This window comes from Bombus terrestris, chromosome 17, assembly GCF_910591885.1.
Source record: "Bombus terrestris chromosome 17, iyBomTerr1.2, whole genome shotgun sequence".
Lineage (NCBI taxonomy): Eukaryota > Metazoa > Arthropoda > Insecta > Hymenoptera > Apidae > Bombus > Bombus terrestris.
In genome coordinates this window covers 41,574-185,752 of record NC_063285.1, presented here as the reverse complement: position 1 = coordinate 185,752, position 144,179 = coordinate 41,574, and the positions used below count along the sequence as shown (strand labels likewise).

At 41.3% G+C, this 144,179-nt stretch overlaps 1 protein-coding gene and 4 long non-coding RNA genes across 13 annotated transcripts; 2 read left to right on the top strand and 3 right to left on the bottom strand.

The window, feature by feature from the left end:
- Positions 1–36,591: 36,591 nt before the first annotated feature.
- On the top strand, positions 36,592–85,049 carry LOC100648349. Of its 3 annotated transcripts, XR_007226948.1 has the most exons (5): positions 36,606–36,921; positions 37,024–37,179; positions 37,449–37,526; positions 41,526–41,639; positions 42,688–44,797. It is a non-coding gene; the product is annotated as an uncharacterized LOC100648349 (long non-coding RNA). The 3 variants fall into 3 exon arrangements; XR_007226947.1 differs by lacking the exons at positions 37,024–37,179; positions 42,688–44,797 and adding an exon at positions 84,849–85,049 and having other exon boundaries at positions 36,592–36,921; XR_007226946.1 differs by lacking the exon at positions 37,024–37,179 and having other exon boundaries at positions 36,592–36,921; positions 41,526–44,797.
- Positions 51,834–59,145, bottom strand: LOC105666972. Its single transcript, XM_048413587.1, has 2 exons — positions 59,057–59,145; positions 51,834–58,924 (listed from the first exon to the last, which is right to left on the bottom strand). The coding sequence occupies exon 2, from the start codon at positions 56,999–57,001 to the stop codon at positions 56,000–56,002; it is 1,002 nt and encodes a 333-aa protein (XP_048269544.1). The 5' UTR covers positions 57,002–58,924; positions 59,057–59,145; the 3' UTR covers positions 51,834–55,999.
- Positions 85,050–86,216: 1,167 nt separating the features above from the next.
- Positions 86,217–94,511, bottom strand: LOC110120225. 4 transcript variants are annotated; one of them, XR_007227002.1, is made up of 3 exons: positions 87,980–91,346; positions 86,745–87,616; positions 86,217–86,260 (listed from the first exon to the last, which is right to left on the bottom strand). It is a non-coding gene; the product is annotated as an uncharacterized LOC110120225 (long non-coding RNA). The 4 variants fall into 4 exon arrangements; XR_007227001.1 differs by lacking the exon at positions 86,217–86,260 and adding an exon at positions 86,407–86,541; XR_002308872.2 differs by lacking the exon at positions 86,217–86,260 and having other exon boundaries at positions 86,407–86,855; positions 86,965–87,616; positions 87,980–91,342.
- Positions 94,512–114,624: 20,113 nt separating this feature from the next.
- On the bottom strand, positions 114,625–117,034 carry LOC105666968. Its single transcript, XR_001099696.3, has 3 exons — positions 116,874–117,034; positions 116,661–116,703; positions 114,625–116,346 (listed from the first exon to the last, which is right to left on the bottom strand). It is a non-coding gene; the product is annotated as an uncharacterized LOC105666968 (long non-coding RNA).
- Positions 117,035–121,577: 4,543 nt separating this feature from the next.
- LOC105666969 lies at positions 121,578–134,891 on the top strand. 4 transcript variants are annotated; one of them, XR_007226972.1, is made up of 6 exons: positions 121,578–122,505; positions 122,566–123,874; positions 123,968–124,017; positions 126,516–126,630; positions 126,934–127,075; positions 132,527–134,891. It is a non-coding gene; the product is annotated as an uncharacterized LOC105666969 (long non-coding RNA). The 4 variants fall into 4 exon arrangements; XR_007226974.1 differs by adding an exon at positions 126,820–126,897 and having other exon boundaries at positions 121,578–123,874; positions 127,001–127,075; XR_007226973.1 differs by adding an exon at positions 124,343–124,396 and having other exon boundaries at positions 121,578–123,874.
- The last annotated feature ends 9,288 nt before the right edge of the window (positions 134,892–144,179 follow it).

Sequence of the window (144,179 nt, the reverse complement as noted above, 5' to 3'; positions counted from 1 at the left end):
AAGGGTCAGGTGGATATCATCTTCACATCCTTTGCTCTTCGGAGCTGTTCGGACTCGCCTGGATCGGGTTAACGGGGTAGGGAGATCAGTCGTTTGACGCCGCGATTCAAGATACTCGCTGCCATCTGCACGGTAGATAATTACTTCGTCCACTCTCCAGCGATGTCTCGACTCTATGGAAAAGTGGTTTCATAAATGGGGCTTCAAAATTAACGAAAACAAATCCGCACGTGTAACCTTCAGTGTAAACTGCGAAAACAAACCTGTCCTCAGGTGACCATTAACAATATAACAATTCCTAACAAGGATTCAGTCAGATACCTGGGCATGACTCTGGACGGGAGATTAACATGGAAACAAGACATCTCAGATAAATCTCAGACAAGACATCTCAGATAAGACAAGAGAGATAAATCGAATTAACTCAAGGATAAACTTAAAAAATTCTACTGGCTCACTGGCCGACGCTCCAACCTAAGCACGCAGAACAAAATTACACTCTATAATACCATAGTAAAACCTGTCTGGACCTACGGAATACAACTATGGGAAATAGCAAGTAATTCCAACATTGAAATACTTCAACGCTTCCAATCGAAGACGCTAAGATCTCTAATAAATGTACCCTGGTATGTTACCAACGAAGCAATTCATCGCGACCTCAAGATACCCATAGTCAAAGAAGAAATAACAAAATATAGCAATAGATATAGCAAAAGAGTCAAGAAACATCGAACCCCCGTAATTACTAAATTGCTTAATACGTCGGACCAGATCCACAGGCTAAAAAGCACTATCCGTTAGACCTAAGCACAAGATTCAAATTGATATTTATAATAAGTAATATTTACTTACTTATAATAATTATTTATAAATTATACTTATCTATAATAAGTATTAACTTATTATAAATAATTAGCTATGTCACTGCGCCACGCCAGAGAAAATTACTCAAAATTCTCAATGCGAGAATTGATTGTAAAATACTGGTAAATATAAAAAAATCTGCACAGTAGCTGTCCGTATTATTCCATCTGCTCCGGGGTGGATCTTGATTACGCGGCGCAAGGGCCACTTCATTGATGGAACGTTGTCCTCCCTGAGAATGACGCGAATGTTATGACTGCCCTTGTTTCCGAGAGTGAGGACAGGAAGATCATTAGAATCTGGTGATGTTGGAGTAAGTAGGCGGGAGTTTTTTCCGGATCGGGAGAGGATCTGCAGTTCTTTCAATTCCTTGTTAGCCCCGACGAAGTTGGTGCCGTTGTCTGATAGAATTGTCGTGCAATATTCTCACCGAGAGATGAATCGGCGGAGGGCGGCAAGGAATATGAGGTGTATGTAGGCGATAGAAGGTTTAGGAACACTAGAGTATATTTAACAATATAATTTATTAAGGTATATCCTAAGTGTACACTAGTCGTATAACACAACTTGCTGGCTTGATTCGTGATTACGAATATATTGGCGCAGGGGAAGTATCAACTTAGCTGTTACTGCTCGTGTCACTCGATAACAAAAGGTTGCCTCGCTTCCCTGTTCGCTATATTTATAACCGTCGGAGTTGACAAAAGGCGTCGGGATTTTAATTTCGAAGGTGTTCTCGAAAGATCCCAACGAACGCTGAACTCTCGACCTTGTTTACGAATTTTAACTTTTCGGGTAGTCGAATCGAAGGCATATGATCACGACAAAAACGACGGATTTTGATTGACTTTCGGTAACTGGCTAAGGTTGTTTGATCTATGATAAACTAATCTATCGGTAACCACGGCTTTTGTATAGCGGGTTCACTGGACGGAAACCGTTATGAATTTTACCGTCGAGTGCCGCTACAGTACCCTCCTGCCAGTGGTAACGTTACTACTTCCTTTTATATTTTTATTTTGTTTACGTTAGCGCGGATACTCTTGCTAACCACTTAATTCAAACCCGCTTGAAAGCGGTCAGGAAAGCGAACTCTCCTGCTCGAACGCGTGGTGTAATGGCTTCTTGCGTTTCCCTCGCTTTGTTGCGCTTGCTCGCTGCTTTCCGGCCGTAAGATTTTCCCAGGTAAAAACGTGCCGTGGGTTTCTGCGCTCTTTTCAAGTTGTTTGATATCTTCCGAAACGATGAAGGCGGGTTTTAGGCGATCTACGGAGACTTTCACGCTTTTGTCCTTCATTCGTATGGTAAAAGTTTTCTCCCCACGCTGTATAACCTGATAGGAACCGTCGTACAGTGGTTGTAGTGGACCCTCCGATTGCATCGTGGCGTACGAAAACGTACGGTGAAGTTCCTAAATTGCGGAACATAAAAATTTTCTTTTCGCCGTGTCGCCAAGTTGGCAGAGGTCTAATATCGTTCATTCGTTCTCGCAGACGATTTGCGAATTCCGTGTTGGCCGGTTGTTTTGCAGGTACAAAAAACTCTGCCGGTAATCGTATATCAGAACCGTAAATCATTTCGGCTGCCGTTGCATTCAGGTCTTCCTTGATAGCGGTTCTAATGCCTAAAAGAACTATGGGTAGGCCAACCCAGTTGCTCGAATTGTGGCATTTGATTGCTGCCTTAAGCTGCCTGTGAATGCACTCTACCATCCCGTTGGACGCGTTGTGCTACGCTGTAGTACGCAAATGCTTAACGCCGAGCATCCGGCATAGTTCGTTGAAAAGGTTGGATTCGAATTGGCGTCCTTGATCGGTTGTTATTTTTGCTGGGACGCTAAAACGCGCTATCCATGTGGAGAGAAGGGCCGAGGCAAAGGTCGTTGCTTCCATATCTACAATGGGAATAGCTTCGGGCTAACGTGAAAAACGGTCGATACATGTTAGACAATATCGGTAACCTTGTAAATATTGCATAACGATAATGTCTAAATGTATATGCTCGAATCGTCCTGCGAGCTCTCCGAATGTTCCGGTCGGCGCTGATACGTGTCTAGTCACTTTACATTGCTGACACGGGATACATTGCCGTGTCCATGTTTGGCAATCTTTATTTACCGCCGGCCAAACGAAACGCGATTTTATTAGTTTTAGGGTCGCGCGTATCCCTGGATGGGAAAGTCCGTGGAGCGAATTGAATACGTCGCGCCACAAGGATTCCGGCACGTACGGTCGAACTATGTCGTCTGATACGTCGCAGTATATTTCCGCATCGTAATCCGGAAAACGTATTTTCTTTACCTGCAACGCGGATGTATCGGATTTGATGATATCGCGTAGCTCCTTGTTGTTTTCTTGCGCGGCGGCGAGAGTTTGGTGATCGACGGACTTTCCTATCGCTTCGATGCGAGATAGGGCGTCGGCTACGTTGTTATTCAGCCCTTTTATTTACCTTATATCGGTCGTGAACTGACCGATATAATCTAGCTGCCGGAATTGTCGCGGCGAATACTTGTCGGGATTTTGATTGAACGCATAAGTGAGGGGTTTGTGGTCTGTGAAAATAATAAAATTCCACCCCTCTACGGCGTGTCTAAATCGCTTGACCGCGGTATACATAGCGAGCAATTCGCGATCATACGCGCTATATTTTCGCTGCGCGGAATTTAAGGGTTTAGTTAAGAAACCCAACGGTTGCCAAGTGTCATTCGCGTGTTGCTGCAACACCGCTCCTATTGCAAAGTCGGACGCGTCTACAGCGAGGCTGATGGGCGCGCCAGGTATAGGATGCGCTAACATCGTAGCGTTAGCTAGGGCGCGTTTTGATTCGCTAAAGCTTGTTTTGGCTTCCTTCGACCAGGTAATGGGCATGTTGCCCTTTTTCGCCCCTTGTAGCAAATCGTTGAGGGGTTGTAAAATTTTAGCTGTGCCCGGTATGAAACGTCGGTAAAAGTTAATCATACCGAGGTATCTGCGTAGTGCCTTGATGTTCGCGGGGAGCGATGCTTCATTTATGGCTTTAACTCGATCGGCGAGCGGTTTTATTCCCTGTGCGTTTACCGTATGGCCTAGGAAGGCTAGTCGGTCGGGTGCAAGATGGCGTGGTTTGCAATAGACGGGTGGGCCGTGTGTGGTTTCGATGTGATGCTCCACACTGTGCCGGATTTTCTCTCGCCCAAAGGTCGGTGGGCGCGTTAGATCCGGAAATTTCGCAACAATCGGTAATAGGCCGAATCTCCAATTATGATCTTGATCATAGGCTGTTTGCTGTTGGCGGCGTATCCCCTGGCAGACAACTGGATCGTTGTGTCGAGAAGTCGCTTCTTCCTTGGATCCACAAGCAACCTGTAATGACTTAAGAAGTCTAGGCCGATGATGGGAGTTTACACATCGGCGATTGTGAAGTGCCATATGAAGGCACGTCTAAGGGACAGGTTCAGCTCCATCGTTAAGGTGCCATAAATTGCGATGCGCGTCCCGTGAATAGTTCATACGCTGTTTTTTTACGTCCCTTGATAGCTTGCTACGGGGATATACGCTAATGTCAGCGCCGGTGTCTACTAAGAACGAAGTCTTCGTCCTCTGGTCCGTGACAAAGATGCGGCGAGATCCCAAGCCGTCGTCGTCCGCCGCTTTTACGGACGGCTGGGGTCGTTTCCCGACTTCCACTTGCATGGAATGGTACATTTCGTAGCGCGATCACCGAACCTCGCGTGATAGAAACATATCCGGTCCTGGCGCGGCTTGTCTCGCGAACGCGAACGGCGGCGGGATCGAGTGAATGAATTCGAGCGTCGTCGTGGTCGATGATACCCGCCGATTTCCATAGCTTTAATTTGTTCCCGCAGTCTGCTAACCTCGGCGGCCAGTGCGTTGTTTTTACATGCATGTGGTGCCGGTTGCTCGGCTACGTTGGTTACCCTGTGAGCGCGCTGTCCGTTACGATTGTACGCCTTTTCAATTTTATCCGCTGTCCGTGTCAGTTTCTCGATGACCGTATCGTCCACGGCAGCCAGGACTTCCCTGATACGGTTGTCGGATCTATGATAACCTAATCTATCGGTAAACACGGTTTTTGTGTGGCGGGTTCACTAGACGGAAACCGTTATGAATTTTACCGTCGAGTGCCGCTACAAATATGTCGGTTGTGAGATCACTCACCAATTCAATATGAACAGCTTCGGTTGCCAGACATATGAATATGGCTCTCATCAGATATTCTACTGGTGGTAGGTTGGCTCGACAACATCGTACGCACCTTTTGATGGTGCGCCATACTTGACTACAATCGTCTCGGGATGATCTGTGATTTTAGCGGCGCCACCTTTCATTGCGCCGTGTGTAGTCTTGTCTGGATGTGTCCATGAGAGTTGATACTGCGAAGGTACTCACATGCTCCGCACGCTCTCTCACTGAAGTCATAAAAGTCGTATAATTCAATGTTCATTCTTGACCTCTCTACTGTCTTGCGAGGGAACCGAATATCATTTAGCAATGGTAATTGGATGTAATATCGGTTCCATTCTGAATGCAAATCTGCTGGAAGGAACTCATCCCAGTCGATCTTCAATGCCCCGACCCGTTGCAATATAATTTTTGCTCTAACAATCACTGGCGCGAGCAATCCTAGTGGATCATAGATTCTGGCAATCACAGAACTAATTGATCGTTTTGTAACACGGGAGGTGGTAGCTGTGGCCTCGACCGAGTAAAGGATTGCATCATCATGGAAATCCCAAAAAATGCCAAGTGTTTTTAGAGTTTGGGACTCACCCAATTGTAATATTCAGTTTTTGTCCTTTTTGGATAGCCCTCGAAGTATGTCCTTGTCATTGGAGCCCCATTCCCGATTAGAGAAGTTCAGTAAATTCTTGTCTGGTTGATAATACCAATTCTTTCGCATCAGCTCCGGTGAGAGCGTCATCGACATAGAAGTCGTGCTGTAAAGCTGATGCCGCTCGCGGGAATCGATGTCCCTCGCAATTTGCCAACTGTTTTAGGCACCTCATGGCTAAGTATGAGGTTGCTGAGAGTCCGAACTTCGCAGTGTTGAGTTGATATGTTAACCCCCCCCCCCCCGCTGGAATTACGCCATAGAATTAGTTGTTATTTCCGGTCTTTTGGACGTACTAGGATTTGCCAATACATCTTCTCAATATCGCCCGTTAGGACATATTAATGTGAGCGGAATCTCCATAGAATGTCGAACAGGTCCTCTTGTAACTTCGGTTCTGTATGAAGAGTATCGTTGAGAGAAATTCCGGTGGTGCTGGATGCCGATCCGTCGAATACAACCCGAAGTTTGGTAGCGTTGCTCGATTCCTTGATCACGCCATGATGGGTGATCAGTCGTGATCTTCGTTATGTGACCCAAGTCTAAATATTCTTGAATTACCGTGTTTCAAATTGTTTGTCGCGTTGGAATCGGTGATGAAGGTAGGCGAGCCTGCTCATTGCAACGGACTTTGACGTCCCAAGTGAAGAAAGTCTCTCGTTGAATGGTAGGGCGACGATGTATCGGCCTTCTCTGCTGCGTTGGATATGGTATCGGAAGTGCTCCTCACATTGTCGTTCAGCTTCCGAAATGTGCATGGTGGGCGGTCTCTCGTCAATTTTCCAGAAGCGGACGAGATCCGCTTGTAAATCCGTTGTAATTGCGTGAAATGCGCGCGATGTCGATTGAGCGGCTGGGCTCCCTCCGACGACCCAACCGAATCGAGTCGAGAGTTTGCAGACGCAAGTCGGTATCGTTTAATCGATTGGTTTTGATTTGTCTGATCCATTGTGCTGCTAGTGTTGGTCCCGCGCTCAATAAGATTTCGATCTGTCCAGGCCCATGGAATCTTGGGTCGGCTAGTTGGAGATTCCTAAGCATTTGAATCATTGAGCGATCTATGGTTTGATCTGGGATCAATATCGTTATTGTCGGTATGACCAAAAAAGTCAATGTACGTTTGTTTGTGTCTTGCATGGTGGCTATCGTGGCCGTAATAAAGTGTTTTGAAGTCGTCGTTAGGGTATCAAGGAATCCGAATTAGTTCGAACATCTCCCCTGCTTTTTTTTCTTTTTTTTTTGCGTGGGGATGGGAAAATGCTATTACGCATGCCCAGTGACCCGCATCACTGGGTTATGTGGGAGTCGGTCGGATGTCGTTGCCATACCCACTAAAAACCCCTCCTCCTTCTTCCTCCGCTTAGAGGGCAGACAACCCCGGTAAAACCTGTCGGCAGTCATCAGGGTTGTCCTTTCGTGCCCCGTTGTATCTACTTCTTCGGGCAGTTACTGCTCATGTCGTCCTCTCAGCCAGTTCAGAATACTGGGCTGGTCTCCTTCTGCGGTTTTTCGTTGTTTCGTGTTCTTGCTCTCATTGCTCCGCGTAGTTGTTGTTTCGCTCGTTCTCCTCCTTGCCTCTTCCCAGGCCCTCGCTGTCACCCTCCTGTGACACATGACGGTCTTCCAGAATTGCCTGAATTTATTCCAGCTCTCATTCTTGGCGGTCACCGTGGCGATCAGATTGCCCACGTCTATCTTCCCGCCCAGAGCGTTCTCCAGCTCGATCCTTCTGTCCGTCCACTTCGGGCACGCGAAGAGGGCGTGCTCTGCATCGTCGTTCGGGTCTCCATAGTCGAGACAGTTGCTGTCGCTGTCCTTGCCAATCCTTTTCCTATAGACACCGAAGCTCCCATGCCCGGTTAGCAGCTGCATGGTGCGGTGATTGATGTCCATCTTCTTTTTGGTAAATAGCAGCGCACTCGGTATTAATTTCTTTGTGATATTTTCCTTTTTGTAGTTGTTCCACTCCTTCTGCCAGTCCTCTTGGGCCTTCTTGCGAATCGCCTCCAGTTCCTCCTTCAGCTTGCAGCCGTCATCCGTGCCAAACCTGGACCCATGGATCTTGTTCCTCTCGTAGGTCTCTCCGAGCATCTTTATCTTTATGTAAATCGGGAGATTCCCGGTCAACACGCAAAGTGCCGCGTGGGAGACGGTACGGTATGCCGTCGTTGTTATGCACAGGGCCGCTCGTTGTGCTCGTTTCAGCTTTTTCCTGTTCTTATCGGTATTCGCTGCTCTAGCCCACACCGGTGCTCCGTAAGTTACGATGGACTCCCACACATTGTAGTAGAGCCTACGAGCCAAGCTGGGCGGCCCGTTGATGTTGGGTAGAATTCCCCTAAGGGCTCCTATTAACTTGTCGGCTCTATTACACACCATCTCGATATGCGCACCGAACCTCCGACTGGAGTCGATGACGACTCCGAGATACCTGATGCGATCGACCGTTTCGATGTCCGAGGAGCCCAACCTGAGTTTCACCACTCTCGGCACTCGCAAGCTTGTGATGAGCATGACTTCCGTCTTTTCTCTCGCCAGAGTGAGCCCGACACTCGTGCACCAATCGTTGGCGATCCTTAGCATCGTGTTGACTTTGGCGGAGGCCTCTTCGTTCCTCCCGACGGAACATGTGATGGCCAGATCATCCGCGAAGGCGGCTGCTCTGACCATTGGCATGTAGTCGAGTCTCTCGAGCAACCGGTCGTATACCAACCGGCCACGACGACCTTGTCGTGTCTTCTAGCAACGCTCTTCGTCATAGTTGACAGCGTGTCTATGTACTTGGAGTATGCTAGTTTACTTATGTTGGGCGAACAGTATCCGCTGAAGCAGAAGACGTCGCCGACGCGGACGCCCACTATCCCGTCGCTCTTGACCTCTGTTGTTTCATCAGGCAGTTTGCCATTGATGAGTGTGACCCATATCGAGGCGTCTCCTTTGGTGCCATTAAACCAGTGCGGTAGCTGCCTGTTCGGCTCGGATATTATTATTATATCCGGCCTAAGTTCGATCGCGCATTGGTGCATCATGTCCTGTGCCAGCTTGCATCTGTTGAGGTTTATCTGCAGTATCCTCATTTATTCGCTTTCAACCGCTTTCTATATTCTGGACAAGCCAGGGATCCGGTTACGTGGTCAAATTTCACTCCTTTCTCCTTGCTGCAGATGGAGCAGCAGGGTGCGTTGACGCAGGCAGCTATCGTGTGGTCTTTGGCTCCGCACTTCTTGCAAATCTCCTTTCCAGGGCTTATCGCCGTGCACTTGTTCGCGATATGCCCGAACATGTGACATCTGAAGCACTTTACCACATTGGGTAGTGCCTTTATCGAGGCTATGGTCAAGCCGGTTCTGATCTTCCGGCTCGCGCCCCCTCTTTGGCCAGATAGGCTTTCGGCATCGTCACTATTGCCGATTGGGTGCCCCACGGCGCCATTTTTAGGGTCTTTACTTCGACCTCGGTGATGTTGCTTATGCATAGTTGCATTACTATCTCCCTGGCTAGTTCTTTCTTGCCTACGAGCGGGTCTATATCCCTGATCTCCACGGAGGTCTTGTCGCGCATTGCTAGCGCTCTCACCTTGCCTCTTAGCGCCGTGTTCATATCCGCCGTGGTCTTTTTGGCGTTGCTACCTGCTTTCAGCTCGATCAGAATGTCACCTGTTCTGGTCCTTCTAATTCCACCGCTCTCTTTTAGGGTCTCCCTTGCCCCCATCAAGTCTTTGTAGACCTGGATCCACTCCTTGTCTTGTCCTACTCCGGCCGCTTTGGCTTGTCCAATGCCGCCCTTCCTGCGTTCGCCTTCCTGACCACCGTCGGGGTGTCCGTTTTTTTTCCTCTCCTTCCGCGGACAGGGATCCAGTCTTCCTTTACATCGCTGTCCGTGCAGTCCGTAGTCGCTTTTGCCGAGCTGTTGCCGGCACAGGCTCCTGCGTAGGAGGCCTCCACGGTCGTTGGTCTCTTTGTCTTGGTGTCGCCCTTCCCCTCGACGGGCGATATCTCCTTCCCTTTTCCTTCCTTCTCCTCACTCCTCCCCGGAGGGGTGGTCATCCTGGTGGCCGTGACTGTCCTAGCGTTCCTCTTGAGCCTCATCTCGTCCAACATCGAGTGGAGCTTGATCGCTTTTTTTCTGATAGCGTTCCTCCTTTTCTTGATGTCGGTATCCTTTTTGCTCATGAGGTAGAGTCTGCTACCTATGCATTGGATTTCGCGGAAGACTTCTGTGATGATTTCCGTCATCGCCTTCCATTTGCTCATTTTGATGACGATACTGTCCTCGTCATTGCATTTGGTCTCGGCCGTTGCTCTGTTCGCCATGGCCTTCCTCCTGAGACATTCCCTTGGTGCCGCCGCTTCGCTGCCGCTGTCCGACATTTCCGCCGGTGTGTCTAGCTCCGAGGTGCTGGCTGCTTCGTCCCTCGTTGCCATCGGCTGGCTCCTGGCCAGGCTTCTCGTTGTCTTGCACGCGCTCCCCTCCACTGGGGACTTTCTCATATATCTGGTGATCTTGTCACCTTTCGAGATTTTTTCCTTGGCGATTCGGGTCGCCTTTTCGGTGGGTGGTGTCTTTTCCTTGAATGCCTGCATTGGCATCTCGACATCCTCGATGATTCCTGCGATGTCTTCATCAAACTCGAGGTATCTTCTTTTGGTTTTCTTGCACATCCTTTCCTCTGTGGCAACTGCGGGTGTTTCTTGGTCCCCAGTCGTGTTTACCGAACGAGGGGAGGCCCTGGGATCGACCTTCCCCTCGCCGTTCGTCCAGTCGTTGGGTGACCGTCGGGTCGAGCCTGGGACGCTACTCGCATCCCCGACGGGGCCTGGAAGCTCCGAAACCCCCTGAGCCGTAAGTTTACTTACCTTATAGTACTTGTCCACATTGTATTTTGTATCTTAAATATACATATATATTTATATGTATGTACGAAATGGATGTCCTTCGACGTAGCCGGTCGTCGTATAATCCCACTGTATCCTTCCGCGTGTATGCGATTCGTATCCTAATAAACTTGCCGATGTCGTCGTAAAGTCGCCATTCGTATGACTGATGACCGGATATTTCTAAAACTCGCAATGTCACTATCACTGTTCGACGCGGGGAGTTTTGACTGGTCCTCCACGGGGGCGCTCTCCACCACTCCTTGGTTACCCAGGTAGCCCGCACGGTGGCGCTTCGGTCGCGCGACCCAAGATGGCCTCCGCTCTGCCCCTAACCTCACTTTTCACACACAGCACTTTCAATCGTTTCTCTCGCTTTTATACCAGCGAGCTCCCCTATTCCTTGTATTCTCACTCATTCCGGAGCACTAGAAACTTCACTTTCGTGCACTTTTCCGCCCGAATTCTTTAATTAACCCAGATATTTCGGTTATGCCTACGGAGCGACGTGCACGTGTCCGTTCTGCTTGCCGCCATCTTTTGACCCCCTTATGATCTCCCCTGCTTTATGCAGAGTGATTTTACCAATTTTTCGGTTATAAAGTTCATACTGAAGCCGGTGTCTAGCAGATCTGTACATCGGATTGGTTGTGCCTCGTGATTAAAAATGTTCAGTTGAGTTGCGATTAACAGGTCGTCATGCAGTAGGGCAGATGGAGGCGTAACCGGTGATTCGATCCCTTTTGGAGTCACCGTCTTATATAATCATTTTTTCGGTAGTCGTTAGATGTGGGACTCGGTGTAAATTTCCGACCTCTCCGCGGAGACGAGGGTGGTATCTGATTAGGCGAGGACGGGGAGATCGTATACGTAGTTGCATTTTCTCCTCATCTCTAATAAAAAAAAAGAAGGGTTGCACGCTTGAATGTAGAGTCACGTGCAATGGCAGAGAATTCTTATAAACTGCAATGAATTATTTGAGGATATTGCAGAACAAACGAACTGTTACGTCGCGTGAGATGGTCCGTGCGACGTCCCTCGTTGTCTGGCCGCCAAGGGTCCGCGTACCGTTATTCATACCTCCAATAAACCTAAGGACTCACTACAAGCTAAAGTTTTAACTTCATATCTTTAACTACATCTTTATAACTCAATCTTATGAACTTGAAGGATTTTCTAATCCTGTAAATGTTTTCGATTTATGGATCACGTGTCAAGTGAAAAGTGCACGCCAGTGATACCCACTACCCCACCCACTACGGTATCTACATTTGATACAGAATTCAAGGAGAAATGAGAGCATACTTAATATTTATATAAATTTTACTAGTTTATATTTTCCAAATTTTATATTCTATAAGTTATGCATGTCACGGAAAGCATACGGAAAATCGCTGTAATAAATTATGAAAATTATAGAAGAAAATCTAAAGTTAGAGAAGGAATCTTATTACATCATAGAGTACAAGTCTACCCAACATTTCATTCTTTTATTTCTCACTAAATTTTCGAAGTAAGTAAGTGTCTCTTCGAGGGAAAATTTTAAATAGTAATGAAATTGACAGAATTCTGCTATTACAGTTACAAAATTTGTTAATAGAAATGAAAAGATAGAAATATAATTGCTTAGAAGTGCTAGAAAATATAAAACAAGAAAGAGCAGAGAACAGTCACGTTGGCAAAAAAAGATTTGCTAAAATATTAGGTCTTGCGATACACCGTACGATGTATTTTGCAACGATATAAGCATTTGCAACATGCAACACTGCAACGTTAGATGTCATTCACATCTTAACGTAAAGAAAAACGTATAGAATTCATAAAGATACGTGTACAGTATACAATGTAGAAGACGTTAAAGACAAGTTGTATTTAACGATGAAAAAGAATCCGACTCCAATGTAATCCGTCCAGACGAACGGAATTGTAGAATATGCAGGAAGTTCCTAGCCAACAATGTATTATTTACTCTACTGTAATTTGTCGTATATCAACATGTGTCGGAGATATCTATAACAAATCTAAAGATGTAGATATTGGCCATCAAAACGTTGAAAACTCTATGCAGATTAGACAATGACACAGCAACGTTTTGAACTTGTGATATCTATTTATGTGATGAAATTTGAATAATTTGGCAAAATGTGCAAAATTATATACAGATACATATATAAAAAGAAGAAAACTATAACGATTCCAATCTTTCGTTTGTGCACTCAAATCACATGATCGCGTGAATAGTACGCAGTTTTGTAGCAACGTTACTCAAGGAAGTGGACCCTATTATTTTCGTCAGATATGCAATCACATCAATTTTCTAATCGTGAAGACGAGATTTTCATTATTTCATTATTTCACAAAGAATACATGTGTATACTTGGAATGTATAATCATGCTTTATCTGTAAGGAAACTATATCCAGAATTTTAACATGTTTTTCTTCATACGAGGATTGTGCAATGAAATATAGCAACAATAATATAAAATAATATCAAGTTTCAATTTCGACAAACGAGCAAGTGAAACATTTGCTTATGTAATACTTACAAACAAAACTATATGCAGTGAGATCGCAATCGATGGAAAAGGTTGTAAGATGCAAAAGCTTCTTAAAGAAAATTAATGAACACCTCAAAAATATTTGAAAATCGAAAATCTTATGAACAACCTACTTTTCGATAAATATGTGGCATTTACTACGCACGTGTTTCCATTTTCTTGTAGAGAAAAATGCAATTCGCGTAATTTGACCTCCAGTTACTAAACAGGAGCACAAAGTTTCACTGCTTTGACTGCAGGTAACGCACTCCGTAATTTCCTCTTTTATGTCGTTGCAGTCATCCTTTTACGAGTTAAAATACTCCTAGTACCATTGAAAACTGGCTATAGTCACGGTGTAGGTGACAATACAATCAATACAATGTATCAGTGCGGTAGTACATTGCAACCGAACAGATGTATTGTCAACAATTACGTTTCTCATCAAAACACAGATGTCGAGTCTACCCAAAATTTTCAAACCAACGTCCCTGCGCTCAAAACTGTCGATAGATACTATGCAAAGGAAAACCTAAAGACACCTGAAGTCAAAAAGGTTTCAAGTGAAAACATATTTAGTCCTTGCACACGAGACTAAAATCAATCATCGCTATATGTAAATTGCAACTGGTTATGAATGTATTTTCGACTTGGATTTGAAAATCCTTTAAGATGTTCTTATTGGCATTTGGGTCTATTGGGGCAACGATCTTATATGGACTACCTTAAAATGTATGGAGTTTATTGTTTTGGACAGCCTATTCCTGAAATGGGACTCCTGCCAAATTTTTAACTGTGGTTGTTTTGGGAAGCTACTCAATCATATGTCGCACTGCACCACTGCAGTAAATTTGGATATCAAAAATTTAATCTACATGAACGTCTGCTGAACTCGATGCATGTTTTTATTACCATCGTATGATATTATTCCATATCATGAAATATATACATGCTGTAATAGGAATACTATCGAGATGACGATGTTCAAAGGAAAATAAATCAGAATCGTTGCCTCTCAAATCTCTTCAAATGAGCGAGTGGCAAATGACGATGCAAGGTATTGGCAAGGTTGTTCGATGAAGATCAATTACGTACTGTGTCCGCGGATTCCAGGAAATGAGCCCCTAAGTAGGTGGAAAAAGAAGAGGAAACAGATAGAACATAAAGAGCTGATTAATGTAAGGGAGGAAAGCTAAAACTTCAAATAAGGAACAAAAAGGAACAAGCTGCTTATGACGCTATCGTTCCCGGTCTTCTATGTTCGATCACAGTTGCCGATATCGTTCATGTAGTATATTATAGTACATTTGAGCATATTGTATTATATTTTGATGCATACTACCTCTTCGATTGCTTGTTTCCACCATTAATGCAAGAGAATAAACTGAAGATGCTTACAGTGATCTCAACTTAAGAAAAGAGACACTTCTTTTGACGTATATGCGGAACGGGAACATGTGTCATAAATTTATACTTCAAAATGTGGTAAGAAGAGAATAAAACAAAGTGCAATTTTCAGAAGAACATGTTAATTTTATCAGCGAATAGAATTGTTAGTAATACTGAAAATTACTTTTATTTTTACTGAAATTACTGAAATTGATACTAAGATCAGTGAAATTATTATTTTTCGAAAAATATTCAAGCCTTGAACTTTTTTTCCTGGGAAAATCCTCATGGATAGTGTCGGGATAGTGTCGGACTTACCGACTAAAACCCCACGATTAGGGCCTACTTGACGCCTAACAGGAGTGCACCGCGACCTCTTTCGAAATTCAGGCCTTGAAGTGCTTCGCATATTCATCGGATCCGAGTGTTGGATACATAAAATATGTCAAAAATGGTTCCGCAGAAGGAAGTCAATTTCAAACAGTAAGTTAACTTGAGAGAATTAAATTATAAAGTTCTGGGAGAATAACATAATTTTGCATAAAAATAATACAAAAATGAGTACGTCGAAACATTTTACAACAGAAATAAAGCATGAAATGTTATAAAAAGTGAATCGTTTATTCGTTTTACAACATATTTTACATAACATGCTCTATCAGTTTGTTACCTTGAATTTGTCTTTTATTTAAAATTCCTTACATAATTTTCATGATATATTCATGAAGTAATGTTAAATATATAGTAGGATACTATAGGCCTACTGCAAGAAGCACATCTAAAAACAGCAACACTAGTAGAGAAAGAGTGTTCAAGCCTAGATCCAAATATGATACAGTAGCTGAACAACTAAAATTAACATATCTTAAGAAGTAAAATGTATCTTCATAATCTATGTTCTACTAGCGATTTTCCACATGTTCAACTAGATATGCAATACAGAGGACGTATAAATTTGTTGTTTTATTTATGTTGAGTCACAAATCAGAATATTGAGTATGTTATTTTCCCGCGGATTCTAAAATCATAAATTGTAAAAGTGCCATGGCTCATTTTATAATCGTAACATCTGTTTGTCAATGTATATTGCGACCTGGGGATTTCGGTAGTGAATATGCAACGATCGAATGCCTCCGCGAGAAGAGCTCGGACATTATATTTATTCTTATCGTGGGTTCGATAATAAAATATCCTTTTTGCTTTTGCAATTTCATCTACATTGTAATTTTTTGTAACAGTTATGACAACTGATACGGTCAAAGATGTTTCGATAAGCGGGTTGAAGTAATTGGACGTAACAGTAAGTGAATAATTCTCCATATATCTCCGGGTGATAGGTATGAAGTTCTGCATCCCATTCTGTATATAATAGGAAAAATTTTCATTATTAACGTGTTCCTTCGTTTGTTGCCTTTGGGTCGCCCGTTTGTCGGCTCGTCACTATATATTGCGACTGGGCGTTAATTTTAATTTATTTATATGTACTCATCGTGACATTCCCTTCACTTCGATTTTAATGTTACGGTACTTGAAAATATTGGGAACTTTATGAGATCCTGTATATTTGTTTGACATTTCCTTCTACTGAATTCTTTCGTTAAATGTAACAAATCTACCATTATGAAATTTCTTTATTGATCCGTCTGTCGTAATATTCCTTAGATTTTATTTTAGACTTTATCAGTGAGGTGGTAGGACGTGTAGGGTGCCAAAGAAATACTCCGCGGATTGATTTAACAATGAGTTTATTAATTATGCGAAGAAGACCTGACAGTTTTACTAGCGCGCGTTGCCTTTTTTTTTTAAGTTATAACTTAAGTTATAACTACGAATCTCTCTGCCTTCCCACACGTCTGCTCCAAGTGCGAGGAGTATTTCCTGGAATTATCCAGTGTTACCCCCCAGATACTTGATTTCTTCTTTAGTGGTGATATCCCCACCACCAATGTCTAAGTTAAAAATTTTCGGGACTCTCTTCCCCATCAACAATATCACTTCGGTCTTCTCCATCGCCAGCCGAAGACTTGCGTCTGAGGTGATAAGGTAGTGATTAGTTTTTACAAACATCAGAGTATACCTAACTACGTAGTTTATTAGAATATACCCAATGCGTACACTAGTCGTACAATACACTTGCTGTCTCGGTTCGCGGTCACTAATAGATCGGCGCAAAGAAGTATCGCTTAATTGCTGCTGCTCGTGTCTCTCGATAACTAAGAATGCGTCGCTACCCTGTTCGCTATATTTATATGCGTCGGAGTTGACGAAAGGCGTTGGGATTTGAATTTCGAAGATGTTCTCGAAACATCCCAACGGGCGCTGAGCTCTCGACCTTGTTTACAATTGTTGGCTTTTTGGGTAGCTGACTCGAGGGCCTATGATCACGGCAAAAACGACGGATTTGGATTAACGATCGGAACCGCCTAGGGTTGTCGGATCTATAATTAGCTCGTCTTTGGGTAAACACGATTTCTTGTGTAGCGGATTTACTGGGCTAAAACCATTATGATTTTTATCGACCAGTACCGCTACACGTCGTTGCTCCAGTTAGCCACCGCCTCGACCAGCCCGTGGATCCTGTCCCCGATCTCGTGCATCTTCCATATCGTGATGATCAGGGCCAAGTCATCCGCGAACGCGACCGCGTCCACGTCCTTAAAAGCATCCAGTGCCTTTAGGAGTCCGTTATAAACCAAGTTCCATAGCAGCGGTCCCATTACCGACGCCTGTGGCACCCCTATGTAAATCCTTCTCATTACTTCCTCCTCCTGGCAGTGGACTATTGCCCTTCTCAACCTTTTCCTCGCCTCCTTGAATTCGCTTACCAGGCCAGCGTTGTCCACGCCAGCCGCCACTACCCTCTGAGATTTCCTCCTAAGTTTCAGAGTTGTCCATCTCAGATCGGACAACTCATCGTTCCATCAGTAATTCATTTTCCTCTTCCCGCGAGAGGGTACAATCCTCTTCAACTCTTCAACACACGTGCGTTCCAATTCCTCCTGGAATCGATCGCCGTGTGTCGCGTCGTCATTCTCGCTAAAAACCATCCTTTCGTCAAACTTCTTCAGGAATCTTTCTCGTCAATATTTTTGGTTGAATATCTAAAATGGCGGATACACCCCGCTCTTTTCCTCCCAATCTCCATAAAATTGTGCAATACATAACTATGATCAGAGGCAGGATACCCATAACCGAGTTGCTCCTCCATCTCTGCCTCATCCGTCTATTCACATTAACGATGTCCGGGAAGCTCGTTCTTCGATTCCTACAGAACGAATAAGCACCCGTCGTCCTTATCGGCATCAGGCTGTTCCTCGCCATCACATCGAGCAGATACATTCCCCCCGGCTCCGACCTCCTTCCTCCTCAGACCGTAAACTTCGAATTGTAGTTTCCGGCCACCATCGTCCCCGGAGCTCTTCTCTTGCCCTCCCTTATTGCCGCCTCCAGCTCTTCCACGTAACTTTCGAACTCACATCTACTCGCATTAGAGGAACAATATCCACTCATGCACATAGTGTTCTTTACCCTGACGCCGACCACTCCTCTCTTGGCAATCTTGGTCCCGCCGATCGCTTGCCTCCCATTAAACAGAGTGACCCACAGCGACGCATCCCCGCCCGTATCGTTATACCAATACTCTAACTGTTTGTACGGCTCGGAGATGACCACCATGTCCACCCTGTTCTCACATGCATACTGCTCCATAAGATCCTGGGCAAGCTTACACCTATTAAGGTTGATCTGCAGGACCTTTATCTTCTAGGGGCGCTTCTTCTCGTACTCCATCTGCCCTCAATTCTGACCATAGGGCAGGCTAATGATCCCGTAATGTGCCTCGCACTCGCTCCCTCGTGTCTGGAGCACATGGCATACCTCGGCTCCTTAGTACATTCCTTCATAGTGCGATCCTTCCCACCACATTTCCTGCATAGCTCTCTACCAGGGCATACCACCGTGCATCTAGTCGCCCGCCGTATGCCCCAGCATGTGGCACTTGTAGCACCTCTGCACATTCGGGAGGAGCCTGGCCGACGATATCGTCAGGCCCGTTCTCAACCTAAGAGCCTCCCCTTCCTTAGGGAACACGTTCAGGGGGATCACCACCACCGCCGTCTGCGTCCCTCACGGCACCATCCTAAGCGCCTTCACCTCTACCTGATCGGAATGGGGTATTCCCCATTTCCTTTTAATGTCCTCTACTAACTCCTCCTTACTCGTTAGTGGATCCATATTTTTAATTCGCGATCCTCATCGACCTTGATTAGGATGGCCTCCTTCTTCCTCCTTCCTGGAGGTAACCTTCTTCCGGTTCCTCCGCCGTCTCTGCCCATCCCCCTCTCTATGATGGTTTGAGGTTCCGGTGGCCGTCGCCTCTTCTCTCTCCTTCTCTTTTCCACGACGTACCACCCGTCGGAATCACTCCTCTCTCTCTCTCGGAGTAATCGGCAGCCTCAGTGCCTCCACATACCTCCACGTATGAAGGTTCCCCCTTTCTAGGTCTCTTCGTCACCGCCAAAGAACTTGTTTCCTTCCACCGGGGAAACCATCTTTCTCTTCGGCTGCTCCACCATCGGCCTCCGAGAGAGATCCGCCTTCACTTTCTCCTGCCTACTCGCGGCATTCGTTCCACTAATCATCCGCCCAGGCCTCTCTATCCTGTCGGGCTTCATTGTTACCTTCCTGCTCGGTGCTCCCATACATTGCTCCAAGGTACACACCGAGCCCTCCACCATCGAACTCATTCTTTTGAGTTCCTCATTCTCCTTCCTGTCTCTTCCTAGACCCCTGGCGATCACTCTCAACGCCTTGACCACCCCCATTAGGGTTCTTATGAGACTGCTTAGTTCAAAGCATTTGAGATAGTACTTAGCATGTTTCTCCGTATCACTATACGGGTCCTTGATCTCCTCCGTGCGTTCCTCGACCTCGCTGCCACCCGGAACTTGGCTTCCATATCCGGCCGAAGAACTCGGCTCCATGGCTCTCCTCGCCAAATATCTCCTGCCTCTATTCGTTATCACCTTCACCTCCTTAGGCGTACTAAGGCTCGCCTCGGAGTCCCCGCCATCACATGTTTCCTTCTTTGTTCCGATAGTTGGACTCCTCAACAGTCTCTTACTAGGTTTGAAGGGATTTAACTCCTCATCCACCTTCTTGCTTCCACTTCCAGGCAGCACCGTGATCGTCACGTCCCTCAACTTCACATCGAGGAATGCCCTAGGCCTCTCATTCTCCGACTCCCTCCTACTCATTTGACTCAATTGTTCCCCGGTTGTCTTTCTCGCACGAGGGGAGACCCTGGGATCGATCTTCCCTTCTGCCGTTTTCCCAGTTGCTTGATGACCGTCTGGTCGAGCTTGGAGAGCGACTCGATCCACCGACGGGGCCTGGGGCTCCCTTAAAAATCTACATAGGTCGGTTCCACATTTTCCTCGATTATTACCGGACGGTTCTCTGGCTTGGTGAGACATTCGAAAATTAATTATTCTAATTCCTCATTCTAATTCCTCACTCATTCTAATTCCTTGCTTTCTCTGCATATAATTTGAGGTATTCGACTGAGGTGGACGGATCGGTGATGATAGGTACTGCTGACATATGAGATTTTTGTCTTCACCTGGGTGCCCTCTTCTTAGTTAGGAATTGTGGAAAAAACCGAACCTCGAGTGCCGGGAATCGATCCTAATCTAGAACGTTCGTGACCAACTGCGCTAACCACAACTCTGCCGTCGTCCGGTCGAAATCGTTGGAAAGTTTGCCGTTGAGTGCCGCTACAGTAGGAATTGTAAGGGAGCATTTGCAACTTGGAATTGGACAATCCTCAAAATAACGATTTCCACCAACTTCGATTGCACAACAAATCGTGTCATCTTCGGGAAGGATCACCTACCTTGCGAAGCGCATGCCAACAACTTTCCGCTACACAATGACAAGCATCGGGAATCACCAATTGCACGACATAAATATTACCTTCGTTAACAAAGTATCCTCATCACGAAACATGCCCACACAACGTGCCAGTGTAACAATGGCAACAACAGATAAACTCACCTCCTTGTGTCGAAGCCGCGGCCATTATAACGGCCGATTCACGCTCGTATCGAAACGACTGGACGAGTACGAACAATCCGGTCGTCAGACAGTCAGGTTTATTATTCCTCGAGAAACGTCTGAACGAAGCTTGGCCTGAATTCGAAGCCATCCAACGCGAGCTTGAAGATTTAGACGAGGAGGAACACGCGCGGTTAACCGAGATCAAGAACCAGTATTCCGATACATAATATGAATAAAACATGTCATGGAGGGCAAGCTATCAGCATCCCCGTCATCTCCAAGTAGTCAGAAATATTCTCCTAAACACGAATCTCGGTCATCACGAACCAGATCCACCGGATCAAATTCATTGTTCAACCGTCAGCGACTAGGGAACAAATGACCATATAAGACGATCTGCTCTACTGCACCACGACCTGTTAGTCGCAGCCCAATTGAACATTTTTAATCACAAGACACAAACAATCTGATGTAGAGCTCTGCTAGACACTGGTTCTAGCATGAACTTTATAACCAAAAAGTTGGCAAAATCACTCGGCATAAAGCAGGAGAGATATTCCGTCCCAACCGGAGCCCATGATACCCCAACGACGACTTCGAAACACTCTATCGCTGCTACGATTGCCTCCATGGAAGCCACGTACAAACGTATATTGAATTGTTTTGGTCATACCGACAATAACGACATCGGTCCCATGTCAACCAGTAGATCGTCCAATGATCCAAATACCCAGGTATCTCCAACCAGCCGATCTAAGATTCCATAGACCTGGCTCGATCGAAATCTTATTAGCGCGGGACCAACACTAGCATCACTGTGCATCGGTCAAATCAATATCAATCAATCAAACGATATCGACTCGCGTTTGCAAAAGACTCGATTCAGTTGGATCATCGGGGGAGTCTAGCAGCTCAATTAACATCACGCGCATATCATGCCACCATAACGGATCTCAACACTTGTCCACTGATCTCACAGACCGCTAGATCGCGCAAGTCTCTAACCACCACCTTCTCCCTGGAATCAGCCTTAGCTCCAACAACGCCAGGATATTCTCCAATGCCAAAACAAGTCCCAATCGCGGAATCCACGACGCCGAACTTCCCTTCACCAACCATGACATTCTTTACGCTTCCACAGGCGAGACGAAGACGAGACGCTATCGCACACAAATCGGCGATAATATCAATGAAACAATCACGAAAAAAATCTAACCAGACGGAGGCTACGATGCCTCTGATTCCATCTCCTGTGCAGAATCGTATCCATAAGCTCAACACTTGCTTACTGAATCCACAGAGGACCACTTCAAGCAAATCTGTAATCACAAACTACTCCCTGGAATTACCCTTATCTACAACGATGCCGGTACTTTGTCAAACGTCAAATCAAGTCATGATCCCAGTCACGACGCCCAACGCTCCTTCTCCACCAAGGATCATCAACAAGAGAACGCGATTCGGGCAGATCACCGGAATTCCTTTCAACACCTCCTGGATCGACGTGTTCTACGATACTTTGTGGACAGTGGCGTTACACGACTCTTCCTCGACCGACGTGTTCCATAACACCTCCTGGGCCGACATGTTCCATGACACTTCATGAGCAGAGGTGTTCCATGACACTTCCTGGGCCGAGACGTTCCACGACACCTCCTGAGACGAGACGATCAGCCGCACTACGAGGTAGACGACGAGCCTACCTTTTAACGAGGTCCTCTGATTTCCTCTTTCATCGACAAACCAGGAAGTCGGAACCAGGAACCATAATAATACAACTATTCTACGTAACAAACATCGCTAATCGAACATTATTCGTCGTGGTTTAAATTTGCGATTAAATACAGATTTAAATGTGTTCATTCGTTCGTTATACAAACTAATAAAGTTAAGTAACAAAATGGATTTGTCATAAATTTCTCTCGTATTCCTAGGGTAGGCTCAATACTACCCTGCTCGCTTTTCAAAACGATGAATATGTAAAATGGTGTAATGATTATCGATTGTTGGAATTATTCGATTGTATCTCGTATTTGATGATGAATTTCAGTACCTTGTAAAATGAAATACAGTACCTTGTAACAAGGTATTAAATCTGGTCGGAAAATAAATCGCCGAGTCAAAAATATCGGCAAGCCGAACGACGAATTACTTCGTTTGCTCTTATGAGTAGATTGGAGGTTCCTCAGGGCGAATACTGGTATTGTCGTGTTGTCGTCCCTTGATACGACCGTCATGCTTTCCTTGGAATTTGTTGCGCCATGCTGATGCCATTTTTTGGAGTATGCGCGTGTGCAGCGTCTCGTTGAACGGTGAAAAAGATAGTGAGACAAAAAGAGTGTTGAGACACGTGCAATGTGTATCTACGAATATCTTGTAAATCACATGTTAAATAAATATGAAACTATTTTAATATCATTTCTACGTGTTATGTGAGTGTTGCTATACGTTTATTTCGGCGACTAAGATCCACAATTGTCAACAATAACGATACTATCAAACTGTTATAAAAATAATATAAAAACATAGTTTATTAAAAAAATTATTTACAATGTAATGCTTTGTCCATGTTGAAGTACTTCTGGAAAAACTCTACTTTTTTTCTTTTAGTTTGCTGTTGAGTGCCGAAGCGTGCAGACATGTGTCTAATGTTCAGTGAAGTTTACAATATAATACGTGATGCTCATCCGTCGAAATTGAAGCGAAACAAAGATAACCAAGTGTTTTCTAAACTTACTAGTGGAAACGAGTTCTGCCCGAGCAGCCGAGCTAAACGAACGTGTGAAACAGTGCCTCAGTGAAAGTGCGGCAAGTGGAGAAAATAAAGTGACTAACGAGAACGCCCATCGCCAAATGGTGGGAAAGCCAAAATGCAACAGCAAATACCACCAATAAAAATAATAAGCAAAGGCGAAACGTATTTCATAAACAGAGCTACAAATACGACAAATCAAACAGAATCACTGAACGAAGATCAGGAGTGCTCAGCTATAAATGAAATAGAAATGGAAACATCAAAAAATAATGAGGAGAATAAAATCAACAACGAACTAACCCACTAGGATGAAAGCTGAAAGGTGGTAACTTCCAACAAAAAACATAAAATAACTCCAGGCTCAAGTGCCGTAGGAAACCTAGATACAGAAAAGCAGCCATGGCTGCAAGAATTACCATTAAGAAACTCCTACAGCTCACTAACGGAAGAAATAGACGCTGACCCGACAAGTGAAACCACAACTCATTCAACTCACATTACAAAACCACCACCAATATTTTTTGAGGCCCAAATAATAGACCTGATTATTAATCTACTAAACAATATAGCCGGGAAGGATAATTACACAATAAAACAAACAAAATTAGAACAAGTAAAAATTCAAACAAACGCCCCAGAAATTTATAGAAAAGTGGTAAAAGCATTAAAGGAAAAAAATGCTATATACTACACGTATCAGCTCAAAACGGAAAGGAGCTACAAAATAGTTATAAGAGGTTTACATCCAAAAATTAACACAAAAAAATTAAGTGATGAATTAGCAAAAATTGACCATCAAACAAGAGCAATAAACAATATAACAAGATATGATACAAAAAGCAACCATTACCATTATTCTTAATCCTTAGAGTACTATGGGCGCATATATGCGTCTGAAGCTATCGGAAGCTATCGGTGTGGACTAAGCACACATATATGCGTTTTCTGTAAGTGCCCGGCATGGGCTAAGGACGGATATATGCGTTTGTCAATTTTTCCGAACACCTACGCAGAAGTAATACTATTACGTTTGTATGAGATAAATATAAATGCATTCCTTAGTAACGGCAGTAAACAAATGCCAATAATGCCTCGTTATAACAGTTGTCTACCTGTTTCGCGGACAGTCGCATCTAATTATCAAGAAGAAAATGTGTTGTTTGTGTAAAAAATAAGAGAATGCAGAAAATGCCATGTCGGATTATGTATTGATAATTGTTTTGAAATTTTGTACATACAACTAAATTATTAACTTGTGTTATATTTACCAAATTTAGTTTTTTAGTTTATTGTTTTCTAGTTTATTACCAAAATTCTAGTTTCTTGTAAATTTCAATGTTTATAATAAATAATTAATACTAAAAAATAACGCTCTTGAATTATTTAATCTCGTGCAAAAGAATTACTATAACTTATTATAATGTCCGCTTTGAATAGCCAATCAACAGAATTTAGTCTAACGAAAAAGCATTCCGTCCACAGCGCTAGCCACGCGCCGTCCGCACGGACCGCATAGGCCGCGAGTATTCAGCACTCTAAGGGTTTAATAGAACTTGTTACGTCGCGTGAAAAGCTCCGCCCGATGTCCTTCATTATCTGACCGTCAAGCCCCAAGCACCCATAGAAAGCCCTCAATAAACTTAAGGTCCCACCATAAACCGAGTCTTATAAACTTGCAGGAACCGTTATTTCTGCAAGTATTTTCGGTTTACAACTGGTACTTAAAAAAGTACTTAGGTCTATTGTACGTTCTTACAAATTATGGAGAAAGCTGGTAGTTATCACAGGAAAAACTGGTAATTATATAATGGGGAAAATCAGACATTTATATAATAGAATTGTCTGGAATTTCCCATGAGTCATGTTGTCAGGGTGCTTATACCTCCCATCTTCAATCATCAACGTCTTAGCTAATGGGTATCGCGGATCCTTGTCCTCACTTTCATAACGAAAAGTATGAAAGTCATTCGGGCATTCGGTTGATTCTGTTGAGTCGGTTCACTCAAAGTCGGGTCTGATCAATCGCTACGTCTACTACAACACGAGGGCCTTCATCTACCAGATTGTCAGTCAGAATCCAATCAAGATCAAGGCGGTACCAATCAAGGCAGTTCTTCTACTCAGCGACGTTACTAAAGTGTGTGATTCTACGAAGTTGTTGGAAAATACATAATTTACAACACTGTTAATCACGAAGTTATATCATTTCAACCACCCCTATTATATTTTCGAGCTATAACGGGGAGACGCGGTCGCGAGAAAACGCGTCAACGAGAGTCGTAAATTCCCGTTACGATTGTAATAATATACCACGAATAGTTCGATCCCCTTATTTCGGTTAGGATAATAGGGGTGGTTGTTGTAGTATGACACTGCGATTAACAGGGTTATAAAAAGGTATATTTCCAACACTTATTATACCAATGAGTTACACCGTTACGTATGATACAAAGGGCGTAGACGAGATTTTGAGATACGACGCTCTGATAGATGAAGGCCCTCGTGTTGTAATAGAAGTAGCGATTGGACAGACTGAGTCTCTGCTCTCATGCAATTATGGAGGAAAGCTCGGTGTGGGTGTGGTTTTTGAGTGAAGAAAACGGATTCGTTGCTCACACTTTTCGTTAATACGGTGAGGGAAACGATTTGCGATGTCCATTGGTTAGTCGATATTGATGAGTGATGAGAGGGGCGGAACCTCCTACCACTGTTGCTAGTTGATGTCTTTGTTTTAGGGAAAACCCGGATTTTCCGTTAGGCATCTCCGCTTTTTGCGTGACCCGCTTTCTCCGTAATTCTTCAGAGCGCGTAATAAATCCAAGGACCTTTCTAAAAAGCAGTCGAAAACACTACAAGGATTCCAAAGTCTTTTCGGGCAAACAGATTGACTTAAACCATATGTGCGAACAATGCATTTAGGAGTTCAAATTTATGGTGGGTCTTGGGGCCTATTGAGGGTTCGAAGGACGGCACGTAGACTATTGGCTGTCAAGCCGCGCGGGATGGAGTGCAGATGTCTTGCGCGACGTAACATCTTCCCCCCGTTGAGAGGGCATCGATCAAAACTCTGTGTGATGGGCCAGGTGCATATCTCCTCCACATCATTCACTCGACGGGATTGTTCGACTTGGTCTGGATCTGGTTGACAGGGCAGGGGGACCAGTCATTTGACGCCGCGATCCAGGATGCTCGCTGGCATCTGTACGGTAGCTGTCCGTACTATTCCATCGATCTCCGGGGTGAACCTTGATTACGCGGCCTAAGGGCTACTGCACTGATGGAACGTTGTCCTCCCTGATAATGACAATGGTGCCTTCGCGGATTTTGTGATTATCCTTGTTCCACTTCTTACGGCTGGTCAACTCGGTAAGATATTCGTGGTACCAACGGCTTCAGGAGTGCTGTTTGAGTTGGTTGATACGCTGCCAGCTGGTTATCTGACTTGATGGAGTAGCCCTGAAATCTCGATCGCGTATATTAGTAAATGTATCGCCGATTAGGAAGTGGCCGGGAGTGAGGACAGGGAGATCTTTTGAATTAGACGATATCGGGGTAAGTGGACGAGAGTTGAGGATGGCTTCTATCTCAGTCACAAGGGTATTGAGGTGTTCCAAGGTTAAGAGCTCCGTGCCCATGACGCGAACGAGATGGCGTTTGAATGATTTCGCCGCGGCTTCCCATAAGCCGCCAAAGTGTGGTGAATTAGGTGAATTGAAGCGCCATTGTATTTGCCGATCAGCTAGAAAGTTCTGCACCCCTTTTTTATGGTCGTCGGACTGCAAGAGGCTCCGGAGTTCCTTCAATTCTCTGTTAGCTCCTACGATGTGGGTGCCGTTGTCTGACAGAATTGTCGCGCAATATTCTCGCTGAGATATGAATCGGCGGAGGGCGTCAAGGAATGCGTCGGTTGTGAGATCACTCACCAATTCAATGTGAAGAGCTTTGGTCGCCAGACATATTCATAAATATGGCGACGTAAAGCTTAATCTTTCGTCGATTGCGATCCCTTCCTTCGTTGATATAGAATGGGCCGCAATAATCGATGTTAGTGAAGGGACGCGCCTCGGTGATACGTGCCTCTGGAAGATCTCCCATCAGGTAGTCTATCGGTGGTAGGTTGGCGCGACAACATCGCACGCACCTTTTGGTGGTGCGCCATACCTGACTCCGACCGTCGACAGGACAGTAGCGTTGTTTGACCGCGTATAAGGTGGCCTGTGTCCCTGAATGATGATTTTTTCGGTGTTCCTGTTCTATGATTGTTTCCGTCACAGGCGACTTCGGGAGAATAATGGGGTGTTTTTGCTGGAAGGGCATCGGTAAGTTACTGAGTCGTCCTCCGATTCGTAGTATCCCTTCCTCGTTGATGAAGGGAGGGATTTAAGGGTTGGAGTTTCCCTCCGACGTCCTTGACCAGATCTTTCTGGAGCGTACGAATTTCATTCGAGAAATGAATGTTTTGTACTATCCGTATTAACCTGTTATGTGCTAAAGTTAATTCGTCTACGATAAGAGATGCAGCTCGGTTTTGTTTGTGCTTCCATCGAAAACACCGAAAACACCATCAACAACATCTTATTAGTTTTGTCCAGGACGAACAACTTTCTAATAGAGTATGATCGACGGTGTTCGTGACTAGGCAGATCGTCCTTGTTTGTTCTGGGATTTCGCCCAGCGGTGTTGGGATGCAGATCGGCCAATTTTCTTCTCTCTGCGAAAGCCACTCAAGTCCATTTTTCCAAATGTTCGGGTGCAGGAATTCCTTGGGCGTCTGACCTCGAGAGATTGGATCTGCTGGGTTGTCGGCGGTGGGCACGTGATGCCAGTCGGATATGTTGGTCTTGGTTTGTATTTCGGCCACTCGGTTCGCCACAAATGTTTTTAACATATGCGGCGAGGACCTGATCCACTGGAGCACGATGGTGCTCCGTCCAATATACGATCCGAGAAATCTTGATCGTTAAGGCCTTCTGGACTGATGAGATCAAGGAAGCCAGACGAAGTGCTCCGCTCAGTTCGAGTCGTGGTATGGTTAGTGTTTTGAGTGGAGCGACCTTTGATTTCGCGGTGAGTAAATGGGTTTAGATGGTACCGTCGGAACTAGCGGTACGGAGATAGACGCAGGCTCCGTAAGCCTTCTCGCTGGCATCGTAAAAACCGTGGAGTTCTGTCTTAATGGCTGCTGGTCCTACTGTTTTGCGCGAAAACCGAATGTTGTTAATCAACGCTATTTGGCTATAGTACCGGTTCCATTCAGAGTGCAGGTCTGCAAGAAGTGATTCATCCCAGTCGATATTTAGCGACCAGACTTGCTGCAAAATAATTTTTGCTCAAATGATGCCTGGCGTGATTGTACCTCTGCTGCCCAAGACCACCGGAAGAATCTCTCCTCCACTAGCGTTAAACAACTCTTTTAATGCTTTGAGGCATGGCCGATATTTTTCGATCTTTTCTTTTTCAGCTTTAGCCAGGTAGTCTTTGTTCTCGTAGCGGACAGTTACGTCGACCACGAGAACCCTTTCCCCGTTTTTGATTACGAGGTCCGGTTTATATAGACTACCTCCGGCTTTAATTGATAGATTCATCTCGAGGCTTTGTAAGTAATCGATAAGTACGTTCACTTGGTGCTGTACTTCCCTCGCTTCCGCTTCGCGCAGAACGACATCGTCGGCGAAGGCCAGAACAGGCACTTTTCGATTCTCGTTAATTTTTAATCCACTGCATTGTTCCTCGATCGCTTCCAGCAGAGGCTCTAAACACAGATTAAATAGCAATGGCGATAGAGGGTCGCCTTGCTTGACTCCTCGACGGATCGTAATCTCGACCCCGCCATCTTTGGTTCTTACGTTCGTTTTACATTCTTTGTACATATCACCGATTAGATCGACGATAGGGGCGGGCACACCATTTTTAGCCAGACATGGTTTTAATGCGGCGTGGGGCACTGTATCAAACGCCTTCGAGATATCCACTATGGTGAATATCCCGCCGTTGTTTCTTTTGCTATAATTTAGGGCAGAGTTCAAGAGTTCAATGTTGATTTTGCACCCACTTTCGGATGTAAAACCCTTCTGCCTCATGTTTAATACAATACCCTTTCTGATCCTCCCGTCGATAATGGAGGAGAAGATTAGGCCCAGAATTGGGCTTATCGCCAGTTCTCGACCAGGCTGCTTGGCTTGCTAACTTTAGGAATTAAGGTGGTTCTGTTTTCTTTCCATACGGAAGGAAAGTGTGAACAATATGTAAGCATATTGTAAATTTTAGCCAACATAGCGGGCAGGCCGGGAATGGTTAAGTGAAAACCCCGAAGCCAACGTCGCCTGTCTATTGTTTATGGTCTGATTTCGTGCCAATCTTTTGTCTATATGCTGTCGCTGGCTTCAGCGCTATCGTCAAGCCAGGTCTGATCTTCCGGCTCGCCCCCTCTTTTACCAGATAGGCCTTCGGCATCGTTACTGTTGCCGATTGGGTACCCCACGGCGCCATTCTTAGGGTTTTCACTTCAACCTCGATGATATCACTTATGCTTAGTTGGATTACTAACTCCCTGGCTAGTTCTTCCTTGCTTACGAGCGGGTCTATATCCCTGAGCTCCACGGAGGTCTTGGCGCGCATTGGTAGGGCTCTCACCTTGCCTCCTAGGGCCGTGTTCATATCCGCCGCGGTCTTTTTGGCGTTGCTACCTGCTTTCAGCTCGATCAGAATGTCTCCTGTTCTAGTCCTTCTAATTCCGCTGCTCTCTTTTAGGGTCTCCCTTGCCCTCATCAACTCTTTATAGACCTGGATGCACTCCTTATCTTGCTCTACTTTGACAAGGATGGCTTCGGGCCTGTTTCGTACCCTCTTCGGTCCCTCCGGCCTCTTTGGCTTGTCCACTGCCGCCCTTTCTGCGTTCGCCTTCCTGTCCATTGTCGGGATGTCCGTTCTTTTTCCTCTTCTTCCGCGGACAGAGATTCAGTCTTCCTTTCCATCTGTCCGTGCAATCCGAAGTCGCTTTTGCCGAGCTGTTGCCGGCACAGGTTTCGGCGTAGGAGGCCTCCGCGATCATTAGTCTCTTTCTTTTATTGTCTCCTTTCCCTTCGATGGGCGATATCTCCTTCCTTTTTCCTTTCTTCTCTTTGCTCCTCCCCGGAGGGAAGGTCAGCCTGGTGGCTCTGACCATCCTAGCATTCTTCTTGAGCCTTATCTCGTCCAGCATCGAGTGGAGCTTGTTCGCTTTGTTACTAATAGCGTCACTCCTTTTCTTGATGTCGGCATCCTTTTTGCTCATGAGGTATAGTCTGTTACCTATTCCTTGAATTTCGCGGAAGACTTCTCTGATAATTTCCGTCATTGCCTTCCATTCGCTCATTTTAATGACGATACTGTCTTCGTCGTTGCTTTTGTTCTCGGTCGTTGCTCTGTTCATCATGACCTTCCTCCTGAGACATTCCCTTGTTACTGCCGCTTCGCTGCCGCTGTCCGACATTTCTGCCGGTGTGTCTAGCTCCGAAGTGCTGGCTGCCTCGTCCCTCGTTGCATTCGACTGGCTCCTGGCCAGGCTTCTCGTTCTCCTGCACGCGCTCTCCTCCTCTGGTGACTTTCTCATATATCTGATGATCTTGTCACCTTTCAAGAATTTTTCCTTGACGATTCGGGTCGCCTTTTCGCTGGGTGGTGTTTTTTCTTTGCTTGCCTGCGTCGGCATCTCGACTTCTTCGATGATCTCCACGATATCTTCGTCAAATTCCAGGTATCTTCTTGTGATTTTCTTGCACCCATTCTCCTTCTTGACAACTGTGGATGTTTTTTGGTCCCCGGTCGTGATTACCGAACGAGGGGAGGCTCTGGGATCGACCTTCCCCTCGCCGTTCGTCCAGTCGTTAGGTGACCATCGGGTCGAGCCTGAGACGCTACTCGAATCGCCGACGGGGCCTGGAGGCTCCGAAACCCCCTGAGCTGTAAGTTTATTTACCTTATAAAACTTATCCATATCCTTTTTTATATAAAAGGGAAATGTCCGTTGACGTAGCCGGTCGTCGTATAATCACACTGTATCCTTCCGAATGTATACAATTCAAATAAACTTGCCAATGTCGTCGTAAAATCGCCAATCGAATAAGTGATATCCGGATATTTGTAAAAATTCACCGTTGCCTGTGCTCTTCTTCTTCGCCTCGGTTAGTGAAAATCCACCGATTCCTGCTCGCTGACGATGCGCTGTCCGCGGAGGGTAAATATTTACCTCGCAAAGTCACTATCTCTATTCGTCGAGGAGAGTCTTAACTTGCATTAGCACGGCGGCGCTCTCTACCACTCCTTGGTTACCCAAGTAGCCCGCACGGCGGCGTTTCGGTCGCGCGACCCAAGATGGCTTCCACTCTGTCCCTAATCTCACTTTTCACACACAGCATTTTTTTTCGTTTCTCTCGCTTTTATTTCAGCGAGCTCCACTATTCCTTATATTCTCACTCGTTCCCCAGCACTAGAACTTCACTTTTATGCACTTTTTTCGCCCGAATTCTTTAATTAACCCGGATATTTCGGTTATGGACTACGGAGTGACGTGCACGTGTCCGTTCTGCTTGCCGCCATCTTGAATGTATGTGCCCTCATAATTTGGTGCTGGATCATCTGAAATAAAAAACTCGAAGTTCATTCGTTAGGTAACAGTTTTCCTCAGGTAACGCTAGGAGGGTTTTTCGAAATTTTAATTTTTTACTTTTTTGGAACACTTTGAAGGGAAAAACACGATCTTTTACGAAAAAAATCGGCTAATTCGGTATTTGTAAAATAAAAATAATCAACAAATTTGAAAAAACTCTCTAGCGTTACCTCGTAAATTATGTTCAGAAATAGTGTTCAAAATTGCAAAAGTATCGGTGCAGTAGTTTTGAAGTTATGAGGGGCATCGGCTTTGAAAACGTGAGTTGTGGGGAAAAGGCTTTAAAGTTTTGAACACTAAAAAATCTGGTATAAAACGTTCATAAGCGAATTTTATCGGCTTACCTCACACTGAATCATCAATGCCAGGTCCATAAAGGATGTTGCTATCATCCATGATGTCTAAAGCATTTTTTCGCTCCTGTCTACGACGAATCCTACCTTCTTTAGTTTGTTCTTCAGCTTACTGCTCTGCTCGGCTTATACGTATGGAGTCAGTTGATAGCACCCAGTCACAAGCACTTGATCCACTACTAATTGCCATGTCTTGCATGAAGGTTAGTAAAGCAAAAGAACCTTCATTGAAGACATTGGCTGCCACATATGCTGCAATTTCAATGATGACAGAGGTTCCACTCAAGTGCTTTGGCGAGATTTTCCAATTAAGTTAGTTCAAACTCTCATTATTGTTCTGCGTGAAGCCTCCGACACATCGCTCCAGGAGAGCATCTTTGCTCAGATCTTCATAGATAGGCTTGATGGCATTCAAAACATCCTCAGGAAGAGCACTGTACGTGTGTTTGAACGAATGTAATGCATTAGCATCTGTAGCTTTTTGTCATTCGCACCAGGAGTCCGCGTCGCTGGGGCATTTCTTACGCTGTGGATTCTCGTCCGTCGAACTGTAGTGAAAGAACGTTGCCCAGATAGCATTCTTCAGATTTTCCATGGAATCAGAGTAACGTCTAATAGCCAAACCATAGTATACCGCCACTTTATCAATCATTTTGGCCGTAAGCTCCCCTTTACCAGACAGACTCTTTCTTTTGATCTTCCTTCCAGCCTTAGTTTCAGTATCGACAACGATATTTTTGACTATTTCACGTAGACGAGTGCCCATTCTTTTTTGAACATGTCCTACACATTCTTTTTTCACTATTGAAAAATCATCAGCATAAGGTTTATAATTCACTAACCCGGAGTAAGCTTTAGAGTCATCGTCGCCGATATAGTTGCGATATCGTACACCATTCTTTACCGAGCCTTGAAACATGGTTTTCCATGCCACTCTTCGTATTCGGCAGAATTTAATTTATGTTCCCAAGTTTTACATTCATGGCAATATGAACTTTTGACGAAAATGTCAAGAACTTTACCTGTAAAGTAACCGATTAACGAGGTGACGCCGAATAAAGATGAGAAGCCTCTTTTTTTCTATGTTCCGTCGCTTGATTCAAGTAGGATTGTCTTTGGTAACGGGTGCTTTCCTCGGATAGAATTCCTATACAGTACCCGGGCCTCCTATTACCAGAGGGGTTGAGATTACGCCCAACCATCGTACAAGGCACTCAGTACCTTGCTCCCTGGATTATCTAAGCCTGGCAGGGGCTGTCGCTCGTCTCAGGTCGAACGGGGCACATTCTAAACCCTCCCGTCTCACCAGGACGGTTCCGAAGCAGGTGGGACGCTGCTCACCAGCCGAAGGCCATTCGGTGGAGCCATCACCTTAAATCGGCCAGCATCTTGGCCATCAACCACTACCACCATGAGTCCATACCCATTAATTGGCCGAACAGAGGGGTCGCTACTCCCTCCGGGCTGGAACTCGACCGCCCGTGGTACCAACCTTAGTCATTGGTGGGACTATCGTATGGATGTACGGCCATGTCACTACCGGCCAGCGACCTGCTAACCGAGCTCGGCAGTTAGGATAGCAGATAAAAAAAAATCGATTCGCTACTTCTCTTACAGTCGAGCAAATTTTTTTCATGTAATCATTGGTGTTGATAAAAACCTACTAGACAAATCCATCAAGCCCCTGAATTTTTCACAGCCAACTAATCCAAGGCCTAATACCCTCATCACGAAAACAAACCTATAATTAACTTCGAAAATACCAAAGTTTATTCTTACTCTAGACGGAACATTTGCAATCTGTTTACAGCATTCGCATGACACTTTGATGTTAAATCCAAGACCTTCTTTCTTAGTCGAATGAATATTTACTTTTCCATCACATTTCACATACTTCACTAGCGTAGAAATTGTTGAACAGACTAATAAAAAATCAATTATCCTATAATATTTTTCAAGATCCTCCGTAACTTGATCTTCAACGGTCACTTTTATTTTTTTAGCTGACGCGCTACTTATTGATATGCCTTCGTTTTTACGTTTTTGCGGAGGTACAATTTTTCTAGGACGATATAATCTCGAATCAGCTGATTGTCTATCAGATCTTGTAATCTTTTTACGCATTTTAGTAATAATTCAACACAAATCTTAATGAAAGCGGAGCCAAAATGATGCGAAAATAGGAACGCACGCATACGTCTGCTCGATAGAATATTTACTGCTACACTAAATTTTACACTCTGCACTGACAAAATATACAGTACAGGTATAAGGAGGTTTGTACTTAAGCCGAAATTTCTATAAATAGATCTGGGGGGTAAGGTTAGCGAAACATCTGCCAGGTAACAATAGCTCTCTCGGGTCGGGTAGGTATTAAAATTCTACATGTATAAAAATACTCGTAACTTCGTCAATTTTGCTCCAATCGACTTGAAATTTTGACACAATATTCTTAACCGGGAATCGAACCCGGGTCCCGAACGTTTGAAACCTAGAGCGCTAACCATTTCGCTATCGTGTCCGTTGCTTAGTGTCGTGTAGCGGTATTTGTTGTCGAGTGCCGCTACAGGTGTGTCTAAGGATACAGAATCATCGGATTCGTTAAGGAAAGTATTGGTTCGGAAAGTGAGGGAAATGGATGTCACTGTTAATTGGCTAAATTCTGAGTTGGTGGTTGGAAAGGGATGTTAACCACCCTTGAGAGAAAGTTACTAGCGCGGAGCGTCGTACCTGAGGAAAAGCAGATTTCCTGTGTTTTCCCGTAGCGGGTGGTATGTGTAGGAACTGTTGAAACAAAGACTATTTGTCCCTTTAGAGAACCTCAGCTACATAAATCCATGATTTATAGCGGGTCTTTAGGCTAGCTGAAAATATTCGGTGAAAATCTATCGACATCTGGCAATCATCTTGTTCGAAGGGTAGAGTCTTTGTGTAGCGAGCCACGGGACAGAAACCGTTGGGAAGTTGCTGTCGAGTGCCGCTACAATCTGAATGCCTTAAAAAACTTTTTAGAATAAAAAATGAAGTACACTGTAAAAGTTTTGAATTGTGGGGACAAATAAGTTTATATTTTTTCGGAAGTTTGTTTGTATTATTTATTGTATTCATTTTAATATATATGTCGGTGATGAAAGGACATCGAAACCTTCTCTTTGGATCTTGGAAAAATTCCTTCACACTATAATCTAGATTCTAATCATAGCCGTAATTAAGCAATTGTCGTCATTCAATCCTTCAATCGAAGACTGAACTTCGATTTCGATGATTTTTGCGTATGTCGTGCAAACCGATATTTTAAACAATTTTTTCCTATACGTATAAGAACTTGCTTAATTTCGGAGATATTCGCGAAAAACTACCGGTATCGCTTGAGTGAATTCCGCCCATAGTTGTGCGTCCGTGCAACATATGCGTCGGTTGATAGAGGATACAATATTTTGTTCATAATATATGTAGGTATGATAAACCGGGTGAGTATTTCGTGAGATTGAAATATTATTTAACTGCTAGGTAAAAAGAGACGTCCGCTGACTAAGCTCTCTTGTCTTCACTTAGCATTCGCTAGAAACATACACACATACACACATATGTACACATTCCTTTTGGTCTAAACCTACATGTCTCGCAAAAACTGTGCGTGGCCACCAGTCCAGCTCTTGTATGAGTAAGTCTGTGCTCTAAAGCCTAGACCAAAGTAATGCAAAAACTGCCTAGGCCGAGTTCACCGCCAAGCCACAAAAACGCGTGTGCTCGGCAAAAACTGAATAAGCTGATGAATCACCGATCAACGAAATAAACTCGATCATTACAAGCGACAATATACAGGAAATTTGTGTCGATTTTTCCCTAACAATAAATAATGTCAATGTTTGTGTACATTTATTATACATTATATTATTTATATAAATGTCGCTTATGGTGTACAATCACATATATTTGAATAATGTAGGAAATATTGCTCTTTTCTTCCCATATTTCAACTGTACGAACACTTTCGTGTTTAATTATACATACATGTATGTTAAATGTTATACATACTTTGCATGTATCATATTTAATGTATGATGTGTGTATAAAGATCTTGTTAAGACGGCTTGCTAAAATTGTACTTATATATCTATTTAATCAATCTTAAAGTACAAATATTATACGTTTAAATTCTTATATATTCGCGCCAGGTTGTGCGTAGGCACCATGTTGTACTGCTGAATTGTAGCCAATCAACGAGCAGTACTGTAAGCAATTCTAAATAACAGCGGTTCACCGACACGAGGCACCGCGCAGTCGTTCTGTGGATTCGTATGTCACGACCGGCACACTTCGAAACCAATGGGCTGCTGACGGAGATAAAGATGTGGCGGCAGTCGGTAACAATTTATATCGCCGAAGCGAAGTGCTTAATAAGCCATCAATATCCCAATGGTCCTTCCGCCGAATGTTCGAGAAGAAGGCGTGCGTAGCAACGGTCGTGAACGCCTAACAAACGCGTGGATAGTGGGGATATTGAGGGGTGATAAAGGAAAAAGAGTCGGATCCGATCGAAAGTCAAGTTGTAAGAGCTTCAGTCTTGGAAAGTCATGGCTGGAGTTCGGAAGTAAACTGTCGTTAGTGAGTAAACAAGGCGTTACCAAATAAATTCTCTCTTTTCTATTTTCATCTTCGATTTCACTTTTTTTTTTTTTTTATTTTGCGTGACACACACATGATCAGATGTGCGTCGTATTGAAAGATGCTACAATGTGGATATATATCAGTTAGTAATGAATGCTAAACAAATAATTATAAAGTTTACCTGTTAAATTTTGATAGAAGATAATGTACAAATATAAAAGATGTAACACTTGATCGACCATTGATTTATTTAAGGTAAATATTTTATATATGCTTATATAACTAAAGATTTTGTGCTTAAGTTATTCTAATATGAAACAGATATGTTTTATATAATTTAACCTATATTATTGTGGTATACCAAATATATCAAACCATATGTATAAAAAATAAATAGATGAAAATATTGTAACATTTTAACTTAGTTGTATGTATTAAATATATAATTCAATACGATACTTTTATAAAATAATCATGTTTCAATTTTAATTTTTGCATTTATCTAACTTGCTTTAATTTCTTAGGGTGCTCAAAGTCTCCAGAAACTTGTGCATGGATTTCGTGTTATTCAACTAAATCTTCTCTTCTCTTATGTTGGTATGGTGAGTCTTCTTTAATTATCTTTACTACGAGAAGCATCTAATCATGCGTTCTCCTTTTTATTATGGCGGATTTAAATGATGTACTGCGTGTCTTTACTAATGAATGTTTACAAATGGCCATGATACTGCTCGATGCGATAAGCGCTATATTAAAAATATAATTAAAAACATCGTATCAGCGGAGTGACCAGTGAGATTTCTATTTATAACGTGCCGCCTGCGTATAGAAAAGAGTAAAAATCACCGTGGCCTATTCGCGGTTAGCAATTGAACTCCAATTTGAAATTGTTTGTGTCGTGCAACCGAACTGTTAACGCCAATCGTCGCAACTTTGCTTTCGGAGGTTGATCGCGCCATTTCATTTAGCGAATGTTTTCCTTTTTTTCTGGTAACTATTTAGTTACCCCATTTTATTTATTTATTTTTTTTTTAATTCTTTGGTATATAGTTTATATAAACATAACGTATTCCTAAAAAACGTTCTCTTTGTCCAACGAACTTTCGATTTCTATACAACCCCTCCTGGTTATCTTGCGCACGTGTAACATTCACGTACCGTTATATGCGTTGCTATTCCACACTTTTCTTATTCTCCCTTTTATATTATTACTTGAAGATAGAATTATAGAAAACGTTTAAAAATACAAAAGTACAAAAATATAGAAAATATAAAAATGTAAAAATAAAAAAATTTCAAAATTACAGAAACTCAGAGTAAACATTAATACTTATATTCTACACTCATTTTGTATTATATTTACATTTTTTATATTATATATATGAATCAAAATAGAATATATAAAGTATATTTTATATAATATGTTTCATACCCCACTCTTTTCTTAATAATCACATTTTATCTCAGACATTTTCCTTTCACAATTTCCTCAGACTTTTCTTCTGAACCTCTACCAAGCTGTATATCATTTTTTACTTCCCCTCCCCCCCCCACTCATACGAGGCGTACTTAAAAAGACCGTTGAATTTTCTTCTTATTCGAGAAAATATTTATTTGTTCGTCTATATTTAAGTTATTCCCTTTGAATATGTTGAAGTAACTACTTCAAGAAAAACTCTACATCTTTATTTATGTATATCCGTGACCTAGAGACCTGTGTTACACAGAAAATAGAATTTAGCAAAACAAAATTATTCTAAGTGAGGATAGGTCCATATTATTGTACCTTGAATTACATTATGTTTTGGGTTACAAGGTCTAGGAACAAAGGAACTAATAAATAGATTTCTATTTATGTTCCTTGTAGCCTTTAGATAAAGCTATAAGGTTAACTTTCTTGGTAATGTCCTTCTGCTACAAACATATAAACGTGCTTTGTTTATTTTAATGTATTTTTCTATTACAAATTCATCCACTCGTTCCTTTATCAGTCAACCTGAACAAAATACAATATATTTTTGCCAGCGTGTCTTTCAATCATTAACACATTTCTGAAAGCACTTTCTTCTACAGTGCATAGTTCGCATAACGATTTTTGTTTTATTTTTTCATTCTGAAGAATAACAAATAATTAACAAATAAGCAAGGGAGCAATCAGGTGAATATGGTGACTGTAAATGCTATTTTTTGTGAAAAAGTCAGTAGTGACGCATGAGCTGATGTGTTATAGTAGTACAATTTCTAAAAATTATCGTTTCAGTAGTCGACTTGAAACGTTCAAATAGTATTCCCTATGGATCGTAACATATTCTGATAAAAATTTATGAAACACAATACCACGGTAATCGAAAAAAAAGCTGTGAGAAGGATTGAACGTTTGATCTCACTGCCATGCTTTCCTCAGTCGTGGTTAACTTGTAAATTTCCATTGTGTTACTTATGATTTTCATACAATAATGATAAGAGGATACAATAGAAATAAAAAAATTCGAAATATTAACAAAAATATATTTACTTATTTCTTATACTTGAGGTGATATTAAACGTGTTCGTTGTTAAAGAGACGAGTGGAAAGTTGCAATAGTCAATTATATTGAAATTACTTCAAGTACAAGTACAAGTCTGTCCTTCTAGAGAGGATGCTCGTCTGTCTATATTGCCCGGCGGACTTACAGAAGGTCGTATTTGGTTCAGGTTGACGATTACTCATAACGGCGATACTGTTTTTGTTTGGAGTTCGTTTATTCTAGAACTTCGCAAATCCAAAACAGCGTTAATACTTCGAGGTACAACAATATGAGTCCTATTGTCCTATAACTCATGTGCCGCTACGTACTAATATTATAGTAAACTATTGCATCCTATGTTGGATTAATAGGAAAATTAACAATTAAATGTATGAATATTCATATTATTTAATAAAATAATAAAAAATTAACGGTAACATTTTTTTAATTAACATCTTTCGGGAATTCACTTTATATTTATAAATTGCAATTTTTATAATCTGTTCATAGAAAGTGTACTTGGTGGAAGAAGTATAATAAATGTCATAGAGATAGTAATAGGAACCACAATGTGGCGGAATAATTTCTGATATTTATATACAATTTCCATCGTCATTTGTAAGATTTTACTATTAAAGTAAGCAGCATCTGTTTGTCCACTCCATGGATCTAGAATTAATAAGAACTTGTTGTTTCCACAATATGGACTAATTATATTTAATATCTTCCCAAATAATGGATATTGATTAAAACATCAAAATATGGATCAGTTTATTTTAGTCCTAGATTTATAAGAAAAATTTTTGTCAGAACCGATGATCCAACGACTGTGGCCTCTCCTTGTTAGGCTGCAGAAGTTTATGTATTACAATATACAGTAAATATGCAGGGTGTTATGCAAGATATATATATATGTCGGGTCTACATCAGGATTAGGGGTCGGGGTGTTCGATGAATCTTCGTTGGAATTAGCCATCGGTGCGATGTAACAATAGTTGAGTTTATTGACACAAGTTAGAGAGATTACAGCGTCGGTAGGTAATCGCAATGTTTAGATACTCGCGGCACTATGACAATAATCTCGGATCCGGCAACGTATCCGCGGTCAACGGATGCTGAACTTTACCCTTCGTTAGCGTCTAAGTTACACTAAATGTTAAAGCGAGGAGTAATCACTACGTATATGAATGACAGGTCGATCGCTGATAAGAGCGTACTAGTGAGTGTCTCTCCATCACGGCGACGCTGTCGAGGAAAACCGTGATGGGTGTGTCTAAGGGCACGAGATCATCGGATTCGTGGAGAAAAGTCTTCGTTCGGAAAGTGAGGGAAATTGACGTTACTGTTAATTGGTCAATTTCTATGTTGGTGGTTCGAGAAGGATGCTATCCTGCCTTGAGGGAAAGTTGCTAGCGGGAAGCGTCGTTCGTGAGAAAAATCGATTTCCCCTATCTTCTCGTAGCTGGGACGAGGACTGTTTGTCTATTTCAAGGACTTTAGTTAACTAAATCTTAAGATTTGTAACGATTCCTCGGGCTAGCTGAACATGTACTGTGGAGATGCTTCGACACCTAATCATCTTACCCGAAGAATAGGGTCTGCGTGTGGCGAGCCACGGGATAGAAACCGTTGGGATGTTTATTGTCGAATGCCGCTACAACTATAATATTTCTTTTTAAGGAGACCTATACTATTACCCCATACCTTTGTTAGAGAAAGCGTTCATCCCTTGACCGCGGTTACGTTCGGCGACTGGTTGTTGCCTCGAGCCTAAGCTCATTATCACAAATCTCGAACAAATACAATCGGATTGAATGACGGCAATTGCTTAATTACGGCTATGGTAGAATCTAGATTATTATAGTGTTAAGGGATTTTCCCAAAATTCCAAAGGGAAGGCTCCGGTGTCCTTTCATCTCCGACATATAAGTTTGAAAGCTAGTGATAAGATGTATTGTACAATTGGTAGTGTGCATCGTCTCGAGCTGTGTAATGTAGAAATTGTAAAGAATTCCGTGATTAGTAACACTTTATAACGACAACAAATTATTGAATCATCGATTTAACGATTTCCTTTGTTTTTTTGTTGTACAGCATGATGATACGGCGCTCCATAAAGATGTATAAAGATGGCGATTATGCCGCTTAGTTGGACCTTGAAGCCCCCATCAGCGAGCAACAGGAAGAATTCGAAGATTTCCAGACCAAGTAAGTCTTCTCGTCATTTAACATCCTTAATAAAAAGCATCATGCTTTAATTACTTTAATTACCTACCTCACCCCCTTAAAATTGTTCTATAACATCAGTTAGATTGTGATTTTAATGTAAATTACGATTAAAATTGATACTGTGGTGAATAGTGTGAGGTTCAATAATATAGAATAACGAGAGATTGCTGCTGCAACCCGTTAAATATGTTTGGAATAAATTAAATAGATATAAATAAATATAAATACTGTCGAGAGACGCTCGCACAAACGTATTTGCAAAGATAGAGTATGAACGTTGGCGGATAATTCGATAACTCGTCTACTCCGCTAATCGCTGATAATAACTCGGATAGTAACTCGGATAATAACTCACTCGTTCGCGATCGCGTCCGTTTATTTATACTAGTCGGAGGGGGGGGGGGAGATTCAGAAAATTTGAATTCGTCTTAGGTGGACGGTTGCCCATAACGGCGACATTGATTTTTTCCGGAGTTTATCTATCGTTATGTTTCATGCATCAAGGCGGCTTTCGTGTTCCAAGGCACAACAACAACATGAATCGCTCTCTATTCGCATCGTCCTATGACTCATATGCCGCTACATCACCCCCCCCCCTACCAGTGATAACGTTATTATTAGGTCGTATTCAAAAAAGTTATTTATACTATTTCTCTTGGTCGTCGCTGTTTTAAAAGTTAGATACATACAATACATCCGGTGTTCGATAATTTACGACTTTTACCCGAAACCAATCGGAAAAACGGACTTTTCGTCTAGACCGCGTAACGTATTTATTCCTGGCGTTTTCTTCCGTGGTTCGGTCGTTATTGTTTGCACCGCTTCCGTCGCAGGTATTTGTTTGTCCCATCGGAATCAGTACGTTACGAGTTTCGGCGGTTTTCTCCTCCAAGTCGTTCGGTACTATATACGCGGGTTTCAATCGATCCACGGAAACCGTTACGTCGTGATTATTTATTTTTTTCGTTCGATTATTAATTTTTAATTTTCGATTTTTAATTTTTCGTTCCCTTTTACTACATTTTAGCGGCCCATCGTACTGCAGCTGTAAAGGGCCTTCTATCGCGCCATGGCGCAAGAAAACATACTGCGATGATTCTAACTGTTCAAAAATGAAGATTTTCTTTTCTCCATGACGCGTAACTGGGTATGGCCTGACTTTCTCCATCCGTTCTTTTAGCCGGTTCAACGAGGGCCGAGGCAACGGTTGGCGCTTCCATATCAGCAATGGGAACGGCTTCGGGCCAATGCGAAAAATGATCGATACACGTTAGATAATATCGATAGCCTTGCGAATATTCCATTACGATAATCTCTAAGTGTATGTGTTCGAACCGGCCTGCTAACGTTTTGAACGTTCCAACAGCTCTTTCTGGTTTGTTCGGACCATTCAGTGGACGCGTTACACTTCTTTGTGCCTTTCAATAAGTCATTAAGAGGTTGGAGAATTTTCGCAGCCGCCGGTATGAAACGTCGGTAGAAGTTGATCATACCGAGGTACCTTCGTAGGTCTCCAATCGTCGCGGGTAACGGTACTTTAACTATAGCGTCAACGCGTTCGGCTAATGGTTTTATCCCCTCGGCAGTTACGGTATAACCTACGAATTTTATTTCGCGCACGCCGAATTTAATTTTTTTAGAAACCCGTATTCGTCTGAGCGTTTAAACAAAATCCACAAGTGTTCACGGTGTCGTTCTTCGTTTTCGAATGTGATCAAAAAGTCGTCTATGTATGCGTAGACGAAATCTAAACCTGTCGTGATTTCGTCTACGAATCTGTGACACGTTTGAGCGGCGTTTCGAAGCCCAAACATCATGTTGGTCGCTTCGAAAAGACCAAAAGGTGTTGTAATCGCGGTCTTTACTACGTCTTCCGGCGCAATTAATATTTGATGGCAAGCGTGAACGAGATCGATTTTAGAGAGAACACGCTTACCATACGAGTTCTGCGCAAAGTCCTCAATGTGCGGCGTTGTGTACCTGTCCGAAGTGGTGCGGCCATTCAATGCCCGATAGTCGCCACAAGGTCGAATCCCTCCATCCTTCTCAGGTACGACGTGTAAGGGTGATGCTACGGGCCTTGCGATGGCTGCATCACGCCTTGCTCTATCATGACTTCGAATTCCGCCCTCGCCAGTGTGAGTCGGTCAGAGGCGAGGCGGCGTGGTTTGGCGTGGATGCGGGGTCCAGACATCGTGCTGATATGGTGTTGCACACAATACCGTAGAGAGCTTCTCCGGAAAATAGGCGGTCTCTGCAAATCAGGGAATTTCGCCAGCAGTCTATGGTACGGTGATTCTCCATCGATGGTTTTACTTGACACTGCGTCGGCTGTGGCGACGAATCCCTTTGTCGACAGTTGTGTAGTCGTGTCTAGAAGCCGCTTATTTCGTGGGTAGATAAGCAACCTGTAATGGCTCAGGAAATCGATGATAGGCGTTTGCAGATCGGCCACTACAAAACGCTACCTGAAAGATCGGCGTAATGATAGGTTGAGGGACACGGTAATGGTACCGTACGTCACAATCCGCGTTCCATTTGCCGCGAACAGTTCGTAGTCACTCTTGTTCGCGGGTCACGTACCTTGTTGCGCGTATAAACACACGTGTCAGCACCGGTGTCTATCAGAAATGAAATGATCGTTCGATTACCTGTGACGAAGATGCGGAGGGTTCCCAAGTCATCGTCGTATGCCGCATTTACAGACAGCTAATCCCGTTTCCCTGGTTCCATTTGCACGGGTAACAACATCTTTGTGCGCAGTCCCGGAAGATCTGATAATAGCACAGGCCGGAGTCGTACGATCTTTCTCGCGACCTCGATCTATTTCGATTTCTTGATCTCGATCGCCGACGCGCACGATGATTGATACTCAGTGCACTCACCTGGGCTCTCAGTTGGTTCATTTGGTCGCTTAGCGTGTTGAGGAGGGCGAGCCATGTTCCCTTCGTTCTGCGAGTCGATTATTGTTGTTATCCGTGGAGTATACTGGTGATCCTCTCCGAATTCTTCTGCAATCACGTCCACTGACCGCATTAATTTTTCTGGGTTTGTGCCGCCGAGTGATAGCGGGCGGGTAGTTGATTCCTCCACATCGTGAGGATGATATCATGCGACGTGGAGGGGTTAGCGAGTTTTGTCAGGTGCTGATAGAATTGAGATGGCTTCCCATCGCCCATCTCCTCGCTTTTCACCAACTTCTTTACCCTAGCGCTAACGGTTAAAATGCGAATGAGTTCCGCCTTTAACTTCGCGTATCGTCCGGTGGCTCGGGGATCCGTCATGATGCCCTCAATCTGCTGAAGCAGTTGACCGTCGAGACATTTTGCGAGGGTCGCGAATTTTATCTTGTCGGACGTGATGTACGCCGTTTGTTCGCTGTTGAGTATGATAAAAGCATAGCTGTAGTCACACATATTGGTAGGCTTATGAATATGACGTATAGTTTCGAAGGTTTAGACGAAGTAGATATAGCGGCACTCGACACCAACTAGAGTTGGATGACAGGAGCGCAGTGGTTAGAGCGCCTTAGGTTACGAACGTTTGTGACCTGGGTTCAGATCCCCGTGACCGGAGTCCGATTTTTCCTGCACGATTCTTAAATGAGAAGAAAACGGACAACACTTACACCTCGCGCATACCCAAAAATTGAGTATGTGGGACTCGGAAGATGGAGTCGCCTTACCCACTAAAAAGCCCTTCTCTATCCGCTCCTCTTATGGTACCAGAACCAACCGCGGAACCGCCTTTCGGTATTACTTAAAGGTTGGCCTTAGTGTGTATCCCTCACATGTTGACACTCTTCTCAATTAAGTCTGACTCGCTGAAGTACGGGAAGGGGTTAAGTCTACTAGTTTGTCTTTCCCTCCTCTCAACAATCATCTCTTGCACTCGTCTTTCTTGCATCATCTTCCTGGGAAACGCTTGGAACCTAGTCCAATTGTCCTCTTTCCTAGTTACTGCCTCTATCAAATTTTCCACCGTAAGTGGCATGTCAACATAGCTTTCAAATTCAGTCCCCTCGTAAATCAGTCTAGGACAGTGGAACAACGCATGCTCCGCATCGTCCCCATTGGCGCCACACTCCTAACATCTCGAGTGATCCTCCTTGTTAATCGTCTTTCGATACACATTAAAAATCCCGTGTCCGGTCAAAATTTGCATGGTCCAATGATCGATGTATCTTTTGTGCTTTTTAAAAGCACAAGCGTCAGAAATTAATTTCCTCGTCCTCGTCCTGTAAACACTCCATTCCTCCAGTCCCTGTTGATAACTCCTTTTAACACGTTGACTGCCACTCGTATTTTCAAAGAAATCTCCGTCAGGCTACGCGTGCAGCAATACCAAACGTTCTCTGGTAGGTGCTCCCATCGATATTTTAGTAATGCGAGTCGATGAAGTCTCATAATGATCAAGATTTGGAAAGAATGACTTTCTGTCACGATGGTGCTGCAGATGGATTCGTAAAGAAAAGCCTTCGTTCGGAAAGTGAGGGCAATTGACGTTGCTGTTAATTGGTCAAATTCTATGTTGGTGGTTCGAGAAGGATGCTAGCCGCCCTTGAGGGAAAGTTGCTAGCGGGAAGTGTCGTTCATGAGAAAAATAGATTTCCTCTATCTTCCCGTAGTTGGGACAAAGACTGTTTGTTTGAAGGACTTTAGTTAACCTACTTGCATCATAGCGTGGATTAGTCTGCACGCTGCGACTGTCTTCTATCACCAAACGCGGATTATTCCGCGCGCTGCAACTGCTTTTTATTTCAGTCGCTAAGAGTTTTTAAGATGTGTGAGATCACGTTTGTCCCTATATCAGTTTATTATTTTTTAAAGAAGTCTTACTTTTGTTGTGAAAATCTTTTTAACTGCCACTATGAGCAAGTACTGTCGATTTTAATTAAATTTAACAAATTCAAATTTGAAAAATATTCTAATTTTACAATGTAAACTAAAATTTAGCTGCCCCAATGGATCTTGACGATCTTGATGATTCGAATCAAAGTATACAAGTAAGACATACTCGAAAACGTATCCGTAGGATCTCATCAAGTGAAGACAGCGAAATTGATCAGTGCGGTAGTTTTAGAAATGAAGATTATGTGTGGAAAACCGAAAATCATACGCCAATTATACATGATTTTTCTAGTGTGGGTGGTGCAATTGTTAATATCCAAAATCTGTCGAGGAGGGCAGTTTTTGAATTATTTTTCAACGAAGGATTAGTTACAAAAGTAGTTACAGAAACAAATAAACATGGAGAAATCGACGAAAATTTTATGCCTCTTTCAAAAAATGAACTAAAAGTATTTATTGCTCTAAATATTTTAATGAGTTTGGTTTCTAAGCCAAATATTCAGAGTTATTGGATCACAGATAAAAGCATAGAAACACCATATTTTAAGAATATTATGGGCCGTGACCGATTTCTGTCTATCGCTAAAAATTTACATTTTTCCGGCAATAATAATTCTAATGACCCACTCAAAAAAATCCGAGAAGTTATTCAAATAGTAAAAAAGACTTTCATTAGTATGTATGTACCACATAAAAACATTTCGACTGATGAGTCATTAATGCAATGTAGAAGCCGTTTACATTATATTCAATTCATTCGAACAAAACGAGCACGATTTGATATTAAGTTTTATAAACTGTGTGATTCGAAATCGAAATACATACACAATTTTAATATATATACGGGAAGATAAAACTGATACCGGATCTGCTAGCAGAAATGTGATGAATTTGTTGGAAGAGAGTGAGTTACATTGCACAAAGGATACTGTTTATTTATTGATAATTGGTACAGTTCACCGACATTATATCGTGAATTATATAACACGAAAACAAATGTGTGTGGAATTGTGAGAATTAATAGGAAATAAATGCCTCAAGAACTAAAAGCACATCAATTACAAAAGGGAGAAGCTGTAGTATATTCTACAAGAGATATGGCGGCGATAAAATGGAAGGATAAAAAAAATGTCGTTTTACTAACAACTATGCATAGCTTAGAATTTGCTGAAACGGGGAAAACAAACCGATATACTAAACAAAAATGTGTGAAACCAACAGTAGCGATTGATTATAATCAGAATATGGGTTGAGTTGATGTTGGCGATTAAATGTTAAGTAAATTTCATACTATGCGAAGATGTAAAAAAGCCCATAAGAAAATATCTTTTTACCTCATAGATATGATGTTACTAAATAGTTATATAATTTTTAAAAATCATAAAAAGGATCAAGCTTTCCATATTTTTAAACAACAATTAGCCGAAGAAATTATTGGCGAATATTTTCCAAATATAAAAGTAAGTGAGGCATCTAATGATTCGATAACACGATATATTGCCAGGCATTTTCCTATTCGGATACCTCCAACTCCAGCAAAGGGCAGCAAAACGTCAAAGCGATGCGTTGCATGCTTATCTAAACGTATTCGAAGAGATACTGTTTTCAAATGCCATATTTGCGATGTACCACTATGTATTGACCATTTTAAAGAATTCCACGAGAAATAATATGATTTAATTTACATTTTAATCTAAATAAAATAAAAAAAAAAAAATTTTTTACTTTTTTCCTCTGTTATAAAGAATGTAAGACACGATGTTTGCGAAATAACATTGTCTACTAAATTTTGAACAATAAATTTTCGATAAATTCCATGAAGAATTTGGATGTCATTTACGGCACCAACGACCGACCGCGCGCGGTGATAGAGACCAATCGCCACTTGAACTCCGCTGATGCTTTCAACTGTTCTCTTAAGTAGAGCCATGATGCAAATGGGTTATCTTAAGATTCTTAATATATTAATCTTAATTAATAATAATTAATAATTCATAATTAATATTAAGATCTAAATCTTAAAATTTGAAACGGGTCCTCAGGTTAGCTGAACATGTACTGTGGAGACATCTGGTAATCATTTTACCCGAAGAATAGAGTCTTCGTGTGGCGAGCCACAGGACAGAAACCATTGGAATGTTTACTGTCGAGTGCCGTTACAACTATTTCTTTTTAAGGAGAGCTACACTATTACCACATACCTTTCTTAGACAAAGCGTTCATCCCTTGACCGCGGCTACGTTCGGCGCTCATTATCACAAATCTCGAACAAATACAATTGGATTGAATGATGACAATTACTTAATTACGGCTATGATTAGAATCTAGATTACAATGTTAGGGAATTTTCCCAAAGTTCCAAAGGGAAGGTTTCGGTGTCCTTTCATCTCCGACATATATAAATATATAAATAATTATTAATAAATGAACCAATGAATATATTATTGCTCAACCGTCTAAAAAGAAGTTGCACAACTGTATAGAACTACGCAACACATTCATAATAATTGTTTTTGTTTCGCTTTTTGTAACGCCGAGTTCCTTAAAATTTTCGTTAGTCTTAGGCGTTATGGCCCCTAGTATCACTGGCTTCCTAGTATCACCAGTAAAATGGCTCCCTGATCGACACCATACTTATTCTTTAACATATTCAGACATGGGAAGTATTTGTCGATCTTTTCTTTCGCAACTTTTTGGAGATAATCTCTGTTCTCCTTGCGGACAGTTGCGTAGACTACGAGAATCCGTTCCTCGTTTTTCACCACGAGGTCCGGTTTGATCTTCAACTTTGATTGTCGGTTCGACATACACTTCATTGGATCCACCCCATGGATCTCTATCCAGCGTGGCACAGAATTCTTTCCAACTCTTCTCTTTTTACGATCTAATCAACTTCTTCATCTCTCTTTTTTTTGACGAAACTTCTGTGATCACTGCAACGCGTCCGTCGCCCCTCTCGCCATTGCCCTCTGAGTTTTCCTTCTAATTCACATTACCACCCTCCTTAGAGCTGCTAACTCCTCACTCCACCAGTAGTTCTTAGTCCTTTTGCCCGTCGGAGGGTGCACCTTCCTTGGTTCGGAGTCACATGAGGTTTCCACCGCAGCTTGCAGGCGCTGCCCATGTACCTCCTCGTCCAAATCCGAATTAGTCATAAATAAATTATCATAATCTGAGTCAAATGTTAAAATAAATTTCTCCATATCCGCTTCCTTCGTCAAGTATCTAAAATTATGGATATCCCGTTTCTCCTTCTTCGTCCTAAAATCGTGCAGAACATGGCTATGTTCCGAGGCAGTCCACACCTCCGGAATTCTACCCGCGGCGTATTTACTAGCGAGTCCTTTGTCCGTACTTATTACGTTAATAAAGCTCCTCCTACCGTTCCTACAAAACGTGTGTCCACCTTTTATACTGACTGGTGCGATACCCTTCTTAATTAGCATGTCCACAAGGCTCGTACCCCTTCGATCAGTTTTATACTCCCCCCCCCCCCCCGACACACGATAGCCTTAGCATTAAAATCGCCGGCGATCTTCATTGTGGGATGGCTCTTCTTAATTATCCGGATCATGGTCTCCATTTCGCTTAAAGTACTTATAAAACTCTTCTAGTCTAATATTGGGGGAACAGTATCCCACAATGCAGTACATGTCTAATGTCATTCTAATTCCAACAAGTTCATTCCTAGTCATTAAAGTACTTTCGTTCGGGTGCTTGCCTTTGAACAATGTCACCCACAATGATGCATCTCTTTAGCTTTAGCATCTCCTTAGCACTTTAGCTTCGAAGGCATATTGATACATTAAATCAACCTGCACCTATTAAAGTTTGTTATTAATATTTTTATTTTGTGGGTCTTGTGGGTCTAGTTACACCTCTCATCCTCTCCTTCACCGCCGGGCATGCCAATGATCCCGTTATTGTCTAAAGTTGGCTTATTCTCTCTCGCACCTATTATACACCTCGATTCATTTCTACATTCATTTATGATGTGATCCCTCTCCCCTCACCTCCGACATAGCTCCCCCCCTGGACTTATCGTTGTACACCTCGCTGCGTTGTGCCCCAACATGTGGCATTTATAACGTCTTAAAATGTTTGGAATGACTCTAGCTATCGCCATCGTTTACATCGCTAATCGTTTACATTTTCAAGATTTGTAAAATATTGCTTTATAAAACAAAAAATCTGGTTTTATTCCAACGACTGTGCTTTACAGAATGACCAGTCAATTTGACTGGTACTGGTATAAGTAGCCATGATACAAAATTACTTTTATTCTAAATGAATAAAACAAAATTAAAGTTTATTATATTATTGCTTTAGCTATCCCTATCACTATCCTCGAGTTTGTTAGACTCCGCGACTGTTGCCACGCACGCCTTCTTTTCGAACATTCGGCGGAAGCACCGTTGGGATATTGATGGTTCATTAGGCACTTCGCTTCGGCGATATATATATTGTTGCCTAGTGCCGCCACATCTTTATTTCCGGTTTTGAACTGAACCGGTCGTGACAAGTGCCGTCACATACATATATTATTACAAATTATACAAATAAATATTGTATTCATTAATACAAATATATATAACTCCTTATTGTATTTAACTAATTCTTGCTATTACTATCATTTACATATTTTTTATTTAACATAACTGAATTATTTAATTGATTAATAAAAAAATAAAATATACATATTTACATATGTTCAATTCGCATTTTAATATTTCTTCAGTTAAAATTACGTGATTTAGAAATGTTTTACATAAATTACAGACTATTTGTTAGATTCCCAATCTTCCTTCGATATGCTTTTTATACTTTCTTTTTGTAACTTCTTTGACCCCAGGAAGGCGAGAAACGGCAATATATCTTTCATTAAAAGATGCATAATTTCTATTGCAATTAGGAACGCAACACTTGTCTGATATTTATAAAAACATATCGGGAATATATCTGACGGTTTCATACATGAAAGTGCTAAAAAGTTGTCCAATACGAAATAAAGGTTGTGATCATTTTATAGTTATATTGCTCTATTTCTGCAATTCTAACACCTAACACTATAATACACTATACATTATACTTATATAGTCACAATAGTCACAATAACTTCACATATCAGAATAAAAATACATAAAACGAACAACTTGTCATTAGTTATATTTTCGAGCTATCGCGGGGAGACGCGGTTGCGAGAAAACGCGTCAACGGAAGTCGTAAATTCCCGTTACGATTGTAATAATCGACACCACGAATAGATCGATCCCCTTATTTCGGTTAGGATAATAGGGGTGGTTGTTGTAGTATAACACTGCGATTAACAGGGTTATAAAATTTATATTTCCAACACTTAATACACTGATGAGTTACATCGTTATGTATGAGATAAAGGGCGTAGACGAGATTTTGAGGTACGACTGCTCTGATAGATGAAGGCCCTCGTGTTGTAATAGAAGTAGCGATTGAACAGACTGACTCTGCTCTCATGCAATTACGGAGGAAAGCTCGGTGTGGGTGTGGTTTTTGAGTGAAGAAAACGGATTCGTTGCTCACACTTTTCGTTAGTACGGTGAAGGCAACGATCTGTGATGTCCATTGGTTAGTCGATATTAATGATTGATAAGAGGGGACGGAACCTCCTACCAATGTTGCTAGTTGATGTCTTTGTTTAAGGGAAAACCCAGATTTTCCGTTAGGTAAACCTCCGCTTTTTGCGTTAGGCCACTACCCGCTTTCTCCGTAATTCTTAAGAGCGCATAATAAACCTGAGGACCTTTCTCAAAATCAGCCGAAAACACTTCTAGGATTAGAAAGTCTTTCCGGGTTAACAGATTGACTTAAATCATATATGAAAACAATAAATTTAAAAGTTCAAGTTTATGGTGGGTCCTTCGGCCTATTGAGGGGTCGGACTGTAGATGACTTGCGACACGTAACATCCTCCCCCCGTTGAGAGGGCACTGATCAAAACTCTGCGTGATGGGTCAGGTGCATATCTCCACCGCATCATTCACTCCACGGGATTATTCGATTGTATGTGGAGGAGATCCGCACGGACACCAGGTCGCTTTTGGGGGGAAAGCGGCGTGGTAGTGCCGGACTCCAACCGACTAAAACCTCCACGATAACTGTCCCGGCTGCGATCGAAAGAGGTCCGGGAACCGGTGCGAGCGACACACCGGGCCTCTCCCGCGCACAGAATGCATCGTCTCCGGAGCCGCCGTGCAAGGCAGTCTGGTTCCCCGACCGGACTGCTTGGCGGTCTGGAGACGCTGATCTATCAGCGCCTAAGTTTGACCTCCACCGGGGGGAGCGGCGGCCCTGGAGCGCCTTGTCCAAGCGTGCCCGCGGCGTCTGCCGCGGCCCTGCCGGTCAATCCTCTCGAGCTGGGAGCTCCGCACCCTCGCTCTCTCCGCTGCCTCCTTCCGAAGCATAACCTGCTCACAGAAGGAGATCACGACCCTCCTCCCTCTTTCGCTCGCCAACAGTGCCGCGAGGATCGCCGGCGGCGAGAGGTCCCATCCGATTTCCACGATGAGATCGCGACGCGGCCGCGTCCACGCCGGACAAAACTGAATGCACCTGAAACACTGGAGCTGACGCGCCGGGAGAGGGGTAGCCCTCGCCGTTGACCAACCTATATTGATTTTACCTCCCAATCGGGCGTCCCCCCCTCTGTTGATTTTCCTGGCCGCTGTCAGCGGGCAGCGTAGGCACACCGACACGAGGCCCCGAGGAGCGTAGCGTATGGGTCCCACAGTGACCTCGTCGGCGCGGCTGCCCCCGGCCTCGGCAACGGCGGCTGCCACCTCCTCCGGGGTGACCGATTTCTCCAGTTCGGTCATTCTTACTGTCCTACGCGGCACGGTTACCTTGGCGGGTAATTTCTTCAGCGTGGCCGCCACCCGCTCGGCCAGTCGGGATGTTTTACTCCCAGCGTCCTGGCCTGAGATCTCGAACAGCATCGCCCCCGTGACTGCCTTCCTGAGTCTCAGCTCATTGATGTCAAGTTCGGAGAACTTAATTTCCCTCCTCACTATTGACATCGCCTCTCTGTAGGTGAAACCCGAACCGTCTCTCACGGTGAGCGATACCGCGACACATCGTGGGGATCGGGGAAGGCCGAGTATTTTCTCCTCGCGCGTGTCCCGTCCACCGGCGGTACGTCCCTTCACTTTCGTGACAGTCCGCGCTCCGTCATCACCTCCCGTTCCCCGCATGGATTCTCGCCTCGTGCGGGGACGCACCGGGGTCCGAGCGGCCACCTCCGCGAACGTCCTTATCCATATCCCCGACCCGCCATAGCCGGCTGTCGCCCCGTGTGCCGAGACCTCGCCGGGTCTCGGTTTGTTCTCTTTCCTATTATTGGTGCTACCCCCAGTCCGCCGGGACAGCGGTAGCGGCGCGGCGCTGACCAGGGGTGTGGGAGAGGCGGGGGTGGCGGACCCATAATCTTTCCCGTTGGGTCCCCGGGGCCTTTTCCTTTCGTCCCCCTGGCAGAGGTGATGCCTCCCTTTTGCCCCTCGCTCTCGCTGCTAGGGCCCTCGGCTGCCCTCTTCGTGCGCTCCTTCGTGCCCTCGTTCGACTTGGTCTGGATCTGGTTGACAGAGCAGGGGGACCAATCATTTGACGCCGTCATCCAGAATGCTCGCTGACGTCTGTACGGTAGCTGTCCGTACTATTCCATCGACCTCCGGGGTGAACCTTGATTACGCGGCCTAAGGGCCACTGCACTGATGGAACGTTGTTCTCCCTGATAATGACAATGGTGCCTTCGCGTATTTTGTGGTTACTCTCGTTCCACTTCTTACGGCTGGTCAACTCGGTAAGATATTCGCGGTACCAACGGCTCCAGAAGTTCTGTTTGAGTTGGTTGATACGCTGCCAGCTGGTTATCCGACTTGATGCTGTAGCCCTGAAATCTCGATCGCGTATATTAGTAAATGTATCGCCGATTAGAAAGTGGCTGGGAGTGAGGACAGGCAGATCTTTTAAATCAGACGATATCGGGGTAAGTGGACCAGAGTTGAGGATGGCTTCTATCTCAGTCACAAGGCTGTTGAGGTGTTCGTAGGTTAAGATCTCCGTGCCCACGACGCGGATGAGATGGCGTTTGAATGATTTCACCGCGGCTTCCCATAAGCCGCCAAAGTGTGGTGAATTAGGAGGACTGAAGCGCCATTGTATTTGCCGATCAGCTGAAAAGGTCTGCACCCTTTCTTTGTGGTCATCGGACTGCAAGAGGCTCCGGAGTTCCTCCAATTCCCAATAGAGTATGGTCCAGTTCGGCCAATTTTCTTCTTTCTACTTAAGCCACTCGGATCCGTTTCTCCAAATGTTCGGGCGCGGGAACTCCTTGGGCGTCTGACCTCGGGAAATTAGATCTGCTGGATTGTCGGCGGTGGTGACATGATGCCAGCCGGCGACGTTGGTTTTGATCTGTATCTAAGGTACGCGATTCGCCACAAAGGTTTCTAATGTTTGTGGTAAAGACTTGATCCACTGGAGCACGATGGTGGAATCGGTCCAATACACGATCCGAGAAACATCTATCGTTAAGGACTCCCTTATGCCGAAGACTAGGAAGTTGATAAGCAATGCTCCGCTTAGTTTGAGTCTCGGGATGATCTGTGATTTTAGCGGCGCCACCTTTGATTGCGCCGTGTGTAGTCTTGTCTGGATGTGTCCGCGAGAGTTGATACTGCGAAGGTACACATATGCTCCGCACGCTCTCTCACTGACGTCATAAAAGTCGTATAATTCAATGTTCTTTCTTGACCTTTCTACTGTCTTGCGAGGGAACCGAATATCATTTAGTAATGGTAATTGGATGTAATATCGGTTCCATTCTGAATGCAAATCTGCTGGAAGGAACTCATCCCAGTCGATCTTCAATGCCCCGACCCGTTGCAATATAATTTTTGCTCTAACAATCACTGGCGCGAGCAATCCTTGTGGATCATAGATTCTGGCAATCACAGAACTAATTGATCGTTTTGTAACACAGGAGGTGGTAGCTGTGGCCTCGACCGAGTAAAAGATTGCATCATCATGGGAATCCCAAAAAATGCCAGGTGTTTTTAGAGTTTGAGACTCACCCAATTGTAATATTCGGTTTTTGTCCTTTTTAGATAGCCCTCGAAGTATGTCCTTGTCATTGGAGGCCCATTCTCGGATGTTTAAGCCGGCCGATTAGAGAAGTTCAGTAAGTTCTTGTCTGGTTGATAATACCAATTCTTTCGCATCAGCTCCGGTGAGAGCGTCATCGACATAGAAGTCGTGCTGTAAAGCTGATGCCGCTCGCGGGAATCGATGTCCCTCGCCATTTGCCAACTGTTTTAGGCACCTCAGGACTAAGTATGAGGCTGCTGAGAGTCCGAACTTCGCAGTGTTGAGTTGATATGTTTCGACCTCCCCGTTGGAATTACGCCATAGAATTAGCTAGTATTTGCGGTCTTCTGGGCGTACTAGGATTTTCCGATACTACTTCTGAATATCGCTGGTTAGGACATATTGATGTGAGCAGAATCTCAATAGAATGTCGAACAAGTTCTCTTGTAACTTCGGTCCTGTATGAAGAGTATTGTTGAGAGAAACTCCGGTGGTGCTGGATGCCGATCCGTCGAATAAAACCCGAAGTTTGGTAGTGTTGCTCGATTCCTTGAGCACGCCGTGATGCGGTAAATAATACCAGTTACTTGAGGAGCGATCAGTCGTGATCTTCGTCATGTGACCCAAGTCTAAATATTCTTGAATCTCTGCACTATACGTGGTTTCATATTGTTTATCGCGTTGAAATCGGCGATGCAGAGGAGCAAGCCTGCTCATCGCAGCGGTCTTCGATGACCCTAGTGAAGGAATCTTTTCGTTGAATGGTAGTGCTACGATGTATCGGCCTTCTTTGGTTCGTTGGACATGGGTTCGGAAATGCTCCTCACATTGTCGCTCAGATTCTGAAAGATGTGTGGTGGACGGTCCCTCGTCAATTTCCCAAAACCGCGCAGGATTCGTTTGCAAAGCCGTAGTAGTTGCGTGGAACGTGTTTGTCGTGGTTTGGGACGTTGGACTCCCGCCGATTACCCAACGGAATCGTGTTTTTTGCAAACGCAGTTCAGGCTCGTCCGACTGTGTCAAATTGATTTGTGCGATGCACATCGACGCAAGTGTTGAACCTGAGCTAAGTAAGACATCGATCGGGGCTGGTGAATGGAATCGTGGATCTGCTAATTTGAGATTCCTGTGTATGGCCAGTCTCGAGCGATCGATGAGTTCACTTGGGATTAAGGTCGATCTGGTCGGGACAATGAGGAACTTTAACGCTTGCTTATATATCTTGTCCGTAAAAGTTATATTGGCCGTGGCGTATCGCTTTGCGGTAGTGGTTAGGTTGTCACTGATTGGGATCGCACATCTCCTTTGCTTCATACCGAGGGAGTTTGCGAGCTTTTCGGTCATGAAGCTCATACTAGATCCAGTGTCTAGCATAGCTCGGGTTCGGATTGGTCGTGCCCGATTATTTAAAATATTGATCTGTGCCGTGGCCAACAGATCATGATGCAGGGGATCGTGTGGAGATGTGTTTGTTAATCCGATCCCTTTTGCTGTGATTGTTTCTTCTAATCATTTTTCTTCTGATCATGTAGGATTGGACGTTGAGTTTGATCCGGTGCATTTGGTCCGCGATGACCGAGATTCGTGTTAAGGAAGGGATTTACTATTGTTTGGAGTTGATGGAGGAAATTTGCGCAAAGATTCTGTGGTACGTTTCGAACGATGCGACGAACTCGGTGTCGGCGATCCAGGTGATGATCGTCTGCTACAGGATCGTTCGTTCGACGAGCGACAGCTCGATGGTCAACCGCTTGACGACTAATCGCTCCGATGATCGGACGCTTGATACTCGCGAACTGACATGGGTTGATTCTCAGTGTAGACATGTGTGGTGTCGTTGTCCACATGTGTGACACGAACCCGCGGAACATTGGGTAAGAGAATGGCCTCTGCCTAGGCAATTCGTGCAGAGTGATGCCCTTTTTACAAGTTCAAATCATTTTGTTGCCGATTTTGCTTTGATGATTTTGCAATGTTTTATTTCGTGGGGTCCTTGGCATGTTGGACACACCATCGTCCTGTGTGTGGTAGAGAACGTATGTCCTCGTGGCACGTTCCGACGATGATGGGAGTGTTGGTAGGAATCCTTTTTTGTCATTGGTGTTGGAACGCTCTTCTGATCGCCGTTTGCCCTTGTTTGGAGGAAGTCGAATAAATGTGTATAACTGAGCACTATTTTGTTTGGCAACGTGCGATGCCATTGGCGGACGCAGTTTTGAGGTAATCGGGTCCCATATCGCGATATTCGACGTCAGCGGATCGCCTAATTTCTCTAACGCCTTCAAATTTATTTTGAACGTTTCGACGAGGTCTTCTACGGATTCGAGCGTTTCTGTCGCCATCTTGGGATAATAGAGGAGTGCATGCCAGTGACGCGCGCATATTTGACGATGGCAGTCAAATTTGTCTCGCAAAAGGTTTATGGCGATGGAGTAATTAGACTCCGTGACGTCCTACGACTGGAAGGTTTGGAGATGATAGAATTTTTGGAATGGTGTCAGTTGTTCATTCCGATCTATCGTTGACGAGAAGGAGTCGTAAAATGATTGCCAATTGTCGAGGGTACCATCAAAGGTAGGTATCCGAATCTCCGTTAATTTAAGAGGTGCGAACTCGCTACCGGCGGTTGATTCGCCGTTTGTAGATTTCAACGGCGTGGCTAGTCGTATGTTGTCTAGTTGATTGAGTAGTCGGAGTTCCATTTTGTCATACTCGTCAGCTATTTCAAAGCCGCGAGCGATTTCTCTCTCATCTATAGTTATAGTCTCGTTTTAAATAGCACGGAATTCCGTCTCATATCTTTCCAGACGATTTTTAATTTGAAGTAATTCGTTCTGTCGCGGAGAACCGGATTGTTCGATTTCGTCAAGTCTTTTTGATAATCGTGTAAAATAACCGGTGCAATTACCTCAGCGTCGGCGCAAGGCGGCGAGTTCGTTTCCGGTTGCCATTATTTGTTATATAATTGGTATTAAATTGTTGGAACTTACTTCTGTTGATAGTACAACTGCGGCAGATATCTTGCGCGACATAACATTAGTTTTGTAGAACTGATGACAATGTTGTCAAATTTATCATCTTTCGATCTCTAGTAGAGAGGACTATGTTTGTGGTTGTTTCGATTTCCATTGCCCCGACCCTTACAAGCTTCGGATATTTTGTAAAAATTTAACGCAACTCACCTCGCGCTTCTTCGGCTGCGGTGTCAAAAGTCTCGTTCATTACATCAATGATCATGTGTACTTCATCACGGTATATATCGACCGACGTGCGATGCGTGTCTCATTCCGCTCGAGGCTACGTCCATTATTGTATTAGATGACGATTTAATATATGAAATTAATTAGAGATCTATTAAATAATTAACAATGTGCCTACGAATGATGCGACATTCGTAACCACAAAGTATGACCACAAAGCAGTCTTTACCTTCGGCCGTTAACGTTATGTGGAATCACGCCTGCCGGATTTTGGCGGCAATGTCTTGAAACTTCGTGTCACGCAGAGGGGGATATTAGCTGCGTAAAGCCAGAAAAAGATCAATTTAAAATAACATAAAACGTAAAATTACTATTATCTGAAGTAGTTGAATATATGAAGAATAATTGAATAAATCTTTCCCATTTTCTGAGACATCATTCGCTTATAAAAATTTCTAAATATTTTTTAAGAATTGATGTAAATTTATGCATTGTAGAAGTTTTTCAGTCAGGTATGTAGATATGCATTTGCAAACTGATCTTATTTTTTCATCATATATGTTTGCATATTAATATTTGAACATAAACGATAATAATTTTCTTTAGCATTGTAAAATTTCATTGATGATTTTATTGTAGTCCTGGGTCAGTCTCGATGCTTGTTTTGATGTCATCTTGTTCGATAAAAGTTTGTGTTCGGAAGGCAAACAAAATTGATTCTGGATTCGACCGGATTTAAATTTTATAACTAATTTCTATGATTAATTCGATAAAAATAACGCTTGAGAATTGTAACATTTCATATACGCCTGCAAAGTGCACAGTCGCGTTTACTGTGCATCCGCAAGGTCTTCGGAAACTCTTCTCAGACCATTTAGTGGAGCTATTTAAATTATTAACACTCGAAATATACCATTTTGTATATACCATTCTGTAGACGAATCTTCGACGAAATCTTCTATGTTTTGTTTATTATTGCGGATTCTCGAATAAAGAGCAACCGGTCAGGTCAAACCGATCGATCGATATCGCGTACCACGAATGAATTAACGCTCAAGGTGGAGGAGGTTTAATAGATCGAGTGTTAGAGTAATCTAGTACTGTATTTGCACTGGTTGTATAAAAGCAAAGTGTGATATTATGAACACGACTGTGGAGGATGTGTGGAGTATTAGTTATTAACGAAAGCAGATATTACTTGTAACCGTTCCTCACGTATATTTGAAATAAATAAATACGCTCGTACAAAGTCCTTGGCACAATACAAATCCGGTTAACGGAGATACTCGTCAATATCGATAATCCGCAACTAGTCGCCTTGATTACTTATAATCGTCAATGTCGCTCGCGATCGCGTCCGTGTATTTATACTAGTTGGAGGAGAGCCGGAACATTTGAATTCGTCGTTGTTCGACGCTTGCGCGTAGCGGCGACATTGTTTTGCCCGGAGTTTATTTGTTTTTACGTAACTCACAATTTAACGGTCTTGACAAACCGAGGCGAAACCACAATCTGATTCAAAATGTCCGTTGACTCATGTGCCGCTACACGACGGTAGTAAGATCTTCTTGTCTGATGAACCGTCTTCATACGTTGCTGGTTCTACCTACCAGCCGTTGGGTTTCGTCTGTCGATCGTGCCTTTCTGGCTGGGGTTTTTTACCTAATCTCGGAGTCGTTAAGTTTACAGCTTGGGGAGGACACGTAATTTGGAATTTCCTAAAGAAGGGAATGGGTCTGTCCGTGCCATAAACGGACGGCCACTTAAAATTCCGAACAGTATATATTCAGTTGAAATTGCGTCATCAGAGAACTCGCATCGAAATATTCATAGTATCGTTTAGATTATTATATATTATATTTCAGTCTGTTTTTTCATTTTACGGTTTATGTTTAGCGTGTTATGTATAGTTAGCACATATACATGTAAATTCTATAGAATTTAGAACACCAATCGACTGTTTGACTTTCCCTGTGTTTACCGAGAGTTGGTCGAACGATATAAACAGAGAAGAACGGGGACTCAGGACAGAGAATAAAACAGGATTTCAAGAAGCGAAGATTGAATAAAGAAGAAGAAAAGCAAGTTAAAAGTTAGAAGGAGAAAGAGAAAATGGAAATACTATCCTATTTCACTTTTAGGGGTGGTTGAGTTATTATAACACTGAGATTAACAGGTTATAATATATATTTCCAATAACTATATGCAGAAGATATTTACGCTGTTGCGTAAGGTATAAGAGAAGTAGATGAATGATTGAGACGTTGAATGTTTTGAGGTTGTAGATCCAGTCCAAAGATGTCGACTGATCTGTCGTTGTAGATCAACTGAAGTCCGGTGACGATGCCATTGCAAAGGAAAACTCTTGTTCGGTAGTGATCGCCCTACCACTGGTCGCGTGCGGGTGGAATCACAGGAAACATGGGAAAACTCACGTTTCTATTTTTAATTTTTAAGCAACTTACTGGCCGTAACGGTAAATCAGAAGGTCTCGTTTTATGACCGTTCCTTAGGATTATTGCGACCCGCTTAATTCTACGTACACAGTTGATGGACGCCTCGAACGAAGAGTCACCGGACGTAAGAGTGATATTATGCCATTTTTGCCAAATTGAACGGGGCAACAGCGTCCTCCCCCCTAGCTTTTTTGCAGCATAATTGTTACTTTCAGTAATTATTTGATTTACCAGGTCGTTGGTAAAAGACAGATAGAAGGCTCTTCGGATAGTGAAGAGGAAAGCTTCTTGAAAGTGTGTCGTAACAAGAAAAGGATGCGTATTCTTTCTAGTTCTGACTCCGAGAATGAGAGGATGAGCATTCTAAGCGCATCCCAAAGTGTAATGGGCAAGATTGAAATTGCAGTTGACGGGGCACAGTGGATAAAACTGAAAGCAGGCGGATCTAGAGGTAGCACGCTCGTTCGTATGATATTCAAGGATATCGAAGAACCTACCTTAGTTACGCTAAGAGAAATATTATATCGGGTTGTGTAACTAGTGCTTTTGAACAGACACATAATGGAACATATAAAAAATTACAACAAACAAACATCACCGTATGGTTCGCCTTACTAGAGACGCAACTCGATGCGGCGGACGTCACGTCCGATAAGATAAAATTCTCGACCCTCGCAAAATGTCTCGACGGTCAACTGCTTATTCGCATTTTAACGGATAGCATTAGGGTAAAGAAGTTGATGGAAAGTGAGGAGATGGGCGATAGAAAGCCATCTCAATTCTATCAGCACCTGACAAAACTCACTAGCCCTTCTACGCTGGATCATTTCATCTTTACGATGTGGAGGAATCGACTACCCGCCCGCATCAGGCGCATCCTGGCCGCAGTCGACGACTCGAACCCAGAAAAATTAATAGACCTACTTGCAGAAGAATTCAGAGAGGATCACCAGTATACTCCGCGGATAACAACAATCGACTCACCAGCGTAGAACGAAGCATCGAAGGAAACATGGCTCGCCCTCCTCAACAAGTTAAGCAACCAATTGAACCAGTTGAGAGCCCAGGTGAGTGCGCCGAGTATCAATCATCGTCCGCGTCGGCGATCGAGATCGAGAAGTCGAAATAGATCGAGGTCACGAGAAAGATCGTACAACTCCGGCCTGTGCTACTATCATCAAACATTCTGGGACGAAAATATCGGACCCCGTGCAAATGGAAACTGGGAAACGGGATCAGCCGTCTGTAAATGCGGTATACGACGACGGATTGGGAACCCACCGTATCTTCGTCAGGGACAAACGGACGAACATTTCCTTTCTGATGGACACCGGTGCCGACACGTGTGTTTATACGCGCAATAAGGTACGTGGACCCGCGAACAAGAGTGACTACGAACTGTTCGCGGCAAACGAAATACGGATTGCGACGTATGGTACCATCACCGTGTCCCTCAACCTATCATTACGTCGAGCTTTCAAGTGGCGTTTTTTAGTGGCCGATCTGTAAACGCCTATCATCGATTTCCTGAGCCATTACGGTTTGCTTGTAGACCCACGAAATAAACGGCTCCTGGACACGACTATACAACTGTCGACAAAGGGATTCACTGCCACAGCCGACGTAGCGTCAAATAAAACCATCGACGGAGGATCACCGTACCATAGACTGCTGGCGGAATTCTCTGATTTGACGAGACCGTCCGTTTTCCGGAGAAGCTCTCTACGACATGATATGCAACACCATATCAGCACGACGCCTGGACCCCGCGCCGCCTCGCCCCCGACCAACTCAAACTGGCGAGGGTGGAATTCGAAGTCATGATGGAGCAAGGCGTGATGCAGCCATCGCAAGGCCAGTAGCATCACCCTTACACGTCGTACCCAAGAAGGACGGAGGAATTCGACCTTGTGGCGACTATCGGGCATTGAATGCCCGCACCACCCCGGATAGATACACACCGCCGCACATTGAGGAGGACCAGAGGCCTACGATAGCACGCGGAACGCCCCGCACCGTACCGACAGGTATCCAGGTCAACATCGAAGACTTCGTACAACATCTGCACGGGTTTGATAAGAAACGGCTGACGCTTTACCACGTATAGAAGAAACGTTGTTACTGGTAAGCGGGTACTGTAGCGGCACTCGACACCAACTAGAGTCAATAGTTAGCGCCTTAGGTTACGAACGTTCGGGACCCGGGTTCAGATCCCGGCGACCGTAGTCCGATTTTTCGTTCACGATACAAAAATAAGAAGAAAGCAGCAGTACCCATTAGCAATATCTACAGCCAGCGCTAACACTACACCTCATAGATGATGGCACGCTGATTTTGAAAATATTAAACTCTTTGCCGCCAGAATTTAAACAGCTTAAACGTATATGGGAATCTACAGCTAAAGGAGATTTACAGCTAAATACTGAAAAATTTAACAGACAGAGTAACAGTGAAGGAGGAAAGACTTACTGATAAAGGAAATCCGGTAAGTATAGGCAATAAATGACTACAATATCAAAGAGAGGAGATGCTATAAAGTCACTATGCGGTCTTATATCTCGATAAAGAGTGAAAAGTAAAAATTGTTCTACGAAAGGCTAATCACACAGAGAAGCAATGCTACTTAAAAATGAACAAGAACCTTATAAAATTAATAAAAGGAATAAAGTTGCATTTCTAATAAGAAAATTGTCTAATACTTGGATAATGAATTCAGGTACCACCACATACATGACAAACGATGCAAAAGACATGTCGAATATAAGTGAAATAAATTCCATTGTAGACGCAGCAAAGGAAAATGGAACGATGAAAGAGAAAGCTGTCGGTAATCTGGAGTTCACAAAATGGTTCATTGAAAAAAGTGATGGTTCCAGAACCAAGCACTAATCTTCCATCAGTTGCAGAAATTGATGACAGTGGATAGGACAATGGTGATTTCTGGAAATGGACAAGTGATAATAGAATGTGATGAAAAAAGAAATTTTTCAAGAGAAAGAACCGAGGAACGACTGGGCACATTGAAACTAGGAACTGAAAAGGAAAATAAAGCAAATGTAATTTTAAATGAACATGATATCTCTAGTCTATAGAACAATGGAATAGGAAGCTGAGGCATTTGAATAAGAGGGTATACTAAAACTTACATAGTTGTGTATTGAAATGAATATTGATAAAAATAAATTAAACCTGTGAGATATGTATGAAGGTGAAATAAAGAAGCTTGAGTTTTTCAAAGACAAAGACAGCAGCACCAAAACGGATACAACTCATCCACCCAAACGTGTGTGATCTATCTGTGCGTGTGTATGATCTGTATTTTACAGCGTTTCTTTATGATTCTACACATTACGATGAAACGCGTCTGCTAAGAAATCAGAAGTGCATGAATCACTAGTAGGATACATAAACAAAGCAGAGGTTCGCTGGCGTAGAAAATTATCAAAAATAAGGTATCACAATGGATGCGAATGTATAAATGGAATAATAATATATTGGGCAAAAGTTAAGAGGACAAAGTTGCATCGTATTGTGCTGTATACTTCGCGCGGGTAAACAGGAGGTGAACGAAAAAGACAAAAGCGTTATTATCTGATTCAAAATTGAACAAAGATATATGGAGACAGGCATCGTATACAGCAACGTACTTACAGAATAGATTCTGTTGCAGTACAGTAACTCGTTCGCGCGATCTATCACTCGACTACGACACACGGATGGGTTATCTAATTAATCTGAAAATTGCAATAGTAGTGATGTGGTCTACATTACGTAGAATAGGATATTCCCTTTCCGAAAAATATAAGAAACAATAAGCTAACACCCAAACTAACGGCACTCTTAAGTACGATATGTACCGAGAACTCGCAAATGACGGCCACCGAAATTTGCGTGTAACTACCAATAAACCCTTGTGAAGCACTAAACGAAACAAACAAAACGAAAATTCTAAAACCATAGCTACTGCCGCCGAATGTTAGTGAGTACTATAGGATTGTGTTTGGGCAAAATCTATCCATCGTCAACATTATACTTTTCCCTTAGGTGACTTAGACATGAGAAGTATTTGTTGACCTTCTCTCGCTTCGCTTTAACCTTTTAACCTACAACTACGGGCGTAGCCAGTAATACGGTGATCGGGCCAAATGTAAATATTACAGGCATAATCCGTAGTAGATGATCGGACCAAACATAAATATTACAGGCATAACATGCGTAGTATGATGATCGGGCCAAATATAAATATTAGTGGCGGCGCCCTCCTAAAGTTATAAATATTTGTGCGATATTTGATAAGTAATTACAACCTGATGCAATAATTGTTGTAGATGCAAGTACTACAAAAAGTTTATTTATACAAAAATCAGTAATACAAAATTAATAATCTGCAATGGTGTGATACAATTCGAAACATTCATGTAAGGAAACTTTGCTCTTCTTACACTTCCACGTTGTTTCTCTACATTTTTTATTTTATTTTTTTTTTTTTTTTTGCAAATTCTACAAGGTTTTGACGGTCTTCTAATTTTGATGCTATTGGGTCAATGTATTTTGGAAAATGAGCCCAATGCTTCGCGTGCAGTCTCTCTGACATATCACCGGAATACAATTGTCCTCGTTCTCAGTCAACGTAACATTGTTTCTTGCCGTTATTCATTTTGTTGCATAAAATGTATGAATTAAAAAGACCAATATGGAACAGATAAAAAAATTTTGTTTATATTCTTTCATGTATTTCCTCATTACTGGAAAGCATGCTAATATTTGATTTTGGAGATCAATTCGGACGGTGACGTCGATCACAAAAATCCGTTCCTCGTTTTTAACTACGTGGTACGGCTTGTATAGATTACCCCCTATCTTTAATGTGGATTCGACAAATACTTCGTTATTTTTGCTTAACTTGTTGGCGAGGAGGGACTTCACCTCATCGTGCCTCTTTATTTTTAGACCTTTGGTATATTGGCACAACCCTAAGATATGTCCGAGGGTTTCTGGTTGGACACGACATCTTCTACAGGTAACGTCTATTTTCTTGTGGGCCCGTGTTAATACGGTTTTTGTACCAAAGGTGTTCGTTCTTAGTCTTAAGGCATCGACGATTACAGGTAGGGGGTAATTTATACAAGCCGGACCTCGTAATTAAAAACGAGAAATCTCGATGGCTTGAGCAGATTGTACTGTTTTTGAGGTGTATGTAGGCGATAGAAGGTTTAAAAACACTAGAGTATATCTAACAATATAATTTATTAAAGTATACCCTACGTGTACACTAGTCGTATAACATAACTGCTGGCTTGATTCGTGATTACGAATATATCGGCGCAGGGGAAGTATCAACTTAGCTGTTACTGCTCGTGTCACTCGATAACAAAGGTTGCCTCGCTTCCCTGTTCGCTATATTTATAACTGTCGGAGTTAACAAAAGGCGTCGGGATTTTAATTTCGAAGGTGTTCTCGAAAGATCCCAACGAACGCTGAACTCTCGACCTTGTTTACGAATTTTGACTTTTCGGGTAGTCTACTCGAAGGCCTATGATCACGACAAAAACGACGGATTTTGATTAACCTTCGGTAACCGCCTAAGGTTGTCGGATCTATAATAAACTAATCTATCGGTAAACACGGTGTTTGTGTAGCGGATTCACTGGACGAAAATCGTTATGAATTTTACCGTCGAGTGCCGCTATATTTTAACCACACGTTGCCAAGCTTTTCTCTCGAGAAGTCCTTTATTCTATGGCCCTGACTTCTCAATTCCGACAACTGTTTAATGTGTTCTCTTTTGAGTCTTTTTCTAGCCTTTTCTATGTCCTCACAAGTGCCCGGACAATTGATCCTTAGGGAGTTAGCGATTTTCTTTAGCTGCAATTCCTCTCCATCACTTATTAAGCTTGCCTCAGCTGGATCCACTGAGTTTTTAAGGTTAATTGCAGTTTTTAGGGTACCGAATTTGATAATATATTCAAACCTCGGTAACCCTAATCCTCCGTTAGCTTTCGTAGCATAGAAGAAACCAGTGGCTATCGAAGGCACCAGACTAAATATGGTCTGACTTCGCTGTCCAACAATTTCAAGGCACTGTCGCTTGGTGGATTTATTAACAGATAGTAGATGTAACGAGGGAAGATGTAATTCGTTATTAATTCGATCTTCTGGCATGGTTTCAGAGAGATCTTTCTGACATTTCTCACCACGCTCAGAATTTCCGGTAATATAATGCCACGGTGGATAACTTTCCAAGGCCACATTTTGGTGCCTAAATACCTGAAGGCCTCATTAGGGTCAATTTCTGGTATTAGGGTTTCGTTGAGCCTTACTTTTGGATCTTGGACGAACCAGGTATCCTTTTTATCAACCAGCTGGAACGTTTGGCTCTTCTCCCCGGAGATGGTCATACCTAAGCCCTTCAGGTATTTACGGAGCGTATGCACTTGATGTTGTGCCTCCCTCTCGTCTTCACCAAGTAGGACGATGTCGTCAGCGAAAGTCAGGATTAGAACTTTTCTATTATGACTAACATTTATGCCATCGGTTTGCTCCTCCATTACATAAATTAAATAGCAGCGGTGACAAAGCGTCACCCTGCTTAACTTCCCTAAGGATCTCAATCTCGACCCCTATATTATTTTTAGTTATAATTCTTGTTTTGCACTCTTTATACATTTCGTTTATTAGATCGATTATAGAGGTTAGCACACCCTCCTTGTGTTGGTGTTATCGCAAGGTGTTGTCGCCGAATGGGGTAATGTTTCGAACGCTTGAAGATATCCATAATCGTGAATATCCCCCGCCCCATTATATCTCATGCTGTGAATTAAGCCAACGCTAAACATCGTAATATTTGTTTTACATTCGTTCTCGGCTGTAAAACCGTTCTGCCTTGGGTTTCGCACAATACCCCTTGTAAATTCGACCAATCGCGGGGAGACGCAATCGCGAGGAAACACGTCAACGGGAGTCGTAAATTCCCGTTACGATTATAATAATCGACGCCGCGAGTAGATCGATCCCCTGATTTCCGTTAAGACAATAGGCGTGGTTGAAATGATATAACTCCGTGATTAACAGTGTTATAACTTATATATTTTCCAACAACTTCGTATAATTACACACACTAGTAACGTCGCTGAGTATGAGGATTGCCTTGATCTTGCTCAGATTTTGACTGCCAATCTGATAGATGAAGGCTCTCGTGTCGTAGTAGACGGCGCGATTGATCAGATCCGACTTTGACTGAATCGAATCAACAGAATCAACCGAATGACCGAATGAATAGACGTCGACTGCTTGACCTCGACCGTCTGACTCGACTGAGTGACTTGAACTGACTGACTGACTGGAAAAGACTGACTGAACTCCCTTGCGTGTCTGACCTTTGGAACTCACGGAGGAAAGCTTCGGATGTGGGTGGTTTTTGAACGAAGGAAGCTGATTCGTTGTTCGTACTTTCCGTTATGGACACGAGGACACGGATACCCGTTACCACTGGCTAAGACGTTAACGATTGAAGATGGGAGATAGAAGCACCCTACCGGCATGACTCGTGAGAAAATCCTGACATTTCCATTATACAAATGCCTGGTTTTCCCTAGCATATAATTAATAGTTTTTCCCGTCATAACTACAAGCTTATTCCGTAATTTTTAAGGACGTTCAATAAACCTAAGGACTTTTTTAAGTACCAGCTACAAACCTAAAATACTTGCAGGATTCAAGGTTCCTGCAAGCTAATGAGACTCGGTTTATGGTGGGCCTTAGCTTTATTGAGGGTTCTCTAACGACGCTTGGACCTTGACGGTCAGACATTAAAGGACGTCGCGCGGACCTTTTCACGCGACGTAACACCCCTTCTTATCCTACCGTCGAGGATGCAAGAGAAGATTAGGCCGAGAATGGAGCCTATGGTTATAGGACTCCAATTCTCGAACCGGCTGCTATCTCTGTTCGCTTTCGGTATTAAAGTGTTCCCATTTTCCTTCCATGCGGTTGGAAAATAGGGACTAAAGCATAATATATTATAGATTTTGGCTAATATTGCGGGCAGGCCAGATATCGAAATTTTGAGGAAGTGAGAAAGTGAAATAGGAAACGTACCTTACTGGCATCACTACCCTCCGTATGGCGCATGTGGCAACACTACGCTAGATGTTATGCTCATAGTGCTAATTACACAGAAATCCATCACATTGCCATACTGGGCGAATGTGACAACATTACGCTAGATGTTATGGTCATAGTGCTAATTACACAGAAATCCATCACATTGCCACACTGGGCGAATGTGACAACATTACGCTAGATGTTATGGTCATAGTGCTAATGATTCTCAGGGATCGGTGTACTCATATCGTCATTGTCATATCGTCATCGAGGAAGTAAGTGCATACAAGGGTGTCATTACTTGTGAAAATTTAGGAATGAATTTTAGCAAGTAAGAATCTAAACCTATGAACTGTCTAAGCTGCATAACGGTCGTTGGTGTAGGTAAAGAACTCAAGCCTTGTATTTTACCCAGGTTGGAGCGAACTTCTCCGTTGTGAATTACATATCCAAAATAAAGTACCAATGTCTTTAGAAAAGAGCATTTGGAGAAATTGAAAGAAAATCTAGCGTTTACGAGGGTATTTAATACAATGTACAATCTTTCTAGAGCTTGGTCTGTCGAGTCAGCAATAATTAGAAGTCCAAGAAAACAACAACGGTCCCCTAAGCCATTGAGAATGACACTCTGAAAGACGGATAGTGCATTTTTCAACTCAAACGGCATCATTGTGTACTCGTATTGTCCGTCGGGGGTAACCAATGCTGTATACTCCGTACAATTAGGGTGAATGGGGATTTGGTGAAACCCGCTGGCCATGTCCAGGCTAATAAAGTATCTCACCTTTTGCAATCTCACGATTTGATCCGCAATAACAGATAGAGGATACCGATCCGCGACTGTATTTTGATTTAGCTCTCGAAAATCTACACACAATCTATCTGAGCCGTCCTTCTTCTTCACGTGTAACATAGGGCTGGTAGACGATGAATTACTAGGCCTTATGACTTTTGCTTCAATTAATTCGCCTATTTTCTTCCGCACGGTTCCCCGCTCTTAATCGCTAAGTCTATAAGTACTTTTTTGTACGGTGACATTAGGATTAGTACGTGAGAAACCCGCAATGAATGAACCTTTGAATTGTTCGAGAACAGAAATCAATCGGCTTTTACCATTACCAAGTACATCGGTGTCAACTTCATTAATATCGACTTCGTTTTCAGCGGTTTCATTACAGACATTAATTATTTTTGTTTTACAAATAGCAAGGCTATTTTGTGTAATAATTACGTCAAGACCTTGGTCCCAATCATGATATCATATTTCAAATAATTATCAGTAAGGACACGAAAAATTATCTCCAATGTAAAACCATTAATATATACTATGGGAAAAATTTGAGATGTACATTTAATAAAAGTGTTTCCTATTCCTCGCATTGCTACTATATCAGTCGTTCTTTTGTCAGAAAATTTCGACACTTTAATTAGTGAACACTCAGCTTCAGGCTGGACGTTCGTTATTGGAATCGTAGTTTCTTTTCCGCAATAACGGACAATTAAGTGCGATATGATCCTCCTCGTGATACTTGAAATAAGACACCTTTAACGATGCAGTTGGTCTATTTCTCTCTGGGTTTCGTATATTTTCTGTTTCTCGAATTTTATTCTTTTACAGTACTCCGCTATTTTATGTCCGAGGATACCACAATAGAAGCATTTAATCCGGGAGTCAGATGGCTTGTGTCGTTTAGTTTTAGGGCCCGCTGATGAATTATTTGACGATGGCGCCGACCTCTTCTTCGCGTAAGAGAAGACTCTCATTTCACTTAGGAATTCGTCCTCGGCCTTGATATCACTCGTAAGTCTTACTCGTTTAATGCGCTTATCTCCTGAAGCCAGTCGAGAAAGAACGGAGACCTTGATTATTTCAGCAGTAGTCAAATTTTGCCACCCCATCTTTAGGAGGGAACGGAGACGAATATCGAAAGCTCCCGTGACTTCATCCTTCAGTCGTCGTTCAGTGATCATCTTCATTAGCGCCGAGGTTGCTGTCTCTTCCCCACCAAAACGCGTAGTAAAAAGTTCCTTAAATATTGGCCAGGGAATATCTTCACCGACCAGTATTTGCGTAAGCCAATGCGCTGCAGAGTCCTCTAGAACATGACTTAAAGCAGAAAATAACGCGCTGCCTTATAAAGGATTTTCCTCCATAATCAGATTGACAGCTATGCACCATGTAGCTGGGTGGGAACCCGCGGTTTCAGGGTTAGAACGCGGTAGCGATAAATTTTTGTCATATGCTCATGCATTGCTCTTGCATTGTTATAACCAGCACTGATACCACTACTGATATCGAGTTCTCATCAAGGTTAGGGCAGTGTAACGAATCTTCATTTGGATTAGCCATTGTTGTTATACGATATAGACGATATTTACTGGTGCAAATATGGTTATTATATAATTTTACAAGTAACCGCGGTGATTAGACACTCGAGATGCTACTGACAATGGTCTTAGGCTCGATACTGTTTCTTTCTATATGTTGAAACACTGAAAGGTACAAAAACATTCACTAGTACAGTAGGTATTAACTGATCGTAAAGACGGTGTGTAACTCTTTGAGAGATCGCACGAAAAAAGCTAATGAATCTCTCCTCTCCTTACAATCGCGTTCGTTTATTGTATATTGGTCGAGGGGTATCGACAAAATTCCAATCGCCTGGGTTTGGCGGTTCCACGTAGCAGCGATATTGTTTCTGCCCGGAGTTTAATTATTAATACAATATGTGTGTCCTACGATATTGATACTCTGAGGCAAAATCACACGTGGCTTTATTTATCCTCGAACACGTGTGCCGCCACAACTATATTTTTAAGGAGAGCTATACAACTACTCCATACCTCTATTAGGTAGGAACGTCTATCCCATGACCGTGGTTACGTTTAGCGACCAGTTGTGTAACCTTGAGTCCAAGCCCACTATCATAAATCTCGGGCAAACATAATCGGATTGAATCACGATTACTTCGAAGTTTTATTATTTAAGTACAGCTATAATAAATAGTCTAGATTAAAGTATTGGTGATCTTCCCAAAAATTCCAAAAGAAAGGCCCCGATGTGCTTTCATCTCTGACATATATATATATATATATGCATATTGATATTAATATAACCCGAACAGAACAGAATAAATGTTGTATATCAAAATCAATAATTTATTTCGAACAACTTTAATCCTCTCCCGTGCCAGTATTTTCCTGCACATAGTAGATTAGCCGAAACCTGGCATTTATTTGCCAGTTGCATTAAACGCTAGTTAACGCTACCCATGTACATGCAATTTATTGATTAAATCGTTGAAAGAATACAACGGTTTGGAATATTCAAATAGTGCCGCGTTTCAGTTAAGTGCAACAAATTTTGAAATTTTTTTAGTTGTCGCGAAGAGCACGACCTTTGGAATGATTCAAGATAGTGCTGCGCTTTGAGTAAGTGCAACAAGCTTTTTGATTCATTCGTTTCAGTCGTAAACCTCAATTCGAATAGTAAATAAAACAAAATATAATTGAAATAGTCCTTAGACTGTTTCTGGTGCCAACGACTAGCGTACCCATCGGAATTTCAAATTTACATTTCGCATCGTATCATCACGTTCAAGCAAACGCTGCAATTCATTAAAACTTGACAAGAATTACTGTAAGAAAAGAAATCTAAAGTCAATACATCACGAAAACTCGTCATACGTATCAGAGTCCATAAATAGTACCGTTATAGATGACAAGGGAAACAAATAATGAACAAACAAGAAATAACGAAGTATGGAAAAACCTACCGATGACGAAGAAAAGGAAAATAACGAATTTTCTGGTGAATATAACGGTGAACGTATCAGGTAACCCGTACTATTTGCTGTAAAATATTTACTAAAACATAAGAATACACAATAATTCGCAAACAGAACTAAAACAGGAAAACATATAATCAGCTTATTAAAGGTCTCTCGCGGCAGCAACTCGGCCCCACGATACGGTTAACTTCGAACCGTTCCGTTTGCGAAGGGTTAAAAAACTTGAAAACCAACTTCGAAATCAAAGAAGTGGTCGAAACAGTGCGGGCGAATCAACTTGTAGGATTAAATTTTTTAATCTAAGAAATTCGCTATTGGTCGATCCGAACAAGAAAGATGGAACCAGTCCATATTCATGGTTCAACTGTTGGCGGTCAACGACATTAATAAACTAAAAGAAATAAAGATTTTACTACATACATGTATTAGCTGCGAGAAAATTATAAAGATGAGCCGTATTTGATGCAAACGATTGAGGTGGTAGGACGTAGGGTGCCAAAGAAATACTCGGTATTTTATTTAACACTGCGTTTTCACTACTCGACTAGCAACCTCTTTACAACTGTGAACTCGCGACTAGTGCGGACGATTATTTATTCACAACTCTTCACTTACGACTCTTGCTTACGACTTATCGCGACCTTGCTTATGTTTCGATCTCAGTCCTTCAGCGATGGTATACTATGTACCGATGAAACCGTTGGAAAAACAGTTGTTCTTTACGGCCTAGTGCCGCTATACGATGCTAGAGAGAAGAACAGAGAAGAACAAAATTGCATTTAATCGTAGCCTGAATTACATATATATTAAATGTAACAAGTCACACAATCCAGGTAATTGTTCTTGCACTAACATAATCACACCGACAGTAAGGAGAACGGTACGCATACTGCATAAATTGAAAAGCTTTCAGACACCCGAGACTGGGGTGAATGAAATAAAACAAAAAATCGAATAAAAGAAACTCGCATTAAAACTAGGAAAAGAAAGTAAACAAAAATCTGCCAATAATTTTATAAAAGCAGACGTACCGTTCTCATTGTGTAATAACAGAGACACAGCTATCAATGAATCAAAATCAATATATTCTCACAAGTGACTCGAATAGTCGAACACATCGAATGCAACTCGATCAAAATTAATATAATCGCGGAAGCACTCGACAATGAACTCTGGCGACGGGAAACAATATACGAGGAATGAGCAAAGTACTGAAAAATATCCTATAACAAAATAATCATAATAGAAATAAATATAAGCTCCCTAATCAAAAACGAAGCTACGCTAGAGAAATGTCTAGAGAAACAAAACCCAGATGTGCTTCTTCTTTGGAAACTAAATTAAACGCAAGACGTATAATTAACTTCAAGAACTACACATTCATAAGGAACAATATATCGAATGCTAAACAAACTGGCGAAACTGGAATTCTAATACAGAATGATACTAAACACAAAGCCGTACAATCAAATGACGCTGAAAAGACGACGTTCGAAATCAGCGTCTTACAGATAAAGATACAAAACGTCAATAAATAATCTATACATAATAACAGTATACAGCTTTTAAATAGCACCGAAGAACTTTCCCCATCAATTGGCAGTGAAGTTGCTCCAAAGACCACGATAACATAGATACCCTAAAAGTACCAAACTAAAATTCAGAGATAGTCAAAGCCAATATACATCTTGACGTCATATAAATCGGCAATTAAGTAAATATATTATAAATTAAACATACTTGGAGCACACTTTAAAACAATCCGAAAATAGTACGAAATGGCAACATGAAAAAACAACTAGCAAATATGAACAAACCAATGAACAAAATAAAGCAACAAATAGACAAAGACAAACGTAACAACAAAAATATATGCCCATTCAGCAACATAAACATAGCTGCTAACCGAGACACAGATTTAATCCCATCGAACCTTTTCACGAATTACAATGAGCTAAAGTCAACCTTTAAAAAATTGAACAATAAAAAATCATCAAGTCTTAACAATATCCCTACTAGTCTTAAAAAGTCTACCACCTTTATAATCTACGACTACCAACCAACCAAGTAGTAGCATTAAAAAGAAAAGGCAACAGTAATCCTATCAGCCACCTCTTGTCCAATATTAGTAAAATATTCGAATCTACACATTCAACTTGATTTTAGATTCAAACATTCAGCAATACACGCAATTTCAAAATTCACACCAAATATCTGTTGGACAAGAAACGCGATGGCGTCCGAGTGGTGTTCATAGATTTAAAGGTGACATTCAACACATCCTCGCTGCATGGACCTTTCTTTAATCTCACAGAAAGAAATTTCCGCATCACATAATAAAAATAATTTAGAACATGTTACGTTACAAACAATTTTACGTAACAGCCAGAACAGTTCAACCAAAGTATCTAAAATCAAAGACGACCTATAACGAGAAGTCGCGAACTCCCCCATTTTATTAATTTATACATAAGCGATATGCGGTCCAAATAGCGATAAAAATAAAGAAGCAATAGCATTCGCGAATGACCTACTAATATACGCGAGAGACAATAAAGCATTAAAATCCGAAAGCCATCTACAACAAATATTCAACAAACTACACGGCTACTTATGGACAGTGAAAATTAATAGAAACAAGTGAAAGACAATTTTATTCTGACCGTACATCTCCAAAATATTAGGGACAAAATACGATGTATGCAGCTATATCAAGAAATTTAGCTTATACGACAGCAACAATAACAACCAGCCAATATTTCCTGCAACGGAAACACGAGTTGAAGCCTAGATTAAAAAACGCGATTTCAAACTACTTGCCCAGGCTGTTGTGTTAGAATTATCTCGTTATTAGTGCAACAATTGCAGAGCAATCACTGAGCAGACATAAATGAAATTGATATATAATAACGAATTCTTTGGAATAGTTAACAATGAACAAATTGGAGACATTTTGCAAATGGAACCAGTTAATGGACTACCCTTGCAAGATGCAAAAAGTTTCATCTCGATAACTTGATCCAATCCAGAATAACTTGAGGTGATTAGGTAGTGATTAGTTTTTACAAACACCAGAGTATACCTGACTACGTAATTTATTAGAATATACCCAATGCGTACACTAGTCGTGCAATACACTTGTTGTCTCGATTCGCGGTCACTAATAGATCGGCGCAAAGAAGTATCGCTTAACTGCTACTGCTCGTGTCTCTCGATAACTAAGAATGCCTCGCTACCCTGTTCGCTATATTTATATGCGTCGGAGTTGACGAAAGGCGTTGGGATTTGAATTTTGAAGATGTTCTCGAAACATCCCAACGGACGCTGAGCTCTCGACCTTGTTTACAATTGTTGGCTTTTCGGGTAGCTGACTGGAGGGCCTATGATCACGGCAAAAACGACGGATTTGGATTAACGATCGGTAACCGCCTAAGGTTGTTGGATCTATAATAAACTCGTCTTTCGGTAAACACGATTTCTTGTGTAGCGGATTCTCTGGGCGAAAACCGTTATGAATTTTACCGACGAGTATCGCTACAAACTCATGAATTTTGTGTACATAAAAATTGAATTTTTGCCAAAAAAAGAAGATATTATACAAAAAACAAATGAAAAATATTTTGTAACTGAACCAACGGGAAGTTATGTCTTACAAGGAGCAAAGAGTGTCATCCCGATTGATCAAGCCGTTTCTGAAAAATCGGTAAACATAACTGTAGTATTGGAAAGGATAGGATTAGGATAATTTAGATTTGTAAAATTCTCCTAATACTATTTATTTAAAATAAATAAATATAACAGATATTAATTGGACAGAGAACGATAAATGTTCAACTTGAACTAAACGCAAAAATCTTTTTGAACGTTTGTTTATTGCGGGTTTCAAGCTCCTCGATCCGTCTCCTTGCTATTTCATGCAAGTGATCCCGCTCTTTCTGGAACATTGCGGCCCATTCATCTTCAACCAGCTGCCTCATCTGCGGATCATCCCGCATTATTATTTGCGTGCCAAACAACAACTGGAACGGAGTAACGCTAGTGCTTCTGCTGGGAGTTGCGTTGAGGTATTTTTGAGTTTTCTCCAGGTGCTTGAACCACTCGCCTGGTGTTGGTGCAGATAATTTCGTTAACAACAGGATAAGTGTCCGATTCACTCTTTCTACCTGACCGTTGGCCTGCGGAATTCCAGTAGTAGTTCGTACATGCTCTGTGCTTTCCTTATTACAATAGTCCTCGAAAACGCCAGCTTTAAACGCCGTCCCACGGTCAGAGATCCTTCGCGGATTCCCAAAGCACACAGACTGTTTTTCCAAGCGACTGATAACTTCTGCAGAACCCGTTGATTTGGTAGGGTACAGCTAGACGAACTTGGTGAAAGCATCGATCACTACGAAGATATGCCGGTAGCTTTTCTTTGTAGCGGGTAACGGTCCAATATGGTCGACGTGATAGGTGTCGAAGGACAACTCTCCCTTGTCGATGGTATTCAGCAACCCTTCCTTCTTCCCTTGCTTTCTCTCCGCAAGGATACAGTCAATGCAACTTTGCACCACCCTTTCCACTTTCTCCCGCATTCCCTGGAACTAGTAGTCTCTTTTTACCAACGCCTCTGTTTTGGTGACGCCGAAATGGCCACGTTCGTGAGCCCGTCGGACCACTTGGGTTTGCATCGACTTCGGCACGACCAATAGCGGTGTGTCTTCTATTTCTTGATAAAAATGTTCGTTTTTTAAGATGTACCCGTCGGCCTCGTGCTGTTTGATGTTGTCTCGGATCTGTCGCAGGTCATGCTCTTGCAACTGCGCTTCTCTCAAACGTACGACTATCCCTCGTTCGTCCTCGTCTATTAGCATGCCCTCGGGTAGGGGATTTCGACTCAACGCATCGACATGCGTCATACTGGTCCCGGGCCTATGCTCCACCTTATAATCGAACTCCTCTAGGAGGATCGCCCACCTCGCGACACGCACGCACAAGTCCTTCTTCCGTATTGTTAATGCGAACGCCCGACAATCTGTAACGATTTTGAATGGGATGCCGAGCAAGTAGACACGGAATTTCTTCAGCGCCTTCACGATGGCCAAGACTTCAAGCTCGTAACTGGTGTACTTCTCTTCAGCTGGTGAAGTCTTTTCGCTCGAGTAATACACGGGGTGAAAAACGTTGTCCTCGCTGTCGCGTTGCAGTAAGATCGCTCCGTATGCCACGCTGCACGCATCCGTATGCACCTTGTTTTGTGGAGATAGTCTTCGCGGCCTTTCGTAAACTGGAATATCGTCATGCAGTATTATATTCATTTTGATTCATACTTCGTTCGTTTTTTGTGACCTATAATTTCGGATTAAGCTCTCTACTGCCTGCTTATGGTGCACGTTTTCGACATGGGATAAATCTACCCCACGCGCTCCCGTCTCTATGTCTACTTTAAAAACTTCCGGAATCCCATCGGAGTTTTCGTCTTTTATTTTACGAATGGAGATGTCTCCCCCCTTCCTGTTCATCTCAACGGTATCCAGGAAGTCTGTGCCTATTATCAACGAACGGTGCATCACAGTGTTCGGAACTACATGCACCGTTATATGATTTAACTCATCATCTATAACAATATCTGTTGAAAATTTCCCGAGCGTAAAATTTTTCTGGAATCCGATACTGTGAAACTCAATAATTTCCCGAATTAATTTGGGCGCTCCAACTTTGGCACGTTGATCCGCCCGCATCAAGGTTAATTCGCTACCGGTATCTATCAACGCGCTCAGTTCGAAATTTCCAATTCTAACACTTTTACAATCCGCTCGCAGCGACTTCTGCGTATTGTAAACCTCTTTAGGGGACTTACCCAGATCGCTGCATCTCGATGCGATATGTCCGTACTCTCTACACTTGAAAGACTTAGGACCTCTCGATCTGTTTAAGATTTCTCTTGTTCTTTCTTTCATTCGTTCGTGTTCCTTCCAAGTGTGTGTGCAATAAAGTTTTTTCTGCTCCGAAAAGTGTGGATTTATTATCCACATAATATAATAATAACTAACGCGATCCTACCTCTAAAATATAAAATAACAACAAATTTTTTTTATAAGTTAATTTTAATTTTCGAGTTAAATATAAATATTTTAGAATTCTCAATGCATATTTATAATGAATCCGGTCGTAACTATTTTGAAATCGACTTAAATAGTTTACGCTATAGCTAACGTTTAATCTTGTTCCAGTACTAATATACAGTAAAGCTCCCATAAGATTTCTATATGTTCTATCGTATCTAATATAGAGTAAAGCTCCCATAAGATTTCTATATGTTCTATCGTCTAAACTTACGTTTTGTTCCATTGGTGCAAAATATAGTTTACTATTGAGCTGATGTTGGTGATAGGTGTAGATGAATCGCTCGATATTGTTTAACAATAACTATTTATTTGCTTATGTTCGTGGTATACATTCGCGCGCCGGAAGCGCAGTACAATTATCGGTTCGCGATTACAAGTTCAAGCTCGGCGCGATACTCTTCGCGGTGGTTCGAGTCGAGACGATTGCACCAGATGTCGAGAAATTCAGATTCGCTATTACGTACGACTGCGGACGAACAATTCAGATAGGCGTCTTCCAACTCGTCTCGCGGCTCACGACAGAATGAATTTGTGTCGCGATGATGCTCCTTAGGAAAACTGTGATTGGGTGTGTCTAAGGATACGGAATCATCGGATTCGTTAAGAAAAGTGTTAGTTCAGAGAGTGAGGGAAATGGACGTTGCTGTTAATTGGCTAAATTGTGAGTTGGTGGTTGGAAAGGGATGGTAACTGCCCTTGAGAGAAAGTTGCTAGCGAGGAGCGTCGTACGTGAGAAAAAGCAGATTTCCCGTAGTGGGTGGTATGTGTAGGGACTATTGAGACAAAGACTATTTGTCCCTTTAGAGAATCTTAGCTGCATGAATCCTAAGATTTATAGCGGGTCCTTAGGCTAGCTGCAGATATTCGGTGAGAATGTATCGACATCTGGCAATCATCTTGTTCGAAGGGTAGAGTCTTTGTGTAGCGAGTCACAGGACAGAAACCGTTGGGAAGTTTGCTGTTGAGTGCCGCTACACTATTTTCTATATTACATTGTCTCGCTAATGACTCTATGTAACTACTTTGGTCTAATCTCTTATGATCGTATTCAATGTTTATTCCTAAGTAAGTCTTTACTTCACCTAAGTCCCTCATCGCAAATTTGTTGGACAATTTGTTTTTAACTTCATCGATTTTTCTTTTGTTTTTTCTACATATTAATAAGTCGTCTACGAATAGAATTAAGTATATAACATCATCACTCTCACATTTCATGTACAGACAATAATCACTCTCACTTCTTTGAAATCCTAATTGTTTCATATACTCGTCGAAACATTTATACAAAGCTCTTGAACTTTCACGCAATCCATATAACGCCTTTGATAATTTACATGCTTTCCCGCTTTTATCGTCGTAACCCATAGGTTGTTTTACAAATACTTCCAACTTTATAGTTCTGTTCAGGAATACTGTTTCTACATCCATTTGCATAATCATCAAACCATATTGACAATAATAAGATAATAATAGTTTCAACGTTTGCATTTTTGCCACTAGAGAGTATAAATCTTCCAGTATTTCCTTTTGTTGGAAGCCTCGAACAATTAGTCGCGCTTTCTTACGATTATCAGATTTGTTCGTATATATTCATTACAAATCTAATATTGTTTTGTCTTTTGGTTTCTCTACTAATTGCCAGGTTTTGTTTTTTATTAAACAATTCATTTCTCGATCCATTGCTTCTTTCCATGCATCGCTGTCATCTCCATTTAAAGCTTCTTCATAGGTTTTAGGACTGTCTGCGCTAACTATATTCACTTAAATGAAATATGAGCTCGTTTGGCCATATCTTCAAGGTTTCTTTCTTTCCCGTCCTGACATTCTCAAATTATTTTCTATGTCCTCAAGTTTCCCTTCTGATTCGTTACTTAAATATCTGTCCATTTTTATTACAACCTCCTCGACTTTTTCGTCATTTATTTCACTTTCATGAATTTTGTTTGAATCAGAATATTCGTCAAAATCTTTTTCCGTTTCATTATCTGATTCATCCTCTCCTTAAAGTCATACTAAATTCTCACCTTCACCTATAAATTCTACGTGTCTTGCAATTATAATTTTATTATTAACTAAGATTCTATATCTAACGTTTTCATAACCTACAAGTATTCCAATATCTGCCTTTTTGTCCCACTTCGAATTTCTTTTAATTTCAGGTATTCTTACGAAAACTCTACTTCCGTACAATCTTAAATTATTTATATTCGGTTTCCTTTTAAGAAATATTTCAAATGGTGTTTTCTTTTCATATGCGTTCGTAATGTTTCTATTTTTTAAGTACGCCGCGGCTCTAACTATTTCCTGTGAATATTTAATATTCAGCTTTGAATCATGTAATAAGCATCTAGCAGAATTCATGATTGTTCTATTGTAGCGCACAGTTGTTCCATTTAACTCGTGAACATAAGGTGAGCATGGTTCTACGAAAATTTCCTTTCCCGTTATTAGATTGTACATGTCTTTGTTCATATATTCTTTTCCGTTATTGCATCTTAGACTCTTTATCTTCTTACCAGTAATATTTTCAACTTTGTTCATATAATCAAGGAAACAACTATAATCAAAAAATCAACTATAATCAAGGAAACAATTATAAACTTCACCTTTTGATTTCAAAGTATAAATCAATGCGCACTTACTGTAGTCGTCTATAAATGTTGAGAAATATTTTGGCCCTTCATACCCGGTATTATTATGAGGTCCATTTATGTACTAATTCTAAAATCTCGCGTGCTCTACTACTACGGTTATTTTGGAAGGATAGATTGTGCATTTTATTTTGGATACATGTTCCACATTTTAATTATACTTGCTCAAATTTTGCTGACATTCCCTCAACTAATTTTTTCTTACACGTTGTATCTAAATAATTAAAGTTTACATGTCCTAGGATCCTGTGAAATTTTTCCTTATTTGCCATTTTTTCGACATTTTTAGCGTGAGATTCTTGCCTTTCAATGTAACTACTTATTTTATATAAACCATGATCTTTGAATGCGACCCTATCAACTTTATGTATTTGTTACAGATCTTTGAAGTATTTCCTGTTGAGACTATCTTATTTTTATTCGTTACTCTCGCGCAGCTAACCAAGTTATTATCCATTTCTTTCACGTAAAATACATTGGACATTATAATTTTAATCCTTCTTTTGTTTACTTCAAAGTAAGTAAAAATTTTTCCGACTTTTGCTCCTTTTAAGGTTTTACCGTCTCCTACTTTTACATATATCGGATTTTTTAAATTTTCGTACTCAATAAAATAAGAGTCATCATTTACAATGTAATCTGAACATTCACTATCCAATATCCAATCTATTTTTTGCATATCGCTGGTATATACTGTAATATTATCCTTACTATCATCGCGCTCTACTCGCGTTAGGAAGGAATCAATTCCTTGGTCGTCGTAGTTCTCGTAGTTTGAATAATTTGCGTCGTGTTGACTTGCCCCGTTGTAGCGTTGTTGCCAATCTCTGCTTCCTCCTCGTTGACCAAATCCACGCTGACCATATCCTCGTCCTCTTTGGCCAGAACCTCGTCCGCCGCGACCCCTATTCTGCTGCGGCTGATACGCACCTCCTTGCCATTGCGCTCCTCCATTGTTTCCGCCTCTGCACGTATTTGTGCAATATCTTACCACGTGGCCGTATTTTCCACAGCCATGGCACTTTATGTCTTTTTTTTTCAACTTTGAATACATTTGACCGTTTCTTATCACTTTCCCTCTGGTTACGCGTTTCCCATATAGTAATTTTCTTTTTTACAAATTCACAAGTTCGATCACTTTCTTTCAATGAGTCGATTAAGTCACCAATATAGCTCAATGATTCTGGTAGTGTTTTCAGCACGTAGTCGAGTTTTTCACGTTCACTTAAGTTTGCACCAGAACTCTTTAATTCATTTCTCGTTTTTTTTTCAAATTTTGTGAAAAATGAATTTGATTCTTCAAAGTCTTTCAGCCTCATCCTGCCGAGTCTACTTCTTATACAAATTTACAATGCTGTTTATTCCTTCATATACATTTCATCAATGTTTTCATTATTTTTAAGTCAGTGTCTTGATCACCAACAAGTTCTAATTGTTCATCCGTTATACTACAATAAATGTAATTCATCGTCATTAGATTCTTTTCATCCCAGTTATCCCATTTATTTGCGTGTCCATTCTCTCGCGTGTAGCTGGTCCATCACATTTTTTACACTTTAAATATAATAATATTCTTTTCTTCCATATTTTGTAATCACGTTCATCGAATATTTGAAGTTTAATTTCATCGTCCATTGGCATCTTGATTGGTTTTTTATTTTCATCCTTTTTTTTCTTCTTTTTCAAAAATAGTTCTCTTTAATGTCCAGATTCCTTTTATTTGTTCTGCCAATAGCCTTTTTACCTCATCAGAACTTATTTTCAATTTTTTTGATTGATTCACACAGATTTAGTTTTGTATACTCTGTATTTCATCACCATGTACAGCCATTACAACATACCGGATAATTAACACGTTAAATATGCGTTACAAATGAAAAGGATACGTTATCCTGATCACGACGTAGAAATATATTGCGACGTATCGGGCGACATCGTACGTCCATATTTACCGGGATCCTTGCGGCGTAGCGTATTTAATTCGCTCCACAGACTTTCCCCTCCTGGGATACGCGCAACGCAAAAATTGGTGACGACGCGTTTCGTTTGGTCGTCTATAAACAAAGGTTGCCGAAACTGGCACGTCAGTGTATACAGTGCCAGCGATGTAAGGTCATCAGGCACGTAGCTTCCCCATTCGGAGCATTCGAAGCGTCCGCGGGTAGATTTGAACACATATATGTAGACATTATCGTGATGCAATATTAGAAAGGATATTGCCTAACGTGTATCGACTGTTTCTCGCATTGGCCCGAAGCAATACCTGTAGCCGATACGGAAGCGTCAACCGTTGCTTCAGCCTTCCTTTCAACGTGAACAGCTCGTCTTGGCATACCAGCGAAAATAACAACTGATCAAGGACGCCAATTCGACTCGCAACTATTTCATGAATTATGCCGGTTGCCCGGTATCAGACATTTACGCACGACGACCTATCATCCCGCGTCTAACAGGATGATAGAACGCTTACATCGTCAGTTCAAAGCGGCAATCAAATGCCACGATACGAGCAACTAGTTCGAAATATTCCCGACAGTACTCTAGAGTATTCGAACAGCCCTTAAGGAGGAGCTGAGTGCAACGGCTGCCGAAATGATCTACGCGCAGGAATACGATTGCCAGGGGAGTTCTTCGTAATGACGGCTCGGCAAGCGACATCCGAATACGCGAGCCGACTTAAAGAGTGGATCGAAGAAATGAAGCCGCAACTGATCAATCGACGTGGTACGAAAAACGCGTTCATTTACCGCGAACTCGCAATGTCACCCAATGTATTCCTAGGTAACGACGCTGTCTGTAGTCCCCTTCAACCACCTCACGACGGGCCATACAAGGTGTTACGACGTGGAGAAAAGAATTTCACTTTTTTTTAACGATGCTATCTAAATCATTGACGTCGTTGAAACTTTGCAGAGTCCTCTGCACTCTTGTTGGAGTCTACCTATAAGCTTCCCAAGCGCGTAAAATCTTGTGATGATTGTAAGTATCGTAATAAATGTTAACTTATTATAACTGTGTCCTTGTTCTTGTACCTATCTAATACTATCTAACATAATACTATATAACATAATACTATATAACGTAATACATTATAACGTAATTCTAAATAACGTGATACTATATAACGTAATATTACGTTGGCAACTAAGTGACTGCAGATTTTATCATTACCACCTGATGTATATAGTATATATTATATAGTATTATATATATAGTGTATTAAATTTATTCGAAAGTATTAGAATAGTTTATTGGACGGAGTGATCGATCCGAACTGTACGTAGTTCATGACGGTGACACGACCGCCTGACGAGCGCATGTTCCACTCTTGCAGAGTTTTTCGTTGGTCGGAACTGTGTAAGATATTTTGTGTAATTGGAAATACGCAAATACTTAACGCAAAGGTACGTCGATCGCACATTGTGGTAAATACAGCGCGAACGGTAATTCTAATTATCTCATATCTAGTTATAGGTTATCGGTTTGGTTTCCTTTGTATAAATTGCCTTGCGAGCATGGATGGACGATGCATCTGAAGAAATGGACTGTGACGAATAACAACGAGCGGCAAGAGGATTAACAAGAGGAAGAAGAAAAAGAGCGTTTAATCGTTGATAACGAGAAAATGTATTATCTGGTTGGTTGCGTGCGAGCGGGGGAGAAAAAGTGTGAAACGAGGGAAGGGCACAGAGAAGTATCTTGTAAATGTATAAATGAGAGGTGTAAATAAAATAATTTGGAAATGTGAAACGTTTTGCGTAAAACAAGTAATAATAAGAGCGTAAAAATATGTGGTGAAAAGACGAGGTGTGTGATAAAGATGCGTAAATAAAATAAACGCGTTGCTAACTTGGGCGTGTGAAAGGGAGGAGCAGGAAAGGTAATAGTAATGTTGATTCAGCATGGGAATTTGTCAAAACATTGGTTAGCTTTGTTAGACAATTGTAAAATATGTAAAAAGATTGCAGACGTTAGATGCGTGAAAGTTGAAAGAAGTAAGAAAAGAAGGAAAAGAGAGTATAAAATGATCATAGATAATACATAAGGCAATATAATTTTCTGGATGGCAAAAGAATGGATTTGTTTGTGTTAAGGTTATTAGATGTATAAAAAGAGAAAACGCGTGGATAAAGTGTAAGGTAGAAAATATATATTTAATAGAGAAGTGTAATAATAAGTAGGAATACAATTTGAGCTGGTCCAGATCCGCAGATTACCTTATAACTGAAAACCCCGAAGCCAACGTCGCCTGTCTATTGTTTATGGTCTGCCTTCGTGCCAGTCTTTTGTCTATATGCTGTCGATGGCTTCAGCGCTTGAGAAAACTAAAAAGACCAGATGTAGAGTTTTCATAGAAGTGGTGACCACTTCGACACCCTCCCTAAAAACAATATATCTCTATAAACAATTACCTCTTAACATCTTTTTTATTTTTCAAACCGAACTTTTGTCTTAAATATTCAAATGGCAACGCCTTTGTACATATATCTGCCAGTTGCTCTTCGTTTGTTACATATGTTTCATCAATTTCGCCTCTATTGTATAAATCTCGCAAGAAATAATATCTTACGTCAATATGCTTACGTCTTTGATGGAATTCTGGAATCTTAATTAATTTTACGGCATTAGTATTGTCTATACATAGCATATACTTAAAGATCTCTATTTTAAGTTCAAAAAATATTTTATTTAGCCACATAATTTCTTTCGCTCCTGAGGCTGCACTGACATACTCAGCTTCTGTTGTAGATAGAGATATACATTGTTTTCGGTCACATTGCCATGTAATGGCCGCATTCGCATACTTACATACAATGCCTGATGTCGACTTTCTTGTTTCTTTGTCGCCTGCATAGTCAGAATCGCTAAAGGTTTCCAGATCGCCTGCTTTTGTATATAAGAATCCCATGTCTGCGGTCCCTTTTATGTAGCGCAAAATTCGTTTGACTAATTTCCACTGATACTCGTTTGGATTCTCTAAATGTCTCGACGCTATATTTATTGCAAAACTAATGTCTGGCTTACTTACGATTTGTAAAAACATTAAGTTTCCTACGGCTTCTCTGTATGGTGCGTTACAATCATTGTTGCCTATGTTATTTTCGCTCCAATTAGTCTCGATACTGTTTGCTCCATTCATATTAAATTTCTCTAATATGCTTTCGATATACCTGCTCTGATGAATGAATATTTAACCATCTTTTAATCTATTAATTTCAAGTCCAAGAAAACTCTTTACTTCTTTCGAACTCGTAATTTTGAATTCTTTATTTAAATTATTGACAAATTTGTCGATTAAAGATTCGTCTGAAGCTGCTACCAGTCTACGTATATGGCCATCAACATTAATTTGTCATCTTCTGTATAAATATAAAAACAAGGATCTGCGTTACTCTGATAAAATTTTTAATTTGAAATAAATTTTGTGAAACGTTCCGTCCAACATCTTGGTGACTGCTTTAAGGGGGGCTAAGGTTAATTCGTACAAAAAAAGGCATATTTTTGTGAATTTTTTGTGACGACATAGTTAAAATCACTTTATTAAAACCAATAGTACATTAAAGTATGACATTCGAAGAATATTGTATAAAATTTTCACGGAGAAATATTAAAAAATACGGCAATGGTGTCTAGGAAAAAAGTAGAATTGTTGTGCCCCTCATAATTTGGTGCTGGATCATCTGAAATAAAAAAAACTCAAAGTTCATTCGTTAGGTAACAGTTTTCTCCAGGTAACGCTAGGAGGGTTTTTCGAAATTTTAATTTTTTACTTTTTTGGAACACTTTGAAGGGAAAAACACGATTTTTTGCGAAAAATTCGGCTAATTCGGTATTTGTAAAATAAAAATAATCAACAAATTTGAAAAAACTCTCCAGCGTTACCTCGTAAATTATGTTCAAAATTGCAAAAGTATCGGTGCAGTAGTTTTGAAGTTATGAGGGGCACCGACTTTGAAAACGTGAATTGTGGGAAAAACGCTTTAAAGTTTTGAACACTAAAAAATCTGGTATAAAACGTTCATAAGTGAATTTTATCGGCTTACCTCACACTGAATCATCAATGCCAGGTCCATAAAGGATGTTGCTATCATCCATGATGTCTAAAGCATTTTTTTGCTCCTGCCTACGACGAATCCTATCTTCTTTAGTTTGTTCTTCAGCTTACTGATCTGCTCGTCTTATACGTATGGAGTCAGTTGATAGCGCCCAGTCACGAGCACTTGATCCACTACTAATTGCCATGCCGGCACAGCCTTCCTTGCCAGGCACGGTTTCAATGCTGCATGGGGCACCGTATCGAATGCCTTCGAGATATCCACAATAGTGAATAGCCCGCCATTATTCCTTTTGCAATAGCTTAAGGCAAAATTTAGTAGTTCGATATTGATTTTACATCGACATTCGGATGTAAAACCCTTCTGCCTCATATATTCAATACAATATCCCTCCTGATCCTCCCGTCGATAATGGAGGAGAAGATTCGGCTGAGAATGGGGCCTATAGTTATAGGCCGCCAATTTTCCACTTGGCTACCCGGTTTGTTGAGCTTAGGTATCAATGTGGTTCTATTCTCCTTCCATGCAGAAGGAAAATAAGAACAGTAGCTCAATATATTGAATAATTTGGCTAAAATAATAGGCAGGGCAGGAATCATGAGGTGATCTTTTTGCAGTCCATCTGGCCCTGCCGCAGCCTTCTTTCTTATTTTGCCGATCCTCTCCGCCACATCCTCAGCAGTTATCGGCTGGAAAATCTCAGTTAGGGACAGCTTGGAGGCTCTTGCTACTGGAATCGGGCCTGGCTGGTTCGAGGTATGCCCGATCGTTATTGATGACAGCATCAGCCAGTCTCCTGGGACACTCACGGAACAATGCCTGGCAACGTGCGTAGGAATATCGCTTCCGTGAGTTCCTATTGTTCTTTTTATTATTATTATTTTTGGTCTGCTTTTTTACAGTCTTAGAATCCACTTGGTTTTTATTGTGGTTAACAATTGATTCGTATAGAGTTGTGCTTATAAAGCTATTAATTCTTTCTTTTATAGCTTCGTCACGTCTTTGTAGACTTCCAGATAATCAACAACCGATCGTAAACCACCCTTAAAACAGGGGGTACCTCGGTTGACTTATCTATTTCATTTTCAAGCAGGAGCCTCCATTTTCGGGTAGGCTCCTCATCATTAACAATCTCGTGGCGGACTTCAGGCATTCTTTCAATATGCACATTGCCTGAACCAACGAGATCGCACCCTCCCTCTGTTGCCAATGAGGTAGCCTCTTGGGAGCTCTCCTCACCAACTAGATTTAGCTTCTTTCTTTAGTATTTTATTTGATCTATTGTTATTGTGGTGAGGTATTTACTTATTTCTTTATTAGAGTATTTATGCCCTTTATATAACTCCCAGAGCCCCTTCAAGAGCGCTACCTCTTCTACTTTCCAATACTTACTTTTTTCTTGTTAAGGGGGGTCCGCTCCCCTTCTTTTTATATTTCTAACGGCAGGGTGCGCATGCCGTTCGTAGGTGGATAGCCCTCTTTACGAAGTTCAAAGGGCAGGCTTCACATTGAAACTCTCCTGCCATAGCCTGACTAGGGCCACTACACTTGGGTGTGTGGCACCTAGCCCCATGAAGCTTAGGGAAGCTTTTTTGACAATTTGAGCATTTCCCACTGTATAGGGTCTTCCGGGTGATGTTGAGTAAGGTGCCCATCCAGGTCCGACAAAGTTATAAAGAAAAGGTCCACTTCCCTTTTCTCGCATACTGGACTGGCAACCTGATTGCCCACGAGCGGCACCATTACTTCTCAGTTCATAGCCGGGAACAAAGCCTGGTCATCATCAGTGGTCCGCTCCAAAGCGGATAAATCTGCCACAGCGCCTCTGGGACCGAGAAGCGTTGCGTCCGAGGCTTTTACTTCATCATTATCGAATTTTGATACAATTTTTGATTATCAATTCGACGGTCCAATTCTTTATCCAAATCATGTCAACTAGCTCTACCAGTCGTCATCAACACGAAGGAACGAGTTCCTTTGTTAAATTTAGACTCCATTTCTTCACGGCTCCAAGCAGCCGTTTCGAAAGACTGTTAAGTAGTTAGTCCTTCGCTCCTTCGTCGCCGCATTCCGTTTAGCCACGCGCGGCCGCATCCGGGGGAGTACGCCCCACGCTGATGCGGCGCGCGTGTTACCGGCGGTACCACAGGGAGGTAGGAGTGCGACTTGGGCAGACAAGACCAAAATCTTGCCTACCCCCGAGCAACTACAACAATCCCGGGTTCACAGCACAACCGTTTAATAGCGGTATGCTGCGCCCTTAAGAGAGTCATAGTTACTTCCGCCGTTTACCCGCGCTTTTTTGAATTTCTTCACGTTGACATTCAGAACACTGGGCAGAAATCACATTGCGTCAACACCCTTGGGGGCCATCGTAACGTAGCTTGATACAGTGAGTTCGTCGGCATCTTCAGTATTTTTCTCTTCGGCTGTTGCTGCTTTTTCTTTTTTTATAGCAGATAAAAAAATCGATTCGCTACTTCTTTCACAATCGTGCAAATTTTTTTCATGTAATCATTGTACGTCGGTGTTGATAAAAACCCTTCTAGACAAATCCATCAAACCGCAGAACTTTTCACAGCCAACTAATCCGAGGCCTAATATCCTCATCACAAAAACAAACCGACAATTAATTTCAAAAATACCAGAGTTTATTCTTGCACTAGACGGAACATTTGTAATCTGTTTACAGCATTCGCCTGACACTTTGATGTTAAATCCAAGGCCGTTTTTAATGTCGAAAGAAAATTTACTTTTCCATCACATTTCACACACTTCACTAGCGTAGCAATTGTTGAAAAGACTAATAAAAAATCAATTATCATATAATGTTTTTCAAGATCCTCCGTAACTTGATCTTCAACGGTCACTTTTATTTTTTTAGCTGACGCGCTACTTGTTGATATGCCTTCGTTTTTACGTTTTTGCGGAGGTACAATTTTTCTAGGACGATATAATCTCGAATCAGCTGATTGTCTATCAGATCTTGTAATCTTTTTACGCATTTTAGTAATAATTCAACACAAATCTTAATGAAAGCGGAGCCAAAATGATGCGAAAATAGGAACGCACGCATACGTCTGCTCGATAGAATATTTACTGCTACACTAAATTTTACACTCTGCACTGACAAAATATACAGTACAGGTATAAGGAGGTTTGTACTTAAGCCGAAATTTCTATAAATAGATCTGGGGGGTAAGGTTAGCGAAACATCTGCCAGGTAACAATAGCTCTCTCGGGTCGGGTAGGTATTAAAATTCTACATGTATAAAAATACTCGTAACTTCGTCAATTTTGCTCCAATCGACTTGAAATTTTGACACAATATTCTTAAGATACTATGCATTAAATTAAAAAATAAAAAAGATGCAAAAAAAATTTAATACCTTACCCTCCCCCCCCCCCTTAAGCCGTATAGGCTTTTTAGCAATTTACAAACACGATTCGTATCATCATCATAACCTTTAGGTGGTTTCATACAAATATCTTCTTTCAGACTTCCATATAAAAATGCTGTTTTAATGTCTAACTGACCAAGGTGTAAATTATTTTTGGCAGCAATACTAAGCATTAACCTAATTGTGTCACACCGAGCAACGGAACTATAGGTTTCCTTATAATCTATGCCTTCTTTCTGTAAACACCCTTTATTACAAGTCGCGCTTTGTATCGTTCCGAATTGTGCGGATTTAGCTTGACCGTTAAAACCCACCTATCACTAAGTATCTTCTGATCTTTTGGTTTTTCTACAAGAATCCACGTCTTATCTTTATAGTGCGATTTTATTTCATCATTCATAGCCGTTTGCCATAACATTCTTTTCGGATCTTATCGCTTCGTTAAAATCTATCGGTAATTTTTCCGTTATGTACGTTACTGGGCTATCATAAAAATCGGTTCGTTTGATCTTACCTCTGTCTCTCAATTGTCTCACATTCTCGTTAGTTACATGAAGTTGTTTTTCATGTTCACACTCTGCACTTTCATACATACATGTTCTATCGCTCTGCGGACACAACTTCGCGTTCGACAATTTTCGGTAAACTTAAATGAACAAATTTCGCAGTTTCTAGTTCGGGCTTAAATATTACGTCACAGCACAATATTACATTTCTTACGGTCGGCACGTACACTCGATACCCTCGTCCGTCATTTAGATAGCCTACAAAATATCATTTGTTAGTCTTTTTGCCAAGTTTTCTTCTCTTTTCCGCAAGTATATGTGCAAAGCACTCAGTATTTAAAACCCTAAACTTCTTTAAATCTGGCGGTTTCCCGTACCACAGTTCATACGGTGTTTTATTGTCCTGTCTTGTCAGCCCAGTCTTGTTTATGACATGCACTGCTGTGTTCATGGCTTCGGCTCACAAAAACAGTTTCTTTTCTCAGAACTTTTCTTACAGCCGAGATATATACGAATGCCACTGTAAACTATACGCCTACCATTTTATTTGTGTCCTAATGAAAGAGAGCGAAACCGAAGTTAATGGATAGTTAAACTTCTGGCATCTTCGCAGTTTACCACGACAGTGGCTGAGTATAAAAAAAAATATTTTTATTCTTTGGTTTAGGGAATTAATAAAATTCTCAAGTCACATGCTTGAGGAACCAGTGCTTTCGTTGCATGATGTGTATTGCGCTCATCATTTGAAACATCCTGATGTAAATTTCACGGCTCCAATAAATACTTTAAACGCTGTGTAACAACTTACGGAGTTATGGAATTATATATAGCAACATTTTTTTGTAGCAGTTATCATTGAAACTGTCATTCAAGGGTCCGAAGAAACTGGAATATTTCCCTTTAATATGTTTCCCGATTACTTGTATCCTCCTTCAAAAACTACAAATAGAGACCACCAAATATCAACAGCCAGATACAAGAGGATCCAATAGGCGATCAACATTATGCAGCAAGTCCTTTTATCAAAAGACGCAGAAATGCTACTATCCACATCTAAGAGCGTAGGAACGCTATCACTGACGTCTAAGGATGCAAATCCTTCTGCATTTATATTTTCCCCCAAAATAATCAAATCTATCTGCCAAGCAAAGGAAAGGGTAAAGAGAAAAGCGAAGGAAAGAAGGAACACTGTAACAATCAGCTGGAAAAAAGCCCGAACGAAAAAAATCTTTCAAAACCAGGAGCGCACTTAGCAAAGATGAAGAAAATGTAGCAGTGGAAAAATAAAAAATACAAAATTCTTCGCTCGAGCTCGTATATTTTGTGATGAACTCTTTACATCACCAAAATCTAAGAAAAAAATGGATTCAACGTGTTATATGGCATAGATGGGTACATGAAATTTGCATAAATGTTAAGGACTGATGGTTTGGACTAACACTGCTCATTAGATTAATTATATGAGCGCAACTTATTCCGATTATGTCCATAAAGCGTGAGTTATCTGTAGCGTTTAGCTTCCCTTCATAGACTTAGCTTATTATAGTTCGTATCGTTATCGTCTGACTTGGGGCCCACATATTCATACACACCATCAACAGGATGTTTGGATCTCTCGTAAAGCGTTTTTTAACTGTCTTTTCAACCGATGCACTGATAAGGCGTCTTTCTCAAACACTAACTGCTGAAGTCATTGGGACATGGATTGCATTGGATGATCGACAGGACGACGAGTTTTTGAAATTATATGGTCCTCCCGCGGCCTACTCTAAGAGAGTGTAACGTCACTCAAAAGCCGACCTCCGGGTATATCTATAACACTTAGTAATGCGGTGACGATGAGAATAGACAATAACCGGACTTCCATCCATAAGATATGCGAATCATAACGAAGAGATGAAAACCCCAGTCCTTTAGTCAGTAAGTCAGTCTGTGCCCTACAAGTGAATTATAACATTGTCGCATTAACAAAGCATTCGCCTTTTTTATAACACCTCGTCATTTATTACGTGACAAGCCCATGGCCGTGTCGCGTAATAATTCAACGAATTATTGAAAAAACGTCGTTCTGAAAACAGAAGATCGAACTCTTTATTTTTACACACTTGTACGATGGTTCGCAACGATAGACTTTAGGTTTAGGGTAATTCAGAATATTGCAAACTCGCTCGGGTGATTTCGGGAGGAGTATTTATATGCCTTTATTTGTTGGAGTGGGAGAAAGACTTTGGTCGTATAGATGTATCATATGGTTGGATGTTACTCTGGACTTTGATTGTACGGATGTATCATATTTAGAATGACTGGACGTTACCCTGGCGGTGACTCATGATAAGGCGGTTGGGATTACCTATCTTATCACATAGTGAGGCAAATTTACCCTGTGACATTCCCCTCTTAGATTGAACTTGGTCCCTCAAGTTTTCTTCGGAAGTCTTTTGTGGAATCGGACTTGGCGTGGCTTGAAAATCACAGCTGTTTCTTCTTCTTCTTCGAGGTGGTATGTGTTGGTCGAGATATAGATGTCGGAGATGAAAGAACACCGGAACCTTCCCTTTGGAACTTTGGGAAGATCCCTTAGTACTGTAATCCAGATTTCACCATATCCGTACTAAGAAACTGTTGTCATTCGATCCGACTGTACTTATTCGAGATTTATGATAGTGAGCTCGGGCTTGAGGCGACAACCAGTCGCCGAACGTAATCGCGGTCAAGGGATGAACGTTTTGTCTAACAAAGGCATGAAGTAATTCTATAGCTCTCCTTAAAAGAGATACTTGGGACGGGGCACGACGGTAAACGTTTCAATGGTTTCTGCCCCGTGGCTCGCCACACGCAGACTTTGTCCTTTGGATAAGATGATTGCCAGATGTCAACGCATCTTCACAGTATATGTTTAGCTGGCCGAGGACCCGTTACGAATATCAAGTTGCAGATATACAAAGTCCTTCAAATAGACAAATAATCGTGACAAATAGACAAATAGACAATAATCGTGTCCCAACTACGGGAAGATAAGAGAAATCTATCCTTCCACGAACGACGCTTCCCGCTAGCAACTTTTCCCAAGGACAGCTAACATCCTTCTCTAACCACCAACATTTCTCTAACCAATTAACAGTAACGTCAATTTCCCTCACCCTTCGAACGAAGACTTTCCTCTGCGAATCCGATGATCTCGTGCCCTTAGGCACACCCATCATAGTTTTCTTCGACAGCGTCACCGTGATGGAGAGACACTCCCTTGTACGATCTCATCAACGATTGAACTGTCATCCTTATACGTAGTGATTGCTCCTTGCATTAACATTGAGCACAACTTAGACGCTACAGAAGAGTAGAGTTCGTCATCCCGTTGACCGCGGATTCGTTATTGAGCCTAGGATCATTGTCTTTAGCTTCTCGAGTATCTAATTATTGCGATTACTTGTCAAATTCTATCATAGTCATATTTGCACTAGTAAATATCTTCTCTATTGCATAATGATCACGTCTAATGCCAATAGGGATTCGTTTCACGCCCTTAACTCTAACTCTAATCTTAACGCAAACCCGACATAGATATTGGGTGTGGCGTTGTGGGTGTTGATTACGGTTTCATTTCGGCAGCAAAATAAATTGATACATAGCCTGTTCGGTATACATTTTTTGATGCATTGGAATGCTCCTATCTTGTTTAGTCCGTACATACCTAGCACGCCTAATGCTATGTACCCTGATATCTGGAGCGTAGTTAGTCCCCAATATTGTATCCTTTGATTCTATGTTCGAAGTTAGGGGTTTCTATTTCGTCGTCTATTTTATCAATCGTAGTTTTATAGCCTTGTAAATTATTTACTATCTTTGGTGCTCGCTCGAGTTTGTTTAACAGATGAGTGAAGCTATCGTTTGTCTTGAGAGCTAGGGTTTTAGTTCGGATTTCGTATTGGACTTCGTCTCTTGTTTCGCCTATACGCAAGGGTTCATCTTTGTACAATATATTGCAGGAAGTGTTGGCTTTTATGATGGAGGGTTTGTCAAGTTTTTGTTGTTAGGTACTGATTTCTTGGATCAGATAGAGTTGCAGGTCAAGCGAGGCGAGGTGACCTTTCTACGACTTGACGAGCAGATGGACGATTTCAATGACGCGCCGGATATATCGAGGGTCAATATAGAACAGTCTGACGACTTAGGTTCATCGCATGTACAGGAACCGCATTATCACGAAGCGATTCGCGATATCGTTAGGGGGTATAAGCAGAAGAAGAAGCGGGACGTTGGGATAACCGCAAAAATCGATTTGAAAAGCGACAAACCCGTAGTACCAACGTAGTACGAAGACCGCGAAGACTGGCGCCGTCTGAGAAAAGAGAATTAGACGACTTGATGAAGTTGCGTACAAACGATGGCGATTTTAAGTGTCAGGTGTGTCATAGGCAAAAATATGCAGTATGCGAATACCCCGAGTAGAAATCCACTGCCGGGTGCTATGTATGTGACTGAGTGTGAGGACGGGCTGATTGCACGGTTGAGAAGCGCACAGAACAAGGGCATTGAAGTCCGTGAGATTTTAGATGCCGCAACGTGCAGTCAGGCCGATGGGTATGCAGTTAGAAAATTAATCGACGAAGAGTGGGCTGTGAAATTCGAAAAATAACGTCGTGAGTTACGTGAGGACGCAAAAGGTAAGATCGCTGCGACGCAAGAAGAAAATAGAAGGAATTTCGACAAAAGACGGAAGAGTGCGAAAAAGTACCTAAGGGGAGATTTAGTGGCCATTAAGAGAACCCAATTTGGCTCAGGTTTAAAACTCGGAGGGAAATTTTTATGTCCGTACCGGCTTTTGCGAACAATGCGGAATGGCCGATACACGATGGAGAAAGTAGGGAAGCATGAAGGGCCTACGTACACATCGACAACCGCCGACTTCACGAAGCCTTGGGTTCTCAATTCCGAAGATGACGCATCCGACGATAGCGAAATGGAAGACAATATCTGAGGGCAGATGTTAATTGCAGGATTGCCGAGTGTGGTATCGTGGACAAAAGGCCTAAGATATTGGTCGAACCATAAACAATGTCACGAGAGCCAAGGCATCGTCGGGCCCATCAATGTGTCGTCGGTCCTTCAAGTAAATAGCTTCGTAGAAAAGGCCTACGTGATCCTGGCCAAGGGTGTTCGCGGAACACATGCGTGGTGGGGCTAAGTAAAGACAAAGGGATGCTAGCCCAGGGGGTATCAGTTAGAAGTCGTACAGTGTTAGTTGAGAAGTCAGAGAGAGTGAGTGCAGAGGCCAGAGTGCGTGAGTAGAGGAGACGGAGAGTGTGAATCGGGTAGTTGAGAGCCGAGTATGATAATAAGGCGTGCGACAATATTGTAATGAGTTCGTTGTATTGAATATTACTTGTTAAACCAAAACATCATTACTTGTCCTTACTCTAAAACCCCATTTAAGTTACTATATGTATTTGAGTTTTCGATGAGACTGGTTTTTTTGGCTGGATACTCGCCACCATTGATAAGGCATATCGTTGTCGGTTTTCCTTCCAAGTAAACTGTCTTTGACATTGCTTGTTTCGGGGGTACGTCGTTTTCCTGTTGCAATAAAAAAATATTATCGTCAAGTTTTAATTGTTGATTCGAGAGTTCAAATTTGAATTTAGATAGGGCTGGTAAACCGAATATGCCGTCCTCTATGATTGGAAAGTTGTCATCTATCACAAAGAATTCTAAAGTTTTACCGAATAATTTCACAACGGCGTGTTCGTAGTAGTAAATATAGAATGTCCCATTGAGAAATTTGGTTCTTTTACTGTCCTGGGTTGTAGTACACATCTTCTCTTGAGTATGTTAATTCCTGCTCCGCTGTCGACGAAGATTTCATGTTGTCGTCCGTTGGATCGTAGAAGCACTGTGGATAGTGTTCCTGTTGTGGCGTTAATTCGTAGGTCTGGTCTATTGGTTCCTCCGTTTCTTCCTCGCGTATCTCTATATTGTGGATTCCTGGTGGTCTCGGATATAGGCTAGGTGATTGAAAATTTCTACATTGGCTGGGGGCATGTCCGATTTGATTATACCTGAAGCATTTAAATTGAGTTCTTTGGGTAAGTGGCATTCGTTTGTCTTGCTGGAAGGTTCTTGCCATTGGTTTAAGTGTTCCTTGGAATCGGGTGTTGGCTCTCTCAATTGGTCGGTTCATTGTTCTTCCTATCGTTATGTTCCTGTTGCGTTCGATTTCCCCCATGACTAGCTCCGCCTCGAAAGCCGCATCTTGTGCTTCTTGGAGACTCTTCGGTCTTGTACCCGATGCGCATATTTCTATTTCGGGTTTCAAATTTAGGACAAGAACTTTGGTCGCTCGCTCAGTTTCAGGATCTATGGCAACTGCTCGACGTATTGGATCGCGAATTTCGTGTTGAAGCGCGTATATCAATTCGTTGAGGTTGTGTCGAAACCTCTTCACATAACTGTGTACCGATTCGTTAACATTTCGTCGCGTACGTTGTAATTTATCGCGAGCTCCATTGGATGTAATACTTACAGATACAAATTTCCTGAGGCTTTCAAACAGGTTCTCGTAATTCTCGATTTCAGTGTGGCGAATACTGCGTTCCGCTTCTTCGATGATTCTTTGCGTTAGAATTAGCCGTAATAATGTGCGTTTTTCTTGACATTCTGCTCGAGCTTCTCTTACCCGTTTAATAAATCCTTCTATTCTTATATCACCTTGTCCATTGAGTATGGGATAAGTTCTAGGCAGGTTTTTGAATTGTACATGGGATTGTCATAATTTACTGTTTCTTCTTCACACACACGTGTTTATACACGTAGACATTATGGTGATGCAGACACCGTTTCTCGCGTTGGCCCGAAGTAATACGTGTAGCCGATATGGAAGCGTCAACCGTTGCTTCAACCCTTCTTTCAACGTGGATAGCTCCTTTTTGCGTACCAGCGAAAATAACAACCGACCAAGGAGGCCAATTCGAATCGCAACTATTTCAGAAATTATGCCGATTGCTCGGCTTCAAGCATTTACGCACGACCGCCTATCATCCCAAGTCCAACGAGATGGTAGAGCGCTTACATCGTCAGCTGAAAACGGCAGTAAAAAGCTATGATACAAGCAATTGGGTCGAAATATTGCCGATCATACTCATGGGTATTCGAACAGCCCTTAAGGAGGACTTGGATGCAACGGCTGCCGAAATGATCTACGGTGCAGGAATACGAGATTGCTAGGGGAGATTTTGGTACCAATTGCTAGGCAAACGACCTCCGAATACTCTAGTCGGCTTAAGCCGAAACAAGCATGGCGAAGCCCAAGAGCGTTTAAAGTAGTTGCGTTTCGTGGTCGTTACTCCCATTTGCTGATGTGGAGAACCACCGTATGAAAATTGCCATATGCCATCTGTGAAGCTATCTGTGAAGAGAATAAGGTCCGCTTTCCCTTTAATTGTAACCATTTATAAATTTGGTGCACATAGATAACACGGACAATTATTATAACAGTGTGCAAATTGCAGAGGAATTATTAGATTGCCCAAAGGTGATAATAGACAAACAACAATTTCTCTTTTATATTATGTTATTAAATTAGACATGATCCATTTCGCTACATTTCTATTATTATATTCGTGCATAATTCAATAAACTAATATAAAACAAAAAAACATTGTGCGTCTGTTATTTCCTTATAAAACGAGAGAAACTTTTCGGACAACCTAATATTTCAAGAAGAAAAGGTGTGTGTGTGTGTGAAGCATTAAGAAAAAACGGAAGTGTGCCAACTTGTCTGAAACATATAAAACTAAAGGAGATTGCAAGACCCTTAGGCCATAGGAGTTATAATCTTCCAATACAAGCATAAAAAACAAAAAATACAATGATTAAAAAATTAATACAATTAGCGACTGGCACGTGTAGTTTACCTCTTATGAATCTCTTCCACTCAAGAATAAAATGATATATTATATTTACAGATATTATCAAACTACTATGAACAAGTGGTGTGACATTATGAAGCACAAACTGCCAAATCAAAACGAGCAAAACTTAGAGGATAACAAACTCTTATTCTAAAGAAAATACTAATTACTCTTTGGGGAGTTAGAACTGATAACATGGAACCTGCACCCTGTTCAGATTGAATTGGCTCCGAAATTATTAGACACTGTTGCAAACATCCTACTCTGTCTACAACTGTTTTCAGAAACTTCCCAATGAAAGAAAAATCGGGGTGAGTTATCCATTGAATAGAAAGTACTCGTTTGCATTTTCATCATTGACCTCTGCATTGACTTGTTGAACAATAGTGTTCGAGATTTTGAGTGGCCGTCAGTTTGTAACTTAGATAACACATCTCCTTTTTTTAGGAAAGTCTTAAGTGCTTGCCTCCCCGAGCTGTAGAACTTACGGTGCGCACCTCATTAAGAGGCTAAAAACCATCCTAGATGCTCGATGAGTCAGGACAAAGGTAAACAACTGGCAATATCAGAGGATGTGCATCCCCGAGACTACAGGTAAACCAGAGAAAACCCAGGGACGGAAAGTTAGGATGTACGGAGTTGACGAAGCTGCTGGTGGGAGGAGCAAGGACATCCTACGACAGTCTTCATCATAGAGTCGTACCGTTTATGTGATACTACATCGTATTTAATCTCAACAAAATCGTACAACCGTCGTGATCAGAATGTCAAACTCTTCGTGTATACTAAAAGTGTCAAATAAGGTATCAAACCATATTAACACTCGATATATTCAATCTACCTACACCTTGAGAGTTAATTCATTTAAGGTTCGCGATATCAACCGATCGGTTGAATCTGACTGATCGTTATTTAGTTGAGAATTCGCATCAAGTAGCGTTCCAAATTTCAAAGAATAAGGGAATTAGGGAAGTAGGCAATGTGATCAGGGGTATAGCGTCGTCGATAGATCAGTGTATTGGTCAGATGAAAAGAAGAAGGAAGATGAAGTTTGAGCAAAGAAAAGTTGAAGGGGTCGGACGGAATATAGGAAAGCGGGGTGTAATATACGCCGTGGTTGAGAGTAGGGAGAACATGTGCGAAAAGGTAGCGGGCGACTACTCCAAAAGAAAGATGGTGTCCCCCGCGGAAGGGAGGAAGATTGTAACAGCAAAGAGTCCCACGAAAGAGGAATCTACATACGCGGAGATGTGTGGTAGGTTGGTTGACAACGAAGAGACTGATAGAGAGAAGAGCGAGAACTCGGAGAGTTGGAGTACGGTTGGCAGAAGAAGGAGAGAATGGAAGGAGCCCCAGGGTTTGCCATCCTTCGGTGCGCGTGCGAATGAAGGGGGGAAGGAAAGTAAATAGGAAAGGACAATAAATGCGCGGAAGTGGAAAGAGACGATATTGATTAAAGTGGAAGAAGGTCGGGACTGAATCGAGACGTATAAAAGGATAATCGTCGCCAGGAACATGATCGAGGAAGTGACAGGTATGAGAAATACTAGGGCTGGTCACATACTCATCGAGTTCGATAAGAAGATCGTAGTGAGTGAGGCGGCGTAGAAGCATAAAACCGCCTTGTTCGATGCAACGGAGGTAACTGCATTATTGGGTAGGGCTACTGTGCTGATAATGAATATCGATCTCCTTATCACCAAGGAGGAGTTGGTGGTGGACATGAGAGGATAGTGGGGAATAAAGAAGGGAGAAAGTGTTGAGGTGAGGGCGTTGAGGATGGCGCCATGGGGTAGTCAGGTGGCGGTGGTGGTGTTACCCGCTAGTGCGATCCCACGGGAGGAAGTGGCGAGAAAGTTCAGAACTGGCCTGACTATTGCTTCCGCTAGGCTACTGCCGAATGTGCAGCGATGCTTTAAATGCCATATGTTAGGGCATACGGCTGCATGCTGCACGGTTTTGTGCTCGGGTAAGGAATTGTATAGGAAGTGCGGCAGTAGTAAACACGTGATGAGAGAGTGCACAAAGGAGCCAAGGTGTACACGATGTATTGTAAGCATGAGGGAGTGGTAGGAGAAGATAAAGGCCTTACACATAAACTCGAATAGGTGCAGACTTGCACAGGATTTATTAGTGCAGTACGCATGTGAAAATAGGGTGGACGTAGTATTGGTAGCGGTCTTGATACTTCAAGGCAACACAACTACATGATTTGCTTTGTCCTATGACTCATGTGCCGCTACAAAACAATCGTCTACGACACTTACACCTTCCGAAACGACGTAACACTTTATTGTACTAAGTCGTTGGAAATATAATTACTATAACCTGTTAATTGCGGTGTTATACCACATCAACCACCCCTATTATCCCAAAAGAAATAAGGGGATCGACCTGTTCGTGGTGTCGATTATTATAATCGTAACGGGAATTTACGACTCTCGTTGACGCGCATCCTCGCGAACGCGTCTCCCCGCGATAGCTCGAAAATACAGTGAGGAAGTGAGCCCTCAAGAGGTAACCTGCTCTATGGAGCAGTAAGAAAGAATAATGAAAGTGAGAAGCCTCATGTCAAAACAAACCAAAAGAAAAGTGGCAAGAAAAACAGGAATTCAAGGAAGCGATACTCCTACGCGCGTTGCCAGGAGTTGTTCCATGAATGTCCTAAGAGGTTGACCGATGCAGTTGTTAATAACGATCGAGCATACCTGGAACCGGCCAGGTAACGACCTGAAGCTACGGAAGTTAGGAGGCTCTATGAGGAGTTGTGAGGTCAAGCAGGATCTGTAAACACCTCAATCCCAGGAAATAGTGTAGTGTAAGTGTAGTGGTGCTAGTCAAAAGAAAGGTGAACCGTACAAATGTGAAGCTTACCCCATGAGCTTCGGGATCCAGAGAGGGCTATCAACCCACGAACAGCATGCGCACCCTGCCGTTAGGAACGTAAAAAGAAGGGGAGCGGACCCCCAAAATACAAAAATATGGACTGTAGAAGAGGTGGCTCTCCTGAAGGAACTCGAAGAGGTCTATCAAGACCAACGATTTCCAAATATTGAAATAAGAAAAATTGTCACTAGCAAAACTACTGAATAAATATAAAAGGAAAAAGATGAAATTAGCTAATGCGGACGGGGACCTTCAGGAAGTTACTCAGGAGACAGAGGGAGGGTGCGATCCCGTTAATTCAGGCAATGCGCACGTTGAAGTGCCTGAAAGTAGCAGGAACAATGATGAGTCAATCCAGCAATGGAGACTCGCAATTGAGCAAGCAATCGAAAAGACAACCGAGGTGCCCCCTGTTTTAAGGGAGGTTAACAATCGGTTAGCAATACTGTGGAACGATTACAGAGAGAGAATGTGGAAGCCCTCGGTGATGAAATTAATAGTTTTATTGGCACATCTCTATATGGAATCAGTAATAAAGTCTGCAATGAGAACGTAACTCCAAATGCAAAACCCCAAATAACTAAAAATAAAAATAGAAATAAGAATAATAATTGTCGGAATAACAGGAACGCTAGAAGGAAATACTCCTACGCAAGTTGCCAGGAGTTATTTCATGAATGTCCGAAGAAGTTAGCGGACGTAGTGGTGAACAACGACAGCGCATACCTGGAACCAGCCAGGCAGCTACCGAATGCTGTTGAAGTGAAGAGGTTCTATGAGGGCTTATAGGGTAAGATGGGTCCTTTAAATACCCCCGTCCCAGGAAATGGAGCCTCTGAACAGTCACTGATGGATCACTTTACGCCTATGACCGCTGAGGATGTGGGCGAGAAAATAAGTAAGATAAGGAAAAAGGCTGCGGCAGGACCTGGTGGATTACAAAAAGAGCTCTTATTGATACCTGGCCTGCCTGCAATTCTAGCAAAAATGTATGATATTTGTTGGTATAGTTCCTATTTTCCAGCAATTTGGAAGGAAAATAGGACTACCTTAATATCGAAGTTCAACAAAACTAGCAGCCTGGTCGAGAATTGGAGGCCTGTAACAATAGGTCCTATTCTCGGCCGAATTTTCTCATCCATCCTCGATCGAAAGATCAGAAAGAGTTTTGTGTTGAGCCTAAGGCAGAAGGGTTTTACATCCAAAAGTGGATGTAAAATCAACATTGACCTTCTAAGCGCTGCCTTAGATTATAGTAAATGGAATAATGGGGAGATATTCACAATAGTGGATATCTCCAAAGCGTTCGACACAATACCCCATTCGGTGTTAAAACCTTGCCTGGAGAGGAAGGGTGTGTCGCCCCCTATAATTCACTTCATTACCAAAATATACAAGGATGTTAAAACGACAATAAGAACTAAGGACAATATAGGGGTCGAGGTCAAGACCCCAGAGGTGTAAAGCAGGGTGATCCATTATCACCGCTGCTTTTTAATTTATGTATAAAGCTGCTGATCGAAATGATCAAAGAGCAAACCAGTGGCGTAAATATAAATACAAATAGAAAAATATCAATACTGGCCTTCGCTCATGACATTGCCTTACTTGATGGAGATGAGCGAGAGGCACAGCGTCAGGTGGATATCCTTCATGGGTACCTGAAGGACCTAAGAATAAACATCTCAAGCGAGAAGAGCCAAACGTTCCAGATTGTGGCTAAGAGAGACACCTGGTTCGTTAAGGATTCGGAAATTAGGTTCGACGATAATAATATACCAACAGTTGATCCCGATGAGGCCTTCAGATACCTGGGCGCCAAAATGAAGCCTTAGAAAGGCGTCCATTGTGGCCTAATAGTGCCCGAGATTCTGAGCATGGTGAGAAGAGTAAGGAAGCTTTTCTTGAAACCATGCTACAAGATCGAATTATTGACAAAATGTATCTTCCCTCGATTCATATATAATACAATTTATTGATCGATCCACCAATCGACGGTGTCTTAAAGCTTATGGATAGCATGGTCAGACAGGAAATTAAAGCAATTTTACACTTGGTACCATCTACAGCCACCAGTTTCTTTTACGCTCCAAAAAGTTATGGTGGGTTAGGGCTACCGAGATTTAAACACATAGTAAAACTCGGTATCCTGAGAAGCGCATTAAAAACAAAAGGTTCTACAGAATCAGCGGCGGCTAGCTTGATTGGAGACGACATTGATAAGAAACTTAAAAAGATCGCAAACTCCGTGAGGATAAATTGAGGATATCGGTCGTAAATTGTCCGACGTAGTCGAGGTGACGGAATTGTCTTGGCGAACACTTATCAAGATTTTAGTTAAACGCGTATATTAGGGGTTTATGATTCGACTCGCGGAAGCTCTTCTCGGTTTGTTCGGACCACTAAATGGACGCGTCACACTTCTTTGTGCCTTTCAACAAGTCATTGAGTGGTTGAAGAATTTGCGCGGCCATCGGTATGAAACGTCGATAAAAATTGATTATACCCAGGTGCCATCGCAAGTTTTTAACTGTCGCAGGTAACGGTACTTTAATTATAGCGTCAACACGTTCAGCTAATCGTTCGTATGGTTTTATCCCCCCTGCAATTACGGTGTAACTGAGGAATTTTATTTCGCCGAATTCGCATTTCGTGGAATTTATTACTCGTCTAGGCGTTTAAACCAAATCCGCAGGTGTTCGCGATGTCGTTCTTCATTTTCGGATGCGATCAAAAGTCGTGTCTCTATGCGTAGACGCAATCGAGACCTCTCGTGATTTCGTCCACGAATCTCTGACATGTTTGGGCGGTATTTCGAAGCCCAAACATCATATTGGTCGTTTCAAAAATACCACAAGGTGTGGTAGTCGCAGTCTTTTCTACGTCCTACGTCGCGATCGGAATTTGATGGTAAGCGCGAACGAGATCGATCTTAGAAAATATACGCTTGCCATACAGATTCTGCGCGAAGTCCTCGATGCGCGGCGGTGTGTACCTATCCGGAATGGTGCGGGCGTTCAATGCCCGATAGTCGCCATAAGGTTGAATCCGTCTGTCCTTTTCGGGTACGATGTGCAAGGGTGATGCCCACCGGCTTCGCGATGGCTGCATCATGACTTACTCGATCATGACTTCGAATTGCCCCTTCGCCAGCTTGAGTCGATCGGAGGCAAGGCGGCGTGATTTGGCGTGGACGGAGGGATTCCAGGCGTCGTGCAGATATGATGTTGCACACCATGCCGTAGAGAAATTCTTTGGAAAACAGACGGTCTTGTTAGGTCAGAGAATTCCGTCAGTATTTTGTGGTACAGTGACTCCATCGATGGTTTTAATGGTCATTACGTCGGTCGTGGCGGCGAATCCCCTTATGGACAGTTGCGTAGTCGTTTCCAGGAGCCATTTGTTTCGTGGGACTACGAGTAACCCGTAATGGTTCAGGAAATCCATGCCAATGATAGGCGTTTGCACATTGGCCACCACAAAACGCCACTCGAAATCTCGACGTAAGGATAAATTGAGGGACACGGTGATGATCCCATAGGTCGCAATCCGCGGCGTTCCGTTAGCGGCGAACAGTTCAGAGCCGCTTTTGTTCTCGGGTCCACGTACCTTGTTGCGCGGATAAACACATGTGTCGGCATCAGTGTCCACTAAAAATGAAATGTTCGTTCGCTTATCGCTGACAAAGATGCGGCGGGTTCCCAAGCCGTCGTCGTATGCCACGTTTACGGACGGCTGGCCCCGTTTCCCGACTTTCAATTGCATGATGATTTGCAATTTCTCCCTCTTTCCCGATACTTCGCGTGGTAGAAACATAGTCCATCTGCCTCGGTGGGTCTCGGGATCTGGAACGGCGGCGGTATCTCGTACGTGAGTGTGATCGTGGTCGCGGTTGACGACGGTAATCGATGCTCAGCGCGTTTATTTGCGCTTGCATCTGGATCATTTTCTCGCTTAACGAGCTGATGGCGGTGGCCATGGGATCACTTGCTCTGACGTTTTGTACAGGTGGATCGGTAACGGCTGTTATACCGGACACGCGCTGGCATTCCGAGTACAAGCTTCCTCTACCTTGTCAGTTTCCCGGGTTAGCTTTTCGACGTCGGTATCGTCGACACAGTTAGGACTTCCCGGATGAGATCGGGTAGTGGACTCTTCCAAAGCGTGAGGATGAATTGTTCCGCCAAAAACGGACTGGCGAGTTTTTTTTTAAGTCGTGGTAGAATTGGGACGGCTTCCTGTCGCCCTTCACTTCGTTTTCCATTAACCTTCTTACTCTCTCACTGTCTGACTCGGCCATCCCGCAGGGAGGGCTTGCTTTTGCGAGCCTATGGGGCTGGCAAACCCACGTTCCCGCAGCCAGGGGGACCATCGGGACAAGCGTCGCGCTTACGTGAGTCCCTATGTTCCCTTCCCACCGCAGGGAAGGTCGCCGGGAGTGTAAGGCGTTTAAGTACGGTTACATTCTCTCTACGTGGCCTTGGGTAGTAGCGCACCCACGATCCTGATGCCAAGGATGGGACCGTCGGGATAAGTTCCCGGGTACGTAAGTACCTTGAGGCCCCCGCTTACGTGAGTCCCATCTGGAACTGCCGAGCACGGTTAGCAGGTCGCCGGCCGGCAGTGATGTGGCCGTACATTCCTACGATAGTCCCATCAATGACTAAGGTTGGTACCACAGGCGGTCGAGTTACAGCCCGGAGGGAGTAGCGATCCCTCTGCTCGGCCAATTAATGGGTATAGACTTGTGGTGGCAGTGGTTGATGACCAAGATGCTGGCAAGAGGGCCGAGTTAAGGTGATTGGCTCCACCGAATGGCCTTCGGCGGATGAGCAGCGTCCCACCTGCTGAGGAACCGTGAGGAACCGTCCCGGGAGACGGGAGGGCTTAGAATGTGTCCCGTTCGACCTGAGACGAGCGACAGCCCCTGCAGGCTTAGCTAATCCAGGGAGCAAGGCACTGGGTGCCTTGTGCGATGGTTGGGCGTTTTCTCCAACCCCTATTGGTCCTAGGGGACCCGGGTACTGTATGGATTCTATATCTGAGGAAAGTACCCGTTACCAAAAGACAATACTAGTTGTCTGACTCGGCCAGATTTCGAATTAGCTCGTCCTTGAGTTTCGCATATTGTCCGGTGGCCTGGGGATTCAACGCTATGTCCTCGATTCGCTCTAGATACTCAGGTTATAGACACCCTAGGAGGGTGGTGGATTTTTCTTCATCGTCCGCGATGCCCACTGCCGCGAACTGTCTCTCAAGTAAGGAGAACCATTGCACTATCTTCTTGACCATCATTGGAGGTACGCGGACTACTTGACTGGTTGTAACTGTTTTATTATTGTTCGACATATCGTCAGCGCACTCGGAATAACGATAATTGAAATCTCGCTAGCTTTATCACGTCGGGGTCACCAATGTAGAGGATTGATTAAGGATCGATGAATATAGAATAACAATAACGATCAAATATATTTGAAATAACTTAAATAAATATAAGTATACATACTGTTGAAAGACGCTCCTGCAATGTATTCGCAACGATAGTATATGATCGGTCGCAGATATCTCGATAGCTATAACCCGGATAAAAACTCGGACAATCTCGTAAATATTGATTTGTGGCGGCACTCGACAGCACAAATATCGCCAGTCGACACTAACTTACACCGGACAACGGTATTGCAGTGGTTAGCGCCTTGGGTTACGAACGTTCGGGACCCGGGTTCAAATCCCGGCGCACGTAGTCCGATTTTTCTTTCACGCATTAAATTAGAAGAAAAACAGCAATACCCCAGCAGCAACATCTACAGCCAACAGCTAGAATTATCACGGACAGTACTTACATCTCAGATCGTTAATACGTAGATACTCGGTATATACTGTCTTGTTCACGATCGCGTTCGTTTATTTAAACTGGCCGGGGGGGGGGGGATTTGAACTCGTCTTCATTCAACGGTTGCATATAGCGGCGACATTGTTTTGTCCGAAGTTTATTTAACATTACGTTTTCTGCGTCAAGGCTGTGTCAATATCCAGAGGCAAAACAACAACATGAGTCGCTCTCAATCCACCTCGTCCTATAACTCATATGCCGCTACAGATGTAACGTGCAGAAGGTGTCATAATCAACCAGAAACCCTAGGACATGTTCTAGGGTTATGTCAATTCACTATGGACCTCCGGATAAAAAGACAAGATGAACCCGAATAAAAACCCTCCTCGCCAATAAATTAAGAGAGCAAAACGAGGTGTGTGTCGGACCTATAATAAAGGTAAGGGGTAATCTGTATAAACCGGACCTCATAATTAAAAACGAGGAACGTATTCTCGTGGTCGACGTTACAGTCCGCTACGAGAATAGAGATTACCTCCTTAACGCTGACAAGGAAAAGATCGACAAATATCTCCCATGTTTAAAACAACTAAAATCCATATATGGCTTGAAGGAGGGAGCGATAATACCAGTGGTGTTTGGTAGCAGAGGGGTGATTACAACAAGAACCAAAGAAATTTTATATGAACTGGGCTTAAACAATAATAAGATAAAAACAATAATAATGAACGTATTTGAGAACTCCATCTAGAAGTGTAATATATTCTTAGATGGATGACAATGTTAATTATGTACAACGATTTTTTTAATTTATTTGTTTTAACTACTACTATTTTAGTTTTATTTATTTATTTATTATTGACTATGGTTAAGAATTAATTATTTATTTATGACTTAAGTTAAATATTTATTTATTAATATGATTACTAGTTTATTTATATTTATTGACTAGTCTAATCATGTATTTATTTATTTATTTATATATGGTGTGCTATATCTATTATTTATTTATCAGTTTATGTTATTATATATATTTATTGTTACTGACATATGTCAATTATAAATGAACGTAGTTATAAGTCCCTACGAGGGGGTACCTCGGAAGTATGGAGCCTCGTTTTAGAGGTTCCACAGGTTGTAAGCAGCACGCCGCTATTTAACGGTCGTGCTGTGGGTTCTTTGGAGAGTCATAGTTGCTCAGGGGCAGGGAGACGTCTCACTTGCTCAAGTCGCACTCCTACCTCCCTGTGGTACCGCCGGTAACATGTCCGCCGTGTCGGAATAGTCCTCTGGACGCGGCGTGCATGGCTAAACGGAATGTGGCGACGAAAGAGCGGAAGACACAAAGGAAATCGAGTCGGCTTGCCGATACAACGGTTTGTACTGTGAAGAATTGGAGACCTCAAATATAAAAGGAATCTGTTCCTTTGATGGAAATCGTTGACGATTTCGCAAGAATTTGATTTATGAGATGGAATGATTGGAAACTTTTTTGATTGGAAACAAAACTATTTGTTAAAGATAAATAGTAATAATGAAGAAGCCTCGGACGCAACGCTTCTCGGTCCCAGAAGCGCTGTGGCGGATTTACCCGTTTCGGAGGGAACCATAGTTGACGACTGGTCTATGTCCCTGGATATTAGTTGCTTTAAGATTTTGGTCCCATTAATGGGCGATATGCTCGCTTGTCCTGTCTGCGAGAAAAGGGAAGTCCACCTTTTCTTTATGACGTTGAGAGACCTAGACAAGCACATTAATTTGCTTCATGTCGATACTCCCATTCAATGGGGATGCATAAATTGTGGGAGAATCTTTCCAAAGCTCCATGGGGCGAGATGCCATATACTGAAATGTAGCGACCCTACGGAGTGCAGTGAGGGTCGATTCAAATGCGATACTTGCCCCATGAGTTTCGGGACCCAAAGAGGGTTATAGATGCATGAGTGGCATGCGCACCCTGCCGTCAGAAATGTTAAGAGAAGAGGAATAACAGACTCCATGTTATGTCGCGTGAAATGGTTCGTGCGATGTCCTTCATTGTCTGACCGTCAAGGCCCAAGCACCATTAGACAGACCCTCGATAAACCTAAGGCCTCACCATAAACCGAATCTTATTAGCTTGCAGGTACCTTTAATCCTGCAAGTATTTTCGGTTTATATCTGGTAATTAAAACAGTCCTTAGGTTTATTGCACGTTCTTACAAATGACAGAGAAAGCGGGTAGTTACCTAACGGAAAGGTGAATATTTGTCTAACGGAATAGCCGGGTTTTCCTATGAACAAGGTCAACCCCGAGTCACGTCGGTAGGAGGCTTGCCCCTCCAATCTTCATTTATTAACGTTAGCTATAACCAATGGGCCTCGCGGATCGTTACCCTCACTTTTCTAACGAAAAGTGTGAACACCTAATCCACGTCCTTAATTCAAAAGACACACCCACACCGAGCTTTCCTCCGTAATTACACAAGAACGAACTCCGCTATCATAACAGAGCAGTCAGTTCATCTCTATACTTCTTCTATGACATCAGGAGAGTCAACTCAACTTCTTCTACTTGCGCTCTAGACTTGTTCCACAGTCACATTGAAGTAACAGTTAAAGCTTATCAGTTAGTCTACATTAACTCGAATCAGAGGACAGTGCAAAGAACAGCAAGAGTCGGAAGTCAAGCATAATCTACAAGTCGAAGACAGTCAATCGACAGAATATATATCATCACCGTCGTCAACACGAAAGGAGTCTCAGGTCGTACTCATTCGGAGTTGTCACTTCAAATACTCAATCTTGTATCACACTGAAGTTGTTGGATCATTCGAATATATAGTAACCTGTTACTAGCAGCGTTTTATTCAATCAACCATCCTTATTATCCCACAAGAAATAAGGGATAGAACGATTCGTGCCGTCGATTAGTCAAGTCGTAACGGGAATTTACGACTCCCTTGGCGCGCTTCTTCGAGATCGCGTCTCCCCGCGAACGTCCGAAAGTACACTCCACTAATCAAGAAAGTAGAGTGTGGTCGGTAGAAAAGATCACTCTCCTGAAGGAACTTGAACAAAATTTTAAGAATTATAAATACCTCAACGTAGAAACAAATAAGTATTTAACTAGCAAAGCGGTCGAGTAAAAAAGAAGTAAGAGAAAAGCTGTAAGGAATGGACACGTTGGTCGTCAGGAGAGTGCCCAAGAGACAGAGGACGGGTGCTATCTCGTTGACTCAAACTGCGCGCCAGAGCGGGTTGAAGACATTATAACAAACAAAGGACGAGGACACTGTGAAACTCGGTACCCTAAAGAGCGCTAAAGAAGCTTTAGCTACCCTAAAAAACTCACTGAATCCAGCGGCGTCTAGCTTCATAAGCGACGAGGAAGATAAAAATGAAAGAAAATAGCGAAGTTCCTAAGGATTAATTGGCCGGCCACTTCTGAGGACATTGAAAAAGCGAGAAAGAGGCTAAAGAGAGAATACGTAAAGCAGTGGTCTGAATCGAGGAGTCAGGGCCAAGGAGTCAAAGACTTCTCAAGAGAAAAGATCGATAACGTGTGGTTGAAGGAGTATAATTTGCTCAAGCCATCAAGATTTATAGATGCACTGAGACTAAGGACGAACACCTTTGGTACAAAAACTGTATTGGCACGGGCCGACAAAATAATACACGTAGCTTGCAGGAGGTATCGCGCCCAACCAGAAACCCTAGGACACATCTTAGGGTTGTGCCAATACACCAAAGATCTAAGAATAAGAAGACACGATATGATGAAGTCTCACCTCGCGAATAAATTAAATAAGAACAGTGAAGTATTTGTCGAGCCTACGATAAAAGTAGGAGGTAATCTGCATAAGCCGGACCTCGTAGTTAGAAACGAGGAATGAATTCTCGTGGAGATTGCTTCCTTAAAGCGGAGAAGGAGAAGGTCAACACATACTTTCTATGCCTGTACAACCTAATGGCAAAATACAGTGTGGACGATGGAGAGATTTCATCCGTGGTCTTGGGCAGTAGAGGGGCCATAACGCCAAAAACCATCGAAATTTTAAGGGAACATGGCGTCACGAAAAGTGAAATGAACACGATTGTTATGAATGTTTTAAGAAGCTCTATAGAGATGTGCAACGTATTTTTAGATGGATGAACAAAATATTATTATTTATTTACTTATTTATTATTATTCATTTTAAATGTTAAATTATTATTGTTATTTATTTATTGACTATTATTTATTTATTTATTTATTTATATATCATTAACTACTATCATTAACTACTTCTAACTACTAATAGCTGAAGATGCAACTATTCAGGAGCTGAGCAAGAATATCTGCGATATATGTTCCGCTATTACCAACTTTATCTCTCAAAAGCTTGACTTTCAACACCGACCAAAGACCCTTAGTGTGCATAATTTCAGTCAGAGGTTCCACTCAAAACAAAACTCACGCAGCTACCAAAAAAAGAAATCCATTTCAGATTCAGACAAACATCAGAGGAGATTTGAAAATCTCCGTGATGGACGATCCACACAACCAATACTGCGGTATCTATATACGGTATTTACCGGAAGCAGGCTCGATATTTGGATGACACCAGATGGTATCTTACGCGTCAGAAAGCTTCTTTTATGACCAATGCCCGGGAAGTTCATTTTCTTTTCGAATTCTTACATCTATTTAAGAGTATTCAGAATAGTTCACTAAAAATGATTTCTTAACTAATGGAACCTTAGTTTTGTGATACGATGTAGCTTTTGTTAGATTTGTAGAAAAATACAAACTTTACTGTGAGCCACGTCAGACTTCAAAGGGAGTAAAATTTCGGATGTTTCTTCTCTATTATTAGCTTATGAAGCCATTTTTTAATAGTTTAAAATCGGAAATCTATTGGACTTGCACATAATAATGCAACTCTTGTGTAGAGAACCAATAGAGAGAATAGAATTGAGTTGCTATCAGTCGCTGTGCAAGGTGCAGAAATTGTAGAAATCAGGATCAAATAAAACGCCGTTTTATTTGCTAGATAACTTTTGCGAGAACTAATAAACATTTGAGGCTTGACTTTTGCACACTTTTCGAAATTAAGAAAAGTAATATTTCCATAAAGCTTCAAGTTCGTATACTCAATTGTATATAAATATGTAGCGGCACATGAGCTAGATGACAATCATATTGTTGTTTCTCCTCAGAGTACCAACATCGTTAGGACACAAGTAATGTAAGAACGAATAGACTCCGGGCAAAACATTGTCGCTGCTACGCATAACCATAACCGTCGAACAAAGACGAATTTGAATCTCCCCCCCCCCCCAACCAGTATAAATAAACCGACGCAACTGAAAAGAGTTTAGTATCTACAAGAATCTACGAGCATCTTCCTGTATCAACGAGCGATCTAAATGTTATCACGGATTATCTACCGAGTTATCGACGAGCATTTATCGAATATTTATCCGCGATTTTATTTTGCGATTTATACTCAATACTAACGACTCAGCGATTTTAGGCTGTATATTAATTTATTATTTTTAAATATATTCGGACGGTTACGACAACAAACGATAACCTTCAATAAATCTCAAGATCAAACATCCTATATACCTGTCCTCTACAAAATAAACGAACGCGATCGTAACGTGACCAGTTTTTCAGTCTCAGTCTCGAGCGATTTTAATAGCGATCAATATATAGTCTTAGCGAATCAGTTAGTACCGAACATCTTGGCGAACATTCTCTGTATCTATTATCTTAAAATATATTTGACGGTTTTCAATATCAAAATATCTCGTCATTTAAAACACACCACCAATTATCTTCCACAACCCTGTGACACGGGTCACTGGGTATGCGTAATAGCATTTTCCCCTCCTCGCGAAAAGAAAAGGTAATATGTATGAGACACAGATGATCGAATGCCGAGTCGAACTAGTAAAACGGTCAACGTGGGAATTCGTACGTGACCCAGAAATAAACAACCAGAAGGAGCAGCAAAACATACGCTCTCAGGAGAACAGGTGCTAAATCTTAGTTCAAGATCAAGAACACAAAAGTAAATTCAACCAAAAGGAAACCATCGTGTAAATGGAAGAATAGCCTGCTGTTCGCCCATTCAACCGGTGAAAACATCAGTGACTGACGTCAAATGTCACACTCAAGAGAATCAGAAAATCGAATGAAGGTACTCCTGTTATTAAATGCTGCAATCTATGAACGGCAATCGGAATTTGAAAAAGATATATCGCTAGAAAAGTAACAGCAAACACAAAGAAATTCGTTTCGAGAGGTTTCTGTAGCGCTTTATTTTTTCGTCATTATACTACGTTATTTCCTAACATTTGAGATCATATTTCAACTAAAGTATATAATTCTAGCATTTAGTTTTGGTCAAGTGTAGCACATTGCTTCTACTTTCATATTCAAAACCAACAATCCTTTTCTCTCACCTCGAAAATCGAAAGAAAACACCGCAGTAGGGAATGAGCCGATGCAATCGACTGTCTGTGATGATGATTCTCGGAAGAAGAGAGATTTTTCTTCATTATTTAGACTCAATATGTTTATTGGGAAATACAGGAATAAAATAATCGATCTAATTGTAAAATCTGCTTTCTGACGCTCATTTTATTATTGGAAGGAGAGGGAGGAAACTCCAGACCATAAAAAATGAAAGGAAACAGATGCTTATGAATGTTCTGTCAACCACGGGAGAAAAGTGCAGGAAAATTGAGAGTAGACACCGTGACTGAAATGTTTTTGCTTTCAAAAAAATTACATTGCGTGAAACACAATCAATCGTCAATCATATCGATAACGGTGATACAATTTCATTTAAAACGTTAATCGCGAAGCTGATTTTGATGTGCTCTACGTCTTGTTATTATACTCTTTTTTTACTACCGATCAGTCGAATCGGTCGAATGTTTTGTAAGCAACAGTGGTGTAACCAATATCGTAACGTTTCATATCGTATACAAAAGTATTAACCTATTTATGTCGAAAAACTGTTAGTTTAGATTATATCTTACGTTGAATTTGTCGTATGAAAGATAAGCGTAGGACACAAAGCGGTATTGTGTTTATGCTGAAACATAAAAAAGACAAGGACACCGCAAACATAAGAGTACCGTTTCGCGTCCTTACCTGGCTTTCATACGACGAATTTAAGTTAAGATACCTGGTGAACTAACAGTTCCTTTTAATCTTTTCATAAGGAATACAAAAATAGATCGATGAATGTATTAAAAAATATATGATTCCATTTGCAAAAATGAAGTTGAAATGGGACCCTACTACTGGATCTACAGAAAGGTAATTTGTACCGTATGTGATGTCTTCTTTCGAACTAAACAAATTTTGTTAAAACTATTTTTGATGACATCAATATCACGTGAGATATTCTACCGCTTATTGTTTCGACATTGGTTAAATATTGAGGTTAGGTTTCTATGTATAATAAATTTCTACGTGTAATAAAATATCTACACATAAAATGCATAGAAAAATTCAAAGTTTCAGACTATTTTGTAGATATTAGACTCGGTATATTATTTAAATCAGAATCTGAGAACTGAGATTTGTTTTATTTCATTCATAATTTTTGGTTAATAAATAAGAAAGATAACGAATGAATATACTGTACCACGTTTCTTAAATGAAACAATGCATTTTGCAATTAAAATGCAGACATTATAGCAAATAATACAGTAATAGTCGATAATCAAAAAGAAGTAGGGAAAAAACTTACCATAACAGCATGAAAAAAAATATATGGAGAATTGTGTTACTGGAATAAGCTTCTTTGTGTATCACGAAGTGCATCAGGGGAGGATTCTTAAACAAATTTCAACAAATAATTATACGTTAAGTTCTGTTATTAGTAACCATTATTTTTGGTTCTCAGCAAGCATTATCTTTGATGAAAATGTTTTTAGCGGAAGAAAATAAAGTAGAAATAACGACCTAACTTTTATATAAAAAAATATAATACATACGTTTAATTAAAACTAAAATATAAATATGTATATCATCACTCTTATGTTAATATAAATGTATAAATGCAAGTAGTACATTAGAGACGAAAAATATGATAAAAATAAGAAAAAAGAAAAATAAATAAGAAAACTGTATTGGTTTCTACGACTTACTTCCACATGTGGAATAGTCTATCTGGTTGCCGTTTGACCCATCCTAGAGACAGAATAAAGTTATTAGTTTAAAATAAGCCACAGAAAGTTTTTAATTCATAAAATTTACAGGTATAAAGTATTTATCCTGAATAAATTCTTTTTATAAAAAATTGCAAGTCAACTTTCGAATAACCAGATTTTATATTTTATCTAGCAACTAGCACTTCTTACCAATTGCACAAACACTTGATAAACACAAAAATTGTAACGTTTAAATAGGTAACTATTTCGTAGTACGTCCGTGTCACGTAAAATAAAGAGAAATTTTATAAGGAAGAAGAAAACTTTATTTTTCTTTCGTTTATACACTTATAAGACACTTCCGAGCTCTAGCCGTGACCGTACGAGAGTGAGTCCCTACAATCTTTTTACTTTCGGTCATCTGTTCTCTCATTATCCCCACTACCCTGTAGGCGTACGTGACCGTTGCTACGCTTCTGGAACATTTTATGGAAGAACCGTTAGGCCATAAATGAATCCTCAGGTACTCTGCCAATATACATTGTCGCCAAGGTTGCCATGTGTTCCTCTCGTCGGTCCATCGGGTGCGAAGTATGCCGACCGGGATACCATCCTGCCCGAGGTGTGTGTGTGTGTCCTGGTCTCTGATGTGATTTACGTTACATCCGCACTACCGCGTTTCGGATACGAAAGACTGTTGAACAATACCGTCTCTATTAAAGGCAGATTCGTACTGCTTGTTCATTGTCTACGCTTCTGGACTACAAGCGAATCCTGTACGCTGCGCAAATATCTCTGCACCGATTATATAAGGTCGTCAGAAAAGTGTCTTTCTTTTACAGACACGTCTTTTACAACAACGCATCTTTATACAAACATGAAACCTAATGACTCAAACGTTGTGATTTTTATCCTGATAAAACAAAATGGATCGTACAGAATTCGATAAAATAATATAACGAAATAAAACGAAAGACGTCGTGCATCCATTATTTCCTTATAAAACGAAACAAATTTTTCGGACGACCTAATATTTCAATTTTGCTACAATACAATAACAATTTTACATCTCGAAAATTGTCACTATTACGCTGCTGATTTTTATACAGATATTATATATCAAAATGGATAAAATATGTAATTGCAAAATATATTCCATACTATGTAATAATTGTACAATATTTTACAGAAAATAGTTGATTTAATGATTGTTCTCTCCTTGAAGCATAAGTAATGCTAGAGATATTTGGCAAAAAATGGAGGCTATATCTGCAATCGCCACTGAAAATAGCGTAACTGCTACACACATACGTAAGTATAATACATGGCATAAACCGCTACAATGCTTATAGCTATATCGAAGAAGATACTCTATACGTAACAATTTTCTAACCCCCACATGACCAAACTATAATCTTGGGCAACAGTGTATACAAAGCCGTATTATACATGTACGATGTATATGTACATATTTTGCTCACTGTCAACAATATACAAGAAGGATACTTTTACGTATCCCTACAAGGATATTTTAAAAGCAATTTTTGTATCTCAATACTTCAGATAGAAGAGATAATACCAAAATTCTACAGGATATTTTGTTGTACGTAACGAATATAGCAGGGACAGATTTGGCAAACAAGAAAAGCAGCTTATATAAATATACATATACGCGATGTGATCTTATTTTCGAGTTATTTATGGCTTATTTGGTTATCATTCGTATGTATCAGTTGTAGAACGGTACATTAAAATCAATTCATAAGTGAGAAGAATTTTTTATTGCATAAAGACGAATAAAAAATTTCTCTATAATGTATGTAATTATTTAGACAAAAACGGACGAATAAATGTTTTTTTAAAGAAAAAATTAATGAATAATGAATAAGAATAAGAATAAAATTTTAAATAATAAATTATTTAAGAAGTTGCTGGCAGTTTGAATTCCCATGATATGCTATAGAAATCAACATTTTCAACAATTTCTTCCTTGGCATTTTACCGTCGATCGGTCTCAGTTTCCGAGATATTCGCAAAAAACTGTCGGTAACACTACATGTATATTTCTAACAAAGTCGCAAGTATAGCTGACACGTTTGCCGCTTTGTTCCTCGTGTCACTTGGCGATTTGTTTATTTACATCCATCAGACATTGATGTTTTTGTTTTTGAACTCTACTTTCCGAATCTAAAAATAATTAATAATTTACAACTGCGTATTCGAGACTGTAAGAATCATTGCTGATATTGGCTGAAATGTATTTAACTTGAAATAATAACAATAAAATATAAAGCTCGATATAAACTGTAATTTAAAAGACTTGGATTATTCTAAACCTAACTCATACCATTAATAATAATAATTTTTATTACGCAGTTCTGCAAGCGGCTATAACTCGGAGGATCCGTGGATTACCAGTCTAAGTTCGCCCAGTCTTCGTATATATATTGCATGTGATTGGAAGGTGACAGTTAGATTTACATTAGCTTTCTAAATTCGGCCACCGGAGAGTAGTTGACAAACAATACGAATATATACGGTGTTACAGACACACAGTTGTATGTATCATTCACCGTAGTGGAGGTACCGACAGATTTTTGCAAAGATCTCACAAAGTAAGGCCGAGTAGTGGTAACATTTTTTTTTTTTTTTTATTTATTAGAATATTTACAATCAATTCTCGTTGAGAATTTTCAGTAACTTAATTTGGCGTGATACAATGACATGGTTTATAATAGCTTTATATTGTTGGTTCTAGTAGGACTAAGAATTTAATCTAGTGGGTATTTTCTTTTTAGTCTGCGGGTCTGGTCCGTCGTGTCCAGTAGTTGGGTGACTAGTGGGTTGTGGTGGTTGTTGACTCTTGTGTTATATCTGCTTCTGGACTTGTGTATTTCTTCTTTGACTGTAGGTATCTTGAGGTCGCGGTGGATTGTTTCGTTGGAAACATACCAGGGTGCATTTAATAGGGATCTTAGCGTTTTCGATTGGAAGCGTTGGAGTATTTCAATGTTGGAGTTACTTGCTGTTCCCCATAGTTGGATTCCGTAGGTCCAGACAGGTTTTATTACGGCCTTGTAGAGGGTTATTTTGTTCTGTATGTTTAGTTTGGAGCGTCGGCCCGTGAGCCAATAGAATTTTCTTAGTTTTTCCTTTAGTTGCTTTGTTTTTTCTGAGATATGTTTTTTCCAAGTTAGCCTCCTGTCCAGGGTCATGCCCAGGTATCTTACGGAGTCCTTGCTTGGGATTATTGTGTTGTTAATGCCCCCCAAACCTGGGGGCAGGTTTGTTTTCGAAGCGTGAAGGTTACATGGGAGGATTTTCGATTACCGTGGTATTGTGTTTCATAAATTTTTATCACAATATGTTACGATCCATAGAGAATACTATTTGAGCGTATCACGTCAATTGTAAAAAGCAATTCGAAGGATTTGTAAAACGATAATTTGTAGAAATTATACTACTAAAACATATCAGCTCATGCGTCACTACTGACTCGGGAGTTTCTCGTAAAAAATGACATTTACAGTCACCATATTCACCTTGTAGAGGTTTATCTGTAGAGGATAATTAGTTTAAAGGACGAGATTGCTCGTTGTTGAAACCGTCAAATATATTTAAAATAATAAATTAATGTACAGCCTGTATATGTGAGTCATTAGTACAAAGTATAAATTGCAAAATGAAATCGCGGATAAATACTCGTTAATGCTCGTCGCGTAACTCGGTAGATACTCGTGATACTCGGAGATACTCGGAGATACTCAGAGATATTGTTAAATACTGTTAGATACTGTTAGATACTGTTTCGCTCGCGATCGCGTCCGTATATTTATACTGGTCGGGGGAGAGTCGGAAAATTCAAATTCATCTTCGTTCGACGGTTGCATGTAGCTGCGACATTCAAGGCTGTGTCAATGCCCCGAGGCAAAACAACATGAGTCGCTCACGATTCACGTCGTCCTTTGACTCCTCCGCCCCTACAACCTGATCACTCCCTTGCGATTATTTGTTATTCTCCAGAATGAAAAAATAAAACAAAAATCGTTATGCGAACTATGCACTATAGAAAAAAGTGCTTTCAGAAATGTGTTAGTGATTGAATGACACGCTGGCAAAAATATATTGTATTCTGTTGAGGTTGACTGATAGAAGAGCGAGTGGATGAATTTGTAATAGAAAAATATATTGAAATAAATAAAAGTATAAGTATAAATTTATGCTGATTCAGATCCTTATTCTCTTAATGTTACAATACAATAGAATAGATAGGGAGCACGTTCAGTTATAGCAAAAGGACATTACCAAAAAAATTAACCTTATAGTTTTAGCGAAAGACTACAAGGAGCATAAATAGACACCTATTTATTAGTTCCTTTGTTCCTAGACCTTCTAACCCAAAACAAATGTATATTCAAGGGTACAATAATATGGACCTCTCTTTATTTAGAATAATTTTGTTTTGCTAAATTCTATTTTCTGCGTAATACAGGTCTCTAGGTCACGGATATACATAAATAAAGATGTAGAGTTTTTCTTGAAGTAGTTACTTTAACATTTTCAAAGGGAATAACTTAAATATAGACGAACAAATAAATATTTTCTCAAATAAGAAAAAAATTCAACGATCTTTTTGATTAGGCCTCGTATGAGGGGGTGGGGGAGAAGAAAAAGAGGAAAGAAAAAAGTGATATGCAACTTGGTAGAGGTTCAGAAGAAAATTCTGGGGAAACTGTGAAAAGAAAATGTCTGAGATAAAATGTGATGATTAAGAAAAATGTGGGACATGAAACATATTATATAGAATATACTTTATATATTCTATTTTTGTTCACATATATAATTTAAAAAATGTATATGTAATACAAGACGAGTGTGGAATATAAGTATTAATGTTTACTCTGAGTTTCTGTAATTTTGAAATTTTTATTTTTACATTTTTATATTTTCTATATTTTTGTACTTTTATATTTTTAAACGTTTTCTATAATTCTATATTCAAGTAATAGTAAATATGAAAAGAAGAATAAGAAAAGTGTGGAATGGCAACGCATGTAACGGTACGTGAATGTTATTCGCGTATTTTTATTTGTATACGTAATATGTACTTTTTAATACATATTACACATTTATTTCTCTTATCTACGATCTAGACCTACGTTTAGATCGTCTAGATCTATGATCTCATCTATTTATCTTTTATACATATGGTTTGATATATTCGGTATACCACAATAATATAGGTTAAATTATATAAAACATATCTGTTTCATATTAGAATAACTTAAGCAAAATCTTTAGTTATATAAGCATATATAAAATATTTACCATAAATAAATGTAGTATCAGGGCCAAAAGGCCTAAGGTATCGGCCGAACCGTAAACAAAGTACCGTTCATCATCAATGTATCGTTGGGTCTTTTTAAGTGGACAGTTTTCGTGGAAAGGACCTGCGTGACCTTGACCACGGGCGCTTCGGGATACCTGTTCCGAAGGACGGAAAAAGGCAAAGAGACGTTAAGGAGAGTGTTAGTGGAGATGTCGGAGTGGACGGATGCCAAATGTGTGCAGAGTGTGCAGAGTGTGCAGAGTGTGAGTTGAGAGGCGAGAGCGAGCGAGTGTGGAAGCGGAAGAGTATGAATTGGGAAGTCGAAAGCCGCCTGTGAGAATAGGACGTACAACAGCATTGTAATCATTTCGTTGCTTCGAATATCATTTATTAAATCAAAACATCATTACTTGTCCTTTCCTCTAAGACCCATTTAGATACTACATAAATCAATGGTCGATCAAGTGTTACATCTTTTGTATTTGTACATTATCTTCTATCAAAATTTAACAGGTAAACTTTATAATTATTTGTTTAGCATTCATTACTAACTGATATATATCCACATTATAGGCATCTTTCAATACGACGCACATCTGACCATGTGTGTGTTACGCAAAATAAAAAAAAAAAAGAAATCGAAGATGAAAATAGAAAAGAGAGAATAAAGCAATAAGTTAGAAAAAATTTACCGAATGTCCAACTGGACAAATTATAAAGTACAAATTAAATAAATTAAAAAAAAATAATGCTCTTCTAATCAGTTGTTTGCCGAGAATTGACGGTATAGAGTATTTGTCTCTTAAATTTCTGCGTGGTAATATCAATCCTATTTTATTAAATACATTCAACGAAATGTGTCGTAGCGTTACATATTACAAGTTACACAGTATACTAACATCTTCTTACGTGAAGCTAAACTATTCTCATTTCGTGGTAGAGCTAATGTATTTGCCAAACAAAATCTCTTCAAATGTAACTCTTTTAAAGATCTAACTTTAAAAGATCCTACCCTTATGAATCTTATGCATCGATTTGCAATTGACAACTAAATTGTAATAAAAGAACATAATGAACGATTAAAACTAAATTCGTAATCTAAAATATTGTATAACTGTTACGTTTTTTGAATGTAGGTACACACACATGTAATATCTATTGCATATGCACACATTTATATATTTTATTTTACATATTTTAACATACTATATACACATAAAATTTCGCACTATAATAATCGTTATTTATAGTAATCGATATTAAAATAGTTATTAAATATTTGTTTAATTAATCCTAAAATTGAAGTACAATTATGAAAATGTTAACAAAAGAATTGCGTTTAGATTTCATAAACATATCGCAAAGTGACCGATTTACCCAGCGATCGTACACAGGTCTCACTTATAGTCCTGAAGCAGAACCAATCAGCAAGCAACGCTACCTCACTGTCGTTATTATATTACACTAGCGCATCGTCATAGAGTTTAGTACTCTTTAATCTGTTGAGATAAATGTCATGTTGGTATGTTGCTACATCCAGAGTTGGTGCCACTGCTTGCGTTTCTCGTCTGTTACTCCCCGTCCGCCACGTTTTTTTTATCAGATTATCCGATGTGTTGTAAGTGGCTTTATAAGGTGGTGAAATACAGAGCATACGAAACTAATCTGTGTGAATCAATAAAATATCAAACCCCAAATCTATGTAATAACATAATCGCCTTTTGTATTCGAGTCAAGGTAGAGTGTACATCGTATAAAAATTTACTGAACGTTATAATTTTTTAATTTACCAAGCATTACTTGGTAATGAGTACTAAGTGAACAATTAAATTTGATTAGAAATTTGATCTGCACAGTTTCTGTAAAAAGAGATTTAGCGAAGGTAAATATTTCATACATACAATTTTATAAAGTGAAAAGATTCGTATACATATTAGTTTTGTATAAATAATTTTAACCTAAAAATTTGTTCTAGGATGGATGGGTAGTACAGTAACCGAAAAGGAAATTATTCTACATGCAAAAGTAAGTCGTAATAACAAATACAGTTTCTTTCTTCTATGTTTTTTGTATTTTCATTACATTTTTGATTTTTATATACATAACCGCCTTTCATTTAAAGAAGAATTTACTTTCTTAAGGACTTTTCATACAAATTTGAATAATAACTGCTATTTTCTATGTCTTATTTCAACCTTTGTCCTTGTTTGGGCTACTGTATCGCTTAAATTCTTTTTAATGTTTGCATTGTTCACGGGCTGTACTAACTTTGTGTGAGCAATTTAGAAATATATGAGGTCTTGCAAATCAAATAATTTGATGTAGGAAATTCTTAATTTTCATAAAATAGTTCTGAACTGTTATGACTGCATGGAAACAAAGAAGTTCACAAATGAAATATAGGGTAAGTAAACCTTTTCGCAATTGTACATTGAGAGAATACATTACATGTTTCATTTCTTGTTTCTTATGATCTTCTTGTAAACTAATCATGTTTCTCCTAATATAAGTTGTCTTTTTGTATTTTTATTTCACTCATCTGATTGGCCACAATTTTTTAAGAATAAATTTTTCTAAATTTCTTCTTTGTTAAAGTTATTTTTTCTTCTTCAATTTGTCTTTTATTACAGACTCTCATATTTCAATAAGAGCAATTCTATTTATTTAATATTATTTATGTTTATTTCTACATAAAATTATTTATGGCATATTTATGCTTAGATTAAAAGTCTTTAAATTTGTTGGTTACTGCAAAATAAAAACAAAGTTTTTAAGTTGTTCTTAGATTATTATAATTTGTGAATTTGTCTGAATTGCTATTCTTCTGTGGTAAAATGATCTTAGCTTAATGCTGCTTTTGCTTTTTAATAAAATTTGTCAGTCCTCATAACTAGTTTTCTTTGTCAGAAAAGGAAATGATCATCCTGTTGTTGTTTTTTAATGAATTTTGTTATAAATTCTGAATACTATCCAATTTATTTTTTTTACACATATTATACATTTTGTTTTCATCTGTTTTATATTTTATGCTGTTTTCTGCATTCACTGATCGTTCTTGCCTCCCGGCTACTCTAACTTTGATTCTTTTAGTTATTAATAGCAGTTTCATATCTAAATAATTAACTTTAATTATTTTTTCTATATTTTTAGCATATTTATATATTTTACTTTAGGTAGATTGTTCTATTCTTTCTTTCTTTTATCCAGAAAGTATCTCTGTTATTTCTTTTATTATTGTTCAGTTTAAATTTGTTATTATTTCTGTATCATTGGCTTCATAACTCTATTTGAGTTTATTATGTGTGTATAACTTTTTGCATTGTTTTCCTGTCTAATTATGTGTTCTCGCATGTTTGCCAATTTTAACATTTAGTTTATGCCTCATTTTATTATTTTGTGTTCCAAGACTATTCTTCTTGCTTTTAATCATATAAACTGGCATTACATGGTATTTCGGTATATATAATATTCTTTTTAAGGAATGTTTGTGTTTTATCTATTCTTGTTTAGTAGTGGAAAACCCATATTCCTATGGCATATAGCTATATACTGTGTATGGTTGACTTTGTCCTTATGTCAGATTACCATTAAAGCATTAATTTCTATCAACACCATGAATGTTTTCGCTATGATGTTAGTTGGGTTATATATATTTTTCTTCTCGTACAAAATACCAAAAGATGCCTTTACCAAATAAATTCATATATTGGTCATTACTTGTGAAATAATTAATCGCTAAACTGAGAACTGTTATTTTTCATTCTCATATTCATCTTCACATTCATGAAATGACATTAGAAGATACACACAATGACCAGAAAAGAATGATGCCCTGAAACAAAGTTTAATCTATTTATGTTCAAGATCATTTTGGGTTCTTCTAATTGATCTTCTATTGTTTGCTTAATGCCAATGCCATGAATTTTGCAATTTGGCCAACTGTGGAAATTCACAGCTAAACATGAAAAGCAATTAAATAACTCCGGAAATCAATGTATCTGAAATTTTCTTTCAAACCTTACTTTTCATACCATATTCAAGTATAATTGTGAAATAAATTTTAATTTTTATATACTTATGTTGCATTATACATCATATATATAATTCTTTGTATTATAATAATGTAAGGAAATGACATTTTGATAAATAGACTAAGGAAAATGATTATTATTTTTGATATTTATATGTGTACATATACATGTATATATATATTATTTTGTCATGAAATTCAATACACACCTCAATTTGAACAAAAAAAGAAATGGAAGTAGAATTTGTCACAAAAGCTGAAAATTTTCACATTTATGCTCCAGGCATAAAACCCATGATATTTTCCCTTCACTTTTTAATTATATATCCAATTATTTCTATTTCTTTAAATGCCCTTTGACGCATTTTTGCACTTGCTATCTTTCCCTTGTTACTATTTCTGTTACAATGTTAAATTATCTGTTAAAATATTAAATTGCCTGCTAAAATTTAAAAAATTGGCAAAAAAAGTCTGTTAAAATTCATTTTTTTAGGAAATTTCAAGAGTTCTCGTTGCCAGAAATTTAAGATGAATGGTTCTTATGATATTCAGGCAAAGTGACTCCTGAGTAAGATAAAACTTCAGAAATTCTTCCCTATGGTGCTTTGGTAAGTTCGTTTCTTTATTTGCTTTTAATTGTGGAATTCATTATACCATTTAAAGAAGGTGATAAATTCCATTTATGCGTTACCTTTTCTATTTGTTATTTAAAATTACAAATGAAAAGAATACGTTTCATTTTTGTTTTATTTTATACACACTTGTATCAATGGGATCATAATTCTTGGGATCATAAGATAACAATATTCTGTCTTGAATGAATCCAAAAAGAGAATAGTTTACCTCACGACGTTTAAGAGGTTGAAATTCTGAAGGTATGTCTCTTTTATCTTTTCTTGTGGTTTTTACAGCTGAGACCTTTGGATTTTAACTCGTAAACAAGTTGGCTTAATGTGCGATTTATAAATATTTTCATAGAACTGTCCGGTCAATAAGGTTGTTTTCTTCCTGAAAGTACAAATTGGCACGGTCGAATTACGACTAAATTCTTAGGTAAGTTCTAATGAACACTTGTGCAAATTTTTACGAAAATTAGCATGTATCTGTAACTTTTCTTATGAGATATTTCTAGGCGAGGTATCTGAAATTCGCTTCATCTCTTCCGCTAAGTCCAGCTGGTATCCGGTAAATCCATCAGACTTCCTCTTCTTCGCCCGTGGCGCTCGGACGCTGCTGAGAGGCTCCTCGTCCTCCGATGTTTCTTCCGTTACTTGACTCGCCGGGCTTGATGGGCGGCGGAAGAATCCCTCCTTGGGAGAGGTCACCTCTGCTTCGGTGCTTCCTCTCGCGACTTCCTCCTTCTCCTCCTCTTCGTTCTTTCTTGACTTCTTGACTGCTTTTTTAATTTTATTTCTTTTTGTTATCATCATCTGGTTCGTACGGCACCCATTCACCGAGGCTTCCGGGTGCTTTCCAACTTGTGTGGAACGAGGTGTCGCCCCCGGCAGAGCCGCTTACCGGGGGAAGGCTGATACCGCCGGGGGTCGCCAGGTACCCCGGTACCGGCGGCGGTTGGCTGCTAACGACCGACGCAACAATCAGCCACCTCGCAGTGCCCTCGACTGCGAGGTACCCCGTCGCCGCGCACCGCTGCTTAGGGTTAGGGATTTTCTATAGAGGTTGTCATCCTCGCGGTCCGGCCGATGAAGGCAAGACCCCCGGCCCATTGAGACATGACCAATGGGATATGGTATTTGGGCTAGGGTTCCTAGGGGTCGCATACCCGTACTGCGACTCGCCAGCGAGTCCGCAGCCCCTGAGGGATTGGAGGGTAGGGGAAGGAGGCGTAGGAGATGGAGGGGAGAGCCACGAACTACGGGTCCTTCGGGAAGACACCAGCTCCGGCTCCCCATAAAAGGAAGAAGAGAAGCGCGAGGCGCGGAGCGGACGCCGACACCGACACGGACGCCGAGGTCACCACCGTGGTCGCCGCCGCCGCTGCCACTCACGGCGGTGCCGAAGGCAGCGACGATGCGGGAAGCGACGGGACAAAGACCGGACCGGTCGACAAACAAGCGACCATGAAGAACGCAAAATCGACCCATGGTAAGGAAGAAGAGGACAGTGCATACTAGCGGAGGAAGGTTCGCCTTTTGGAGATAGAGGTCAGCCGTCTCCGAGAAACGGTGGAACGATTGACCAAGCAACGCGCGGAGAGAGTAGCCGAAGGTCCTAATAACAACTGCGAAGGACGAAAGGAGAGGATCACTTCTACGAGGAGGACGGAAGGAAATGCTCCTGGTGCCGCAAAGGGAGCTTATCCCCGCACCGGGGATTAGCGTCCGCCTCCCCCACCTCCCCCACACCCCTCGCCGCTCACGCTGTCCCAACGGGCTTGGGGGGGGGGGGGTAACGCAAATAACAAGGAAGCGGACAAATTCAGATTCGGTGGTCCAGGACCTCGAGATCCGCTAGAGGATCTGAAGATCCTGTTCCTCCGCACGTTGGAGGAGTGGTGGCGAGAAATAAAGCCAGGGGGGACGATCCCCCCGGCTACGAATGCTGCCTCCGCCGCAAGAACCGTGCAAGCACGGTCGCGGGTCGACTGTGGAGTTGTCGACGGACGAGGAAGGATTTCCACCGTCATAGGAGGAGGAAGAGGGAGATCAAGGCGAAAGAACAGGAAGCCAGCAGTGTAACCTCTTCCCACGGTACATGTACCGACCGAGGAACAGATATCGTCGTCTCTGCCGTCATCGACGCCGCGGACAGGGGTCTCGGCACGCAGGGCGACGGCCGACAGATACCGGCCAAGAATAAGGACTTTCGCGGAGGTGGCCGCTCGGCCTCCGGAGCGTTCCGGCACGAGAAGAGAATTCATGCGGGGAGCTGGAACTATCGCGAAAGGGAAGGGACGCACCGATAGTGGGCGGGACACGTGCGGGAAGAAAGTACCCGGCCTTCCCCGATCCCCATGATGTGCCGTGGTATCGCTCACCGTGAGAGACGGCTCGGGCTTCACATACAGGGAGGCGATGTTAGTGGTGAGGAGGAAAGTCAAGCTCTCCAAACTTGACATCACAGAGTTGAGATTCAGAAAGGCGATCACAGGAGCGTTGCTGTTCGAGATCCCAGGCCAGGACGCTAGGAGCAAAGCATCGCGACTGGCCGACCGGATGGCGGCCACGCTAAAGGACTTATCCGCCAAGGTAAGCGTACCGAGAAGGAAAGACGAGTTAAGAGTGACCGGACTGGAGAGGGGAGTGACAAGTTGGCGCGAGCTTCTGGTCAGCCTCGACTCCGATCCCTGGGGGTGCCCTTACAAGATGGTATTGAACAAACTTCGTCCATGGGCGCCTCCCGCAACGGAGAGCATGGATCCTCGGTTCCTGGAGGAAGTGGTCGGCACCCTGTTCCCGGAAGCGACGGGCGAGGGGGATAGTTCACCGATGAGGAGAAGTAGGAGTCTCGATCATCGGAAGAAGAGCCACGTGACACCGCGGAATGTTGGAGCCCGGAATCGAGAGTCACTGAGGAAGAATTGCTCGAGGCTGTTGGGAGGATCGGAGCGCGGGAAGCTCCGAGTCTCGACGGAGTCCCGACCCGCCTGTGCAAGGACAACGCCGGGATCTTGGCCCCGAGATTAATGCGTCTATTTGACAGATGGCTATTCCCGCAGGGAGAGCTCGCTTATGTGAGCCTATGGGGGCAGGCAAACCCACGTTAACGAAGCCAGGGGGTCCGTCTGGACAAGTTTCCGAGTAGAAAAGTACCTTGAGGCCGCCGCTTACGTGAGTCCCATCTGGGACTGCCGAGCTCGGTTAGTAAGTCGCCGGCCGGTAGTGACGTGGCCGTACATCCATACGATAGTCCCACCAATGACTAAAGTTGGTACCACGGGTGGTCGAGTTACAGCCCGGAGGGAGTAGCGACCCCTCTGCTCGGCCAATTAATGGGTATGGACTCGTGGTGGCAGTGGTTGATGGCCAAGATGCTGGCAAGAGGGCCGAGTTAAGGTGATTGGCTCCACTGAATGGCCTTCGGCGGATGAGCAGCGTCCCACCTGCTCCGGAACCGTCCCGGGAGACGGGATGGCTTAGAATGTGCCCCGTTCGACCTGAGACGAGCGACAGCCCCTGCAGGCTTAGCTAATCCAGGGAGCAAGGCACTAGGTGCCTTGTGCGATGGTTGGGCGTTTTCTCCAACCCCTATTGGTCCTAGGGGACCCGGGTGCTGTATGGATTCTATATCTGAGGAAAGCACCCGTTACCAAAAGACAATACTGGTCAACGAAGTGGCCGAAAGCTTAAGGCTGCTTTAAGCGACCAGATGGAGGTGGTAGCCTTGGTCAACAGGGTGACGTTACAAATAAAGAACATCGATCCACTAACTAGTAAGAAGGAGGTAGTGAAAGATATAAAAGGGGAATGGGGGATATCCACGACTGACCATATTGAGGTCAAGACGCTAAAGATGGCACTCTGGGGGACGCAAATGGCGGTTGTGGTGATGCCCTCGAGTGTGGAGGGAAGAGAGGGCGATGAGATTTAGAACGGGCCTGACTATAGCGACGGCCAGGCTCCTCCCGAACATTCAGAGATGTTACAAATGCCACATGCTGAGGCATACGGTGGCTGAGTGCACAGTGGTATTCCCTGGCAAGGAGTTATGCAGGAGGTGTGGCGGTAACGATCATATAATGAAGGAGTGCACTAGGTAGCCGAGGTGTGCTATGTGCTCCAAACATGAGAGTGAGAACGAGGCATATTACGGGTTCGTTAGCCTGCCCGATGGTTAGGGATAGAGGGCAGGAGAGCACTGAGAACAGATATAATAAGAAAATACAGGTCCTTTTGCCAAAACCGGCAAGGGATCCGCTGCTGTTATCTTCCTATAGACCTATAAGTATACTGCCGGCGTTGAGCAAGATCTGGGAGCATACGTATAAGATCTATATTGAGAGATGCCTAGGGAGGGATCCTTATCACAGCGAACAATATGGATTTAGGAGAGGCAAGTCCACCATTGATGCACTAAGGAGAGTGTGCGAGATCGCAGAACGGTGCGAAAGAAGAGCTCTGATCTACGACATGGTTGCTTTGGACATCAAGAACGCCTTCAACACGTTAAGGTGGAGGAGGATATTGGAGGAGACTAAGGAAGGACGTTTTCCAGGCCAGCTGATGAAGATTTTAAACGACTATCTTTCAGATAGGATAATAGTTGCCCACTGCCAGGAAGGAAAGGTCGAGAGGGTGTCACAGGGGTCGGTCTTAGGACCTTTGTTGTGGAATTTGGTATACGACGGGCTGCTGAAGGCATTGGATTCTATTAAGGATTTGGACGCAATCGCGTTCGCGGGTGACTTGGCCCTGGTCATCACGATAAGGAAGATGCAAGAGATCGTGGACAGGGTCCGCGGACTGGTCAAGACAGTGGCATAATGGTGCAATAACGCGGGTGTTCGGCTGGCGACAGAGAAGACCGAAGTTATATTGTTGACTGGGTAACGAGTCCCTAAAGTTTTTAACCTAGCTGTTGCTGATGAGGACACCAAAGAAGTAATAAGATATCTGTGGGTAACACTGGATAATGCCAGGAAATACTCCTCGCACTTGGAGCAGGTGTGTGAGAAAGTAGAGAGATTTGTAAACGCTATCGGAAGCCTCCTGCCTAATGTGAACGGACCCACTGATTCGGTAAGGAAACTTTATTATGTTGTTTGGGAATCGATGGTGTTGTACGCAGAGCCGATTTGGGCATCTTCCCTGGACATCGAGAAGAATAAGAGAATAGTGATCAGTGTCTAGAGGGCGGCACTGGTAAGGACATCGACAGCGTATAGGATAGTGCCACACGGGGCACTGTGAGTGTTAACGGGCAGTATGCCCATACACATAAAGGCGAAACTCAGGTGCGAGGAGTATAACGTTAGGAGAAGTCTAGAAGATGAAGGGCTGCCGGATAGGCACACCTGGATGGAGGGAAAGAAGGGGATTAAACAGGTGGCCGAGGACAGGTGGAGGATAGAATGGGCGTTCCACAATCCCAACAACTGGACCTGGAGGTTGATAGATGATTCTTTGATCTTTCAGATGATCAAGTACCGGTGTAGGATCGAGAAAGAGACCAACTCGAGATGTTGGGATTGTGGGGAATGTCCGGACGACGCCGAGCATGTCCTTTTCAAGTGCCCCAGATGGATGGAGGACAGCGCTGCACTCGAGATCGATTTGGGAATCGAGTGGAGTGTCTCGTAAAATAAAAAAAAAGGAGTAGCTCAGACGAAAAGAAAAATAAAATGTAACAAAAGAAAACAAGAGAATTTATTTCTTGAACTCTGAGTTTACACTGACTATGATTTGGTTCTGAGCTCCAGCCGTGACTTTCCAAGACTGAAGCTCTTACAATTTGACTTTCGGTGGGATCTGTTTCCTTTTTGTTTGTCACCCCTCAATATCCCCACTACCACGTAAGCTTACGTGACCGTTGCTATGCTTCTAGAACATTCGGTGGAAGGACCGTTGGGATATCGACGACTCATTAGGCACTTCGGCGATATACATTGTCGCCAAGGCCGCCACATCTTTATCTCCATCATCGGTCCATCGGATTTGAAGGGTGCCGATCGTGACAGGAACATTGAAGCGGACATCGTGGTGAAGATGGCTGAGGATGATCGGTCGTGGCAGAAGTTCTCAGAGTTCTGTACGCGGGCGATGGTCTTCAGGCAAAGGAAAGAAAAAGAGGTGGAGACGCGCGATGGACGCTCCAGAGGAATAGGAAGAGCAGGAAGAACGGTGTTAAGTACATGAAGATTGGTGTAGGGTACGTAGTGTAGAGGCCAACCTGAAGTATTGTCGAATGATCGGGCCGGGTTGGAACCTCGAGTACCTTAGGAGTGAAAGGGGGAGGAGTTTTTAGTTTGTATAGCAATGACATCTGCCGAGTTCCACATAACCCACATACAAAATGGCATGGGGTATGCGTAAGTGCATTTTCCTCTCCTCCGAAAAAAGTCCAATTCGAGCATATTCACGTAGACATTATCGTAATGCAGTATTCGCAGGGCTATGCCGGTTGCTTGGTGTCACCCACCTACGCATGTCTGCCTATCATCCCGCGTCTAATGGAATAGTAGATCGCTTACATAGACAACTTAAAGCGGCGGTCAAGTGCCACGACACGAGCAACTGGATCGAAATTCTGCCGATCGTTCTATTAGGCATCCGAACCGCGATGAAGGAGGATCTAAATGTAACGATAGCTGAAATGATCTACAGCACTGGCATATGATTGCCGGTGAAGTTCTTTTTGGCAACTAATCAGCGGACCAACTCAGAATTCACGAACCTGCTAAAAGAACGGATGGAGAAAGTCAGGCCACAGCCTGTGATACAACATGGCGAAAAACAAATATTCGTTTTTGGAACGCGAATTGGAATCCTCGCCGTACGTATTCTTACGACATGACGCGATTAGAGGCCCTCTACAGCCGCTTTACGACTGGCCGTTTAAAGTAACGCGAAGAGGCCAAAGCCAGCCTTTATAGTATCAGAGGACCTTGAAGCAAAAACCGCGGAAACCCGTAACGTGCTTATTCTGGTAGAACATACGAACGCCCGCAACAAAAGCGGTGCAACTATACCAAATCAAAATAACGGAGAAAACACTAACAATAGGTACGTTACGGGGTCTGGGCGAAGAGTACGTTTTCCCGATTGTGTACAGGTAGGTTTCGGTTAAGCATCGTAAATTATCGGACACGGAATATACCACGAAAATTTTAAAAACAGCGACTTTCAAGGTAAACACGTGATAAGAATAACACAATAAAAACGTTGTCACTGGTAGAGGGGTAATATAGCGACGCAGGAGTCAAAGGACGACGCAAATCGAGTCATTATCTGCGAGTATCACGAGTATCTACCGAGTTATGCGACGAGCATTAACGAGTATTTATTCGCGATTTGATTTTGCGATTTATACCTTGTATAAATTACATATACATTCGTATACATATAAATTACATATACGTTCGTATACATTACATATACTGTACATTAATTTATTATTTTAAATATACTCAACGGTTTCAACAACGCGCAATTTCGTCCTTTAAACCTCACGTACCAACTATTCTCTACACATAAACATCTACACGTGTGTCTTGCATTATATAACGCTCGATAGATTTATGCAAAGTTTTTGTTAAGTTTCTACAAACATTTAATTAATAAATGAGTTAATTTTTTAATTTTTGAACCTTAGAGGTTTTTATCTAACACGTGTTTATGTGGAAGTCATTCGATCACGTGTGTTTGTACAATAATATTATTGTTTGTATAATATTATTCGCATATATTTCACTAGGATGTAGTATAATGCATTTTCTAATAACAAAGCACTACATGTTTTAAAATAACAAAGTACTGCTTGGTTCGAAACAAAGTATGACTATGTATATTGAAACAATACAGCACCAAGAACATCGGAAAACCATAATAATATACATTGCCGGATAACTTAGAGCTACATCCTTGCGTGCAAAACGTATACGTGCAATATTAATTTTAAGACACGAATATACGATTACTACAAGTTCCACTCTAACATATTTTGATTTTAAACAACGCTATATCGCAGCTGCTCTTTTGAAAATTAACAATAAATTTATTTCCATGATATATTAATCCCTCTGCGTTCTCAAATCTCAATTTTATAGCGTTCAATAATATTCACGATTGCAAATGATTTCGTCAATAATTTTTGTAAACATCGATCTAACTTAACGTAGAGACTAATGACATCGCCTAGTTTACAAACAATTACACACTTTTCCTTTTAATTTGTTGATTGAATTGCTGGACAGCGATAGAAAAATTCACTCGTTCATTTTATTGATATACTGCGCGATTCAATTTGAACAATCTTAATGTATCTAATATAATTTTCAATTCAATTAAATTCATTTATAATGAATGTAAGTATTTATATGTCGGAGATGAAAGGACACCGGGGCCTTCCCTTTGGAATTCTTCGGAAAACCCCCAATATTTTAGTCTCTATAATTTAACTTGATTATAATTGTTCGAGATTTGTGATAATGAGATTGAGCTCGAGGCGACAACCAGTCGACGAACGTAGCCGCGGTCAAGGGATGAACGTTTTGTCTAACAAAAGCAGGGAGTAATTCTATAGCCCAAGAAATAGTTGTAGCGGCACGTGACAGTATACATTCCAGCGGTTTCTGCCCCGTGGCTCGCCACACATAGACCCTATTCTTCTGGCAAGAAGTACATGTTCAGTTAACCTGAGAAACCACTATGAATCTTAGGATTTAGTTAACTAAAGTCCTTCAAATGGACAAACAGACTTTATCCTAACAGTCCCTAAATATAACACCTACTACGGGAAGATACAGGAAATCTATTTTTCTCACGAACGACGCTGCCCGCTAACAACTTTCTCTCGTGAGGTCGCATTAGCAAGTTACATAGCGTCTTTATGCTCGGTGGATATTTCACGTTTTAACAAAGAGTTAGTTTAGTAATACTTGTACTGTAGACAAGCAAGTTGAGTACAACTTGGGCTTTCGAAGAAAGCACATTTTGTTATCCCGTTGACCGCGAATTCGTTATGGAACCTAGGATCATTTTCATTAGCTTCTCGAATATCTAATTACCACGGCTACTTGCCAAATTCTTCAATAATCGTATTTGCGCTAGTAAATATCTTCTCTATTGTATAATAACAATGTCCATACCAAATGAAGATTCGCTTCACGCCCCTAACCTTAATCATAATGTGAACCCAACATATAAATAATTTTTTTATGGGTTATAAACGTTTGATTTTCTCTCTGTGTTTTCTTAAATTATTGTTAACGAATTTCTTAAATTTGAGGGAAATATGAAGTGACTGTTATCGCGATATGCATGACTTCCTGTTGTAGCGGCACTCAACAGCAAACATTTCAACGGTTTCTGTTCCGTGGCTCGCTACACAAAGACTCTACCCTTCGAACAAGATGATTACCAGATGTCGATAAATTCTCACCGAATATTTTTAGCTAGCCTAAGGACCCGCTATAAATCTTAGGATTTATTTAGCTAAGGTCCTCCAAAGGGACAAATAGTTTTTGTCTCAACAGTCCCTACACATACCATCCACTACGGGAAGATGCAGGAAATCTGCTTTTCTTCACGTACGACGCATCCCACTAGCAACTTTCTCTCAAGGGAGGTTAGCATCCTTTTCCAACCACCAACTCAAAATTTAGCCATTTAACAGCGACGTCCATTTCCCTCGCTTTCCGAACCAACACTTTCCTTAACGAATCCGATGATTCCGTATCCTTAGACACACCCAATCATAGTTTTCCTAAGCAGCATTATCATGACGGAAAGTCAGTCAGTTGTGAGTCGCCAGACGTGTCGTGAGACGCCTGTCCGAATTGATCGTTGGTAGTTGGCCGCAATAACGAATCCGAATCTCTCGACGTCTGGTGCAATCATCTCCCGACTTGAATCGCACCGCGAAACGTATCGTGCCTAGTCCGAACTTGTAACCGCGAACCGATAATTGTATCGCGCGTCCTACGCGTAAGTGTATATAAAGAACAAAGGTTAATAAATATTTATTGTTGGACATATTGAGTGATTCTTCTACACCTATCATGCACATGACCTCACTGTCGTAACTTATGAAATAAGAAAATGATTAAGAATTTAAAGAGCGCATCGAAGTTAAATAACATGAAGTGTTCCAGAATGAATATTAGCTTACTTAACTATGATAAATGTGTATAAGAAATTTCTTTCACTTCTCAAATGAAATACAGTCGCTTTTTGTAAACGTGGTGGTATCGACATCAATCGTAGATATCGTTTGATTGGCGTCTGTAATACGATTATGCCGCGACTCAAATCCAATAATCGGATTCTGTAGAGAGAAGTGTAGATTCTGTAGATGAAATCTTCAATTAAGTGAACACACTTAACTTTCTTAACATTGTGAGAACACATAGTTCTGATAGTTTGGGTAGTTATTTGTTCGAACGATCCTCGAGAGATCGATCTGTTCTCATGTACTCTGATCTCCTTCCGACCAGTCTATTTACCTAAATTCGTTTAGCTCTATTGTGTATCGGTGCGCTACAGGTTGCCAGGTATCCAGAGTTTGATATTTCACAAAGACAATTGAAACTTCGCACGTTCGCGGGGAGACGCGATCTCGAAGAAGCGCGCCAACGGGAGTCGTAAATTCCCATTACGATTAGACTAATCGACGTCACGAACCGTTCGATCCCTTATTTCTTGTGGGATAATAAGGGTAGTTGATTGAATATAACTTTGTTATTAACAGGTTGCTATATATTTTGACTTATTCAACAACTTCAGTGTGATACAAGATTGAGTACTTGATATGACACCTACGAACGAATACGACACGAGACTCCTTTCGTGTTGACAATGATGATGACTGTTTTAGACTTGTAGATTCTTGCTATTCCTTACACTGCTTTCTGACTCGAGTTGATTTAGGCTGTTACTTGACTGTTCTGTTGATATAGGCTAACTTAGAGCACAAGTTGACTGTTCTGTAGTCCCGAGAACAAGTGAAGTTCATTCCTATGTGATTACAGAGGGAAGCTCGGTAAGGGTGTGCCCTTTGTACGAAGAACGTGGATTCGTTGCTCGCACTTCTTAGTTAGGAAAGTGAGGGTAACGATCCGCGACGCCAATTGGTTATGATCAACGTTAGAAATGAAGATAGGAGGAAAAAGTGTCTCATGGGCGACGTTGTTTATGGGAAAAGCAAGTTTTTCCGTTAGGCAACTATTCGGTTTTTCCCATTGGGTAACTACCTGCTTTCTCCGTAATTTGTAAGAACGTACAATAGACCGAAAGGCTGCTTTATGTACCAGCCATAAACCAAACATACTTGCAGGATTAAAGGTTCCTGCAAGCTAATAAGACTCGGTTTATGGTGGGGCCTTAGGTTTGTAGCGGTACATGAGTCATAGGACAAAGCTAATTACGTCGTTGTCGCCTCGAAGTACCTAGACCGCTAGACTACAGTTAATGTAAAAACAATATCACCGCAACCTGCAATTGTCATCAGGTAGGCAAATACGAATTCTTTCACTTCCATCCCCTCCAACACGACTAGTATAAATAGACCGACACGATCACGAGCGAGACACCTTCGTATCGAGTACGTACCGAGTTCATAGCAAGTATTTAGCGGCATCCTTTGCGACTTTGAATATTTAACGAGCGTGTATTAAATTATGTGAACACGTGATAACGTGTGCGAGTATTCATCCCATGATTTTATATCACGATTTATACTTCGTAGTACGATTAACATTTACGTTTATATTTAACTTATTGGTCTCAAATACATCTGACGGTTACAACAACAAGGACTCGTTATTAATCCACACGACCTTTGTCCTCTTCACACACGACAACAGCTACACGTTTATTGAGGGTCTCTCTAACGGTGCTTGGGCCTTAACGGTCAGACAATGAAGGACGTCACGCGGACTACTTCAGGCAACGTAACAGATATTATTTGTTATAGGTCCAGACCACCGATGTCGTCCAGGACTATCCTGATTCGCCTTTATCATGGCCATAACCAACATAAAATTAGCTACGATAAAAAACTAAAATCAATAATTTGACTCTAACTATCGCCGCTATAATACGACTGGATTGTATACATATTAAATGATTTTTAATAAATAACTTGCTTATAAATACACTTTGTCATATTTATCTACACTATCCTTTATCTAACGACCTACACCCACCTTGACCTACACATCATAGTTATTCCTTTATATTGTTCACAAACCGTTATAGCGCAATATTTCCAAATCCTATTATGGTTAATTCTGAAATATTGTAATGGAACTTTCGGGCAGCGGACTATATCAGGACAACTGTCCCGGAGTTCAAAGTAATTTCCCGTGATCCCAGGTCTTTTCCTATAACGCGACTTGACAAGTAGATGGCTGCCACTGTACGGTAGTATATAAAATAAATTAGAACCGCGAGAAAATTTCGGAAATCCCCCCAAAAAAACTCCAAAGTAACAGCGGTGGAACCTACTTAGAGCAGACTCTATTTTTGTCAACAAACAAGTGGTCCGTAATATGGCGACCTCTTCTCGAGGTTGCGAATGAACCTTGAGCACCGCGCCTGGAGACACACCGACCCGTACAACAACATGGCGTATCGAGAACAATACTTCGTAAACCGCCATTTTGTTGGGTACTTTCGCTTAGTAAATTCCTCGCAATCCGGCTTATTCCATGCTATTAACCTTTATAATTGGAAAGGACCCACTCTCCGAATCTTAAATTAAAAGGGTGTTAGGCAAAAGTAAAGAAAATCAGTATTCTTAACATTGCAGCTTACCATATGGCTCTCGCTACACCGTAATACGCGCCCAGCTTCACAGATGTCACTTGGTGCTTGAATACCTAATAGTCATGACTTGTAATAGTTCCCAGATGGCACGACACGTTCAGTATACTCATCTAAGGCTACGTATCGTTACTCGTACGTATAGATGACACCACCAGTTCGTACATCGGCACCAAGCAAATGATGATTCTATAACCCTGCCCTGAATAATGTTATCAAAGAGCTACGAAACATTTGTTAACATGGAAAATGATTTTTGTGAGAGCGTTTTTCGGAAGATTTAATATAGCTATTAGAAAATTTTTCTTAACCAACAAATAATAACTTTAATATAGAACCGTAATTCAGAAATAAGTTAAAACAATTAATAATACGACAGAAAGACTAGCCGAGTTAGCGAATTGATAATTAGACAGCGAGAAGAAAAAATAATAAAGTGCCGAAAATTACCATGAGACTATTGGACATTGCAGAATGACTTATGTTGAAATAAAGCTAGTAGCACTTTTTTCGAATTTGTCTTTCAGTGCATATTATTTGCCTCATGAAACTTATCCAGATGTATTTATAATATATATAGGAATCATTTTTTTCTGAATTGAAACCAATTAATTATATAGTTTTTTTATCATATCTTCTATTATCTCCTTCACCAATCAAGATGCATGTCAGTATCCATGTATATGCACATGTATTTATAATATTTCATGCATATTATGTCCTGAGAATGTACTATGCATGTACGTACGAGTACAGAGTAAAGATTTCACAAAAATTGTAAATATTACTATACTGCAGAGATTTATGCATTTGCAGGAAATATAAAAAATGCATAGTATTCTCGTGATATGCAAAAATACATAAAACATCTAAAACAAATCGCTCATTATAATTATTTGGTGGGTGGGAGAAAGTTTCTATACAAAACACATCTTTTTTCTAGCTACATCCATAAAGATATAAAATTACATAAGAATACACAAACTAGCCGATACTTACAGTTGGATAGCAATTTACACAGTTCAGATCGATTTTTCGTAATCGAATATTTCATTATTTTAAAACAATTTATACCAATAAATCGACATGTACAAATCTAATAAATTTCGAATAAACGATGGACAAAACAATATATAGTTTTCATATTTTCTTACAGGTTGTGAAGATGTTTATCATCGTAGTTGTGATATTCGCCATCTGTTGGCTACCTTACCAAGGGTTTTTTATTTTCGTTTATCATCACAAACATTTGGCGGAAAAGAGCAACATCCAACATGTTTATTTAAGTTTCTATTGGCTTGCCATGTCAAATGCCACGGTAAATCCTATCATATACTACTGGATGAACAATAGGTGAGTTTCATATCTTGATAATATCTTGTTCCTAAAAAAGGTACATTCTTAAGATGGCAAAGAAGATGAAAGTGAGGAAGCAAAAATGTCTTGTTAGCATGGTATTATACAGTATCGAAAATCGATATTCCATCGAAACATTGTTGAAACCGCCAAATGCATTGTTTGAGATGATGAGCGAGAATTAGGTAATTAAAAGTCAAAAGATGAATATTACAACAGACACTAAATGTGTCTACAGTTGATATGAAATGTATTCGTACGCCGAATTTGTTTCAAACAATTCTCCATAAAAAATCCGTTTAGTAAATAATTTTTATAAAATAATAGTATTCGCGCAAAACTTTTAGAATAGACACTATGCAGGAAATCAAATGTACTTGCAAACATAACAAAAAGCGTTCATGAATCGACTTAATTCATAGAGTTTACGAAAGAATCTATAACGCATGCACCACTCTTTAGTGACAATTAATTATGACAGAATATTTAAAAACGTTATCGATGCAAGCAATGCATAAAATTCCATTCAGTAAAAATTACCAATAAAGAATATCATAAAAATGTGCAAAAACTTCAGCGCAGGAAAAAATTTACCTAGATTTGCATTATTAATGTAAAAGTTTACTTTTTCGAGAACTGTACCTAATAGATCCACCGCATGTATAATTCATAGATATGGGATAAGAAAGACTAAAATATGATTCCGCAAATGAACATTCATAGAATATTCATTAACTTGGACAGACTATTTATCATTCAAATGATAAAGTAAACTCTGAAGATGCCATAGAAATTAGAGATCATCTTGAAAGTAACTTGGCCGTTAATCTATGTAACATCTGTGCAGCTTTTTATAAAATCAAAGATATCATAATATGATGTACTTATACAAAATATTTTAAAAATAAAGCAAACAACAACAAAAATTTGGAACTTGCGCAAACAACAAATAACCAATGGAGTACTGGCATAAAATCATTTTTATATTAAATATATCTTTATAGTGCAAATATGTACTATTACCATATAATGTATAACGATATATACTATTACGTAATAACGTATAACGTTATATACTATTACGTAATAACGTATAACTTTATGTAGTATTACCATATCACGTATAACGTTATATACTATTACGTAATAACGTATAACTTTATGTAGTATTACCATATCACGTATAACGTTGTATATTATTACCATATAACGAATAACGTTATATGCTATTACGTAATAACGTATAACGTTATGTAGTATTACCATATCACGCATAACGTTATATATTATTGCCATATAAAGTACAACGTTATATAGTATTGCACTGTAACGTATAGCGTTATATATTATTACCATATGACGTACAACGGTATATAGTATTACCACATTACGTATAACGTTATATAGTATTACCATATAACGTAGAACGATATATACTATTACGTAATAACGTATAACGTTATGTAATATTACCATATCACGCATAACGATATATACTATTACGTAATAACGTATAATGTTATGTAGTATTGCCATATCACGTATAACGTTATATATTATTACGTAATATCGTATAACGTTGTGTATTGTTACGTTACAACGTATAACGTTATATAGTATTACCATATCACGTATAATGTTATATATTATTACGTAATATCGTATAACGTTATATAGTGTTATATTACAACGTATAACGTTATATAGTATTACCATATCACGTATAACGTTACATGTTATTACGTAATATTGTATAACGTTATATGTTATTACGTAATATCGTATAACGTTATATAGTGTTACGTTATAACGTATAACGTTATATAGTGTTACGTTATAACGTATAACGTTATATAGTATTACGTAATAACGTATAACGTTTTATACTGTTACGTTATAACGTATAACGCTGTATATTATTACATGATAACGTATAGCGTTGTATATTATTACGTAATAGCGTATAACGTTGTATATTGTTACGTTAAAACGTATAACGTTATACAGTATTACCATGTAACTTATAAAGTTATATACTATTACGTTATAACGCATAATGTTATATATTGTTACGTTATAACGTATAACGTTATATAGTACTACCAAGTGACGTATAACGTTATATACTATGTTACGCCGCGCAACACATCTGCACTTCATCCCGCGCGGCTTGACAGCCAACGGTCTACGTGCCGTCCTTCGAACCCTCTATAGGCCTAAGGATCCACCATAAAGTCGTAATTCTAACTGCATTGTTCGCACATATGGTTTGAGTCAATCTGTTTGCCAGAAGTGACTTTCTAATTCCTGAACTGTTTTCAACTGGTTTTTTAGAAGGGTCCTTGGGTTTATTACGTGCTCTCAAGAATTGCGGAGAAAGCAGGTAGTGGTCTAACGAAAAAAGCGGAGATCCACCTAACGGAAAATCCGTGTCTCCCAATAAACAATGTCGCCTAGGACCCGAGTTAGTAGGAGTCTTCTTCGTGCTATCTTCCTTTCCAACATTGGTCATAACCAATCGGCATCGCGGATCATTGCCCTCACTTTCCTAACTGAAAATGTAAGCAACGAATCCGCGTTCTTCGTTCAAAGGGCACTCCCATACCGAGCTTTCCTCCGTACTCACATTAGAATAAACTTTATAGTTAGATCGTCTCTCACGGTGCCTAGAGTTCCTGCAATCCCTATAACTCTCACCGGTCTTATATCTCTCAGAGTCAGGTCTTCTCTCACGGTGCTTAGAGTTCCTATAATCCGTATAGCTTTCACCGTTCCTGCATCTCTAAGAGTTTCATCAACTCTCACGGTGTCTAGAGATCCTGCAATCCCTATAACTCTCACCGTTCCTATATCTCTCAGAGTTTCCTACATCTCTCAAGGTGCCTATACGGCCTAGAGTCTCCTAAGGCTCTCACATTATCCAGAAATCCGACAGCTCCTACAGCTCTTACAGGCCTAGAGCATACACAGCTCTCCTCTCATCTTAGGATAATCCTTCTCTTCGTTATCTGTATCTTAATCTACGGCGTTACTACTTTGTGTGATCGTATAAAGTCTTGGAAATATATATTTTTTATAACTCTGTGAATTACAGTGTTATACCACAACAACTACCCCCATTATCCTAACCGAAATACGGGGATCGAACTATTCGTGGTGTCGATTATTCTAATCGTAGCGGGAATTTACAACTCCCGTTGACGCGTATTCTACCGACCGCGTCTCTCCGCGATAGCTCGAAAATACGCTTAATATAAATTTTATCGGTCTGATTATTTAATATGTCGGAGATGAAAGAACACCGGAACGCCTCCTTGGATTCGCGGGAATACCGTAATGTTGTAACTTAGATTAAACAA

Coding starts and splice junctions, on each gene's coding strand:
- LOC105666972 (XM_048413587.1), bottom strand. CDS start 57,001: ATGCTAGACACTGGATCTAGTATGAGCTTCATGACCGAAAAGCTCGCA.